The 137,379-nt window shown below is 57.6% G+C and overlaps 4 protein-coding genes across 7 annotated transcripts; 2 read left to right on the forward strand and 2 right to left on the reverse strand.

Annotated features, from left to right (window-relative positions):
- The first annotated feature begins 1,517 nt into the window (after positions 1-1,517).
- On the forward strand, positions 1,518-56,983 carry RADIL (Rap associating with DIL domain). Its single transcript, XM_070363042.1, is given in 16 exon segments — positions 1,518-1,636; positions 5,663-6,126; positions 6,129-6,260; positions 37,935-38,167; positions 39,566-40,198; positions 41,351-41,388; positions 45,784-45,944; positions 48,588-48,700; positions 49,172-49,409; positions 49,878-50,050; positions 53,531-53,681; positions 54,488-54,678; positions 54,779-55,130; positions 55,884-56,023; positions 56,127-56,266; positions 56,638-56,983. Coding segments are annotated over 15 exon segments (3,201 nt in total). The 5' UTR covers positions 1,518-1,636; positions 5,663-5,726; the 3' UTR covers positions 56,744-56,983.
- On the forward strand, positions 15,753-19,104 carry PAPOLB (poly(A) polymerase beta). Its single transcript, XM_005887320.3, has one exon. It carries the CDS (start codon positions 16,592-16,594, stop codon positions 18,518-18,520), a length of 1,929 nt encoding a protein of 642 aa, XP_005887382.1. The 5' UTR covers positions 15,753-16,591; the 3' UTR covers positions 18,521-19,104.
- Positions 56,984-57,102: 119 nt separating the features above from the next.
- AP5Z1 (adaptor related protein complex 5 subunit zeta 1) lies at positions 57,103-75,334 on the reverse strand. Of its 4 annotated transcripts, none has more exons than XM_070363043.1 (18): positions 75,197-75,334; positions 65,420-65,557; positions 65,164-65,350; positions 64,847-64,988; positions 64,631-64,743; positions 64,141-64,309; positions 63,733-63,873; positions 63,539-63,576; positions 63,310-63,472; positions 62,746-62,924; positions 62,239-62,381; positions 61,934-62,074; positions 61,467-61,578; positions 61,184-61,281; positions 60,718-60,850; positions 60,426-60,640; positions 59,902-60,168; positions 57,111-57,568 (listed from the first exon to the last, which is right to left on the reverse strand). In XM_070363043.1, the coding sequence occupies exons 1-18, from the start codon at positions 75,235-75,237 to the stop codon at positions 57,475-57,477; spliced, it is 2,514 nt and encodes an 837-aa protein (XP_070219144.1). In that variant the 5' UTR covers positions 75,238-75,334; the 3' UTR covers positions 57,111-57,474. The 4 variants fall into 4 exon arrangements, with proteins under 4 accessions (XP_070219147.1, XP_070219144.1, XP_070219145.1 ...); XM_070363044.1 differs by lacking the exon at positions 57,111-57,568 and adding an exon at positions 57,584-58,747; XM_070363045.1 differs by lacking the exon at positions 57,111-57,568 and having other exon boundaries at positions 58,763-60,168.
- Positions 75,335-84,971: 9,637 nt separating this feature from the next.
- On the reverse strand, positions 84,972-136,721 carry FOXK1 (forkhead box K1). Its single transcript, XM_005887337.3, is given in 10 exon segments — positions 84,972-85,238; positions 85,746-85,970; positions 86,742-87,026; positions 87,130-87,296; positions 87,678-87,871; positions 88,298-88,444; positions 88,838-88,994; positions 100,016-100,201; positions 136,010-136,376; positions 136,379-136,721. Coding segments are annotated over 10 exon segments (2,118 nt in total). The 5' UTR covers positions 136,512-136,721; the 3' UTR covers positions 84,972-84,981.
- Between the last annotated feature and the right edge of the window lie 658 nt (positions 136,722-137,379).

The following is a 137,379-nucleotide window of genomic DNA, read 5'->3' on the forward strand; positions in this document are numbered from 1 at the left end:
GTCTTGCCGAGGATAGGATATTATTTAATCACACAGTCCTGGCCTCAGTTCCTGGATCTACTTCTAGCTGTTTGACTTCTCTGGGTGTAACAGCATTTGCCTCACAAGAGTTGATGTGAGCTTTAGATGAGGTGACTGACAAAGCCCCTGGCACGGGTCCGGCATACAGTAGGTGGTCAGTAGATTGCTGTTCCCTCCTCCCCAGTCTCCCCCTAGCGAATTTGGGGTCATGACCATAAAACTTTATATCTCAGTGAAAAAGTGAAAGTGTTAGTCGGTTGGTCTTGTCCGACTCTTTGCGACTCCACAGACTGTAGCCTTCCAGGCTCCTCCATGGAATTCTCCAGGCAAGAATACTGGAATGGGTTGCCATTCCCTTCTCCAGTGGATCTTCATGACCCGGGGATCCAACCTGGGTCTCCTGTGTTGCAGGCAGATTCTTTACTGTCTGAGCCACCAGGGAAGCCCTTTATACCCCAATGGCTGTCACCAAAAAGATTCACTCCCAGGGTCAGAATTCTGCGTTTTTATCCAGAGGCCACATGAATCCCCCAGGTCTAGACCAAGAGCAGGGCGGTATAAAGAGAGCTATCTGTAAGAAGCCTTTCTCCAAGGTGGAACCCCAGCCGGAGGACTTGTGTCAAAGTGAGCTCTAAGGACAGGAGCTTCTTTTAAAACAAGTTACTCGAGGAGGGCGGTTGGGCCAGAGCCCCGGAGCTGAGCTGACCCCGTTTTGCGTCGTTTTAAGCAGAAGAGAGCCATGATCTGATTTGTCGTTTAAGACTCTGGCTGCTAAGTGGGGGACGGATTGTAAGAGAGAAGGAAGCTGCCACCCTCGTCCTCTTTCCGTGTTTTGGATGTTCATATATCAGACTAACGACTATGGACCGCCATAAGCGCTTTCCATCAGCGCTTGTCTTAACCCAGCTTCCTCTTTGCCTTGGCCTTGTCCACGTAGGGACTAGAAGGTGGGGACAAAACAGTTTGCCAGCCCCCGCCCCCACCCAGCTTGAGGCCACCACTTGGCCTCAGAGCTTAGCACTGGCCCGGCCTCTCCTGCATAGTCCCCTTGAGCTGAAGATAGAGGTGCGCAGCCCAGCACCCGCTTCTCTGCGGCCAGCCCCACCCACCTCTGCCTTCGCGGCACGTCTGTGCCTATTAATTGGTCGGCACGTGGTGCCGGAGCCCGGCACGCCCCCATCGGCTCCACCCACTCCCTCGAGGCCCCGCCCCCTCCAGACCTTGTGTGCGTTCATTGGGCGACCGCGGACCCTAGGCCCCGCCCATCTCGTCGCCCCGCCCACTCACGGGGGCCCTCCCCTCCCCCCGCCCCCTCAGGTCTCACCGGCTTCCATTGGGCCAGCGGCTCGTCCCTCGGAGGCCCCGCCCCTTCCCGAGGCCCGCTCCGTGTCTCGGGTTGGCCGCAGGAGGAGCTCGCCCTCCCGTCTTCCCGCCGCCGGCCCCGCCCCTCGAGGCCCCGCCCACCTGGCCCCGCCCCCGAGGGACCGCCCCCGTCCGTTGAGCGGCCGGCAGGAGGCGTCGCGCCATGCGCGGGTCCGGGACACGGGCTCGGGCCAACGGCGCGGGTAGGAGCCGAGCGGGAACGTGGTGGCGGCGGCGGGGGGCTGCGTTGGAGGTGAGTGAGGGGTGCGCGAGAAGCGGCGGCTGGGGTCGCTCCGTGGCGTCCGGGACTCCGGGTCGCGGAGGTTGGCTGGGCGGCGAGGCCCCGGGGCGGGGGGCGCGCGCCGAGGCGGCTGGGCCCGCACGGGGCGTCTCTCGGGCCGTCCGGGCCAGGCTTGTCCGGTTGTCGTGGAAACAGGCGGCTCTCGGGGGCCCGGGCGCGGTCTCGGGGGGCGGGTCCCGCAGGCCAGCTGCAGGGGGTGAGGGCGGCCTAGCCTGAAGGTTCCAGGAGGTCACCTGCGGCCACCGCCCCCTGCGTCCCTCCGAATGCAGTCCCCCCAACCGTGGCGGCCCCCTTGGAGAGGGGCGCCTGCAGGCGGGCACGGAGCATAGGGGCCCGTCACCCTCTTCTCCAGGGTCGGGGCGACACCCCCCCCCCCGCAACGCCCACAGCCTATTCTGGTTTTCCTGTTCACACAGTAGCACGTTCCCCGCTCGCGTGCCAGCTGAAAGCATTGTCTCCCAGCGATTTCTGTACCATTTCCAGCCCCTCGACAAAATAGTGTCTCTTAAGAAAACACGCAGGCCTGGGGCTCCTGGGGACCCCTGCGGAAGAAACAGGATTATCCCATTTCGGAGCCAGTGGGTGGGGCCGGGGCGGGGCTGCAGACCCAGACACCCGGGCTCCCAGCACCTGGTCAAGTGTTTGATTAATCTGAATTGCTGGAAAGAATTTTCCAGCCCTGATTACAGGTGTCTCTGGTTAGTTACAGGTGTCTCCCATTAGCTCCGGCAGCCTCTGGAGTATGCTGGAGAGAGGAGAAGTCCTTAATCCCACAGACAGAAAAGTCAGACCCCTCTCAGGAGGCTAGCACGCCTGAATTAAATCTGATTAGATTATTTTCATCTTTTAAAAGTGTGGCTCTGGCCGGAGCTGTCAATGTAGGATTTATGGCTGGTCGGAATCAGACAGAGCCTGTGAATCCACCCTCTTCCTTTCCTGCCCCGGTGGAAATGCTAATGGATCCCACATTGCAGTGTTGGAACGGCAGTGTCCCTCCACCCATTCGGTCAGCCCCGCACTGACCTCACTCGCTGCTGTGACTTGAGCTTGTTTTCATCAGAAATTGGACTCTCTTCTTGAGAACAAGAGAAAAACATTCTCCAGGAGAAGCAACAGCAGGCGACCTGCAGCCTTGGGCCCGTGTTTCCCCAAGTTTTTGTGTGAAACAGGAGGGGACTGAGCAGAAGAGGAAAAGGCTGGTCATGCTTCCAAAAAAACAGATCTTGTTACCCTGGTTGTGCTCCGCTCCGTAGGAAACTCCTGCACGCCTCTTGCCCTTTGCAAAAAACTCGGGCGTCCCATTTTGACAAACAGGCTGTACTCTGCATTCTCTGTGTGATTGTGGGGGAAGGGTGCGTGTGAGCAAGTGGTCATGCTCTGTGGTCCCTCCCTGAAGGTGGCCACAGAGGGCATGATCATGAGGAGGCGAGAGTCTCCTGGTAGAATGGATCCAGCCCATCAGGGTCTGTATTTGGGACTTCTTGGGGCTCAAGAAGCTGTTGCTGGAAGGGAATGAGTCAGTGTCTCCTACGTTTTTCTGCCCCTTTTTTGTTGATGTTGCTAACTTTGCCCCAGAGGAGGGGGGCTCCCTTCCATGACTGTACATGTAGCAGCTATGTGTCTGTGATTTTCTGTTTTTAATTAAAGCAGAATCACATAAGCTTTAGAACCTGTAAGAGCCTTACAGAACCTGCAAAGATGCACCCCCTGGTGCAAAATAGCTTTTTACTTCTTCATTGTATCTGCTCTGCTCAGTTGCTAAGTCGTGTCCAGCTCTTTTTGACCCCATGGACTGTAGCCCGCCAGGCTCCTCTGTCCGTGGGATTCTCCAGGCAAGAATACTGAAATGGGTGGCCTATCCTTCCCCCAGGGGATCTTCCTGACCCAGGGATTGAACGCGTGTCTCCTGCATTGGCAGGCGGGTTCTTTACCACTGAGTCACTTAGGAAGGCCTCTGTTGTGTCTGGGGCCTTTTAAATCCCCGCATTTATTACTTCCTGACTTTTCTGTGAGTCGGCCTTCTGCTGAGACACGGCTTCCGCCATTTTCAGCATTGTATTTATTTATTCTGTACTTGGACATCATCTCCGAACATAGAGGTTTCTCTGCCAGACATCCCTGGCGGACCGCGGGGCTGGGTCAGGACTGAGGGGGCTGTGCTCGAGGTGAGCCGTGCGTCTATGGAGGGTCAGGTCCACGGAGGACGGGTGGTGGCCAGAGGCACGACTTGGAATTTTCTGAGGCGGGTGGTGTGCCTCTCAGGAGGTGCGGTGGCTTGAAGGCACTCGCGTGGTGTGCGAACCATAGCCGCGTGCTTGTCACGTGAGGCCCAGCGGAGACGTTTCTGTGGTAGGTTCAGTCGGGGCTTCGCACGGGTCCGAGATGGGGAGCCAAGCCAGCTCTGCACTCCACGGCCTCTGATTGGGAGGCTGGTGCACCTTCCTCAGGGAGTTCGGAGTCGCTCCTTTCCAGCTGGACTCGAGCCTGGAGGCCTCGTGCGCTCCTCCGCTGAGGACCCCTGGCTGTTTTCAGCAGGTTGGGGCTTCAGAAAGCTGGCCCACAGCACGGGGCTCTGCGGTGGTGAGCCTGCACAGCGGGCTGTTAGCGCAGGGGGCCCCAGCCCAGCCAGTGGGCACGCGTTAGCATTCAGAAGCCAGTCTTTGGGGTGTGATGTTGTTAGGAGCATTTTGAAGAGTTCAGGGTCCTCTGAGGATGGTTCTGGAGGAACAGAAGGGCAGGTCTGCTGCTCAGCCTTCATTCCCACAGCCCTGGGGTCGGGGTGGGGGTGATGACCTCACAGGCCGGGACCCGGGGCCAGGGGCCGGCCAGCCGGGAAGAATGCGGTTCGATGTCGGTGCCTGGGCTGGGGGCCTCACCCGGTTTGGGTCCTGCGGTGTGGGCGTGGATCCTCGTCTTCAGGGGGCTCCCTGGTCACTTCTCCCACCTGGGGCAGTCCCTTCCCCCCCCAGGAAGCCCCTCCCAGCACCTGTGAGTCAGGGCTGAGGCGATGACTGTGGTGGAGTCCCGTGCTGACGCTGGTCACTGGGGCCGGTGCCCAGAGCTGCTCTCACCAGGGCCTGGCCTGGGTTTCCAGAGCCTTCTAGAAAGCGGACCTGCCTCTCTGGTCTGCTTGCCTGGAGGGGGCGCAGAGTCGGGAGCTGGCGGTGCTTGGGCTCCCCCAGTGGTCGTGAGCCCCGAGTTTCTGTGGAGGAGGACGTCTTCCTTCCCCTCCACCCGCCCGGAGCTCGTGGGGAGAGGGCCCGGAACCCCGCTCTCTGGAACCCTAGGCCTCTGAGGCCCCAAGTGCACGAGAGTCGAGACTTTAGGAACACTCCTCAGCGTCTCAGCGCTGTGTTCTGATTTCCTCGGCAAGATGGTCCCTCTGGCCTGGCCAGGGCCCACGCCAGGCTGGACGCCGTGGGTGGACCCTGGCATTCCAGCCATGCCTCCGCTGCTTCTGGAAGAGCCCTTTTGTGTCCGTTGTGGTCATGTGTCCATTTGAGTGCTGCCGTCCTGGAAAGTGGCTCCTCCAAACCAGGACTGGTCCGCCCGGAGCAGCGTGTCGGGGGCTTGTGTGCTGGTGGCGGGCGGCTGTCTGCGGTTGTCTCTGCCTGTTGGCTGGCTGCGTTGCTGTGTGCACTGAGTCTCTCGGAGCACAGGTGGGGCAGGTGGCGTTTAGGGGAGGCACGCTGGACTCTGCCCTGGCTCTGGGCATCTCTTGTCTGCCCTTGGGTGACCTCGCGGAGCTTCCTAGTGATGGCTTTCCTTGAAGGGAACCCCAGCTGCTCCAGACATGCTCTGTCCCCTGCGGTCCCACCGGCTTCGGCTGTATCCTCCCTGTTTGATTGCTCCAAGGTGCTGTGTCCGCAGCTTCTGCTGGGGCAGCGGGCCCTGGGCAGCCGTCCAGTCTGGTGAAGTTCTCCCTAGCCTTGTGGGCTCCTGCTGGTCGGTGCTCACCCACCTTTCATTTTCTCCCAGGACGCGGCCTCTTCCCTGCCGCTGGCCAGAGTCCCGGGTGCTCGTCGGTGAAGACGGGCCCACCATGTTCTATGGGACCCACTTCATCATGTCCCCACCCGCCAAGAGCAAGCTGAAGCGGCAGGGCCAGCTGCTGTCCAGTGTGCTGTCCCGGACCCTGAGCTACAAGTACCGCGACCTGGACACTCCCTACTCAGGCCTGGGTGCCAGCGATGACCCTGCCGAGCTGTCCACGCAGCTCTCGGCCCCCGGGGTCCTGAAGGTGTTCGGGGACAGCGTGTGCTCAGGCACCCACTACAAGAGCGTCCTGGCCACCGGCACGTCCAGCGCCCGGGAGCTGGTGAGGGAGGCCCTGGAGCGCTACGCACTGAGCCCCGAGCGTGCCGCCCAGTTCGTGCTGTGCGATGTGGTGGGCCAGGCCAGCGGTGGCGGGCATGCGTGGCAGGCTCAGGGCTTCCGGGTGTTCGTGACAACGAGAAGCCCCTCCTGATCCAGGAGTTATGGAAGCCCCGAGAAGGCTTGTCCCGGAGGTTTGAGCTGAGGAAGAGGTCGGAGGTGGAGGAGCTGGCCGCCAAGGACGTGGACACCATGACGGCAGGTGAGGCGGTGAAGGTGGGGGTTCGGGGGACGCGGGGGTGTCTGGAGGGGAACAGATGGAGGGGCCTGTCCACACAGCGGGTGCCTGCTGGTGCCGACTCCATGCCACCTTGTGGAGTTGTGGGGCAGGGAGGACCTTGGCCCGCGCAGGTGGCAAACGTGGTACAGAAAGGCCCTCAGCATCTGAGGCTCCCGGGGCCTCTTGGACGTGGGGCTGTGTGCTGCTGGAGGAAGGGGTCTCAGCTGTGGTGCATGAGGGACGCGCTGGAGCTCGGGGCCTGGGCTGGAGGAGGCCCGGCCTGGAGGCGGTGGGTCACTGCCGCAGGCTCGCTGGGGCAGCCCGGGCCCTGAGGGGGCTGCAGCCTCTCGGGTTGGCAGGGCCGCTGCTTTGTGTCTGGCTTTTATTCACTTGGTGGAAAGAAGCTGGTTATCTTCATGGTAAGTGCCATAAAAAATATATGTTTTTTTCAAATGCCAAAAGACTCTTAAACATATCTCGGGTCGTATTCGACTTCTCGTTCGTTTCTTATGAAAATGGTGGCTTTATGTGAGCAAATGGAGTGGTCTCATGTGGCTCAGAGCAGAGGTCATTCGGTGGCCTTGGGAGACCCATCACTTTATGTGAGCAAATGGAGTGGTCTCATGTGGCTCAGAGCAGAGGTCATTCGGTGGCCTTGGGAGACCCATCACTTGGTCCGTGGGGTCAGGGGGCTGGAGCCCTCGCTGACGTCCTGTGTGTGTCTCCAGGTGTGTTGAACACGCGTGTGCTCTGGTGCGGAGCCTGCCTTGCATGCTCAGGGTGTGGGGACAAGGGTGTGGCAGGCGGATTGATGGCCTGCGGCCTGCCAGGGCTGCCACGGGTGGTGGTGGGCGGCAGCGGAGCCCGCTACCCCTTCTGGCCTCAGTCTTGTGATCTGGAGGTTGGGTGCTCGCCTCTCAGGGGCCCCAGGGTGCAGGGGTATGTGCGGAGTCCCGACTATGACTGTCTGGGGTTTGTTCTGTGAGTTCACAGCGGAAGTGGACCTAGGATGGGCTTGGGGTCCCTCTGACAGGGCCAGGTGTGTTATCACGATGTTTTGCGGATTTGCAGGCACCTGGGAGAATGAGAAGCTGCCCAATGAGTAACTGATGTTACTGGGTTGTTTCTTTTATTGTTTTTTAAAAAAATTAATTTTATCGAAGTAGAGTTGATTTACAGTGTTGTGTTAATTTCGATGTTATTGTTTCTAATTCTCCTCGGACCAGCGCCCCAACGCCCCCACCCACAGGCCTGGCTGCAGGCTGTGGGTTCCGTGCCGGCCCTGCCCTGCTGCTCCCGAGGCCCCGGCTCCTTGCTCGCCTCGCTCTAGGAGGCCTGGAAGGGGCCGCGTCACGCACATGGGCGGAGGGGTGGGTGTTCGGCTCACGGTCACCGTGTTGCCCAGCGTTTCCTCTGCTGGACGGAGAGCAGAGAGTATGTGGGCTGGGCCGGCCCCGCCGGTTCTGCGGGTCCTGGGTGGGCCCTGGGGGGCCGCTCTGTGTTATGGGGGTGACCGCTTGAGCGGAGGGGGAGCAGGGCAGCCACGGGGCCGGATGCCATCTGGGGGCGCAGGGCTTTGTCTCCTGTTCCATGACACTGTTTAGATCTGTTCCTTTTACACTGTTGAGGCAGGAGAAGGCGCCCAGCCTATTCAGTCTGGGGGTGGTTTTCAGAGAAGGAGTCTATTGACCTGGGTGGGGTTTCACTGACACACTTATCTGGGCTGGAAGCGGGTTGTGTTACCTGCCTGGAGCAGGCTTCCCGGGCCCCAGGGAGTTGGCCTTTCTGGCCAGCCTCCGACTTGGGCGTGGCCTGGGTGCCCTGTGCCTCCTGGCTGGACCGTCCCCCCGGCCAGTGACCATGCTGCAGAGTGAGCACCGAGGACCCTGCAGGAGGCCCGCCCCGTCCAGCCCCGCTCCACAGTGCACGGGCGGTGGAGCTTCACCAGAGTCCAGGGCCCCTGTGTCAGGTGTCTGGGGATCCTGGTGATACCCAGCTGTGTGCACACGCTCGCACGTGTGAACTCTCAGTCTGCACTGTTCCCCCGTGTAGAGTTCACTGCAGCCCCTGGGTCCCCAGGTGCCCCTCACCTCCTAGTGCACCCCGGGGTCCAGGGCCCCCGCCTCCTCGTGATGGCGGGGCCTGCAGAGAGACTGAAGGGTGAAGGTGTTGCTGTCGGGGGGGTGGTCTGTGAGCCCCTCTGACTGCTCCTCCCTGGCGGCCTCTGCCGCTGTTTCTAACACTAGTGTCTCCAGAGAAGGGGCGCCCCACCTCCTGGGTGGCCCGTGGTGAGCCCCGAGATGCTGTAGGTGCCCTGAGTGACCCGAGTGTCACCGAAGGCTGTGAGGCGGTGTGGGCTGTGGTGGGCACCCAGATACCAGATTCCCTGCCTCCTTCCCTGAAGATGGGTGACGGTGTCTCTAGCCCCTGGGAGTGGACGGTCCACCTCGTCGGGAGAAGGGTGCGAGAGGACTGGACCGCCTGTGTGGACATGTGTGCATGTGTGTGGACGAGTGCGCAGTGGACACGTGCGGATGTGAACGAGTGCCCGCCTCCCTAGGTATCAGGTTACTGAACAGTCACGACGATAGTGGTTTTCCCATTTGGTCCTCACGTCAGAAGAGCGCCTGTGTGGGGCTCACTGGTTGTGCCAGGTTAAAAGCCCCCTCGTGCATCCTGGAGGCTCCAGGAGCCCCCAAGGCATCCTTGGGTGACCGGGACGCCCCTCCTGGCCAGGCGGTGGAAGGCGCCGTCCGAGGGCACTGGAGGAAGACCCCGCGCGGCGCTCCGGGACCGTCCGGCCGTCATTACGTGCCCGTAGTGTGTGTGCGGGCAGTGCTGGCGCGTGTTTTCCATAAATACTGCCTTTTCCCAGCTGCCAGCCTGCCCACGATTTCCAGAGGATGGCAGCCCCGTGTGGTGCGGGCGGGGGCCAGAGCTGCTCCCGCCTGTTCCCAGAGGCTGGCATCCAGGGCTTATGCCCCGTGGAGAGGGCTCTGGGCCTGTCCCCTGGAAAAAGGTGGCAGTCACTTCTGCTGACCCCGGGGAGGGCTGTGGGCCATGTGGTTTTCGTCAGTGGCGAGGGAAGGCAAGAGCGTGGGGTTGTTTTGTGTCCCGGATCAGAGGCGAGCTTGTGAGCTGGGTTCTCACCCACAGCCCCAGGGCACTCCGGGCCGGCAGGTCTCTGCTGTCGGGGCCGCCCTGGGCCCAGTAGGACGCTTAGCTCCGTCCCAGCCTTGCCCCCCAGTTGTGACAACCACAGATGTCTCTGGGCCTGGCTGGGTGGCCAGGGGGCAAGTTCGCCCTCAAGTGGGAACCACTGATTTGGACGCGGTGGCCTCGACAAGGCAGGAACTCAGCCTGCCGGCTGCGCCTATGCCTCCTGCAGGTGCCCGAGGCCGTGTGTCCTGGGCCCTCGGCCAGGCTGGGCATTGGGGCCCCGCCTAAAGGACTGGGGTGCCTTCCTTGCGGCCTGCCTGGCCTTGTTCCCGTCTGGGAGGCAGGGCCTCCTTGACTCTGGGTGCCCTCTTCTGAGGGAGGCAAGCTGAGAGGGTTTCTAAAGCTGCTGTGTCGTGAGGTTCTCTCTGCAGGGACGTCTCTGCATCAGCCCTGGGCTTGTCCCCATCGTCCTGCGGTGTCAGTGTGGTCTGGCACACAGCAGGTGCTCGTTAAATGCCTGCTTAAGGGTTGATGCAAACTAGAAGGGCAAGCTCCTCTGTAGGTCTGGGCTTCAAGGTGCACCTCAGGCTGCAGGGCTGGGATTGATTTTTTCTGTGGGGTGTGGGCGGTGGGGTGGCCTGCAGGGGGCTTGGGTGCCCACCAGCGCGGACTGGGGCTCGAGTGAGGAGGAACGCGCTGCTCTGGCACCGACCACGGGGCCTGCCGGCCTCCCATCTCCTCCGAGGCTGGCTGGAGGGGCTGGCGGGGGCGGGCCTGTCATCTGAGCAGCCGACTGGGCGTGTGTTTGCTGTCCCACCCCGTCCACGGAGGGGTGGACAGGCCTGAGCCCTGACTAAACTGGGGTGTCCAGGCGTCTGGTGAGGCCGCTGCTGTGTCAGCGGCTGTGTGCTGTGAATTCTGTCCCGCACCCCCCAGCTTCTCGGTGCTGTTTGCTTTTGACCTTTTTTTCCTCCTGCCACGAATCTGACGTTTCATAACATGTCTCTCAGGATGAAGGAGGTGATCTGGATTCTTTTCTCTCACTGAAGAGCAGCTGTCTCTTGAGACTTGAACAAGACTCCCCTTGAGCCTGTTCTCAGCGACAGTCACTGTGGGAAAACTCTAGTTTACGTGTGGGTAAAAGCAAGACAATGGCCAACTTTCCCCATCAGTCTAAAACTAGAAAATCAACTGAGCCTAAAAGACGTCTTTGAGGATCTGTATTATTTATTTTTGGCTGTGCTGGGTCGCTGCTGTTGTGTGTGGAAGGGGGCTACTCTGTTGCGGCGCACGGGCTGCTCACTGCGGTGGTTTCTCGCTGCAGAGCACAGGCTCCCAGGCACACGGGTCAGGATTGCAGGCTCAGGAGTCATGGCTCTCGGGCTCTAGAGTGCGGGCTTGGTAGTTAAGGCACACCGGCTTAGTTGGCTCCGAGGAATGTGGTGTCTTCCCAGACTACAGATCAGATCCATGTCCCCTGCATTGGCAGGTAGATTCTTATCCATTGTACCACGAGGGAAGGCTGTTCTTGAGGATTTTTAATTCAAAGAGAACATAAAGTTGGTTAGCTGCTAACAAACCAGTTTCATTCTTCGATTCACTGCTTAGATTAAAAAAAAACAAACATTACAGCCTTTAGTGTCACATTGAGGCGGGGTGTTGGAAGGAAGCCTAGAAGCCCTGTCTCCTGAGCCCGATGTACCCACCTGGGGCCTGGCTGGCAGCACCTTCCCCTGCCGCCCCCCGGAGACTTCAGGCCACGTCATCTAAGGAGCCTTCGAAGGCTCACCGCTTAACACACAAGACATGGGGCGATCCGATCTGGTGCAGAATGTCTGAAAGACACAAAACTCTCAAAATTGACAACACTAAGGAACTGGCTAAAGTATGGCTAGGGACGGTGCAAAGAAGAAAAAGTGAAGTTGGATCCTCACTCCGAATAGTTTAAAAACCCCCACATCAGAGATAAAGTTATAGAGCTAAAATAAAGATTTCATAAATAAGGCTTCAATTCAGTCACTCAGTTGTGTCTGACTCTTTTCGACCCCATGGACTGCAGCACGCCAGGCCTCCCTGGCCATCACCAACTCCTGGAGCTTGTTCAAACTCATGTCCATCAAGTCGATGATGCCATCCAACCATCTCATCCTCTGTCGTCTCCTTCTCCTCCCGCCTTCAATCTTTCCCAGCATCAGGGTCTTTTGCAGTGAGTCAGTTCTTTGCATCAGGTGGCCAAAGGATTGGAGTTTCAGCATCAGTCCTTCCAGTGAACACCCAGGACTGATCTCCTTCAGAATGGACTGGTTGGATCTCCTTGCAGTCCAGGGGACTCTTAAGAGTCTTTTCCAACACCACAGTTCAAAAGCGTCAATTCTTCAGTGCTCAGCTTTCTTTATAGGACACAAACTGTGGGGGAAAGGCAGATAAATCTGACTATTTTGAAGTTTAAGCTTTCTTTCCACCTACAGACATTATATACTGTGTAATGTGTGATAAGATACAACATTTAGTTCTATTTGTGGTGCTGCGTGTAAATTCAGCTCTTTTTTGCAGCATTGCTTTTGCTTGAGGCATGGTTTCCACCACTTGCTTGTGTACTCCATGATCCATTCTCCTAATCGTGGGCACTCAGGCTGCATCCTGTTCTTCCTGCTACAGACCGTAGGACACTGACCCTCTCCAGGGCCTGTGCCAAGTCCCCTGGGGGTCGCCACTAGGGAACGGCGCTTCTGGATTACTGTGGGACAGCAGCTCTGCAGACAGGCTGCCTGCTTTCTTGTATAGCCATTCCGTATCCTTAAGCATTGAGTATGCGCCCCCGCCCCATGGAAATCTTCCCGGAAACAGGTTAAAATCAGAAGGTGCTGCAGGGTCACAGGATGCTGGAGTCATGCGGCCAGAGAGATGCCCGGTACCGGTGGGCGTGAGCGGCTGTGAACTGAGTTGTGAGATGATTTTCCTGAGTCAGAGTGTAACTTTGAAAGGGTCCCTTGGCCTTAACAAAACTCAAGAGATGGGCCTTCTGGATATTGATTAGCCAGGGATTTGACGGTGAAGGAATTTTCCTTTTCAGATACTTACTTGGCTGTGCCAGGTCTTGGTTGCAGCAGTGGCATCTTTAGTCACGGCATGCGAACTCTTAGATGTGGCCCGTGGGATCTAGTTCCCTTACTGGGGATCAGATCCAGGCCTCCTCCTTTAGGAGTGTGGAGTCTTAGCCACCGGACTAAGCGAAGTCCTAAAAGATTTGTCTTTGTTACGCTCATTCATTTATTTGTCAGCAAATATTTGTTGAGTGCTACTATGTTAGGTACTTGACTAGGTACTGGATAAACAGCATTTAACAAACAGATCATGTTCTTATGGAGCTAAGAATCTGCAGTGGGAAATAAAAGATAATTTGAAAAACACAGAATGATGACTTCTGTGTGTTATAAAAGAAGAGTGTAGGTGCTAATTTAGCAGGGAGGTTAGGGATGTTCTGAGATGAAATTCAAGCCAGTCTCAAAACTGACAACACTAAGGTGAAGAGGAGTGGACAGTAGGTGGGGCAGGAAGAACCTTCTGGGCCAAGGGAACAGCACTGTGCGGAGACCCAGGGACGAGTCGTTGCTGGTGTTCAGTCGCTCAGTCGTGTCTGAGTCTGCGACCCTATGGACTGCAGCATGCCAGGCTTCCCTGTCCTTCACTATCTCCCAGAGTTGAGTCAGTGATACCATCCAACCATCTCATCCTCTGTCACCCTCTTCTCCTACCTTCAATCTTCCCTAGCATCAGGGTCTTTTCCAATGAGTTGGCTGCTCGCATCAGGTGGCCAAAGTATTGGAGCTTCAACATCAGTCCTTCCAATGAATATTAGGGGTTGATTTCCTTTAGGATTGACTGGTTTGATCTCCTTGCAGTCCAAGGGACTCTCAAGAGTGTTTTTCAGCACCACAGTTTGAAAATGTCAATTCTTTGACACTCAGCCTTCTTTATGGTCCAACTCACATCCATACATGACTACTGGGAAAATCATAGCTTTGACTAGACAGACCTTTGTTGGCAAAGTGATGTGTCTGCTTTTTAACATCTGAGAGAATGAGACAAATGTGAGTTGCCAAAAGGCAAGGCAGCCAGAGGGCGGGGCAGGCTGTGAGAGGTGAAGCTGGAGAGATGGTAGGGGATGTTAGGGAGTTTGGATTTTAGACTAAGTTTAATGGGAGGCCACTGAAGGGGTTAAAGAGTAATGTGGCTACTGGGTAGAGAATACTTTGAAAAGTCAGTAATAGATTAATTACTTTATTGTAGGAGTCTAGGTGAAAGTTGATGGTAGCTTGGACTGCTACTGCTAAGTCACTTCAGTCGTGTCTGACTCTGTGCGACCCCATAGATGGCAGCCCACCAGGCTCCCCCGTCCCTGGGATTCTCCAGGCAAGAATACTGGAGTGGGTTGCCATTTCCTTCTCCAATGCATGCAAGTGAAAAGTGAAAGTGAAGTCGCTCAGTCCTGTCCGACCCTCAGCAACCCCATGGACTGCAGCCTACCAGGCTTCTCCATCCATGGGATTTTCCAGGCAAGAGTACTGGAGTGGGGTGCCATTTCCTTCTCCATAGCTTAGACCAGAGTTATGAAAAAGCAGGTAGAAGGTGATGAATGGCAAATATATTCTGGAGGTAGAATCATCAATATTTGTAAATGAACTGGACGTCAAAGATGAGAAAGAGGTGTCAAGAATGATGCCCAGATTTCTGATAACAGCAGCTGTGTAGATGGAGGTGCCATTTACCAAAGTGGTGACTTCCCAGAGAGAACAGGTTATGGAGGGAAGAGTAAGAGTTCTCTGTAGACTGTGTCCAGTTTGAGACATCCAAGTGGAGGTGTCAGGAAGGAAGTCAGAGGATGTGGATCTGGAGCTTAGAAGAGAGCAGGTTATAAAAACTTAAGCTGTTAATAGGTGATACTTAAGCTGTGAAAATTGATAGATGACCCAGGTAATAAATACATGTACAGTGAGAAGAGTCAAGGGCCTAACAAGGAAACTGGGAGAGCTCCAACTTTAGAGGAAAAGTAATGCAGGAGCAAATTAGACTGAGGGGAGACCAGAGACGTACAAGACAACACAGCGTGTGACGCCGCGGAGGCCAGTGTGAGTCTACTCGAGGTCAAAGAAGGTGTGCACCATTGAAGCCACTGTGTTAAGCAACATGGTCACTAGAGGCCCTCCTGGCAGCTGTGTTGCTAGAACGTTTAGCACGCATACCACGTTGAAATAGGTTGAGAAAGTGGTGCTTATATTTCTGGCAATATGTGGGGTTAATTAGCCTGGAAGATCTTTCTGTATAAAGTACCTGGAAGTGCTGGATGAACTGTAACAATTCTCCTTTTAGATGCATAGCTGAGAACCTCCCCAAATAAAGGAATCCCTAGGGGTGAAGAAAAATGAGAAAATGAGGGCCTTAGAATCTGAGCTGATGATGAAGCCACAGTTGCCTTGCAGGTATTTGCCAGTCTTTGTAACCGAGAAACTTAAGTTTAATAGCTGTCCAAGAAAGATGTAGGGAGCTGGAACTGAAACCTCATATATATTTGGAAACTATAAAGGTGGACACACTCAATGAAAAGACAAAATAGGAAGAGTTTGCTACCTGGTAAAAGATGACAGAGTTCTCTCTCTTGACCTGGGCTCTGGGTGGGAAAAACTGAATATTCTTTCCTAGAATTGAAAAGCACTCTTCCCCTCACGTTTGGAGTTCAGAATTGTACTATTTAAGTGATGTGGATACGAAATTACATTGTACATAATTTGATGATGTACAAGGACGTCCGATAGAACAAAGTACTCTTTGGAAGGACATGCTTCCACACAGGTCTCCTAAATCTGGCCAGAGATGAGCTCACAACCCCAAATAACAAGACACATGAAGTGATGCTACTTGAAATGAGTCAGTAGAAAACTGTAGACTCAAATTCTCAAGAACCTGGGAACTGGAACCATTAGTTATAAAATATTGAGTAAGTAGATTTAAACTATTTAATGAAATAAAAGGTAGAAAGAAAACAGGAAAGAACAGAATGTCATCCCAAAAGGCAGGGAGGATTTGGAAAAGAAAAAGATGCTTTTAGTAATAAAAATGCAAGTTTGTAAAGGGATACTTTGGTGATGGCTTAAACAGCAGACTAGATATGACTGAAGAGAACTAGAGAACAAGGTAGGCCCGGCATCATGCAGACAGAAACGGGCTGAGAGTCATGGGGAGCTGATGAGAAGGTCTGTCACATGTCCCCACGAAGAGGGCCAAGAGAATGGAGCGAGGACATACCCCACGGACGTGCCCGAGAGTCACCCGGGAGCATGACTCGGCGTTCGCCGCGTGAGATGAACGAGAGGTTCGCCCCTTGCTCCCTGGTGGCGATGCCGCAGGACACTTCAGACGGATTTTTACAGCTGTCACAAAGACGAGACCGGCGAGCAGCAGGCTAGCCGGCTGCAGACTCCGCACCGGGAGCCGCAGAAACCAGAGGTCAGCAGATGGGACCCTCGGAGCTGGACAGGACAGGACCGAGATCCCGGAGCTGCGGTCGCGGCTGCCCCGCCACCCAGGTAGCCGACCACGGGGCACGCGACAGAGCAGCTCCCCCACAACGGACCCCGCTGTGCAGGGGTCCTCAAGGACGGGCATGAGGGCAGAGGGCCCCTGAAGGTGCCGCGGGAGACGACGGAGACCCGGCGAAGAGGAAATGGCGAGCGAGCAGATGGACGGTAGGTCTGGGCAAACGTCCCACACGGCTTTGACACGGCCGGAGCCGGGGGCGCACCCCTGCTTGCCCGGACTGGCCAGATGCTGGGGCGGAGCCCCCGGAACTACAGCCCCCATGAGGCTCTGCGCGCGCGCATGCGCCGTGGCAGGCGTGGCGGGCGCGGCGACTGGCGTGCGTGGCGCGCGGCGTGGCGTGCGTGGGCGTTCTAGAACGCAGCGGCGAGGGCCCAGGCGCCATGTTGGGGCCGAGGGGACCGCGGAGAGGTGCTTGAAGCGGCGGGAGCGGAGCGGGAGCGGGTCGGACCTGGGCTGGTAGGAGCCCCGCCCCTCCCGCCTCAGCGGATCATGACCCGGGCGGCGGCCACGGAGGTCGCGGTGGCGGGGGACGCGGCGTGGCGGGGCCAGCGCTAGAGATGATGCCGTTTCCGGTGACCACCCTGGGACCACAGCGGACCCCGCCGCCGCCCAAGCACTACGGCATCTCTTCCCCCATCAGTTTAGCACCCCCCAGGGAGACTGACTGCATACTTACCCAGAAATTAATTGAAACTCTGAAGCCCTTCGGGGTTTTTGAAGAGGAAGAGGAACTGCAGCGCAGGATTTTAATTTTGGAGAAATTAAATAATCTGGTAAAGGAATGGATACGAGAAATCAGTGAAAGCAAGAGTCTTCCACAAGCTGTAATTGAAAATGTTGGAGGGAAAATCTTTACATTTGGTTCTTACAGGTTAGGGGTGCATACGAAAGGTGCAGATATCGATGCGTTGTGCGTGGCACCGAGACACGTTGATCGAAGCGACTTTTTCACTTCCTTCTATGATAAATTGAAACTACATGAAGAAGTAAAGGATTTAAGGGCTGTTGAGGAGGCATTTGTACCAGTTATCAAACTCTGTTTCGATGGGATAGAGATTGATATTTTGTTTGCAAGATTAGCACTGCAGACTATTCCTGAAGATTTGGACCTAAGAGATGACAGTCTGCTTAAAAACTTAGATATAAGATGCATAAGAAGCCTTAATGGTTGCCGGGTAACTGATGAGATTTTACATCTAGTACCAAACATTGACAACTTCAGATTAACTCTGAGAGCCATCAAGCTGTGGGCCAAATGCCACAATATTTATTCCAATATACTAGGTTTCCTCGGTGGTGTTTCCTGGGCGATGCTAGTAGCAAGAACTTGCCAGCTTTATCCAAATGCCATAGCATCAACTCTTGTCCGTAAATTTTTCTTGGTGTTTTCTGAGTGGGAATGGCCGAATCCAGTGCTACTGAAAGAGCCCGAAGAACGGAATCTGAATTTGCCTGTCTGGGACCCAAGAGTAAATCCCAGTGATAGGTACCATCTCATGCCCATAATCACACCAGCATACCCACAGCAGAACTCCACCTACAACGTGTCTGTTTCAACACGGATGGTCATGATTGAAGAGTTTAAGCAAGGGCTTGCTATCACACATGAGATTTTGCTGAGTAAGGCAGAGTGGTCCAAACTTTTCGAAGCGCCCAGCTTCTTCCAGAAGTACAAGCATTATATTGTGCTTCTGGCAAGTGCGCCAACAGAGAAACAACATCTAGAGTGGGTGGGTTTGGTGGAATCAAAAATCCGAATTCTGGTCGGAAGCTTGGAGAAGAATGAATTTATTACACTGGCTCATGTGAATCCTCAGTCGTTTCCAGCACCCAAGGAGAGTCCTGACAAGGAAGAATTTCGTACAATGTGGGTGATTGGGTTAGTGTTAAAAAAACCAGAAAACTCTGAAGTTCTCAGTATTGACCTCACCTATGATATCCAGTCTTTCACAGACACTGTGTATAGGCAAGCGATAAATAGTAAAATGTTTGAGATGGACATGAAAATTGCTGCAATGCATTTGAAAAAAAAGGAACTTCATCAACTACTGCCTAATCATGTGCTTCAGAAAAAGAAAACACTTTCTACAGAAGGTGTCAGATTGACAGCCTTGGATGACGGCAGCCTTGACTTGTCTGTCAACGGTGAGAACAGCACACCTGTGTCGTCACTTCCTGCTGCTTCGAAGACTGGCCCAGTGACTGGCAGCACTCAAGGCAGAAACAGTCCTGCCCCGGTGGCAATGGCAGCATCTGTGACTGGCGTACAGTTTCCTGAAGTTTCCTTGCAGCAAGCAAATCCCAGCGACAGCCTGGGGGGTGCGTCCAGCGAAAGCATCCCTCAGACTGCTCCACAGCCAGCTGTTCCTCCAGCACCGAAGCCCATGGTCACCAGAGTCGTTTCCTCAACACGGCTGGTCAGCCATCCACCCAGGCCTTCAGGGAGCGCAGCAACAAGCATAGCTAATCCTATCGTAGGAGTCTAGAGGACATTGTCGCGTCACCAAGAAGAAAGGACCAAGGCAGCCAAAACAGAAGAGGAATGTTTTCAGAGAGAGACCAGTGTGACTCGATTGAAAACTATTCAGACAGCAGCTTTTGTTGGCCTCACGGGGAACATCCACTGCAGACCTTCCCAGTACCCCTGCTCTCCCTGCAGATCCTATTCCTGTTATCAAGAATTCAATAAAACAGATTGAACTGAGAAAAACACCTCGAGGTCCATAAACAGTATCTGCCAACTCAGCCTGCTGTCTTCACATGCTAATGGAGGAGAATGAAGGGTACCAGACTAGATACGGTTCCAGATAGGTTTAGTAGGTGTATTTGGTGACTTCTCTTATGGGCTAATCTTGATCAGAAGTCCAGGTTAGTATGTGAAGCTGGAAGTACTGTTACTAATGTGTCAGGATACTTACGTGTTAGCCACAGTTATGCTATTTCAAAGGACACCTGCCCTTTAGGAGGAAAAAACCCCTCCAGCTATATTTGTACCCTTGACTGACATCTGGACGGGATTGATGTTGGGTGCATTGTTGGGGGAAGTTTGCAATACAAACTGGTATCAGAATTCCTTATGCTGATGATGCACTTTATGTATATTTTTATTAGAAAGTAGAACTAATTTTAGCCTTTTCAGCTTGATGGATTTCAGTTTTTTCCTGAAGGGCGTTCTTCATTATTAATCTTGTGGTGGGTTCCCATTGTGTGGCGAGTGGTGTGCTGTGCTTCACAGGCATCGAGGCCACCTGGCTCAGCCCTGTGAGGTCACCCTTTCAGACCAAGTACCAGCTCTTAGGATATGCGCTTGGCGCTGGAGCAGTAATTAGTAAGTGTTTGGTTTTGATGGGACAGGATCAAGAAAGGAGACACTGGTTTTATCTGTACAACTGTTTGAGGGTGCGAACAATCAGGGGTCAGACGGCAGATACTGTATGGAGCTAACAAAGCTCCATGTTCTCTTATCCTTAATCATTTGTCTTAAAACAAGGAAAAACTTCCTGTACCCCCGACCCCCACTGCCTTCTCTGCTTGTGTGCACAAGATGCGCTTGTATATTGTTTCACAGAAAACTCAGTATGCTCGTGTTTTCTCAACCATGATGTGAAACCAACAGTCCTGTGGCCCCCTGGCTAGTATTGAGTGAAGTTTTACTAAACGTAATTCCTGTGAAGCATGTTATCCATCTTGGATGGCCGTTCAGTCTCCACGTAAGAGAAGATGTGTATACTCCACAGAATACCTGCTTATGGTAAAGTTAATTTCTAATTTAAACGTGTAAGCAAAAGCATTTTCTCTAGAATTTTAAATCAATTTTTATTTGTAATGACTTACTAAAATTCATTAGTGAAATTTACATGTAGAAACATAAAAAGTTTCTAGCAAGCACTTGACATCTGGTCAGCTTTCTACTCATTGGTCCTGCAAAAGATTTAGAATACCTTTCTTTAAATTAAAAAAAAAAAAGACCGCTCATAATTCAGCCGCAGAACATTCATGTTGAAAACCAGGAGTGCCCGCGCTTGTAGGTGATGAGAGCTCGGTCTTCTTCTGGGCGTAGCAGCACACCTAACGGGCTTTCCACAGCCTGGTTCTGGTTCTTCCCATCCCCTGACAGTGTTCCTTTTTACCACACGTGCATTTTTCATCTCAAACTGCAGCTTCTTAAACTCTTTCCCCGTCCTTCTGAATAATTTCCCCAAAGTTGGATTCTAGTCGTTTCTGTTGTGGGCTGTGCAGTAATTGAGACTCTGTTCACCATGACCTCCTGACGCCTAGTACACGGTGTTCCTGCTACCTGTGTGGTCCTCTTCCCTTCTGCTACAATAAAATCAGGTGACGTGTGTACAGTACCTGTGTATTTTGAATAGCTGTTGTGTCACTGAAATTGCCAGGCACAAATTTAGTCCTGTCGTTTTGTTCACACATTGGGGGAAAATTAGTTTATTAAATGTTTCGTGTAATTGTACTTGTTTTTCCAAGCTGGAAAGTTGGAGCTTTTTAATTCTAGTTTTCATTACCTGAATATCGGACTATTTTTTCATACTGTGTGCGTAGTGTCTCATGACTGGAGTTTGCTTTGTTTTATAGTATCTGTACTCCTTGTATTTTTCAAGCGCTATTTTGAAAAGAGATGATGTATTTCTCCATTAAAAAAAAAAAAAAAATAAAAATAAACGAGAAAGAAGCGAGCAGAGGGATTTAAACCTGAGGATAACAGTTCAGCTGTTCTTACAGTGCTCCAGCAGGGAGAGACGCTGATGAACCTGTCCACTTTATTTGAAGTCTAGAGTTCATGTTACAGCGTTAGGGAGAAGCCTGAAAAGATTAACACTTCATTTCAAGCATGCTGACCCCACAGCCAGACTGGGGCCTTAAGCAGCAGCACTGAACACATGGCCTCTGGCTTTCCTTCTGAGCCAGCCTGACCAGAAGCAGCTTGGCCCCCTGCCTGCCCCCCCAGGCTCCTGTACGGGATGCTGTGGCGGGGAGGGGTCTGGTGGTGAGGAAGAGCTGGAGTGGGTGCTGGCAAAGGGGCGCCCCAGGCGGCGGGGCAGGGGGCACCGACAGTGCCAGCCCTGCTTCTGAACAGGCGGCTTCAGCCATCGGTGGGGAGGGGACCCAGGGCCACGCGCACTGCGCCTTCCAGCCCCGGCAGTGGCCTCCGCAGAGCTTTCTGTATTGAAGCGGACAAAAATAGTATTTTAGAAAAGTCTTAAAGTTCCAAAAGAATTTTCTTCACTAAAAAAAATTTCTGAGAGCATCTTACTTTGTCGTAAAAGCAATAAACCACTTTCTTTTGGGGGAAAATGGTTAAAAAATAGAGTTAAAAAATTCCTAATTCAAAAGAAGGTAGGGGGCTTCGCTGGTGACCCAGTGATTACACCTCAGCACTTGTAAGGCAGGGGCGAGCGTCCATCCGTGGTCAGGGAACAGAGAGCCCGCGTGCCGGCTGAGCTGCCCAGTGCAAGTCTGTCAGAGAAAGCCAGGAACGAGGCGGGTGGGAAGTCCCCCCGTCTAAGATGGGGGACATGAAGCCAAGTACGTCACTGTACGCATAAGTGGGCTAAACATCCTCACTAAAGCGGAGGTTGTCGGAGTCTGTGGAAAAACCGCGTTCAGCTGCTTGCTGCTCTGTTTACGAGCGGCACACCCAGAATGTAAGACCTGAGAGAGAGGAAGGAAGGCCAACAAAAAGCTCTTAGAGTGACAGTGTCATCCAAACGCTTCAAGCTGAAAATAATTGCCGGGGGCAGAAGGGACCAGTGCGGCAGGGAGAGGAGAGGAGCTGCGGCAGGAAGGGGCGCGGCTTCGTGTCCGCATCTAAGAGCCTCAAGGTAAACAGGTCACGGTCTGCCAGAAGCGTCCCTGTCGCAGAACGTTTTTACACAGCTCCTTTCGTTAATTGATGTTAAGCAGACAAAAAGGGAATAGTTTTGAACATACAACAGGAGTTGGCAAACATTTCTTGTAAAGGGCTAGGTGGTGGGGGAATGGTGCTCAGTCGTGTCCGACTCTGCGACCCCAGGGACTGCAGCCCGCCAGGCTCCTCTGTCCGTGGGACTTTTTAAGCAAGAGTACTGGAGTGGGTAGCAGGTTCCTCTTCTAAGGGATTTTCCCCAGCCAGGGATCAAACGAGTCTCCTCCTTCTCCTGCATGGCAGGCGGATTCTTTACCCCGAGCCACCAGGGAAGCCCATAAAGGGCCAGCTAGGAAGTGTTTTCAGTCTTGTGAGGGTCTGCAGTCTCTGTCTCAGCTGCTGAACTCTGCCTTTTAAGGGAGCTCAGCACGGAATGTGTGTCAGCAGACGCCCAGGCTGGGTTTGTCGCCCGTTCCCCCCACCGGCAGTTGTTATCTCTGATCTATTGGACGTTTGTTGTAAAACCTTCCACTCAACAATTAGAAATGCATTTTATTGTCAAATAAACACTGGGCATGTAACACACACACACACACACCCTCATGTTCAACCAGAAAGTAAAACTCTCTTTATTTTCTGCTTGAACATATTTTAAATTACATGATTCATGGAACATATTTTAAATTACTTGATTCATGGAACATGTTCTCTGACTGCAAAACAGTTGGGAATGAATGATAAACAGCACAGAAAAAAATTTCCTAAAGAAGACACAAAAGCGCTAAAGTCGTGAAGAGACGGACAGACAGAGTCTCTTATTCTATCAAGTGATGAACAGTGAAAAGTGGAAAACAGGCTGTGAGCACGGAGATTTCATAACACATCAGACAGTCACAGTCCAGGAGATACTAACAATGGGGGGAGGAGGTCTCTGAAAAGATGAAGCAACCCAATAAACGGGCGAAAGAGATGCTTCGGTACTTCACAGAAGACGAAATAAGAGTGAACGGGAAAGGGTGCTGCCTCTCGTTAGTGGTGAGAAAAGTGGGAATTAAGACCACAGAGCTGTTTTTCCTTTTTCTTTTTTTAATAAAAATGAAGTCTGACAGCGTTGAGGTTTGGTGAGGAGGGGGCGCGCTGATGTGATGGCCAGTGGGCCGCAATGCAGACCGGTCCCTTCAGGAGGTGTGGGCTTTCTGCTAGTGTGGCAATGCGCCCACAGGGCTCCACCCTGCTCGTGGGGCTCTGGTGCCCTCCATCTGACTGCTCCCTCGTCTGTCGGGGCGGCCAGAGTCTGGGCCACCTCTGCAGACCCCTCAACCCCTCTAGCTTACCTCCCGCATGCCACGTGGATGTCCTCGGTTCCCACGTGTGCCAATTCAGGAAGCACTTTGCTAGAGAGACTGCCCCACGGTCCCCAGGAGATGAGGAGGAGAGTGAAACAGCAGCATTTTGTAATAGCTTGAAGCCTGAAAAAACGCACATCTCCATTAGCACGGAGTGGAGGGCGCGCAGTGTAGTCATGCAGTAAATAACGTGGACCCAGGCCTCGTGTGTCCGGATAATATTAATAGCTGCATTTCCTAACGCTGGGGGGAAAAGAAATGCGCAGGAAAATACACAGTGTGGCCATTCTGTATGAGGTTTAAAGGAAGCAAAGTAGGGCAGTGTCATTTAGCACAACTGCGGAGTGTAAGGGAGAAACCAGGAAAAGTGGAGCAGAATCCAGAGTAGCTGGGGCCAGAGGGGCGGGAGGGGGCCGCAGTGCCGGAAGGCGGACGGGAAGCCTTCCTCCTCTTGCAGGGTGGGTGGGGGAGGAGGTGGTGTTGGTTTTATTGTTAATGCAAGTTGTAAATGCTTCTGTGTGTGTGATGTCTGATCAGGAAACCTAGCACCAAGGTGATGTCATCTCCTGAAGTCCAGTGGGCTGCCCACTGTACCCCAGGGCCACCTCCAGAGGGTTGTCTTAAACACGTCTTCATCAGTTAGGAATTGCATTTGACCAGACATTGCATTTGACAATGACTGAGCCCAGTACAGGGAGATTCTCTTTCACGTCCAGAGGGAGTCGGTTCAGGGCCAGTGGGGACACTTTCCTGGCCCCCAGGGACCCCGGCTTCCCCAGGGCCAGCCCCACCGCTGCAGTTCGTGCCTTCCATCCCCGGGGTCACCTCCAGGTGCAGGGCGACGGCATGGCCACTGCCGCCACATCTTCATGTAAGGCTGGAGGAAAGAAGGGGCAGGGAGGGGTGACGCTGTCCCCGCAGACCCTGTCCTGGAGGATGACGCGCCCTCATCTTCTGCTGACTGGAACTTAGCAGGCCCCACGAGTTTCTCAGTCGCATTAGACTCTCTGCGACTCCATGGAGTGTAGCCCGCCAGGCTCCTCTGCCCATGGGATTCTCCAGGCAAGAACACTGGAGTGGGTTGCCATCCCTTTCTCCAGGGGATCTTCCTGACCCAGGGATTGAACCCAGGTCTCCTGCATCGCAGGTGGATTCTTTGCCACCCGGCTACTAGGGAAGCCCGAGAAGGCCCTGCCTACCTACAAGGGAGGCCAGAAGGCGTAGTCTGTGCTCGTTGGACGTGTAATCGTCATCCCCATTGTTATGTGAGAGGAAAACAGGACAGAATGGGTGTTGAAATACAACGATAGAGCGTCTTGCAGACTCCTACATTTAGACACTAAGACTTCCGAATAAGGATCAAAAAAGACACTTTACTGTGAATTAGAACTGAAGAGTAATGAAAAGGCAGCTTGTGGGTGCAGCCGTGATGTTCAGAAGAGGGGGTGCCTGGCTGTAAACGCTGCCCTAGGAAAATAAAGACTGAAGACTGATGCGCTGAGTGCCTTCAGAGCTGGGTTAGAAAGGACACGACAAATTCAGAGAAGCAGTAGAGAGCAGAGAGTGGAGACAGGGATACACATGCAGTGTGGAGGGCCAACAAAGCGGAGAGGAGGTTCTCTGGAAAGACTTAAAATAGTCAAAACTGGGAAGATTGAGGAAAGCTGAAGATGATACACATAAGCGATACGTTATAAAGCTTTATGCCAGTAAAGTTGAAAACTTAGTTGAAATGGGCAATCTACACAGAGATAACCTACCCAGACTTACTGAAGGACAGAAAACCTGAATGGACTTATAACCTTGAAAGAAATGGCTTGAGTAGTTTGAAGATGTCCCCAATCAAAACCAAAGTAAAATCACAAAAAGCATAAGACCTAGAAGGTTGTACAGGCCAATTCTACCCGATGTTCAATGAGAAGATTTATTCCAATATTTTACATCAGACTATGCCAGAAAACAGAAAAAGAAGAAATGTTTTTTTTCTATACAACAAATATAACCTTTATGTAAAAACCAGAGAAGCAGAACATGATAAAAGTTATCAGCCAAATGTGGATATGAAAACTAAACCCAAACCAGAAATGTATACCAAACCATCCTGAGCAAGTTTGATGGATCTCTGGAATGCTAAGGTGATTTAACATTTGTGATGCCAGCTGGTAGGTTGATGCTGGTTGTTGGCAGGAGGCCCCAGCTCTCCGTAGGTTGACGGAGGGTCCTCACGGCGTGGCAGCTGACTTTAACCCCGGCACGTGATCTGAGAGTGCAAGGCACAAGCTGTAGTGTCTTCAGAACCCGAATGTGGAAGTCACACCACCACTTCCGCCGTGTCCTTGTGGTTAAACAGGAGGAGACTCCAGAAGAGCTCGAAAAGCAGGCGATCCCTTGGGGCCATCTTGGAGACTTCTCACTGGTCAGCAGGAAGAATGGCCCCTTTAAATACCTCAGGGTGAAATACCGCACGGCACCGAACAGGGATGAGCTAGAGGTACACAGAGCCAGAGTCTGTGCTCACACCACATGACTGCAGATGAAATACGTGCTTTTCAGAGATATTTACTACGTATGTGTGTAACATCCCAGCCATACTTAATCATGAAGAAATACACACACAGGAATTACGACCCCAAATCAGTAGCGCTCTTCTCTTTGGATGGAGGAAGAATTCTCACCCGTATCTGGAACGGCCTTTCCAGTGGGCATGTCATCCTGTTCTCCACACCCTTCCAGGTGCCTGCGGCGTTTCCTCGTCATCCCAGAGGGTGAGTAGGAAGCCTGTGCGCAGACAACTTTTCCACAATGTTTGGCTGAAAAGGAGGGTTGAGGGAAGCGCCTGTGGCTCGCGGGTGTGGGTGGAGGTAGGGCTGGGAGCCCAGAGCGTGTGGGGTGCCAGGGCAGGGGCCCACTGCCAGGGGGCTAGGGGAGGTCTGCTTACCCTCGATCCTGGTTGTATAGCAACACACGCTCATCTTAAAGACTTCGAACCACTCGTGAAAATATAGAGAAGAAAGGTCCTTGAGACCCTGGCTCCCGTTAGACCACCATGATGAACCGTTTTCCTTTTTACAGAAGAGGATATGAAGCATATCCAAGGGCTTCCCGGTGGCTCAGAGGTAAAGGATCCACCTGCCAATGTAGGATACACGGGCTCAACCCCTGATCCGGGGGGACCCCACAGGCCAAGGAGCAACTAAGCCCGTGCGCCACGACTGCTGAGCCTGTGCTCGGAGCCCGGAAGCCGAGGCTACTGAGCTGGGAGGCCCTCGAGTTGGTGCTCTGCAACCAGAGAGAGCCAGCCCCCAGCAATGAGGACCCAACGCAGGCCAAAATAAGATCGATAAAATAATACATTAAAAAGAGAAAACCGTTACAAACAAAGCTGCGTCTGTGCAGTTGAACCAATAGTTATAAAGCACCGAGGCCCCTACTGGGCAGCGGTGCTCCCGCCTTCCTGGTCCTCCGCGGGCTGGCCGGGGTCTTTGCTGCAGGTGTGCCCACATCCCCACTCTGTGATGGTCGTGCTTTGCTTTTCTCCAGATGGCCCGGTTTTGCCTCGGTGTGAACTTTCTGAGCTAAATCAGAGGGTGTGTGGGCTTTCGTGTCTCCTTTCAGCCTGCTTGTGAGGTTCAGGCAGGCGCTTGTGGGCACCGCGTGCTGACCGCGGGGCCCGCCGCCCACCGTGGGCCAGTCCTTGCTCGGGTCAGGTCGTCACCCGGATTTGGGGTGTGGTTGTCGGGTCACTCCTGGGGGAGATCTCCTGTCTGTCCCTGCTGGCTCTTCCTCGGTGCCGCCTCCTGCTGAGCAGCCACTGGCTGCCCTGGAAAAGCCAAGGCCTTGAAGCTGAGACCGCAGCTCGAGGTCTCTTGGACCCGCCCTACACCCCAGCCAGTCATGTGAAGTTAGAACTCTCTCCTTCCCCCCTCCCTGTTTTTATTGATGCCCAGACACCTCCCCCACCGCCCCTCGGGAGCGCCACCCACTCCTGAGGAGGTGGTTAGACCAGGCACGGTCGCTGGGCGCATCCAGAATTCTGGCTGCAGTCTGCCCTCTGGCCCCAGCGACCTTCGTCCACGTGCAGAATGCACACAGCCATCTCCCAGTCCCAGATCTCACCTCCTTACAGTATCAGGTCAAGTCCCAGATCTCATCGTCTAAGTGGCCTCAGTCAGGTGTGGAGGAGGCCCCTGGGTGTAGTCCGTTAAGTACAGCCCTGAGGGTGGAGGGGCACGGTCCTTCCCCCGTGGGCCCGTTGGTACAGGGACGAGTTACCTATCCTGCTCCCAGCAGCCAGTGGTGGGATGGACACAGGATAACGTCATGGGTGTCCAAGTTGAAAGGGGAAAATAGACGGTGGGGAGGAGTCGCTGGTGCAAGGCAGAATTCCGCTCCTCGGGGCTGTAGGACTGAAATCGCCGTGTTTCCTTTCTTCCTTTTCCTTGCTAGCTGTGGACTAGCGCCCACGCTCAGCTCCTTTTCCTGTGGCCCCTCCCATCCGAGCGAGGGAAGCCCGGTGTTCAGGCCTTCTCTCCTGTGACCAACCGGAGAACGCTCTGCTTGGAGGTTGCTCGCGTGTTGGGTTGGGTCCGCTGGATAATCTCTGCATCTCCAGATCAGCTGCTCAGGAACTTGAGTGGTACCTACAGGCTCTCTCCTGCCCATGAGCCTACTCCCGGGAGAGACCCCAGGGGCAGAGGTCACGGGTACCTTAGAATTCTGCTCCCACATGGCCTTCCATAGTTATCCTGTGTTCCTCTGCTGCTGTACAGATCTATGTAAACATGTACATGTGTGGGATTTTCATAAAGAAATTTTTTAAAGAAACAGGATCACATACTTATTTTTCTGTATTTTAAAAAAAGACTTATTTCTTTATTTTGGGTCGCGCGGGGTCTTGCCGCGCGTGGGCGTTCTCTAGTCTCCGCGAGCAGGGGCTGCTCTTCGTGCTGCTGTGCAGCCTTCCCGGTGCGGTGGCTTCTCTCGTTGCAGAACTCGGGCTGCAGGCGTTGGCTTCAGCAGTGGCAGTGCAGGGGCTTGGGAGTTGTGGCCCACAGGCTCTAGAGTGCGGCTCAGGAGCTGTGGCCCACGCGGCTTTGTTGTTATGTGCCACGTGGAAACTTCCCGGGCCAGGGATCAACCCCGTGATCCCTGCCTTGACAGGCAGATTCTCAACCACTAGCCCACCAGGGAAGACCTCTGTATCTTGTCTTAGCAAATTCCTTTTGAAAATCTCCGCATGTCATCTGTTATCATTTTCATTCATTTTAGGGTTTATGGAATACTCCATGGTATGGTCAGAACATTGTGTATATTTTAATTTTTTTTTCTTTTTTTTTTTACTAATCATTTACGAAAAATTTTGCAGTAGGTATTCCTGTATGTACTGTATTTCACCACATAAAAGACGTTATTGATTGTAAGAACACCAGTACCTCCTTACCACTAACGCAGAAAATACTACAAAGTCAACGAGGACACAGTGCCTTATATTATTATTTATTTGTGCTCAGGTGCCCTTTTCTGGGCCTCAGGAACGTTGCTGGGCGTCACTGGGTGGCTCAGTGGTAAAGAATCCCTCTGCCAGAGACATGGGTTTGATCCCAGGAGGATCCCACGTGTGGTGGGGCAGCTAAGCCTGTGCGCCACAGCAGTAAAGCCCGTGTGCCCCCGAGCCTGTGCATCTCAACAAGAGAAGCCACTGCAATGAGAAGCCCGAGCACCAAGACGACAGAGTAGCTCTCCCTTTCACAACTGGAGCAAAACCCGTGCAGCAGGGAGTACCCAGCACAGCCAAAAATAAATAAAAATAAAAAGAAACAAAAAGCATCGCTGAGGCCACTCCTTTTAAGAGCACTTCACTGTTATTCTGGGATTGTCTCTCGGCCGTGGCGCAAAATCCTGCCAGTTTGTGCCCAACAACCAGAACTCATCTATTCTTCAGGTGGTTCTTAAGTGACTGGAATATTGCACAGTCTGGCCCCCTGGAACAACAGCCAGTTCTCACATGACAGCTGCCGCCTGGGACTTCCCGTGTGCACGCAGGGTGCATTCAGAGATGTGAAAGTATGTCTCGGAATTGATGAAATATATACCATATGTGTGTGCATTCATTCATTCCCTCGTTCATTAGGTAGAAAAGCATGTACATTTAAAAGCTTGTTTTTAGTAGTTACATCCGTGAGTGTGCAAAGTGATACTTTCTCATCACTAATTAAAATCAACAAAGCAAAGCACGGAAGCCAAAACAGCTGGTCTCTGCCCTCGCCTTCCCTGCTTCCCAGTTGGCCCTGCCCAGAGGGAACCAGGTTCAGCTGTGAACCCTGGTCCTTGTTGGCATTTAACCCCACGGCTTACGGTGACACACGTGTCCCACTACGGCTGGACGAGAATTCCACTCTGTTCACCCTCGCTCATTTAAAGTATCAGCCCCTCGGCCCTGTCCGCTCATGAATCTAAATAAGTTTGTTTAGATTTGTAATTGGTGTTTACATTCTTATGACCAGAGACAGCGTTTTACAGCTGAGGATCTTCTCTTCTTGTCCAGCTTCTATTTTCTTTGAAATTAACTGCTGTCATCGTTATTTGTTTGCCCTTTTTCCTCGGTACTTTCTCCAGCCCGCTCCCAGCCGCCCCTCTCCCCCACCCCCGCCCCACCTCCCGTCCCCTTCTTCCTGGTTCTAGGTTTACGCCTGGCTTTGGTGGACTGGCTTCTCCAGTGGCCTCCTGAGAGTGTCCATGGGAAGTGAAGTTGCTTAAAAGATCTTTATTCTGCCTTAATGCTTGATTGACAGTGTAGCTGGGTATAGAGTTCTAGATGAAAATACTTTCTTTCCTAGCATTTCGGAGGCCTCTGTTCCTCGTCTTCTAACTCCCCCTCTGGGAGACGCTCTGACATGTGATTCCTGCGCCTTTGGACTTAACCCCCGCCTTCTCCCCTGGAAACACAGCGTCTCCCCAGCCTCGTGCCGCAGCCTCAGCGTGTCTGCACCTTTTGTGTCAGATTTGTTTTAATGTAGAAACGATGCTGTGTCAGCCATCCCGCGCCGTGTGTCGGTCACTCAGCGGTGCCCCTCTCCGCAACCCCATGCACTCAGCCCACCAGGCTCCTCTGTCCATGCGGTTTTCCAGGTGAGAATACTGGAGAGGGTTGCCACTGCCTACTCCAGGATCAGTTATCATATTTGTTTATAAAGTCCATGTTCTCTTATTTTATGAAGGTTATTAAAATTTTCTCTTTGCGTATTTTGGCCCTTTATGCATTTTTGATCTCTACTGTGTTTAGTGACTTTTAATGGGCATTTCACCCTAAAAACCCACGTCCTCTGAAGGACTACCCCAGTCCTCGGATTGCCCCTGCCGGGCGTGCCCTTACCCGGGCTCGGTGCCTCCTGGGCCGCCGTCTTCCCGTGATCTGCTCTCTTCTAGCTTCTCTGTTTTGTCTGCTCGCTCGATTTTCACAGTGGTTTCCCTGCCTGTTTTCCGGCCTGCGTGCACGTGGGCAGCTGTGCGGGCATCTGGAGGCGTGGCCTCCGGGGTAGGGAGGCCTCTCCCTGTGGAGCAGCAGAGCCGGTGCTGAGCTCGGCCAGGAGGGCACGTCCCCAGCTGAGCACCACCAGTGGACGAGCCCCTCCCGTGGGTCGTCGAGGCCTGGCGCACGGCTGGGCGGGTGCTGTGTTTACCAGGGTCCCCTCCAGGGAGGGCTCGAGGAATCTCCGGGGAATCCAATGGGGCCTTCGGTTTCAGCTAAAGAAAAATCCGGCCTCTGCCACGCCGATCTTTCTCTGGTACGGCTCTGGGAGGCCCGTCTCCATCTGTGATGGGCTGACGAGTGGCCAAAGCATTTGATCTGCTCAGTTACCCATTATCTTAATTAGGTTATTAGCCCTCCTGCAGACGTTGCTCTTCCTGATTAAGGCCCTAATTAGTAGGAGAAGGTCTAGGTTTTACCACGGAGATAATATTCCTCGGTACTTTAAGGATGTTCTTTTTTTTTAAAAAAAAAAGTTTTAAAATTTGATTAATCTGTTCTTCATCGCTGTTCGGGCTTTTCCCTAGTTGCGGCTCCCAGGCTCAGAGCGCAGGCTCAGTGTCGTGGTGCTTGGGCTGAGCTGCTCCGCGGCAGGTGGGATCTTCCCGGACCAGGGTTCGAACCCGTGTCTCCTGCACTGGCAGGCGGATTCTTTACCACTGAGCCACCAGGGTAGCCCCTCCTCGGTACTTTAAAACGTTTTTATTGTTGAAAATTTGGAAAATAAAAAGTATACAGAGAGTAAAAATCATCTGTGAAATTACCTCCAAAAGAGAATTGCTTTTAGCATTTTGGTGCCTTTCCTTCTTTTCTTACTATCAAGTTTATTTTCTTATGTAATTCGAATCAACCTGTGTACAGAGCTCTTTACCTTTTTTTTTTAACTCCGTGTACTTACATTGTGAACATCGTATTTAGTGCTTAGTGGAGCGTGGGCTGTGTGACTGCGTCCTTGGTGAAGCTTCAGAATATTTCCCACTTTTCTCTGTAACGCTTATGTAAGCATCTTTGATTCCTTTTTGATTGTTTCTGGAGGATAGGAACTTAAAGGTGGGATTCGTCATGGAGAGCTGGAGGCGTTTCTAACTGCAGGCCTGTGCGTGCCTAACAGGACGTGGTTGGCACCAGGCCCTGGCTGGTTTTGACCTTGGTGAGGACCGGCGCCAGGTGACGCCCCCACGGGCAGTGTCTGCACGTGCTGTCTCGCCTCACCTTCTCTCTTACATGGCTCTGTCCTTAAAGAGTCTCTGCCGACTAGACAGGGGACGCACGCATGATGCTGGTTTGTGTTTCCTTTAGTATTTGTGAGATGGAGTGGGTTTTACACTGTACACAGGCCATCTGTGCTTGATAGTCTGTACCCGCCTCTTGTCGCTTTCCTCATCTTTATTTTGAAATGCTCTCAGCAGAGGACTAGATCCGGGGTAACATAGTGACCTGTTTGTGCACCCATGACCCAGCTTCAGAAATAAGTCGTCCAGCTGGAGTGCGGCAGGAGGGGGCGGGGCCGCGGCCCCTGGAGGTGTCCTTGGCTCTCCGCCCAGCCCTGGAGAGGAGGCGGGGAGGCGCAGGACATCTGCATCTTGCCCGGGACTTGAACCCCTGGGCCGCTGGCGGGAAGGCAGACATCTGTCAGCTCTTTGGGTGGCGGGCGAGGATTCGTGCTGGGGACGGGGCTGAGGAGAGATGGAACTGCAGGGCTGGCAGCATCTGACTGCCAGAGTGGCTGGTGTAGGACGCGTCCTCGATGCTGGTTGGAACTTGGGTTACTGCAGCCTGTGGCCGCTTGCAGGGGACAGGGCCCTCGGTGGGATGGTCGTGGGGCTCTGGTGCCCGCCGTGTCCCCTGGGTGCCCTCCCCCTGGGCAGGTGCGGCGGCAGGCCCTGAGGCTTTGGCTGGTGGGGGGTGCCCTCCCCCTTGGCGGGTGCGGCGGCAGGCCCTGAGGCTTTGGGTGGTGGGGGGTGCCCTCCCCCTGGGCAGGTGCAGCGGCAGGCCCTGAGGCTTTGGGTGGTGGGGGGTGCCCTCCCCCTGGGCGGGTGTGGCGGCAGGCCCTGAGGCTTTGGTTGGTGGGGGGTGCCCTCCCCCTGGGCGGGTGCGGCGGCAGGCCCTGAGGCTTTGGCTGGGATGGGGCTGTTGGAGGCACCCTGCGTGGGCCCGTAGGTCAGTCCCGAGGCTGAGGCGGGCACGTGGGCGCGGCTTGCTGTCCCCGGGGCCGCCCTGAGCGCCACCCTCTCCCTGCCCCTCGGAAGGAGCCGCCGTCGTGGTTTTGTGAGGCCGCCTTCTCGGGTTCCTCGCAGCGTCGTCGCCTGTGTGTTCTGCCCGCGACAGTGTGGCTTCCCTTGTTTTGAGTTGTGCGGGTGGATTTAGGTCTCGTCCGTCATGCTGCTCCCGGCCATGGCCTGTCCCCCCGCGAACGAATCTGGGAGCCACGCTGCTGCGAGCATCCTGGTCCCCACATGTGCGGCCCCTCTGCGGTGCGCGCCTGGCTGGGACTGGCTGGACGCTGAGTGTGCGTATTTTCGCTCTACCTGGTGAGGCCAGCTTCCGGTTCACCACTCCACTGGCAGCCTCAAGTGTGTGGTCTGCTCTTCTGCGTTTTCTCTTGTCTGATCTTTTCCGTATTGATTTGTGAAATGTGAAAAGTGGGAGTTGGTTGTTATGTCTGACTCTTCACGACCCCATGGACTGCGCTGTCCCTGGAATTCTCCAGGCCAGAATACTGGAGTTGGGTAGCTGTTCCCTTCTCCAGGGGATCTTCACAACCCAGGGATTGAACCCAGGGCTCCTACATTACTGGCGGATTTTTTCCCGACCCAGGAATCGAACCAGGGTCTCCTGCGTTGCAGGCGGATTCTTTGCCAACTGACCATCAGGGAAGCCCTGTGTTGATTTGTGGGCGTCCTTTATTCTAGTTTCTAGTCTTTATCAGCGATACGTGTTGTAATTATTTCCTCCAGGTCTGTGAGTCAGTGTTCTAAATTCTACTTACAGCATCTTTTGATGAGTAAAACTGTTAACGTGGTTGGATTTGTTCATTCTCTCCTTTATGGTCAGTGTTTCTCTGGTTCAGTTTTGTGTAAGAAATCCTTCCTTGTCTCTGGGGTCATAAAGATATTCCCCTCATTCTCTTTGGAGAGCTTTCTGGTCTTGCCTTTCAATGAGGGTCTTTAAAGCCTGATTTAAAAAATGGAAATAAAATTGACATAGCAAAGTTAACACTTCCAGTGCATTCCAGTGGTGTTTAGTGCCTGCCCACGTCAGATGGCCTTCTCTTTTATCATTTCGGTGTGTTGTAGCACAGTTCACTTGGTCATCCTGCTGCTGGTGGAGATGAGTAAAGTCTCCGGCTTGGGCCCGTTTGCAGTGGTTCTGCTGTGCGTGTCCCTGTCCCGTCCACCTCGGAGTGGCGTCGACGGTCAGTGGTGGAGACGCGGCCCCACAGTGGCTTCCAGCTGCTTGCTGGTTGGCCCCCGCCGCCCGGCAGCGTGCGGGGCGCTGGCTGTTCCCTTTCCTCTCCTGCACGTGGTGTTTCTTCGCTTCGGTTTCTTTCGTTTCTGTCAACAGCACTTCGTGGTTTTCAGTGACGGTCTTGCGAGGCTTCTGAAGGTTTATTCCTTCGTCTTTTCATACTTCCTGACGCCGTTGTAAATGGTGTCATTTGTAAGGACATGGCCCTTTCACTTTGTTTCTAGTGTTTAAAAACAGTGTTGCGTCTCTTTACTTCCGGTGTCTCGTCCCCTTGCTGAGTCCATTTCTCACTTCTAATGGTTTGCCCATACATTGCTTTGCGTTTCTCTGTACACAGTCACATCGTCTGTAAAGTAACTACAGCTTCCCCTTTCCGGCCCTCCCGCCGCCCATGTATGTTTCGACGTGACTGTACTGGTTAGGACCCCATGCGGCGTGAACGACGTGGCCGGTGGGCCTGCCGGTGTGCTCCTCGTGGGGAGGTGGGCCTGCACATCCACTTTTGTTCAGAACTGTGTTTGCCCGTGGGAAGAGCGAGCCCGGAAAGCCAGGTGGCATATTCTTATCTCACTGCAGTCCCTTTGTAGAGTTTATTATAACACGAGAGCGAAACGGAATTACATGCAAAGTGCGTGGAATAAGGCCAGCCGTGTAGGAGGCAGGCGCTCTCTGGACGATCCTGAGGTCTCTGTTGTTACACGTTTCAGGTATAAAAAAAGTTTCAGGTTAAGCTCATGGGTTGCTTGGTTGCCATGGAGCTTCATCATGCAGCCTTTGCTGACCTGGAAACAGCATTCCAGTCCAGAGGGCGTGTTGAAGGCAGGTCTGACTTGGGACTTCGCCACGGCCATGGCCGTCTGTTTTAGCAGCACATCCCCAGCTGTTGTTAGGGCCCTGAGGTCGGCTCAGTCAGCCCTGTTTGAGCAGAGCTCACCCGCACGAGGCTCGTTGGCCTCGTCAGCCCCTGTCACAGTCATTCCGAGTCCTGCCCCAGCCCGGTGGTGGGGGTGACCACAGAGGCTTCTCCGAGCTGCGTGCCTTGTTTCAGACCCTCCGGCTCCTGGGAGAGACGCCCACACGGGCCTGGGGTCAGACCTGCAGCCTGTTTGCTGTCCGGAATGTCCTGACAGGCAGGAAGAGCCTTGTTGTTCTTTCCAGGGCTGCTCTGAAGCCTTGACGACAGCTGCTTCCAGCAGACGTCCCCTCCCCCATGTCCAGGGTCCTCTGCTCTCTCCTGGCAGAGAGGACGGGGATGCCTGGGCCAGCACAGGAACCTCCGTGTGGTGGGGTGTCCCCCCCGGCCCGTGCGGCCTGCCCCGGAGCGTCCGATGGGAGACTTGGGTCCCGCCCTGCAGTGCTGCTGTGAGAGGAGAGCCCGCTCCTTCCCTGAGCCGCAAGCCTCGTGCTTGGAGGACACGCCGCCCCTCTGTCTGTCAGGGACCCCTCCCACAGGCGCGGCCCCCTTCCCCTTCAGAGACACCCCGTCCAGGAGCAATGCTGTCCCCGCATCCTGCCTCCCGCTTACGGGGACGCGTCCCTGTCCCACGCTCAGCGAGGAGGGTCTGCTCAGCCAGGCAGAGCTGCCCTGGTTTTGTGCGGCACTGGGACGCGAGCATCAGCCCCGGAAGCCACGACCTCCTCGGAGCGAGTGCCTGCCCGGTGATCCCCCTACCTCGGGGCAGCTGCAGAGTCCTCACACGGGAGGGGACCGCGTGGTGTTCATGATTTTTACTTTAAGAAAGTTTTCAAATATAAAGGATAGACAATAATGTACTGGGTACCTCCCTTCCAGAGTCGACCTGTACATTTAAAAAATGTTGTTTAGTTTTTCTGAGTGAGTAGACGGCACACACAGCTCCCTATGAAGCGTGTCCTTGTGTGTGCACGTGTGATGTTCCGCATGTCCTGGTAGGCCCCCGGGCTCCATCCCCCGACCTATGAGCTGGCTAGTTCTAGAACCTGCTGTGTGCCTCTCTGTCTGCTTTTGCAAGCAGCTTTGCGTGCACATGGATCCAGCTCCGGGGACGTGCAGGGCGCTTCCCGTGCGGCTGCCGTGGGGACAGGGTCTCCCACCCTCGCGCCGCCCCTCTTCGGGCCTTTCTGCCCACCGCCGGTGCAGCCTGGGGCCCGCCTCCCCTGGGCAGTGGCAGTGGCTCCATCCTGCCGGGTGAACGGTCCCCGTGGAGCTCACAGGGGCCCAGTGCCTGTCCTTGCTTGGTGTCTGCACGAGAGGGTCGTCCTGGCTGTGCCCCCACGGGGTGTGCAGCGTTCGTGTCGGCTCTGCGCGCTGGCCGTGCTGTGTCGGCGGTCCAGCGGCCCTGGCCTCTAGCTGCCCCTGCCTCCCCACCGACAGCCCTGGCCCTCCCCCTCCGGGGCCCTCGGAGGAGCCCTGGGAGGGTGGTGCTGTTCCACACTCCAGGCCATTCTGAACGCGGGCGGGTGAGAGGCCCTGCTGTGGCCTGAGAGGGGTCATCTGCGGGGGCGGGACCCCAGCTGAGGGTCCGGGTGGCTGGGAGCTGGCACCCACACCTGTCTCCTGCATCCCAGGGGACCTGGCCCCAGGTGCCCAGGCCTCGTCCTCATCTGAGAGGGAACGGCGACCCTCTGGGCTCTGTTGCTGTCTGGGAGCCCAGGCTTCTGGAAGGCAGTTCTGGGCGCGTCCTCTATGGAGGGAGGGGGGCCCGGGGCTTGGGCAGCGATGCCCCAGCTGGGACACAGGGCTGAGGGGGCTGCCTCCTCCATGCCTGGCTCCTGCCCCCACCGTGCCCCTCCCCTGGCTCTCTGGCCCGGCTCTGCGGCAGCGGCAGTCCCGGCAGACACTCACACTGCGGCTGAGCTGAGCGGGCTGAGCGGAGCAGCCTCCCTCCCGCAGCCCCGGCCCCCTGTGGGCTGCAGAGGAGCCGACTTCCCTCTCCTGCTGGAAGCAGGTCCATCTCCCTCCCGCTTGGCTGCCTGCTCCTGGTAAGGCCACGCCCTTGGCCCCCGCTTACCCCCTCCCTTCCCCCAGCAGTGTCTGCTTCTGTTTGGAGTGGTCGTGGGCAGGACGCTGCAGACAGCGGCTGCAGAGGGCTCTCGGAGGGCTCAGAGCAGAAGCCCTGGCCAGCCGGGGACGCGGCTGTGACGGAAGACCAGTTCTGGGTGGCTTCTCAGCTTTCGTGTGGCTTTAGTGTGAAAGAGCGCTTCCCACCCGTAGAGGTCTGTTCAAGGCTTTCCTGGGGTGTGTTGGTGTGTGCACAAGCGGGCACAGCACATCTCTGACCTGCCGTGCTGGAGGCGGCCTGGGAAGGCACGGCTGTACTCCGGGCGGTGGGCTGGGGTGCTGTGGCGAGTTGGCAGCTTCCTCCTTGTGGAACGTGGGGTGGATGAGCGGTTCTCATCTAACCAGTGCACACACGCTCACACGGGGTGCCAGGGTGGATGGGCTGGGCTCGGAGGTGGGCTTGGCATCCCTCAGGGGGTTGACTGCAGTGTGCCGCCAGGCTCCTGGGGGGTGTTTGGGGTTCAAGACGGCTGGGCTGCCTGGCTCTTGGGGGAGCCTCCAAGGTGCCCAGCCTTCCAGGAAGTGGTCAGTGGGCAGAGTCCTGCGGCTCCTTGCAGGCCCGCTGAACGGAGCAGTGACCAGCATGAGGAGTGGCTCCTGTGGCCTGAGCCCGGAACTGGAGCCCGGGCCCTGCTCACCCGACACGGCTGCTTTACAGGGATAAACGCCCAAGCCCGGAGGCTGCAGCGGAGCCGTGCCAAGGGAACCCCGGCCCCGGCCGCAGGGGGCACCCGGAGCCCTCCTCCACCGAGGCTGCGCCGTACAGTCAGCGAGACCAGCCTGAGCTCGGCTTCCACCCGGGACCCTGAGGAGCCTGGCCGGGACACCATGCGCTGTTCCCTCTACGAGTCACCCCACCTGCTGCTCCTGCAGGGCTACAGCCAGCAGCACGTGAGCCCCTCACTGGGGTGGGGGGCTCTCAGATGGACCGGGGGCGGGGCGGGTCTCTCAGATGGACCTGGGGGTTGGGGAGCAGGAGGCTCTCAGATGGACTGAGGGGGCTGGGCTCTCAGATGGACTGGGGGGTCGGGGGGGCAGGAGGCTCTCAGATGGACCAGGGTGGCGGGCGCAGGGCTCTCAGATGGACTGGTGGGGCGGGTTCAGTGCTCTCAGATGGACCTGAGGCGGGGGGGCGGGGCAGATGCAGGGCTCTCAGGTGGACCTGGGGGTCGGGAGGCAGGAGGCTCTCAGATGGATCAGGGGGGCTCTCAGATGGACTGGTGGGGTGGGCGCAGGGCTCTCAGATGGACTGGGGGGGCTCTCAGATGGACCGGGGGGTCGGGGGGCAGGAGGCTCTCAGATGGACCGAGGGGGGCGGGTGCAGGGCTCTCAGATGGACCGGGGTGGGGGGCAGGTGCAGGGCTCTCAGATGGACCTGGGGGTTGGGAGGCAGGAGGCTCTCAGATGGACTGGCGGGGCTCTCAGATGGACTGGCGGGGCTCTCAGATGGACCAGTGGGGTGGGCGCAGGGCTCTCAGATGGACCGGGGTGGGGGCGGGCCTCTCAGATGGACCTGGGGGTCGGGGGGCAGGAGGCTCTCAGATGGACTGGAGGGTGGGCGCAGGGCTCTCAGATGGACCGGCGGGGTGGGTGTGGGGCTCTCAGATGGACCAGGGGGTGGGCACAGGGCTTTCAGATGGACCTGGGGGGTCGAGGGGGCAGGCGCAGGGCTCTCAGACGGACCGGGGGGGGGCGGGCGCAGGGCTTTCAGATGGACCTGGGGGTCAGGGGGCTGGGCGCTCTCAGGTGCACACCCCCAGCTGGCCTTAGCTGGGGCCGGGGGCTGTGGTGGCCTTGGTCGGTCCTGGACTCTGGAGGAGAGTAGAGGCGTCCCTGTTCTCTGCTTCCAGAACATTCTCTGGTGCAGGTTACAGTAGGAGGCAGCAGGGCCGGGAGGGGCCCCTCAGCTCCTCACTGACTGACCCCAGCCGGGGCTCATCTGATCCTGGGCCCCACCCACCTGTCGCTTAGGCCGCTGCCTGCCTGGCTTCGGGGGGGACCTGCTGCCTCCCCGGGGTGGGGGGGTTGGTGGGTCCCAGGGAGTGGTTCCTGTGGGCCGACACCCCCGCGTGTCGGTGTGACCTCGAGTGTGTGCAGGGCCGCCTCCCACATCTCCATTGGAGTCACCCCTGGAGTCTGGGAGTCGGGGTGGATGCCCAGGGTGGGCAGGCTGGGGGCAGGCCGCAGGTCAGGACGCGCTCCAGGGTGGGCGGCCCGGGCAGCTTAGCTGCCAGGGATGGAGTTGCCGGCGTGGCGGCCAGTCCCTGAGCTCTGGCGTCTGCGTTTCAGGACAGCCTGGTGTATGTGCTCAACCGGGAGCGGCACACGGTGGGCCAGAGGACCCCGTCCAGCAAGCCCAGCATCAGCCTCTCGGCCCCTGACATCCTGCCCCTGCATTGCACCCTGCGCCGGCGCCAGCCCTCGGGCCAGGGCCCAGCGGGGGCCCAGCTGGTGCTGGAGCCGCTGCCCGGGGCGCCCGTTGCCGTCAACTTCGCGGAGGTGGGGGCCCGCCCGGTGGTGCTGCGGCACGGCGACCTGCTGTCCCTGGGCCTCTACTACCTGCTGCTGTTCAAGGACCCGGCGCAGGCCCAGCCGCTGCCCGCCCAGGCCCTGGCCCGCCTCCGGACCGCGCCACAGAGCTGCCGGCTGTGCGGCGCCCTGCTCCGGGCCCACGGCGCCCCTGCCCCCGCCCGGCCCACCCTGCCCCGGCCGCGGCCGCTGCAGCTGGAGTTCGAGCCCGACGTGGAGGACACGCTGCTGCAGCGGATCATGACGCTGATCGAGCCGGATGGCGATGACCACAAGCTGACCCCCGCCTTCCTCCTCTGCCTCTGCATCCAGCACTCGGCCACCCGCCTCGAGCCGGGCTCCTTTGGGCAGCTGCTGCTCAAGATAGCCCGGCTGATCCGTGAGACCGTCTGGGTCAGTGGTGGGGCCGGGCCGTGTGGTGGAGGGGCCAGGTGCTCAGAGGCCCCGAATCCCACAAGTGACCCTCCTTTCCTGAGTCTGCCCTCTGTCAGACACTGGGTGTAGTCATCTGCTGCTGCTGGATTTCATTCTCACAGCACCCCAACAGCGTGGGTGTCCTGTGTCACAGCTGAGAGCACCGGGGCAGAGAACCGCGTCTCCTGAGCCCGAGCGTGACCCTCGGCTTCCCCCCCAAGCTCATAGGACCAGCCCTGGGCCCCGGCCCCGGGCGGGCGAGGAGCAGGCTTGTGGAGGCGGTGGACCTCCTCTCCTCGGGTCCCGGGCTGGGTGATCCTGAGCTGCTTCCCCGGGGGTGAGAAGCCTCACACGGGTCTGTCTCCAGTCCCCGAGGCTCCTTTGCTTGTTTGTTCATCTGGGGGCATCAGCAGTCCCCCACCCTGCCGCCACCCGGCGCTCACGAGTCTCCTCAGCTCAGGCGCCGGGAGCGACTGAGAGAGCCTGAGCGGGAGTCCGTTAGGGCACACCGGGCCGCCTTGGCTAAAGCAGGAGTGATTTCCTTTTTTATTCGTATGTATGTGTGGCCGTCCCCAAGGCGTGTGGGATCTTAGTTCCCAGACCAGGGATCAGAACACGAGCCCCTCTGCCGTGGAAGTGAGGGGCCCTATCCACTGGACTGCCAGGAGAGCCCCAAGAATGATTTCTTGATTAAAAAGGACAGAAAACGTTGGCTAGGCCTGAGTCCCTGTGGGCACGTTGAATTGTATTTGTAGAAACTCAAACCCACAAGCACCTGCTCGTTGTTTCTGGGGACTGGCTTTTAAAAGTGTGACTATGAAGCTTCACCATCAGGGAGTTGCTGGAATCCTTATTCTGAAACTTGTCAAACGTTTGACCTGTCTTTCCTCTTCTCTGCCTGGCTGCTTGTTATGTAAGAGAGCTGGATGTGAAATGTTCCTTCTGTGCTGGGAGGTTTGACCAAATGGGAAGACAGGTTCCCGTGTGGCTCAGAGCAGGTCACCGGGTTCAGGGCGCCCCAGCAGGGAGGCCGTGTGTGCACGTGGGTGGAGCTGCAGTCGGTGGTGGTCTGACTGTCACAGCCATCCTGGCCCGTTTGTCTCATCTTGCTTTCTCCATTTCTGATTGTAGGAGAAAACCAAAGAGCTGGCAGAGAAGCAGGCGCACCTGTAAGTATGGCCCCGTCATTGTACCCTCCCCGCCCCTGGTTCCCTGAGGGGCTCAGACCCAGCTCCCTCCACCCCCACTGGGGCCTGCTCTATGCTTCCATGAACTGTGGTGTTGAAGACTCTTGAGAGTCCCTTGGACTGCAAGGAGGTCCAGCCGGTCCGTCCTAAAGCGTCTGTTTCTGGGGGGCTCTCTCCACGTCTGCAGTCACCACCTGCAGAACTGTGTGTCGGGGGAGTGTGTGACAGAGTGGGCGCGACCCTCTTGGAAGCTGTCTCCTCACTTGCTCCCGTAACGACTGTGTTAACGTGAACTGGCTTCTTCGGGGAAACGGACACCTCTGGGGTCTAGATGGGGCAGTTGGTCTTGGCTCTCCAACCAGAAGCACTGTATCTACTCTTAATTGATGCTGGAGGAGTTGGGAAAACCATTTGGCATTAGTGGTAAAGACACTGCAGGGAACTGCCTTCACAAACGCGCCTAAGCCACGGCCACCCGTCCCCTGGAGGAACGTGACACGTGGCGACAGCAGAGGCTGCGTGTGGTCACCGCACGTCAGGGATGTGGGGCTCCTGAGGCCACAAGTCACACTGCGGTCCACAGGGGTTTGCCTCATCCCCATTCACGTGACAACCTAGACAGCATATTAAAAGGCAGAGACATCACTTTGCTGACAGAGGTCTGTTTAGTCAAAGCTATGGTTTTTCCAGTGGTCATGTATGGATGTGAGAGTTGGACTACAAAGAAAGCTGAGAGCCGAAGAATCGATATTTTTGAACAGTGGTGTTGGAGAAGACTCTTGAGAGTCCCTTGGACTGCAAGGAGATCCAACCAGTCCATCCTAAAGGAAATTGGTCCTGAATGTTCACTGGAAGGACTGATGCTGAGGCTGAAGCTCCAATATTTTGGCCACTTGATTCGAAGAACTGACTCATTAGAAAAGACCCAGATGCTGGAAAAGATTGAAGGCGGGAGGAGAAGGGGACAGCAGAGGATGAGATGGTTGGATGGCATCACTGACGCGATGGACATGAGTTTGAGCACGCTCTGGGAGTTGGTGATGGACAGGGAAGCCTGGTGTGCCACAGTTCATGGGGTCGCAAAGACCTGACTGAGGGACTGACCTGAACTGTTCGTGTGAAGATGTCGAGTGAGGAGGGTTCATTTATAAAGCACGTGCATGCTGTCATGCTTGCGGGGTACTGCCCACCTGCGGTACGTCCTGTAAGGGGAGCAGGAGGAAGCATCATTGCCCCCTCCTTCCTACATCGTTGTTGGGGCCTAGAGGGATGGAGCTGGGAGCCGGGGGCTGAGCAGCGAGGCTCCCGCTGGGCTGAGATGAACAGAATCCCCGTGGGGCTTGTGGGCATCCGAGCAGCGCTGGCCCGGACGTGGGATTGCTGGGCCATAAGGAAGCTCGGGTTTATTTTTTTGAGGAACCTCCGTGCTGTGTCCCACAGCGGCTGTGCCAGTTTGCATCCCCACCAGCGGTGCACAAGAGTTCGGTTTCTCCACGTGCTCTGTGACACCCACTGGGTCAGGTCTTTTTAAAAAAAGTACTGATTTATGTGTTTGGCTGCATCAGGGCTCAGTTGCTGCATGCGGGGTCTTCGTTGCATCTGGCGGGATCTTTGGCTGAGGCGCACGGATGCCCTGGTTGTGTGCAGGCTCAGTGGTTCTGCGGCAGGTGGGGGTTAGTTCCCTGGCTGGGGGTAGAACCCGTGTCCCCTGCCCTGCAGGGCAGGTTCATGACCGCTGGGCCCCCAGAGGTCCCGTCTCTTGTCTTCCCGCTGCGGACACCTGGCAGGTGTGAGGTGGCTGCGCCCTGTGGTCTGACCCGCGTCTCCCTGGTGGTCAGGGAGGCTGAGGACTTTTCCTGCTCCCGCTGTCGGTCTGCTTGGAGACATACCTGTTCACACCTTTAGCTCGTCTGTAATCGGGTTATTAGGGTTTTTGCTTTTGAACTGTACGGGTTCCTTGTGTGTACTGGTGACCCATCCCATTCAGCGGGCACACGGTTTGTAAATTCTCTCGCCCATCTGTCGGTCGCCTTTTCATTCTGTGAGCGGTCTCCTCTCTGTTGGTCTGACCCCACTGGTCGGTCTCTGCTCCATGGCCGGTGCCTTTCTGGCCCTGGCCCCACTCAGGCCCTCCTGGACGGTGGGCCAGGCTGCAGCGCCTCCTTGGGGCCCCAGAGCGCCTCCCGGGCTGGCCAGGGGCACAGACCTCAGCGCCGACCACACCAGGACCCAACACCAGAGCCCCACTGGTGGCCGTGGCTTAGCTGGTGGATTGTTCCTATGTGGAGGCACGTCTGTCCCACTGCGTTCTGGGTGAGATTGAGAAGGGCCATACATGTGGAAACAAAACAGAATTGGGTTCTGACAAGCAGATTAATGGGCTTCCCAGGTGGCTCTAGTGGTAAACAACCCGCCTGCCAGTGCGGGAGACAAGAGACATGGGTTCGATCCCTGGGTCGGGAAGATCCCCTGGAGGACGGCATGGCTACCCACTCCAGTACTCTTGCCTGGAGAATCCCATGGACAGAGGAGCCTGGCGGGCTGCAGTCCATAAGGTCACACAGAGTAGGGCACGACTGAAGCAGCTTTGGCTGCACAAACAGATTAATCCTTTTTAGTGACATAAAGGTCTATGTAGTCAATGCTATGGTTTTGCGGTAGTCACGTATGGATGTGAGAGTTGAACCATAAAGAAGGCTGAGCATCAAAGAATTGATGCTTTCGAACTGTGGTGTTGAAGACCCTTGAGAGTCTCTTGGGTTGCAGGATCAAACCAGTCAATCATGAAGGAGATCAACCCTGAATACTCACTAGAAGGACTGAAGCTGAAGCTCCAGTACTTTGGCCACCTGCTGTGAAGAGCCAACTCACTGGAAAAGACCTGAGGAAGATTGAAGGCGGGAGGAGAAGGGGCCGACAGAGGAGGAGATGGTTGGATGGCATCACCGACTCGACGGACATGAGTTTGAGCAAAGTCCGGGAGAGGTGAAGGACAGGGAGGCCTGCTGTGCTGCAGTCCATGCACACAGCCCTGAGCAGCTGAGCAGCAGCCACGACACGGCACTCCATGCCTGCGCACAGACGTGTGCGTGACTCAGACCAGCGAGGAGGACGGGGGAGAAGCCAGATCAGCAGGAAGAACAAGGAGAGGTGGATGTGGGAAAGGGCGCCCCGGGCCCAGGCCAGCTGCTCAGAGGGGACCCAGCCCTCCTGACGCTTCCTGGCCGGGCCTGTGGTCTGACCCCCAGCACCCCCAGCATGACGGTCACCACGACAGCCAGAGTCTGCGAGCTGCTCTGGGTTCCTGGAAGCCCCCCGGCAGGACGAAGGGCCGGGGTCGCCCTGTCTTTGCACGATGTCTGCCGCGCCTGCCTTGCCCCTGGAGTCCCGCCAGGGAGAGGCGTAGCTGCGCTCGCCCGTGGCAGACCCAGGGCACCTCCAGGGGGCTTGCTTTGCTTGTCCGCAGATCCCTGCTCGCCTGTGGGAGCCTCGGCAGGTGTGGTCAGGGACCCAGTGTAGGATGCTCTTGGGACACACGTCTCCCAGCCGGGCTTGCCGCGGGGGAGGAGCCAGACAGAGACACAGGGCTGCTGTTCACACGAGGGGCCACGGGGGCTGGTGAGGACAGCACGGGAGCGTCTGTCACAGCGCCGGCGACCCAAACCCCAGGTCCCGGCTCTGGAGATGCGGAAGGAAGGGCCTGAGATGGATGGAAGCCGCCTGACCGCGGAGGCAGGGGGCCCCATGGTCGACAGTGTCCCTGCGGAAGGGAGAGGTGCTGGGTCCCTCCGCCTGGGGACCGGCCCCCAGGAGAGTGATGGGACCCTGCTCTCTGCCTGGGGGCCCCGCCTGCGCTGGCTCCCAGGGGACACGAGTGGCTCTGCCCGAGCTGAGCCGTGTGTCAGCAACCTGCAGCCAGTGGTGTTTCCTGATGGTTAAATCTTCCAGTGACACCTGTGACCCGTCCTCCCGACCCGTTGACTCCCCACCGTCTTCCCTGTCCTGCCGCGCTTAGCCGACCTTGTCTGCCCACCGCCGAGCAGTTATGTCATCGTTTCCTGTTAGTTCCGCTATTAGCTTAGAACACGGGGCTCCTCTCTGGCTCCTTAAGACCAGGGGTGACCCCTGCTGCTTGTCTGATCAGTCGCAGCCCCCCTCCCCACGTGACCTAATTCTGAGAGAAGGTGTGAAGACGGCGAATCCACCAGAGGCCTTTGCTCTGGGGCCGCAGGCGCTCCTCCCCTGAGGTTTGTGGGCGACGCGTCTCTCGCCATTAGGGGTCTCAGTCTAACTGCCCAGTCTGACGCGGGGCGCTGGCGGGGTGTGGCGGCCCTGGGGGGCCCAGCCTCCCGGTGACCCTGGGTGTCTATCCGGCAGCCCCGAGCCGCCGTCCGCGGCCAGCTTCTCCTTGGCCGGCCTGGCCCCCGACCTGCAGCACATCCTCTTCTGGATGTCCAACTCGGTGGAGCTGCTCTACTTCGTCCAGCAGAGGTGCCCGCTCTACATGCAGAGCCTGGAGGAGGAGCTGGACGTCACAGGTGAGCTGTGTGCCGGCCCCCGCCACGCAGCCCCACTGGGCTCTGCTGTGGGGCAGGGCCGTGCCACACGTCCCTCCCCGGGCACTGCCCTCTGCCAGCCACGGCCCCTCCTACACGTGGCAGAGTTTCAGAGAGAGGCGTGCTACCTGCGAGAGAGACGAGCGTGTGATGGGAAACTTGGAGACTGAAACTTAAAACTGTGCGTCGGAGAATTGATGAAACTCGTGTGAAGTGCTGAAGACGCTCAGTGAAAAAGGGCCTCCGAGGGGGGCCGTATGGGAGGGCTCCCTGACCCCACCCAACCCCCAGACTCTGGGCGCTGTGTTCACGGGCGAGTCCCACCGGCACCCCTTCCTGTCCGATCATCTCGGACATCGTGTCCTGCAGAGGGATCCCGAGTCCGGCTGACGTTCATAGGGGCAGCGGGGTTGGGGGGGGGCACTCCGCCCCCTCTGCTCTCAGGAGGGAGTTATTTTTGGTTCAAGGCCCAGATGTGTAGCCCAGTTAACGCTGGGAGAGGCGGTCCAGTCTCTGCCCACCCTGGGGACCGGGGCAGCCACAGCAGGGCCTGAGCCCCGGAAACACGGCTTGGGGGCGTCCGGGCTGCAGAAAGCGGGGAGCACTACCAGCCCGGCGCCGAGGGCAGGTTGAGGACGTGCCGGCCGCCTGCCTTCCAGCAGGAAGCGTCTGTGGGAAGAGCGCTAGGGCAGGATGTCACGTCCTGAGCGCTGGAGAGAGCTTTTCTTCCCCAAACACCCTTTTCTGCCTGAAGCTCTTACCCAGAAAGCCTGTTCATGTGGGCAGATAAAACATTAGCTCCTCTGGGGGTGTTTATGTTAGTCATTTAAAGTTCTCCTGTGAGGCTTGGAGGCTCTGCCTCAGATCTGAGATGTGGGGGGTGTCCTCAGGGCCCAGGGGCTCAGGACGCGGTTGATGGCGGCCAGGGCTCCTGGCCCTCCGACAGGCTCGTGGGGGCGTCGGCTTAGTCGAAAGCCCCGGCAGAGCCTGCGCTGTGGGTAGAGGGGCTTCGGGGGCTTCCTGGGCATCTGCTGGGGCCGCCCCAGGGTTGTGCTCTTGTCCTCAGCCCTGCCTCTCCATCAGGTCCTCTCACCAGAGCCCCGGTGCCCACGCAGGGGTGTAGGTCCGCCTTCTCAGACTAGGGGCGGCATCCGAGGCTGCAGGACCCAGGCCTGGGGCCCTCAAATCGCCCCACTGGCTTCTCCCCCGAAGCCCAGTTCAGTTCAGTCACTCAGTCATGTCCGACTCTTTGTGACCCCATGGCCTGCAGCACGGCAGGCCTCCCTGTCCATCACCAACTCCCAGAGTCCACCCAAACCCGTGTCCATAGAGCCGGCGATGCCATCCAGCCATCTCATCCTGTGTCGTCCCCTTCTCCTGCCTTCAGTCTCTCCCAGCATCGGGGTCTTTTCCAGTGAGGCAGCTCTTTGCGTCAGGCAGCCAGAGTATTGACGTTTCAGGCCCTCCCTGAACCCTCCCTGGCCCTCTCCGTTTCAAGCCCAGGGAGGCTCTCAAATAAGACCTTGCAGGCCAGGCTCTGGGATGGGCCCTGGGGGGCCCTGCAGGCCTCTGGCTTCCTGGTCTGGTGGGTTCTTGGGGCCCGAGCCCTTGATGGCGTGGTCTGCTGGGCGGGTCTCTGATGGACTCACACCGCTTGCTCTCTGTTCGACTGGCGGCCCCAGCCCTGTACTCCCGGGGGCCCAGCTTAGGGCTCAAGTTGATTGCTGGGCCCCCTCCCGCCCTGAGAGGAGATTGCCAGACGTGGGTTCACGCTGTGCGCTAATTAGAAGGCGGTGCAGGGCGCACAGCGGGAGGACAGCCGTGCGGGCGGCCTCCTGTCCTCGTAGAGAGAAACGGGCTGAGCGTGCAGACTGGGGTGGGGTCCTGTCTGGCCTTCTCTGCCCCCAGGGCACCGGGCACTGTGCACCCTCGTCTGAAAGGCCCCTCAGGTGGCCCCACCCTTTGGGGCACCCCATGGCCAGTCTGGCTCTTGGCTCTACCGGAGCCCCTCCCAGGGGGAGTTGCCTGGAACCCTCAAACCCCCACCCTGGCCACTGCCCAGCCTGGAAGCCCTGCCCACCACCCGCCTGCTGCCCACTGGACCCGAGCCCTGAGGTGCCGAGGGCCCGGGGCCTCTGCCCCGTGCTGGGGCAGTGCAGCTCCTGTGGGGTGACCGGGGTGCTGGGGGCCAGCGGCGCACAGGGGCCCCACGGGCTCGTCTTGGAACACGTCACCACTGTCCCGAATGACGGCCTCCGGAGGAGTGTTGGCCATGCCCTCTGACCCGGGTCCCAGTGAGAAGTGATGGGGGCCGGATCTGCCGTCACGGGTGCTGGGTCCTGACTGAGTCCTGAATCGACCTGTTCGCGGGCGCCTGCTGTGCCGACAGTGGCTCAGCGTCCACGGGCAGGAGGCCTGGGGCTTGGGTCCCGGCCCTCAGCCAGCTCCTCCGGACACTGGGGCCCGGGAGAGGTGGGCCGCCCCGTGGCTTTGGGTTATCTCGTTCTCCAAGCCCAAGAGGAGGCGTTGGGCGGAACACTCAGGCCACGGGTGGTTCCGGAAGGTTCCCATCGGCGTCCCCGCCCCCGCACCCCCCGCCCCGGTGACAGTGCCGCTCTCCCGCAGGCTCCAAGGAGTCCCTGTTCTCCTGCACCCTCACGGCCAGCGAGGAGGCCATGGCGGTGCTGGAGGAGGTTGTCCTGTACGCCTTCCAGCAGTGCGTCTACTACGTCTCCAAGGTACCGCACCACGTGTGCCTGGGGCCTGAGCGCCGGCCCTCCGGCCCCGGCCTTGGCCCCTCCGTCCCCCCGGCCCCACCCTCTGTTCCCCCGCCCTCGGTCCTCCATCCCCCCATCCCCGGCCCCTCCAGCCCCCAAATCCCTGGCCTCAGCCCCTCCAGCCCCCTGGCCCTGCCCTCTGTCCCCCGACCCTCAGGCCCCCCGGCCCCACCCTCTGTTCCTCCGGCCCCGGCCGCTCTGTCCCCTCGCTCGCTGTCCCTCCCGTAGCCTGAGCCCTCTGTTTCGCTGCTCTGGGAGACAGCGGCCCCACCCGTCCCGGCCCCTTTGCCGGCCCTCCGCCGCCCGTGCCGTCTGCGCCTCTGTGGGAGCTCTCCTGAGCCTCCGCACCCCTGCGGCTCCTGTGGGGCTGACACGTGGTGTGGCTGGGCGGGCCTGGGGCCTCTGCCGGCAGCGCTTTCCTCTGGCCCCCAGGCCCTGTACGTGTGCCTCCCGGCCCTGCTGGAGTGCCCCCCGTTCCAGTCGGAGCGCCGGGAGAGCTGGAGCGCGGGGCCCCCGCTGCCCGAGGAGCTGCGCCGCGTGGTGGCCGTGTACCAGGCCGCCCTGGACCTGCTGCGGCGGCTGCACGTGCACCCCGAGGTCGCCACGCAGGTGCTGGCCTACCTCTTCTTCTTCTCCGGCACGCTGCTGCTCAACCAGCTGCTGGACAAGGGTGAGGGCGGGCGCACCCCTGGTGCCGCGCGTGTCCTCAGGGGAGGCCGTTGTGCTGCGTGGGGCCCGGGCAGGCACCCGGCAGCGTGTGCAGGGGGCCCTCTGGCCTTTCCTGGGTCCTGCTTTCCCCACTCTGCCCCAGGCCCCTGGGAGGAGGGAACAGGCTCAGGGAACTGGCGTGACCTTTGACCCGGCCTCACTGGCACCCAGATCTCCTCCATAACCTGGCCCAGGCTCAGGGCCGCCGGGATCTCTGGCCAAGGCAGCACTGGGGCATGGGGCCGGGCGAGTGGGGCCGGCCCACGGGTTCTCCTCCCGCCTCCCCCAGGGGTCTGGAAGCAGGTGGAGAAGCTGGGAAAGTGATGGAAGGTCTCCCGACTGTCCAGAGGCCTGGGGCGCTGCCGGGCTTGTCTCCCTTGGGGGTGCCCTGCGAGGGCTCCGCATCACCCTCCCTCCATCTCTCCCCCAGGCCCCTCTTTGAGCTGCTTCCACTGGCCCAGGGGTGTCCAGGCCTGCGCCCGCCTGCAGCAGCTCCTGGAGTGGATCAGGAGCGCCGGCTTCGGAGAGGCGGGGGAGCGCTTCTTCCGGAAGCTTTCCTGCACTCTCAACCTGCTGGCCACGCCCAGTGCCCAGCTCATCCAGGTGAGAGGGGCTGGGGGGCGTTGGTTGCTCCGGGCTCAGCAGCTCGAAGTCCCTGCGGGCAGGCGAAGCGCGCCTCAAGCCTGTCCGACTGTTCGGGACCCCACGGACCGTAGCCCACCAGGCTCCTGTCCATGGGGATTCTCCAGGCAGGAAACCTGGAGTGCGTTGCGCACCCTCCTCCAGCTGCAGCCCCTGGTCCCCAGCTTTTACCCTGCAGGCAGGGTGACGGCCCAGCACGTCCGTGTCTCGTCCCTGACCTACAGCAGTGGCACGGGGGCCCTGCTGGCAGGTGGAGGTGAGGGACCCCGTGGTGGGGCGGTCACGCCGGTCACCTGGTCACCTGGTCGCCCCATCTAAGCTCATGAGTCCTTAAATCTGGGAAAATGTTTGTAAACGATGTGACCGACAAGGGCTTCATTTCCAAAATCTACGAACAAGTCATAAAGCTCAGTATCAAAAAATAGCCCCATCAAAAATACGCAGAAGACCTAAATAGACAGTTCTCCAAAAAAGACATACAGATGGCCAAAAGGCACATGAAAAAATACTCGACGTTGCTAATTATTAGCGAAATGCAAATCAGAACTACAGAGTGGCATCACCTCACACCTGTCGGGACGGCCGTTGCTAAAAAGCCCAAAACTAAGAAAAGCTGGCGTGGGCGTAGAGGAAAGGGAGCCCCTGTGCTGGCGCAGCCACTGTGGAGAACAGGGTGGAGAATCCTCAAAAGTTAAAAATAGAGTTGCCATATGATTCAGCACTTAATCCATATGGTAGCAACGTAATGTTAAAAATCCTTCAAGCTAGACTTCAACAGCCCTGAGAACTTCCAGATGTTCAAGCCAGGTTTAGAAAAGGCAAAGGAACCAGAGTTGCCAATATCTGTTGGATCATAGAAAAAGTGAGGGAATTCCAGAAAAACATCTGCTTCATTGACTGTGCTAAATAAAGTCTCTGACTGGGTGGATCACAACAAACCGGAAAATTCTGAAAGAGATGGGAATACCGACCACCTGACCTGCCTGCTGAGAAATCTGTAAGCAGGTCAAGAAGCAACAGTTAGAACTGGACATAGAACAACAGACTGGTTTGAAATTAACTGGAGGGCTTTAAGGCTGTATATCGTCCCTCTGCTTATTTAGCTTGTGTGCAGACATCATGCAAAATGCCAGGCTGGCTGAATCACAAGCTGGAATTAAGATTGCTGGGAGAAATAACCAACAACCTCAGATATACAGATGATACCACTCTAATGGCAGAAAGTGAAGAACTAAAGAGCCTCTTGAAGGTGAAAGAGGAGAGTAAAAAACTTGGCTTAAAACTCAACATTCAAAAAACTAAGATTATGGCATCCCTTCATGGCAGATAGATGGGCAAAAAGTGGAAATAGTGGCAGATTTTCTTGGCCTCCAAAAGCACTGTGGATGGTGACTGCAGCCACGAAATTAAAAGATGCTTGCTCTTAGGAAGAAAAGCTATGGCAAACCTAGACAGCATATTAAAAAGCAAAGACATCACTTTGCCAGCTGGAGGTCCATAGAGTCAAACCTACGGTCTTTCTAGTAGTCATGTATGAATATGAGAGTTGGGCCATAGAGGTTTAGTGTTGAAGAATTGATGACTTTGAATTGTGGTGCTGGAGAACTCTTAATTCAGAAAGACGCACGCACCTCAGTGCTCACAGCAGCACTGTTTACAATCTCCAAGACACGGGAGCAACCCGCGTGTCCACAGACAGGAATGGGCAAAGGAGGCGCGGCCCCTGTGTACAGCTGGGTACCACTGAGCCATTCGGAAGGATGGAATAATGGTATTTGCAGCAACGTGGGGACAGCCGGAGAGTATCACACTAGGCAAGTCGGAAAGAGAAGCACAGATGCCACGCGATACCACCTGTGTGCAGGATCTAAAGTAAGATGTGAAGGAAGGAACTTACAAAGCAGAAGCAGGCTTGCAGACGTAGAAAGCTAACTTATGGTCACCAGAGGGGAAAGGGAAGACGAGATGAAGTGGGATTTGGGATTAACAGATGCAAACGACTCTACACGAAACGGAAACAGGGATTCTCCGTGCAGCGCAAGGAGCCACACTGAGTACCCTGCAATAAACCATGATGGAAGAGAGTCTGAAAGTCACAGCTGGATGATTCTGTATGTATAAAATTACTTTATACCAGCAATTAACAGAGCACTGTAAATCAACTATACTTCCATAAAAGGAAAAAAGGAGGCAGAAGAGTGGGTCAGAGAAACAGGAGAGGAGGTGGCGGCAGACGGGCCATGGCGTGCAGCGGCCTCCGGGATTCAGGAGCAGCCCTCGGCCGGAGTGGGTCCTGCCCTGGAGCCTCCGGGGAACACAGCCCCCGACCCTCCGTCTAGCCCTGTGTGAACCATGTGGGTGTTTGACCCCGAGACCTGTGAGACGGCTTGTTCTCGCCGCCACGTTCAAGCTCGTTTGCTGCAACAGCAGCCGGAGACAAGGATGCCAGCTCGCCCGCCCGCCCCCGTCACTTGCGCCTTGACACGGTCGTCACTGGGTGTGGTGAGGCCGCCAGGCCCTTTCCTGCTGGGCAGCAGGCAGCCCCGTGGACTTTCTCCTTGCCACCCACAGTCCTGCCCTGGGCTGTCACTCACCGCCCAGCACCGTCGTTTGCCACCCTCGAGACAGGCTGTTTAGGGAGAAGAAGCTTGTTTAAAAAACCGTCGACATTCTCGTAAAAAGGAGGCAGAGTATCCGTAACATAATGACCGGATGCTGTAAATGGGAGAACAGAAAGAATTCTTGGAAGTTAAAACTGCGACATCAGAGATGCAAAGTTCGGTAGCAGAGTTGGAAGTTGAAGTTGGGGAATTTCCCAGAAAGCAGAGCCCGTGAGATGGGAAGGAGGTGCCTGGCCGTCGGGCGACCGTTGACTCCCTCCCTGGAGAAGCAGCCGAGGCCTCGCTGGGTGCGGTGAAGAAGGGGCCGACCCCCCCCACAGCTCAGGACCCCTGTGACCCCGCCCAGGCCTCTGATGTTGGCAGGGAAGTGAAGCAAAAAAGGGAGAGAGGAGGAAGGTAAAGGGCAGTCAGTGACACCCGCTTCCTAGCAGCAGGAGGCCAGAGAGGCAGAGCGAAGGGGCCAAGACCTGCACCGACATGCCCCCGCGGGCTCCCAGGGAGGAGCCCGCTTCTCAGGAGCGGACACATAGCTGCCACCCAGGTTCCCCACCAGGGCCTCCCGCCTGGAGTCCTGAGCCCTGGTGGCTGGAGGGCGCTCTCCCACCCTGGGCCCCCGGGTCCCCCGGAAGCTTCCCTCACAGAAGGCAGGGGCGGTCTGAGCGTTCCCAGGAGCCCTCCCTGGTCCCCGTCACAGCCAGAGCTGGTCCCCTTGCAGACCTCACTCTCCGCCTGGCCCCTGGGGGCTCCCCAGAAGGCAGGCCGGCCCCCCTTGCGTGGGGTGGGCTCCGCGCCCTTTGACCAGGAGTGCTTCTTGTCGCAGATGAGCTGGGCGAGCCTGCGGGCCGCGTTCCCCGCCCTGAGCCCCGCGCAGCTGCACCGGCTGCTGACTCAGTACCAGCTGGCCTCGGCCATGGGCCCCATGAGCGCCTGGGAGCCGGGTGCCCAGGACGGCCCTGCCGCCTTCAAGTCAGGTGAGGCCCCTCCGTGGGGGCGCTGGGAGCTGGGGCATCGCCCGTGGGCTCCTGGACGCCCCAGTCCTCGGGTAGGGGCAGGGCAGGACCCCCGAGGAGGAAGGTGGCCCAGGGCTGGGGCTCCCCTTGGCCCCCGAGGTCCGGGCTCGGTAACGGGTCCCCACTCCCCCTTGGGGCCTTGCCCAGCACTCAGCCACCAGGGAGGGGGCAGGCTGTCCACACTGGGCAGCTCGACACAGTGCGGTTCTGGGCACACCTGCCGTGCCCACACGCTCGTGCACACGGGAACAGACGCACATACATGCACGTGCTCTTCACGAGTTAGCCGAGCCCCTCGTGTCGTGAGCAGTGTGTGACACAGAGACGGACAGTGAAGGGTGGGGGTGCAGACAGAAGGGGCTTCGCCCTATCTCCCCCTTATCACCTGGGCTTGGACTCTGGACAGTACCCCCCTTGAACTGGGTCATGTCGAAGGCCTGCGGCGGGGGGGGGGGGGGGCTCTGTCTGGGGGTCAGAGCACCATTCCCAGTGCGGAGGCCAGCAGGCAGGTGGGCCGTGCCCCACGGGTGACAGTGTGGGGTGCAGTCAGTGTGGCTGTGGGCACCCCCAGTGTGGGCACGTGCTGGGCCGGGGGCGTCTGGGAGGGTGTGGGGCACACGTTCCCCCTGGCGGAGCTCGGGTCATCCCGGTGGCCCTTGGGGCTGGGCCGGCCTGGGTCCCGCCCCTGGGTCCCTGGGGTCTGGTGGTGGCGGGCGGGTTGTAGGCAGCGCCTCCTGGCTGAGGTCACAGCCCCTTGCCCCCACCAGAGGAGGTCCTGGAGTCCTACGAAAACCCCCCGCCCATTGTCTTGCCGAGCGAGGGCTTCCAAGTGGATCTGGACACAGAGTGCCCGGACGACCGTGTCTACCAGCACCTCCTCTACATCCGCCACTTCCTGTGCGGCCTGCGGAGCCAGCCCGGCCCCAGTGGAGCGCCCACCCGGCCTGAGGGCCTCCAGGTGCCGGGGACGCAGCAGCGGGGCGCCCGCGGCTCGGGGGGCCCCTCTGTTTCCCTCTCAGGTCCACCGCTCGGGGCTGAATTCTCTCTCGTCTCCCCAGGGCCTACACCATGCCAGTCCCGAGGGCCACCCTGAGGCCCAGAGCTGCCCCCTGGCTTCCAGGGACCCCACAGGGGGAGCCCAGGAGACCGGCCTGGAGCACCCTCTCTCTTCCGTGGGGGGTCCCTGGGCACAGGGCGTCCCAGGAAGGCCGCCCGGCTGCCCGAGCCGTGGGGGCCTCCAGGCCGTGGACCCGCATGGAGACCCGTCGTGCCTGCTCACACCCCCAGGCACACCGCTGGGCCTGGACCCCGGGGCTCCCGACTGGCCCGAAGGCAGCAGTGCCTGCGGGAGGGCGCTCCCGGAAGGGCGGAGGACGGGGCCCGGCGGCCCGCGGGGCGCCTCCCGGGAAGGTGAGCCCACCAGCCTGCCCTGCGCCCCGGCGGTTCCCTCAGGGTCCTTCCCCCGCGGAGTCGGGCGGCATGTTTGGCTGGGCTGTCAGCGTCGCCCCTGAGCGCCTGTCACCCTGGAGCACAAGATGGGCCCTAGGGTGGGGGGGCCGGAGAGGGCGCTCGGGCAGTGTGGTGGAACGGACGACTGCTGGTGTGCGTTCAGCCCCCGAGCTGGTGCGAGGCCCGCGGGTCGGGAGGACGGGGGAGGCGGAGCCCTGGGTGCCGGCCGGGCTGCTGGCCGGGCCGAGGGCGCTGAGGGGCAGCCTTGGCGAGTCCTCCGTGTGCAGCGGAGCTGGGTGGGTGCCCCGCGAGCAGGGTCACCGGGACGGGTGCGCCTGAGGCAGGACACCGCTCAGGTGCACAGCACGGCTGGCCCCGTGGGGAGGACCGGACATCCGGGTGGGGAGCAGCAGGGGCCCAGCTCGGGGCGGGCAGACGGGGCTCACCGCTGAGGGGTGTGAGGCTGGGGAGGAAGGCGGGTGAGAACGCGCAGAGCCCCCGCTCAGCCTCCTGAAGGGTGGAGTCCTGCGGCAGCACCAGGCGGCTGGCCTGCCCCCGTCCCCCAGACGGCCCCAGCGGGTCTCCCCTGGACCTTTGGGAGCAAGTGTCCTCTGCAGCAGCTGAGCCGGACGTGGGTCCTGGACCTGGGGGGAGTCTGGACAGAGGCCTGAGTGGCCGCCCCTCACCCGCCCGCCGCACTTTCTGGTTCTACAGGAGACTGTGCGGCCCCGGAGGACGAGCCCCCTCCGGCCCCGTCCAGCCACAGCTCCAGCACCGATGACTTCTGCTACATGTTCGTGGTGGAGCTGGAGCGTGGCCCCTCGGGGCTGGGCATGGGCCTCATTGACGGGATGGTGAGTGGCCGCCCTGGGCCCGGCTGGGGAGGTATGGAGGTGCCGGTGCTGGGGCCCCGCGGGCGAGGGCCCACGGAGCCCTGAGGCTGCTCCTCTCCTGCAGCACACGCCCCTGGGCGCCCCTGGGCTCTACATCCAGACCCTGCTCCCGGGCAGCCCCGCCGCAGCCGACGGGCGGCTGGCGCTGGGAGACCGCATCCTGGAGGTGAACGGCAGCAGCCTGGCAGGCGTCAGCTACCCGAGGTACCCGCCCCGTGCCCCGCCCCGGGGGACGAGCCTGGCTGCCGCCTCAAAGCCCAGCAGCGGGCCCTGTCACTGCCCGTTTTGGAGATGAGCAAGTGCGGCGCAGTGTCGCCTCCTGCCCTTCCTTCCCTCACTCACCCTGATGCCACCGCAGTCCCCACCCAGGGGCTCAGGTGCCTTGGGCTCCAGAGTGGCAGCGGGTGCCCTGGCTCTCTGATCCTGAAGCTCCGTCCCACTCGGGGGGCTCAGGGTTACTGCCTCTGATTGTCCCCTTGGGACAGCAGTCGGGGAGGCTGCCCCCCGCTGGACCAGCGCCCAGTCCTCACTGGGCGGGCTCGTCTACACCGGCCGTGTCCCTTGGCTGCTTTCAGGGCGGTGGATCTGATCCGACACGGGGGCAAGAAGATGCGGTTTCTGGTTGCCAAGTCTGACGTGGAGACAGCCAGGAAGGTCCGCTTTCGCACACCGCCCCCCTAGGCACCCTGCGCGGGGCCGCCCGCCTGCCCCTGGGTCCCGCCCGCCTGCCCCTGGGTCCCGCGGGCACATCTCTCCTGCCAGGCTATTCCTCGCAGGTGCACCCCCAGCAGGACACCTGCAGTCCCTGCGTGTACGTTCTATTTATATGACAGACAACGTTGTGATGTTTGTTACAGAGCTTTTATGTTTGAAGGTTTTAATGGAAAAATATAGATTCAATAAACTATCTTTCATATTCCAGAGGGTGGCAGGGCATGGCATCTAGGGGGCACCATGCTGGTTCCCAGAGGGGCCATGGGGGCTCCCGGATCTGCTCCCGTCCCCACCAGCGTGGGAGACTGGTGACAACACGGGATCCCCGGGGTGGTGGGATGGCTCTAACTCTGCGTCTGCCTTCCCCCTGCCCCAGACGAGGAGCCGGCCATGCCAGGCAGCCCCCTGCCATGGAGGGAGAGTGCGAGAGCCGCCCACCCCTCAGAGTGGGCTTTGCGCTCGGGGTGCCGCGATCAGCACGGTCCTGAAGAGATGGTCTAGAAACCTCGGGAGGCTATAAAGCGGGAGTCTTGACCCACTCCGGGTGCCCAGGCCTCCCCAGGCCTCACACCCCTCGCCTGGCATCCGCCCGGTGTCTGGCCCGCCTCCTGCCCCAGCAGCGGGGCTGCATACAGGTCAGTGCTGGTGTCAAGGTGAGGCGCTGACCGTCTTCAGGTTCGGCTGCGTCCTCACTGGGCTCAGAGCCTGGGGTCGGGCTCTGGGCCCGTGTCCTCTGACGGGCACGCAGACTCGGGACGAGGGGTCCTGGCCAGTCCACTGCAGACACACCACCTACGTGGAAAGGAGTCTCCTGCAGGGAGCAGCAGCCCAGCCAGTCCCAGGTGGGTCCCAGGCCCCGGGCCTCAAGTGCCACGAACTCCCTGCCGCACCCTGGTTAGTGCAGAGTGGGGCGGGGGGGTGCAGGTGGGGTGGCCCTCCTGGCTGCCTTGTGTCGGCATTGGGATTCCGACTGCCCTGAAGCAGCTGCCCAGGTGCTGGATGAGATGCATTTTTTCCCTGAATTTATGTTTGGCTGTGCTCGGTCTCGGTCGCTGCTCGGGCTGCTCTCTGGGGAACGGGGGCTGCTCTCTGGCAGGGGTGCGTGGGCTTCCGTGGCAGCTTCTTGTTGCAGAGCACAGGTGCCAGGGGCACTGAGCCACCAGGGACGCCTGGATGAAATGTACTTTTAAAAAGCCACTTAAAATGTATGCTTGAACCCAAAAGAAACTCTTAGAGCCCCAGATTGAAATAAGGGCACAAGTTCAGGGAGGCTGGCACCTGGCCTGAGGCCCACCAACCTCCCCCCACCTCCGTGGTGCTGCTTGGCTTGGGGGCGCCTGCACACTGCAGGGTCCCTCAGTTCTGGGGGAAGACCTCGGGCTTCTCTTCTCGCAGGGAGTGTGGGCTGCCACCTGTCTTTGGGGAAGTACCCAGGTCACTCCTAGGCCGTTCTTTGAGGCTGGTACTGTTATTACCCCACTGAAGGGAATGGCTGCCCACTCCAGTATTCTTGCCTAGAGAATTTCATGGACAGAGCCCGTGGGATCGGAGTTGGGCACGACAGTCACTCAAACACGTTCCCTGTTTCAGGTGAGTGTGGAGCGGGTGGGGCTGTGCTTTTCTGTGTCTGTGGGCAAGTGAGCACCAGGATGACGTTGGGAAACCCCACAGAACCCAGTCTCTGCAAGCCACCGCCGCCCTCCTCTCTGTGCGTGGGCATGACCTCAGGTGAGCGCTCTGCAGGCACGCAGACCTTGACCTTGCACCATGGCTGGGCCAGGCTCCCAGGCCCGCAGCGTCCACCTGTGTGGTGCGGATGCCCTGTGGGCCGCCCGGCCCTGCCGACGAGTGGGCGCACGCTCCCCACACGAGACCAGGGCAGGACGGGGCGTAATCGCCACCTCCACCTGGGCGGCAGTCAGGATTGAACTCCAGTTGTTCAAGTAGACTCAGCCGCCACAAAAGTCCACCCTGTGAAGAGTGTGGTAAGGGGACACTGCGGAGGGGCCCTGGCTCAGTGTGAGGAAGCAAGCAAGATCCCCCCCAAAACCCATGTTCTCAACACACATTTGTGACCCAAACTTGCAATATCTGACGACCTGAAAACACTGAGAGCTGTGCATTAAGGGGCGTCGGGCAAAGTGCAGAGTGTTTCTCTAGGGGTCATGGTGCTCCATCTGAGCCTCCCGGGGCGTCAGGCAAAGTGGAGTATTTCTCTAGGGGTCATAGTGCTCCACCTGGGCCTCCCGGGACGCAAGTCTGGAGGGCTGGGCAGGGGTGAGGGGCTCGCTGGGGCTCGCAGGGCTGGGCCGGCCCCGCCCTGGGAGGGGAGGGGCGGGGCCGGGGCGGCCGGGCCGGGACTCGCGGAGCAGCAGCGCCACCTGGTGGCCGGGCCCCCTCCCGGCGCGGGTGGGGGTACCGCAGGCCTACTCCAGGGGAGGAGCAGTAGGGAGCGCTGGGGCTGCAGGGAATTCTGGCCCCACCGCACCCAGTGTGTGTCCACTACTCGGGGGAAGAGCAGAGCGCACGTGATCTCCCGGGTACGGCTTCCAGCGGCAGGTGCTGGGGTGGCCTTGTCCTGCGGGTGGGAGACTGCAGGCTTGTGGAGGCAGTAGGGCCTCCCAACCCGCCTTCCCGTCTCCAAGCTAAACTCAGGAGCACAAAAAGCTCTCCACTGACCAGACTCACATCCCAGTGGCAGCCTTCGGCTCTGGGAGATGGACATGGCTCCTTTCTGACTGCACGCCAGTGCTCTGTCCTCGATCACTGGGGACACGTGGGGATTAGGTGGGAGGACCACTGGGGAAGGCCTCACCCGCGGGGCTGCCCGCTTCCTGGGCGGACATAAAGGGAACCAACCCTGCCCTTGTGTGCACAAATATTTTGTGAAGGAGGTTTATTTTTGTTCTTTCTCCTCTTGCCCCCAAATAACAGCAGAACACAGGCAGCCCCAACAGGGGCCAAAGCCGAGAGTCAGTGCCGTCTCTGCCACAGGTGGCAGAGACAGGCTGAGATGGTGGACTCCTCCCGCCCCCTTCCCAGGTTTCTCTGACCCCTGAGGCCATGGCAGGGACCCAACACCAGGCTCTGCAGCCTGGTGCCTACTGGGTCCCCCATTCCCTCACCCTGGCAGGAGGCCTGCCTCGCGCTCCAGCAGCCGGCTGACCGTGTCCAGGGCCAGGGGCAGGGCAGTGTTGCAGTCGCGGTGATAGCGGGGCTGGGACACCTCCACACTGGGCGTGAGCACGAACTGGGCCACGCTGGGCATCTTGAGCAGGTTCAGCAGCTCGGTGGCCCGTGTGCGGACGGCTCCCAGATCGTCCTCGCCGTGCACGGGGCCCACGGCTGGGCTCTGGGCCAGCGTCCTCATCTTGGACAGGAGCAGGGAGACCCTGAGGGTGGGGGGCCCAGCCTGTCAGCGCAGGCGCACCCCTCAGGTGGATGGGGGCTCGGGGAGGGGCCCGGCCGCCAGGAGCACGGGCTAGTGTGGCCTTAACTCCAAAAAGTGCCCACAGCCGGGGCCACTGGCACCCAGCTGGGAGGCTCGTGCAGGCACTGTGTCCAGGTGTCTGGGAGGGGGCGGCTGCCAAGCCCTTTGCTTTCCCCACGGGAAGGCTGCAGGTTCCCTCTACCTGCCCCAAACCCGTACCTGGGGATCAGGTCTTGGCTCCGGGAGGCCAACTTGGTCAGCGTGGTCATGAGCACAGTGATGACCTGCGGAGGACACTTGGGAAGGGCGGCGGAAGGCCGAGACTGGGTGACCTCGAAGAGCAGGGCCTCCAGAGCTTCGAAGAACCTGCTGATCTGCTCTGCACTGCAGCGCCGGTCCCAGGACACTGAGAGGTACTCGCCAATGGCCCACACCTGGGCAGGGAGCAGCACTCAGCCCACAGCAGGCCCCGTGCCAGGCGCAGGCCAGGGCGAGGGGGAGGCCGCCTTACCACAGAAGTGAGCATGTGCCCAGTGCTGCGGGGCCCCCCCAGGCTGCCCACGAACTCCAGCAGCTCTTTGGCCCGCTCAACCACCAACGGGGGATGCAGCTTGCACAGGGCCGGGAACTGGGAGCTCAGCACCCTGTCGGAGAGGACACCGCTCAAGAGACCCCAGCCCCACGGCCTGTCTGGAACTACCGGCTGGTGGGGCGGGCTCTGTCCTCGGGCCGGGCTGGCGAGGGGATGAGCCCACACAAGTCGGGCTTTCAGAAAGGGCATCTTCTGGAAGGCTCTGCCCAAGAGAAGCTGGAGGGGAGGGGATGTGGCAACTCTCGGGAGTGGGAAGAGTCTGTGCGGCAGCCCACAAAGTGCCGAGGGGTGAGTGCTGGGGGTGAGGCTGGGGAGGGGGTCTGCAGTGACCAGGGCTGAGGGCACAGGAGGGGTGGAGCCCATGGAGCTGCCAGGAGAGACCCACCTGTGCACGTCAGCTTCATACCCCTCAACCTGGAAAAGTGAGTCACTTCTCTCCAAGAGCAGCAGTGCCAGCTGGCTGGCCAGGGCCCCACTGGCGAACTGGGAGGGAGAGAGAGCCTGGGTGCCTGCCCAGAGGCACCTGTGCGCTGGGCCCCACCGTGTCTGCTGCCCTGGGGGCTGCTGTGAGCAGCACTTTGCGCCCTGACCGTGTACTGCTGCGGTTGGCCCCGCAGCTCCAGCTGGCCCTCTGCTGCGGGCACGGAGGCCCTGGGAGGCAGGCTCACCTGTGTCACCGCCGCGAAGAACGCTCGGAGTAGGGTGGGCACAGCCTGGGCACACTGGAGTACCCGGGCGCAGCTGGCAAGGGGCTGGAGCAGCTGGTGGAGCGGCGTCAGCCTGGGGACAAACGGCCCGCTCCTAAGCACCCGGCGCTGCCCTCGTCAGCCTGCCCTAGCTCCCCCGGGACACGCGTGCGGCTGGGGCCAGTCCTGGCGCGTCCACCTCTCGGGTGCTCAGCCTCACTTCCTCCATCTGCGGAAGGAGTCAGCGTGCCCCCCACCCTCCGGAACAGCAAGGACAGGACTACGTAGCGGAACAAACCACAAGCTCAGTGCCTGGGAAGTGCTCAGCCACGCGGCCAGCGCTGCTGGTGGCCGTGAACAGAACTATCTCACCAGGTCAGAAAGCAGCAGGCTCGGGGCTGGGCTCCGGCCGCAGCGGCCCGCGCTCAGGGCCCCCACAGAGGGCCTACCTCTCCACGGTCCCGCTGGCCTTGGCCCGCAGCAGGTGCTGGAAAAGGCCCTGGGCCTGGGGGTCCCGTAAGGCCTCCAGGCAGCCGGGGGCCCTCACGGAGACGTCCCAGAGCGGCCTCTCAGATGCAGCCTGTGACGCCCTGCAAGCAGAGACGGCTGGGACGTGGCTCCTGCTCCTGCCCCATGTGCCCCTGATCAGGGAGAGACTCGAGCAGCCGTCACCCTAATGGCACCCGCCCTGGACCGGGCCCCCGCGGGAGGCAGGGCAGAGGCGTGGGAATGGGGAGCAGTGGGCTGGGCTCACCGGAGCTGCAGGTCCAAGGCTGCGGTCAGGCTCGGCAGGTCCAGCAGCAGGTGGAGCATCTCCACGGCCGTGCCTGCGTCAACCAGCACCGGCAGGAGCGCCACAAACTCAGAGGTGAGGGCTGGACTGCTCCAGGCCAGGAACTGCAGGGGCGAGGGGCGCCTCAGTACCCCCGATCCCACGGCTGGGACGTGCCCTTCACCGTTTTCCCCGGGATCCTGCTTGCTTCTGCCCTCACCTGGTGCCAACAATCAAGTCCTGCCCACCTGCCATCGTTTCTTCCTGACTAAAGGACTAAGTCTCTGGTTCTGGAAAAGCTCCGCAGTGACATGCCAGAAACACCCGTCAAAGGTGAAGGCACCAAAGGGCTGACAGCGGGCGCAGCCGCCCAGTGAGACGCTAACTTTGAACCAACACCGTGGGCTCTGCCAGCCTGAGCACGCCTTCCCAAGGGCACGGGTCACCGGAGCATGGGTGCCCGCTGCCCCAGGGGCCCAGCTCACATGCCTTGAAGAGGTTGGGAAAGCTGGTCCTGAGAAGGTCCAGGTTGCTGCCGAACAGCACGAGGTGGTCCCTGCAGAACTGGACGAACTCGAAGGCCAGCATCGGGCTGTGGAAGTGTTCGGAAGGGATCCTGGTGAAGAGGTGCTGGCAGACGGCGTCGGCGTCCACTGCGGCAGCCTCCCCTGAGAGCACCGGCTCCATCAGGGCAGGAGGCCTCAGGCCCGGCCTCCAGGGTCTCTCGCGTCCCCGGGACACCCTTGGCAGACACATCCGGCATCACAAGCACGGGACAGCCGGCCGAGTGCACCCGGCTCTTCCCCAATGTCTGGCCACAGACCCGCCCCTCTGAGGACGGACAAGGACTGTTCCTTAGAGGGGCTGGCTTCAGGCACCTTCTAGGGAACCCCTTGGTAAAGAGAGCTCAAGATTAACATCAACCTGGTAACGTTTTAAAAATCCCCGGCACGTGAGTGCTAAGCACCCATCGACGCTGCTGCTCTATGGCGGCGGCGGGGAAGAGGAAGGTGCCCCTGCCCGGCGCCGTTCTCCAGCGCAGGAGGCGCTCACCGTGGTGCAGAAAGAACTGGGCGATGGGCAGCAATGCACGGACGCAGGCCGTGTCCCCGCAGAGTCGGGTGCGCAGGGCCCGCACACACGGGAGGGCGCGGTACAGGAAGGAGGGGTCCTGCCGGCAGAGCACATCCAGCACCAGCACGGCCTCCACCAGGCACTGCGGGGACACAGGTGGCTCAGAGGGGGCCGTGGGCTCCGCCCAAGGCCGCCCGCCGGCACTCACCGCCTTCTGCAGGTCCGAGTTGGCCTTCCTCAGGGCTCCTGGGGGAGGAAAAGGGCCACCTGGTCTCTGCGTCCCACGGGCACCTCCGGGTGAGGCGGCGGCCCGTGTTCTGGAAGCTCAAGGGGAGGCTGGGGAGCCCACACCTGGGGGGACCCCAGCGCGGACACGCGATGCGGGGCGGGCTCAGGACTCACGCCGGCCGCTCTGCTCCAGGAGGCGCTGGCAGTACTCCAGGGCCTTCTCCCGCAGCCACTCGGCGGGCGGCAGCAGGTGGCTGGCGGTGGAGGCGGCCGAGAGCACGGACACGGTGGAGCCCTCCAGCTCCGACCTGTCGTCTGAAGAGAGGGGATGGCTTAGCAGCTCGCGGAGACGGGCGGTCTGGAGGGCAGGGGAGCATCCACAGGGGCCGGAGCTCAGTCCCGCCTGCTCCCACCCTCACGGGACACCAGAGGTGCAGACACACCCGGACCGTCTAAACCGCTAGCAGGCGTGCGGATGAGGAGTTGTTTGACTCCAACGTCTGGCTTCTCAACACGTCTGGGAAAAGCATCCTGGAGCCCATGAGGCTTGGCCAAGGCGCCCAGGAGCCCGCCCTGTCCCACCTGCATCCGCAGCACCCGGGCGCGCAGGGCCGCCCTGCAGCAGCCAGGCCCGCAGCATGGAGAAGGCCTGCACGTTGAGCCGCTGGTCCTCCGTGAAACGCTGGCCCGTGGACAGCACCGTGAAGAAGTCTGTGGCCACGGTCCCATCCACCTCGGTGACAGGGCCTGGCTGCAGGGGACAAGGGAGGTCAGCAAGCACAGCAGGGTCAAGAACAGCCAGGGCGCCCTCGTAGGATGCGAGAACACAGGCACTTGGGCTGCGACATGGCCCTGCTCCAGATCCCCACCAGCACGACCCAAGACTCCTCACAGCATCATGGGCACAACACAGGCTAAGGGCAGGACCCAAGCACCACGCCCTCAACGCCCGAGTGGAGACAGGAGGGGTCATCTTGGGACCAGGGCGGTGGTCCCGCAGGAGGAGCTGACGGCAGCCCGCAGGTGGCCCCAGGACAGGGCGGCCCACACCCCCGCCGCCCCCGAGACTCACCTGCCGGGTTCTGGGCGTGGAGAAGAAGCCCCCGGAGGCGTGGGCCGCCCCCTGCTGGACGCTGGCGTAGCGGAGCCAGTCCCCCAGCCGCTTGCTGAGTGCCTTGGTCTGCTCTGGGGGGGACACCATGGGGACAGAGTTAAGCGTGTGGGGCTTCCTGGGACCCAGCAGCGGCCCCGGTGGTCCCCCCTGCCCCCCTGCCGACACTGTGCTGACCTTCAGGAAGGGCGTCCGGGGCCAGGCTGGTGACCTTGGACACGACCGGGAGGAGGTACGTCAGGCTGGGCCCCTCAGGCTGCCGACTCTCCAGGACCTTGATGACGCACTGGCCCACGGTCCTGACCTGCTGCGGGTCGCCCTGCAGAACCCCTGGCGGAACGTGAACACCGACTCCCCTACAAACACCACTCTGCCCAGAACATCACCAGGGCAGGCCCGGCCCAGCCCGCTCGCTCATGGGGCGCACACGGTGGCTGGATCACTGAGCCCAGGGCCACCAGGGGTGGGCTGGGGAGCCGCGGAAGTCACGTTACCTGGGCTAAGAGCACGGAGGCCACCAAGCCCAGCTGCCGCGAGCTCTGGGCGTGGTCGCAGGACAGGCTCAGGCTGTCGGAGGGTGCCATCTCTCTCAGCACGGCGGCGCAGAGCAGCTGGAGCCGCTCGGGGCAGCGGGGCGAGCAGAGGGTGGTCTGCAGCAGCGCCACGCATGTGGGCTCCAGCCTGGGGGGCAGGGGCCGGTCAGCCTCCGCAGGGCCGGGCAGGCCGCCTAGAGGCCGGGGGGGTGCTCACCTCCTGCTGTACTTGGTGGCCGCCACGATGAGGAAGAGCCTCCGCAGGGCGTCCAGGGCATCGGGGCCCCAGTCCTCCGCCTGCAGCAGCGCGCTGACGCGAGCACAGAACCTGCCCAGCTCCTCCGCCCCGACCTCCCTGCAGAGAGACCACCACGTGGGCAACGGGAAAGGCCGCCCTGTCGGGGGCAGGCCCTCCCGAGCAGAGGAGCCCGAGGCCTCTCGGGATGAACCGCTGCCAGGCACCCGACCCAGGTCCTTGCCCCCTCCCCTGCCGGCGGGAGACCCTCAGGCCACCAGCGTCCACAGCAAGCCTCCACACACTCAGGGTTTGTTATTCCAGGACCAGAAAAACAAACCACTTGGTTTAGGAGTCAAAACTAAGGGAGATTTTAGTCTGAACCAAGTTGCTTTTCAAAAGATCCTTTTAACTTCTGGGAATAAGAGTTAAGTATGATAGAGCAAATATTATGACATTACTCTAATGCTTAATTTAAAATGTATCTACTAAGCATTTAAAACAGGTTCCATACTGAATGAGGTCTCAAGACAGCCTGCTTCCCATTCCATGCTGAAAGGCAAGGAGAAGTAACATGCCAGCAAGTCACCACACTTCGAGCTTCAGGGGGGTTCTCGGAAGGGCGCAGCACACAGCTGGGCCAAGCTGTGGGTGAAACCCACCAAATCCGCTCTGCTGACACTCAGGGGCCACAGTTTTGGCCTTAGAGCACGTGCACCCCCAGCCTCTAAGGCTGTGGAGGGGTCCTGGGCGGTGGCTTGTGCTTCCCCATTTACTTGAGGGCTGGCAGAGAAGTCCCAGCAGACTCCCCCGCCACTCCCCCTTATTCCGGACAGAGCGGGGCGCAGCCCCCTACAAACACAGACGGAGGCGTGAGTGGGTGGAGGAGACTCGGCCCTGGGCCAGTCCAGCCTGCTTTTCTCTGGGTGATGTCGGAGGCAGAGACTGCCAGCCTGTCCCAGACGGCGGTGCCCCTCGCCCACACCCTCAGCAGCTCCCGGCTGCTCTCACACTCCTGGCACTAGCGTACAAGCACCCAGCCATCCCTACTCCTCCAAGGGCACCACGTCCTGCTCGCCTGCCTTCGCCCGGCTTGGACCCTCTGCCTGGAGCGCTCTTGGCTGCTTCCCTCATTGGATAACGCCTCGCCTGCTCTGAGCTTCTGGATAGTCATCTGGTCCTTCAGGAAACGCCCCCAGCCCTGCACTCACCCTCCCCGCTTACCCGAGTCCCACATTCCTCTGCAGCTCACAAGTCATGCTTCTGATAAGTTTCTCCATCTTTTCCATCTCTGAAAAATTTATAACTAAAATTTCCTCCAAAGCCTAACTCCAAAACTTCAGTAATTTGTTTTAAAGTGTCACAAATAATCAAAGAAATAGTGAACACTAGTAAGACACAACTGATAGTTACTTAACCTTTCCTCAAATCTTGACAGGAATTCCAATCCACCTAAGACACAGAGAAATAAGAGATAGGGCTATTCCTTCTGCCTTTCAGTCTATGAATTTATAACCGTGAACAGAAGAGAAGCTGGGAGTTGTGAGTGGGTCTCAGTTCTTCGTGTCCCGGCAAGAACTGCGGGGCAAGCATATCACACGTCGAGTGAGATGCTAGCATTTCATCTATTTTCTGGGGCGAGGAGAGTGAGAGAGCAGGAGGACACAGAGCTCACCCCTCAAGAGCAGACATGCAACCACAGCCATGGAGAGGCAGCTCCCACTGTAAACAAACAAGCCTGGGGAGAGGGATCCACATGGACTTGGGGAGGAGGAGCAATCGGAGGAGCAATCAGGAACTGGTGCCCCTGGGAGGGGACACAGGAAAGGGGGGGGTACAGGGGCTTGAGTGCCTTCCTGGGGACTGAGGGGTGGAGCCACATACTGCGTGTCCTAGCCTTGGGCTCCGACACCAGGAAGACGAATCCTTTGGCTGGTTTGAAAACCAGTGAGGCCAACAGCAGGGCTGTGAGAAACCTAGCCTCCACTTGTGAAGCGTGGGCACAGGCTCGCCTGCTGCTCAACTAAGGCAGAGGAAGCAGAGCGCGACTGTCCGGGCGTTCCAGGGCCCGCAGTGGTAAAGAACCCGCCTGCCGATGCAGAAGACGCAGGTTCGATCCCTGGCTCAAGATCCCCCACTCCAGTGTCCTTGGCCTGGAAAATCCCATGGACAGAGGGGCCTGGTGGGCTGCAGCCCGTGGGGGTCGCAAGTCAGTGGGATGCGACTGAGCAAGCGCTGGCTGGTTTCCATGCCGGCCCAGCCGAGCACCTGCCCTGCTCCCCTTTAAGGGCAAGGATGCCACTGCTGGGAGGGGGACTAGCACACACTCAGAGGGAACAGAACCAGCCTGGACCTCGTCCTTAGGGCTTCTGCTCCAGCCGTGGGACCCGACCCCACCCCACGAGGGCAGTGATGGCTTCCGTCTCCAGCCCACCTCCTACCAAGGCAGCACCCTGGGGCACCGGCCACACGCGATATGGTAACCGTTTCATCCGATACCACAGACACAGAAAACTAAAGCAAAGTGAGACGGGAAAGACTGAGCAAACAACTACTGAAACATAATTACCAGAAAGAGCTCAAAACGTTAGTAGTAAGAAAGCTGTCTGAACTAGGGAGAACTGAACACAGAATTTTAACAAGGACCTACAAAATATAAAAAAGTAATCCGAGCAGATATGTACAACTGAAATGGAAAGCATACCAGAAGGAGTATAACAACTGGCTGTGTGATGCAGAGGAACATTATCCAATCAGAACAGCAAAAAGAAACACATTTAAGAAACGGAGACCAATTAAGACCCCTCCGGGACAACAGCAAGGGTGCTGATGCTCACATACAAGGGTCCGAGAAGAAGGGTCGAAAATGTATTTGATGAGATTACGACTGAAAACTTCCTGAACCTAAAGAAGGAAACAGCCAGGTACAGGAAGCAAAGAGACCCCTAAACAAGATGAACCCCAAAACAGCCATACCAAGACACACCAAACTTAAAATGGCAAAAGCTAAAGAGAATTCTAACAAGGGAACCCCCATATGGGTATCAGTGGAGTTTTCTGCAGGAACTTTTCAGACCAGAAGGGAGTGGCAGGATATATTTAAAGTCCCAAAAGGAAAAACCTACAGTCTAGGGTGCTTTACCCAGCAATGTTATCATTCAGAATTAAAGAACTTTTCAGACTAGCAAAAACGGAAACAGTTCATCCATACTACACTGACCCTAAGAGTTATAGGAATTTATAGATTAGGACAACGCCCATGAGTGAGCGCAAATGCTCAGTAGAGGCTGTGGGGTCAACCACCGAAGCTACCACAAAGGTCATATACGTGAACCCCAGGGCAGGTAGCCACAAATCAAAAAACCTCAAGAAACAACGGAGAAGCAGTATAAAACCAGCTGGAAAACGAGCAGCAGATGGCAGTAAGAACGTGAAAGTGAAGTCGCACAGTCGTGGCCGACTCTTTGCGACCCCATGGACCGCAGCCCACCAGGCTTCTCCATCCATAGAATCTTCCAGGCATGAGTACTGGAGTGGGTTGCCATTTCCTTCTCCAGAGGATCTTCCTGACCCAGGGACTGAACCTGAGTCTCCTGCATTGCAGGCAGACGCTTTACCATCTGAGCCACCAGGGAATCTCCCAGTACCCATCAGTAATCACTGTAAATGCCAATGGAGTATCATGCTCCAATCAAAAGACATAAGCCAAACTGATTAGTTTAAAAACAAGACCCGACAATTATACATGCTACTTAAAAGACTCGCTTCACAACTAAGGACACGGACTGCAAGCAAAGGCAATGGGAAAAGATACTCCATGTAAATGGAAACAGGAAAGCAGGGCAGCAACATTCACGATCAGACACAGCAGCCTTTAAACAGTCTACCAGAAGACAACGATGAAGGGGCCAGTACAAAACATATTATTAACATCTGCGCACCCAATAAAGCAGCACCTAAGCACTAACAGGCAAAAAGGGGGAACTGGCAGTGTTGCAGTCACAGCAGGGACTCCAACACCGCACATCAGTGGGCGCGCCGCGCGCAGTGGCTCAGTCGTGTTCGACTGCGAGCCCACGGGCTGCAGCCCCCAGGTTCCTCTGTCCATGGGTTTCCCAGGCAAGAACACTGGAGTGGGTTGTCATGCCCTCCTCCACAGGATTGTTCCCAACTCAGGGATCGACGGAGAAGGCAATGGCACCCCACTCCAGTACTCTTGCCTGGAAAATCCCATGGACGGAGGAGCCTGGTAGGCTGCAGTCCATGGGGTCGCGAGGAGTCGAACACGACTGAGCGACTTCCCTTTCACTTTTCACTTTTCTGCATTGGAGAAGGAAATGGCAACCCACTCCAGGGTTCTTACCTGGAGAATCCCAGGGACGGGGGAGCCTGGTGGGCTGCTGTCTATGGGGTCACACAGAGTCAGACACGACTGAAGTGACTTAGCATAGCATGGCATAGCAGGGATCGAACCCAGATCTCCCGTGTTGCAGGCAGATTCTTTACCGTCTGAGCTACCAGGGAAGCAACTGTACCAATAATTGACTTATTATTCAGACATAAAATCAACAGGGAAGCAGCAGTCTTAAATGACACACGTAAACTAGGCAGACTTTCTCTCTAGGATTCTCCATCCAAAACCAGCCGAACACACATTCTTTTAAACGCACATGGGATGTTCCCAGGATAGATCACGTTAGACTATTAAATGAGCCTCAACAAATTTAAGAGGACAGAAATGACATCCAGTACCGTTTCTGACCACAACAGTATGAAAGTAGAAATGAATCACAGGAAGAAAAAAACGGGAAAAACACAAACACGTAGAGTCACTGCACGCTACTAAACATGCTGCTCAAGTGAGTGACAGAGACATGGAGGCGCAGACACCAAAGACCCCAGGAGGAGAACAGCACACCCCACGCCTACGGGCTGCGGCAGAAGCAGTTCCAAGAGGGGAGTTTACAGCAGTCCAGGCACACCTCAAGGAACAACAGTCTCAGACCACCACCATCTAAACAGAAACAAGAGACAAAGGCCACAGTCAGCAGACAGAGGGAAATACAAAAACCGGAGCAGAGACAGACAGACGGAGATGACAGACCAGGCTGTAAAGGACAAAACTGCCAAGCCTGCAGGTCAGGGTGGTCAGCAACAGAGAGGACCCAGAGAAGACATGCAAGGGGGGAGACTGTGAAGTGAGACCCTAGAAGGTCTGCAGACAGTGGCACCAATACTTCAGACAGACAGAAGGGAGGACCTAGAAGAAACGGGTGCATTTCTAGAAATACGCAATTCCCAAGAATGAACTGGAAGAAACAGACGATCTGACAGACCTGTCACTAGCAGTGAAACTAAATTAGTGGTAAGACTTCCAGCAAACAAAAGTCTGGGACCAGAGAGCTTCATGAGGGGAGTCTACCAGACACACAGACAGATAGTACCTATCCTTCTCAAACTACCCCAAAAAACCGAACGGGAGGGAACACTCTTCAGTTCCTTCTATGAGGCCACAATTACCTTGATACCAAAATCAGGCAGACACTACAAGAAAAAAAAACAATTACAGGTCAGTATCTATGATGAACACAGATCTGAAAATCCTCAAAAGAACATTAGCAAACAAAATTCAACAATAAAAAAAGATCATGGGGAGTTCTCTGGTGGTCAAGTGATTAGAACCCTGCGCTTTCACTGCTGAGGGTGAAGGTTCAATCCCTGTCGGGGAATTAAGATCCCACAAGCCATGAAGTACGGCAAAAAAAAAAAGAAAAAAGTCCATGGTCATTCCAGGATCACAAGGATGCTTCAACATCCGCAAATCAATTGGTATAATACACCACGTTAACAAATGGAAGGATAAAATTCACGTGACCATTTCAACAGATGCTACAAAAAAAGCATTGGACAAAATTCAACATTCATTCACGACAAAAACTCTCATCAAAGTTGATATCAAGGGGACATAATAAAGGTCATTTATGACAAACCGACAGCTAACGTCATACTCAACACTGAAAAGCCAAAAATACTTTTCTTCCAGGATCAGGAACACATCTATGGATACCCACTCTCACCACTTCTATTTAACACAGCGTAGTGTTTTGTAGGAGCACTTTAGCAAGTAAGAAGTCCTAGCCACAGCAGTCAGACTAGGAGAATAAATAAAAGGCATAAAACTTGGAAGGGAAGTAAAACCTACTATTTGCAGATGACATGATACCATATATGTATAAAACTCTAAAGTTTCCACCAAAAACTATTACAACTAATAAAAGAACTTCAGTTAAGTTGCCAGGATACAAGATTGATATTCAGAAACCTGTTGCTTTCCTATACACGTTAAAATCATGTGAAAAAAAAGAAAACAACCCTAGGAATAACCTTCACACAAGACGTGAAAGACTGAGACTGCAAACTATAAAACACCGAGAGGAAGGTGAAGCTGACAGAGATGCAAAGGTATCTCATGTACGCGAGTTGGAAGAACTGAAACTGCCAAAATCTCCATACTACCCAAAGCCATCTACACATTTAATGCAGTCTCCATCAAAATACCCACGGCTTTTTCACAGAACTAGAATAATTTTAAAACATGAATAGGCAAAGCAATCTTATATATGGAATTTAGAAAGATGGTAACAATAACCCTGTGTACGAGACAGCAAAAGAGACAGTGATGTATAGAACAGTCTTATGGACTCTGAGAGAGAGGGAGAGGGTGGGAAGATTTGGGAGAATGGCACTGAAACATGTAAAATATCATGTATGAAACGAGTTGCCAGTCCAGGTTCGATGCACGATACTGGATGCTTGGGGCTAGTGCACTGGGACGACCCAGAGGGACGGTATGGGGAGGGAGGAGGGAGGAGGGTTCAGGATGGGGAACACATGTATACCTGTGGTGGATTCATTTTGATATTTGGCAAAACTAATACAATTATGTAAAGTTTAAAAATAATAAAATTAAAAAACAAAACAAAACAAAAAAAAACGAAGCTGGAGAGAGGTATCATGCTCTCTGATTTCAGACTATACTAAACTACAAAACTACAGTATCACTATGTGAACATCACGGTACTGGCAGCAACACACACACACCAGTGAAACAGAACAGAGCCTGGAAATAAAACCACACTTATGGGCAATCAACCCATGACAAAGGGGGCAAAACACAGGAGGAAAAGACAGTCTCTTCAAGCAGTGGTGCTTGGTAAAACTGGACAGCTACCTGTAAAGGAAAGAAATTGGAACATTTTCTCGCACCATATACAAAAATAAACAAAATGGATTAAATAACCTAAATGTAAGGTCAGAAACCATAAAACTAGAAGAAAACGGAACACTCTGACAGAAATAGTGGGAATGTGTTTTGGCTCTGTCTCCTAAGGCAAAGAAAGCAAAAGCAAAAACAAGCAAATGGGGCCTAATTATTACATTTAAAAGTTTTTGCACAGCAAAGGAAACCAACTTAATGGGAGAAAACATTTGCAAGTGATATGACTAACAAGGGTTTAATATCCAAAATAAACAATTCACACAACTCAATATGAAAAAAGCAATTTAAAAAATGGGCATAAGACCTGAATAGACATTTTCCCTAAGACGACATATAGATGGCCAACAGGCAGATAGAAAGATGCTCAACTGAGAGAAACAAATCAAAGCCACAACGAGGTAACACCTCATACCTGTCAGAAATGGCTATCAAACGAGAAGACCACAATACCAAATGCTGGTGAGTAAGTGGAGAAAAGAAAACCCTAGTTCACTGTTGGTGGGAATGTAAATTGGTGTAGTCACCAGAAAACTGTTCAGGTTCCTCAAAAAGCTAAAAACTGAACTACATTCCTGGGTATATATCCAAAGAAAACAAAAACTCTAATTTGAAAGGGTACATGCACCCCAATGTTCATAGCAGCCCTGTTTACAACAGCCAAGACATGGAAGCAATCTAAATGTCCATCAACAGATGACTGGATAAAGAAGATGTGATGTGTATACACACAATGGAATATTACTTAGTCATAAAGAATGAAATTCTGCCACGTGCAACAGCATGGAAGAACGCAGAGAGCATTAAGCACAGTGAAGTAAGTCAAAGACAGATACTGATTATCATTTATATGCAGAATCCAAAAAATGGAATTAATGAGTAGAACAAAACAGACTCACAGAGCACATACTAGTCGTTATCGTGGAGACTGGGAACTGGGGAGGGGAAGGGGTTAAGAGGTACAAACCAGTATTAAACAAGGTACAGATACATGGTACAGCACAGGCAATGCAGTCAATATTTTATAACAACTTTAAATGTAATATAATCCAGTAAAATACTGAAGCACTGCATTGCACCCCTGAAACTGATACTGTAAATCAACTGTACTTCGACTTTTTGAAAAAGCTATTTTCCCTTAATAGAGCTTCTAAATTCAAACGAGCCTTAATTGGAATAGTGGACCTTGAGTATTGGAATGTATGTCCAAGATTGAAGGAAACAGAGACGTTTTTGGACGCAGTGGGAGAAAACACTAGCCTAACAGATTTTCAAGGGTTATTTTGACTACAACAAACTTCTGCTCCATTCACAGCCTTTACAACCTAACACGTGTTCAAGATCTTGCTTCCCTAAGATCACAGGAGCCTCAGTTCAGTTCAGTCCTTCAGTCGTGTCCAACTCTTTGTGACCCCATGGATCGCAGCACTCCAGGCCTCCCTGTCCATCACCAACTCCCGGAGTTCACTGAGACTCACATCCATCAAGTCAGTGATGCCATCCAGCCATCTCATCCTCTGTCATCCCCTTCTCCTCCTGCCCCCAATTCCTCCCAGCAGCAGAGTCTTTTCCAATGAGTCAACTCTTAGCATGAGGTGGCCAAAGTACTGGAGTTTCAGCTTTAGCATCATTCCTTCCAAAAAAATCCCAGGGCTGATCTCCTTCAGAATGGACTGGTTGGATCTCCTCGCAGTCCAAGGGACTCTCAAGGGTCTTCTCCAACACCACAGTTCAAAAGCATCAATTCTTCAGTGCTCAGCTTTCTTCACAGTTCAACTCTCACATCCATACATGACCACAGGAAAAACCATAGCCTTGATTAGACGGACCTTTGCTGGCGAAGTAATGTCTCTGCTTTTGAATATGCTATCTAGGTTGGACATAACTTTCCTTCAACGAGCCTGATTTTTTCCACCAACTGGTCTAGCTCCGAATCCATACCTGGATTTCCCTTTAAATCATGGTTCTGGCCGCCTTTGCTTCTCCTCGAGTAGCATCGAGTCTTACACTGACGGACTGCGGGATCTGGGTCCGAGTCTACATCTGTTTTCCCCCGTGAGTCGCTAGTTGGTGAGGAGAGAGCTACCGACTAGTCAGTGGGCGTCCAGAGGCAACCCGGGGCCAGAGGATAGAGGAGCATCCCCTCAACACGCCCAGCGCACCCGCGAGAATCTAAGTCACTAAACCCTTCGCGGCTCCCCGAAGCCGTCGGAAGGCACCGGACTCGCAAACCTCGCACACAGAGCCCGCCACGGCTCAGTCCAGCAGGCTCCCCGGCGCCTCTGTGGCTTTCCCGGCCCTGACGCCGCCGAGCCTCCGGCCCACCCGCGCGGGGTCCCAACCCGGCCAGCTTTCCGCTCTTCCCTCAGAGCGCCGCTCGGGGCCCGCCGCCTCCCCCGGACCGCCTCACGCCGGGCCCGGCCTCCTCCGAGGCCCCGCGCTGAGACCCACCGCCACACGCCCGAGACGTAAAGCGCGCTCACCTGGCCTGGCGGAGCAGACTCTCCGTCCCCGTCGCCAACATCCCGCCGCCACCGCCGCCCTGAGGGCGGGCTGCGCGCTCCAGACAGGGGCGACTCGCGAAGCAGTGCCCGCAGCGACGCCGGCTTCCGGGCCGCGCAGCGTGCCGCATCACGTGGGCTCGGCGCACGGCCCCCGACCAATAGGCTTCGACGCGGGGGGGGGGGGCGGGACTGTGCGCGGGGGAGGGGGGCGGGACTGTGCGCGGGTGGGGGGAGGGGGCGGGACTGTGCGCGGGGGCGGGGGGGAGGGGGCGGGACTGTGCGCGGGGGCGGGGGGGAGGGGGCGGGACTGTGCCCGGGGGTACCTGCACGGGCTTCCAACGCTTTAAACCGCGGGTCCCGCGGCTGCGGGGGCCGGAGCCGCCTCGCTCCGGGCGCCGTTAGGAGCCTCAGCCCAGCGCCCCCGCTCCGGGTTCTGTCCCACAAACGCCGTCCGCTCCGTCGCCGGCAGGTCTTGTGTGCAGCGCGGCTGAAACTGCTGCACACACCCCGGCCGTGGACTGGGTCCGTGTCCAGAAGTTTGCAAGGAACAGCGGCAACTCTTAGAAGTTCCTTCCTAAAATTCCCATTTCATTTTTGCATCTAATGTAGGCTGTACCTGCCTCTTAAGAAAAAAAAAACAACTTATCCCCACCATAATCACAGGCTCTCCGTATCTCGTTTTACAGATAAGGGCAACAGGCTCAGAGAGGAAAGGTCAAATTCAAGTTAATTCTGAAAGGTGTGCTGGCCACAGTATTTCCACCCTGCAGACCGCGTGGGGACACAGGGCGGGTCCTCTGCGCAGTGACAGTCCAACGGGATAAATGCTGTCACAGCCGAACCAGGAGTTCTCCGTGAGGGACATGAAGGACGGGTGCCTCAGATGAGCCCCGAGGGTGTCAGGCCAAGGGGTGGGAGGGAAAGGCAGAGGGAAGGTTCTGAAGGCAGCATGAAGACCTGCTTCTAGGGGCTTACATACGCCTGAGGGCAGCCTGCTGTCTGGCAGGAGAGGAGAGAATGGACTGAGGGCAGGGGGGTGGTGTGGAAAGCGCTGATCCAGAGTGAATGTGTGTGTGTGTGCATGGGTGTGTAGAAGGGGCTGATGCAGAGGAGAGAGGGAGGGAGGGAGGCTGCCTGAGCTAGGTAAGGGCCACGGGAGGAGGAACAGGGAAAACCAACGGTGCCAATAGCTTTCTGCTTTTAGGGTGGTGCCGTTCCGTCGGCCATGGGGCGGGAGAGGATGAAGAGGATTGTGGAATCATTCATTCATGGAACAAGCAATGATGGTGGCCCTGGGCTGTGCTTGGCAGCGTTTTAGGTTCTGGGGAACAAGAGAGGCTAAGTCCCTGTCCTCCCAGAATTTACAGCCAGAAACACGGCTATCAAATACATGATCATGTGCAGCTCAGTGGACAAACGCTCTGCAGGGCTGACGAAGGGAGGAGAGGGGAGGGCAAGGTTGGGTGTCTTTGCATAGGGCAGGTCAGCGAGGCCTAGGAAGGGTGAGCGGTGAGGAAGACCCTGGATGGGGGAAAGGGGGATGGCTCAGCGCTCATCAGGAAGGGAACGGGGGAAGGAGCCTGGTCACAGGCCGTCTCGCTGAAGGCTTGCCACGCACTGCACAGCAGCCATCTCAGACCTCACACGAGGAGGGCTGTTACTGAAGGAGGTGGCTGACGCTAAAGAACCGGCTCAGGGCCCGGGGTCATACCTGCAGAAGAGGAGGGATACGAACCGGTGGCCGGAGTCCCGGTGAGCTTGGAGCCGCTCTGCCCACTGCCTGCCGAGGAGTGGCCGGCGAAGCGGGAGGACAGCCAGGGACACATGGGGTCCCAGAGGCCACGGGACGCAGAGTCGAGTTCCAAGTGCCGCGGGGAGGCTGAGCGAGGTCAGCCTGACTCGGGGCACCTGGTGTCCATCTGCGGTTGGTTTGGAGATGGAAGGCAAGTCATTTCATCAGAATATTCGACAGAAAGAACTGCAGTGAGGTGTGGGAGACAAGGGAAGAGGGTGGAAGGGTTACAGTCCGGGACTTGGCCGAGGGATCCGGCACGGCTGACGTTGACCGGGGAGGAGGCCCGCAGGCTGGGACCACCAGATGCCATCAGCTGCTGTTGTCAGGACGCCTGCTGGAGCCGCCCCCGCATCAGGCTGCCGGAAGTCGGGGAGCTGGCACAGCAGGGATGGGCTGGCAGAGGCCCAGCCCTGGAACCATGAGACAAGCTGGGTCTGCAGCTAGCTGACAGTAGCCTAACAAGGACACGTGGTTCTGGTGGGAGTCTGCTGGCCCAAGGGTGACTGTCCTGGGGCGGATGTGCACTCACTTCTCATTGGTCCACACCCAGGGTCACAGGGGAGCTTATTTTTCACTGGGAACTGTGTCCTCTCTCCCCACACACATCCGATTGAATTACCAAGGGTGATATTTGACGGTTTCTTACGAAAACATTGTGTAAAATGCTATTTTAAGGTCTTCACCAAAAACAAACCTTTAAGACCTCAACAGTTTAAAAAGATGCTAATTAGCCAACGTAGCTTCCGAAACTTAACCACTCTCGCTCCCGCTTGCTGTATGGCTGGACTCCCAGCCTCTGCTTAACCCGTTACCGCGGCATTAGGGCTTCACCGATCCGCCCTCTGGACTGGTGGCGGAGTTCCAGAAGGAGGAAGAGAGGTGCTGGAAGCTCCTTTAGCACCGCAGGCCACTGAGAGATCTGAAGAAGGCACGTAAGTCACAAACAAACACGGGAACCTTGACGAGGACGGATCAGCGACGACCTTTCATGAGACCCCGGTCAGAGGCGGCCTGCAGTGCCGACGCCTGAGCGCCCCCTTCTGGTGATCTGTCAATCCGTCAGCACCTGCTTGTTGGAAAAGACCCTGATGCTGGGAAAGATGGAAGGAACAAGGGGAAGGGGGCAACAGAGGGTAAGACGGTTGGATGGCATGAGTGTGAGCAAGTTCCGGGAGCTGGTGATGGACAGGGAAGCCTGGTGTGCTGCAGCCCGTGGGGTAGCAAAGAGTCGGACCCGACGGAGCGACTGAACAGTGAAAAAGCAAGCGGCAACTCCCTGCAGCTGAGAGGGGAGCTGAGTGCCCAGGGCACCTGCCTATCTGTCGTCTGTCCCTCAGCAGTCGCTCACAAGACCACGCGGAGCCCCATGTAGTTTCTTTAATATATAATTTTATTTCTGGTTATAGAAACAAATGCTAAGAGGAAAGACAAAACTTCCCCGTCCACATACAACAATTTAATAGATAAAAGAACAGTTAAATGAAAAAAAAAAGGTAGAAATTTTAAACTTTGTTATAGCTTTAAAACATTAACGTCTGGTACAATTAGAAATCACATTCAGATCTCAAACTTTTTTTTTTTTTTAAAGTATGGCTCCTTATTAAAAAAAAAATACTGTATCCCATTTGAAATGAAAATGCAGGCTGGCCTAGCTAAGGTGGGTCCCCCCTACTTGCACCCCTCCCCCCGCCCTGCCCAGGTGCTGGGGTGTATGTGTCCCTCCTGGGTGCCCCAGAGGCCAGAGCCCACACGTGGATGGTGAACCACGGTAACGTGCTGTGACTTCAGCCTCGCACCAAACACGCCGCGCAGCCCAATTCCCACTCTACAGGATACCGCCACTTTTTTAAAGCACTGATGATTAAACATATTGTCTAAAAAACTTTAGACGGCCACCATGAAAAAAAAAAAAATGCACACAGACACGCCCCCTAGCAACATCCGCCCCGCTGAAAGATCTTTACAGGCTAATTGTCAGTCAGGTAAGAAAACACAATCCGTGCTGGGTTTATCCCTTGCCCATGTGCACCAAGCTGCCCGGGATCTGGGTCTGAATATAAGCAAGAATTAAGGACACACTTTGGTCTCTCCTCCTCGTCCCTGTCCTAAAGCAGAAACGGAGCAGGGTCAGTCCCCCTTGATCAGGTACCCAGAAAGCCCATCCTGGAAGGAAGCTGGGAGAGGCCAGACTTAAGAATATTTGATTTTAAACCCTATTTTTACTTATTAAAAAAAAATTTTTTTGATAACTTAACTCAGAAATTTAGAGGCTAAGGTCTTAAGAAGCCATAGGCGAGGAGGGAGGAGGGTTCAGGATGGGGAACACATGTATACCTGTGGCGGATTCATTATGATATTTGGCAAAACTAATACAATTATGTAAAGTTTAAAAATAAAATAAAATTTAAAAAAAAAACCTGCAAAAAAAAAAAAAAAAAAAAAATAGGCGTAGTTCCATAGCCTTTTGGCCAGTTAACTTCATGCACAAGAAATCCATTTCAGGTTCACGGGCCTCATTCCAGCTCAGCCAATATGCTCAGAATTTGGGGACAGCTCATAGCATTCCTTGGGGGTCATGGCAACAGCTTGAGAGGGGCCAGTCTTATCACTGCAGCTAAGAAAGTAAGTAAATGAGTGAAAGTCGCTCAGTCGTGTCCGACCTTGTTACCCCATGAACTTATACAGTCCACGGAATTCTCCAGGCCAGAACACTGGAGTGGGTAGCCTTTCCCTTCTCCGGGGGATCTTCCCAACCCAGGGATCAAACCCAGGTCTCCTGCATTGCAGGCAGATTCTTTACCAGCTGAGCCACCAGCAACTAAGAAAAACCTTCACATGAGCAGCATGGAATCTTTAGTGAGTGGGACCAACACGGTGGTAGCCCAGGGGGGTCACAGTGTTGAACAGCCACATCCCTCTCCGGTCTGGACTCCTCTGCACTTCTTACTGTTTTTCATGCGGAGTGAACCACCAATAAATATTTGGATGAGTCCAATGAGCCACTGATTGCAGAAAAAGGATCTCAAACAAAGAATAATGAACTAGAATTCTTCCAATTCTATTTTGACTCTTAACAGATCTGGGGCAAGAGAGTGAGAATAGCTTGGAGACCTCTTGTCTCCCTTGGAAGCAAAAGGGTGATGGAGGGTGTAACCTGAAGACCCCCTGGCTCATCAGAGCCGGGGGCGGGGGTGAGGGGTCCCATGTAGCCAGTGTTCAGCCCATCAACTAGAGAAAGAAGCCTGTCTGCTGCAGCTCCCCGCCTCCCCCTCCCCAATTGGTCTTCTCAGGAACCTGTACCAGTTGCTTCCAGCATGACACGCAGGTCCAAGGAATGAAGGAAATCCTCTGAGTAAGATTCTTCCCTGGAGGAAAAGAAAGATGCCTAGAAAGAGTCTGCAGCCCTCAGTCTTTTCTAGAACACTGAGAGAGAGGAAGAGACGCTGAACACCCTGAGGCTTGCCTACTTGAACAAATCACCTCGGGGCCCCGTGAAGACACAGCATAAACGTCCCTCCTGGTCAGCGCTGAGCCCGCAGGAGGCCTCCTGTCACCGGGCGGTGGGCAGGGTCACTGGGCGGGGCCAGGCCTGCAGCTGGGGGCGGGGCCAGGCCTGCAGCTGGGGGTGGAGGCAGGGCAAGTTTTGCAGACAATCAGACCTCTCATGGCGGCTGCTGGGACATTAACTCAGACGTGATAGGGACAGAGGGGGTCTTGTCAAACCCAGAGACATGAACCCTTCCAACCTCTATCCTCTGCTGAGTCCCGTGTCCCCGGGGATGAGGGGAGAAGTGGATGACTCCGTGGGCTGGGGCAGAGCTGAGCCACGGCCCGAGCCCAGAGGACAGGCCTTCCACAGGGACGCCCAGACAACCCGGTGGTGCTGGGGGGGCACCGAAGACTCGGCAAGTGACCGTTCTTCTCAGCAGAAGAGCAAAACTACTTTCCTTAAACACACTCAGCCAACGAGCCCACTTTCTGTTTCCACTCAGAGCAGACGCTCGCGGTGTGTCAAACACAGTGCGCTGCAAGGCAGCTGTGACTCCGGGTGGGCCCCTTACGGTCGGATGAGGCCACCCCAGAGGCTGCGTGGTGACTGATGGCCCAGACCGGCCCTTAGACCCAGCGGGGAGCAGCTTCTGGGGGTAAGAGAAGAGGCAAGAGGCCGGCCTGGCGGGAAGGGCGGGTCCGCGCGATGGAGACAAGCCTGGAGGAAGGGACGAGTGAGATGAGAGGAGTTCATGAAACGCATGAGAGCAGCCTGAGGGCCGAGGACAGAAGCCGCTGCTGCTCCCCTCGCCAAAGAGCCTCCCTCCTTCTGCGGCCCGTCCCCGCCTCGTAGCAGCACGTGTGAATAACATAAAGGAGGCGCGGTAAGTCACTTCACTTCTGGGCAGAGGCATCCCGGAGGGCGGCCTCGAGCGGCTGGCCGCGAGGGCGGGGCTCCCACTGGCACCGCCCCGCGCGGGCCTGCCTAGCAGCTCCGTCCATTCCTTCTTGCACCAAAGCCTGGGGGGCAGCTGTGAGCTTGGCGGCGCCCGAGGCCGGTTCCCCGGGGCTCGGCAGCACCCCATCCCAGACGAAGCCGTCTTGGGGCAAAGCAGAACCTGGGGCTTGGGAAGAATACAGCTCCTTCTCCGGCCTCAACCGCCCCTCAGTCTAAATCCTAAAGGAGCCGCGCGAAGGACCCTCTTCTCTAACACATGCTCACGTTCGGTCTTTTCTTTGCCTCCAAAAAGGAAGAAACTGACCAAAGGAAAAAAGCCAAAAGTTTCTGTCTCCTCCTGAATTTCAAGGGGCCAGCGAAGGAGTTTCTGTCTAGAGACCTTGGGACGCGCCCCGGGAGCCGGGCGCTCACTCTGACTGGTCCAGGCAGACCTTTCTTTAGGGGAAGTCAGCGCGCCAGCCGAACAAGGCCTGCTGCGACCTAAACCAGTCTCCCTCCAGGCCCAGCAGGGTCCAGATAAGCAGCCAGCAGCCTGGTGGCCCCACCAAGCCCACCCCCTCCTGCCTGAGAATCACCAATGCGTGTTGATTAGCAGCTCAGAAGTCCATTTTTCACCTTCTCCATTTGGCTTAATTCTGAAGCAGAAAAAACAACCTCCCACAAACAGCAACCGTGAAAGTGAGCCAACCAGGCGGCAGAAAGAGCCTGAGGGTCCCCTGCAGCAGAGGGAGTAGGAGGTGACGATGTCCAGCCCGGGGGCCCCCCTAGTGCTACTCCGACCTCACAGTGGATCCCAGGGGGGTGGGGGGAAGGACAAATGGTCCGAACCCCGACCACAGGCTCTGCTCGACAGCGCCAGGCGTCCCGGAGCTTCACACAGAGATGCAGGTGGCGGGCAAGGACACTCAGCGTCCACCACGGGCCCGCGAGAGGGTGACCCTGGCCGGAGGGGAGGACACTCAGCGGGGTAGGGCAGGGATTTCCGTGACGCCCGCCATGCAGAGCGGCGCCCTCCTGTATCTGGCGCTGGTAAAGGGCGAGTACAGCTGGACAGGCAGGCCTGGTATCGATGGAGAGTGAGCGGCCATGACGACGGGCCCGAGCGCACCTGCCCGGCCGGCCCTCTGCGGAGTCCAGCCCCTGGGTGACCCGAGGCGGCCGTGGCCCCCGCGTCAGGCCAGGTTGCTTTTATTTCCCAGCCTCGGGTGGGTTGGTCCATGTGCCACAACCCAGGCATGTGGAAGACCACGGCTGCCGGCTCTCCTGGCTGCTCTGGCTCCTGCAGACGGGTGTGGCGGGGGCGTGTGTGGCCCCACGGCTTGGGGGGCTCTGAGGACACCAGAGATCTTTCCGGCTACAGCAGCATCTTCCCTGGGGAGCTGCGCACTCCTGGCCTCTTGGTCTCAGGACAAGTGCTGGCGGGTACCACGGGCTCTCTGGGGAGATGACCAAAAGCCCACCCAGAGGCTCACCAGGAACCTGGAGTGGCTGGTCCCCTGAACCTGGCCCCACGGGGTCCCTTCTGCCCAGAAGGAGCTAAAAAGGCATGCGCTCGGCACGTGGCAGAGCGTCACTGAGGACACCCCGTCCCGTCTCCCTCCCAGTTCCAGCCACAGACCCCCTCTGCTCCTTTCTCCCTGAACTACTGCCAGGATGGAACCGTGAGGGAGTCCACGGTAACACACAAAACCAAAATGCTTCGGAAGTCAGGAGAACACAGGGTCGGGCCAGACTGGTCGGGCCAGGCAGAGGGGACGGGGCTGGGCGTGTCCTCTGGCCAGCCGGCCTGGCGTCTGTCTCTGAGGGAGGCGAGCTGTGGCGCAGAGGATGGTCTGTGAGCAAGAAGGCATCTGAGCAAGACCCGTGCAGCCCCAGGGCTGAGCAGCAACATAAGAAAGAGATGATGGCCCCCAGCCCTACCCAGGACCTGCGGAGCCAGCCCGGCAGTGCCTGGATGCCCGTCTCGACCCACTCAGTCTCACGCTCTGCACTCACACCAGACGGGAAGCCATAGAGAACGCCAGGGCGGCGTGGGTGCGGAGCCGGGCACCCGTCCTCCCGTCTCTGACCTCACGGGGGCACCACGGCCACGACATAGGATGAGGGTCAGTGGCACGGACGCACCTGGCCTGTGGGCTGAGTGGACAACAGCCTGGAGGAAGGACACTCAACACTGGTCCCCGTGGGGGGCCTGGGGACAACCTTGGCGGCGCAAGCGGCCCGCACGCCTGCCCCTGCAGCTGCTATGGCGATTTGGAAGCGGGGAGCCCATGTCCGTGGGGACCCCCAGGGCAGGGCCGACACCAGGCCGGACCTAAGCCACTCTTTGCAGAGACACACTGAACGTTTCCTGAGAGTGCTCTCCCGAGATGTGAAGGACCGGGGGTGCCCTGCTCTGCCCGAGGCCCCCTGAGGGCCCTTGAGCTGGCGAGGGCTGTGGGCCCAGACTGGGGCCTCTGGTGCCATGGGCCGCAGAGCCAGTTCTGGTCGGTCACGGCAGGCAGGCTGTCGGGTGGTAGAGACTCTGGCAGCTGGTGAGGAGGCTGGGCGGGCAGCCGCGGGGCCCCCGGACGTCAGAGCAGCCGGGAAACGGGGCCACTCAGCGTGACCGTTCTCCCGCGGGGGCGGCCACGTCCTTCCTACCCCAGCAACCTGGTGTGGCCGGAACGAGGGTGGACGCTGCAGGTGGGCCTCTCATCCAAACAGCTCTCTGCCTTGAGCGCCAGTCCGGGAGGCCGTCGGTCTTCCTTGAAGTTAGCAGACGGAGCGGCAAGAGTTCACTCTGTGGGGACCGATGCCGGGAAGACCCAGACACCCAGCTGTTAGAGCGTCTTTGGGTGGAAACCTCAGAACGATCCCAGAAGGGCGATCCCTTCTGTGTCTGTCTCAGGCCGTCAGTGAAGCCTCAATTCCGCCTTTTAACAAAACCGGAAACACGTGGGGCTCAAAGCCAGACCAGACCCCTCCCCTCTGTCCAGCGAACGATGACACTTTCGGTGTCACTTTAGAAGCAGCAGCGACGGGGATGGTCTGACAGCTGGCAGCTCTGCGTCTCTCTCGCCCAGGTCCTGTCTCTTACAGACAGGGCTGGTGCCGCCGGCCCGTGCTTCCATACCATCTGGGGGTGAAGGTACCCCGGGAGCCTGGCTTCTGTGCGGGGCCGGGCCGCCTGGACATGTTCCAGGAGACGCTGGGCTGCGACCTTCTTCCCACGCCCTTGGCGAAAGGCCTGGGGAGAAAAGGCAGTGCTGGCAGAGTGGAGAAGGAAACGAAGAAAAAGAATTCCAGAATCGTACAATCAGCTGTCTGAACGAGTTTATGTGTTTTTGTTTGACTCCAGATTGGGGGCAGGAGGACGGGTGTCCGGGTGCGGGCAGGTGGAGGTGTCCCGCCCGTGGGGCCCTGCACTCGGCCCACTGGGAGCTTTCCCGTCTCAGTCCCAGGGGCGGCGGGGTCAGCCGCCCTGGTCCGGCCACGGAGCTCTGTCTGGCGTGTGTCCCACTCCACCTCCACGCCACAATGTCACTCCCCGGTCCCGGGGCCCTGCGGGCCGGCGGCTGCCATCACACCGGCCTGTGCAGTCACAGTCCCCACAGGCTCCTCCACTCGGGACCTCTTGACCTCGGGCTCTCCGGTGGGGGAGGCGGAGGTGGCGGTGGGGGGCGCCGTGCTGGTGGCTGCCGCTGGCTCCTCGGGCCCTACCTCGCACACGCGTGTGACCACCACCGGTGTGGACGAGCTAGCCTGGGCCGCGAGGAGCTGCAGAGGGCTGGTGAGGGCTAGGGTGGAGAGAGAGAGAGTCACGTTGCGGAGCTGGTCGGACCAGCGCCACCACACGAGGGCGAGGAGGGCGAGGAGACAGCTCCCCAGCACGCCGGGCACCGCCTGGTACAGCCAAGGGCAGCTCCTGGGCGCCAGCCCCTTCCGGCCCCCACCCCGGGGGCCTCCAACCCTGTCCCCCCTCTTTCGGTTGCTTCTGTGTGGGGATCCCCTGTACACCCTGACGGCTCCCACGTCACCCCAGCGGGTTGAGCCCTGGCCTCGGGCGCCCTCGCCCCCGCCGCTTTAACTGTGCAGTGCTGAGTGCCTTCCCATCCCCTCTGACGCTGTCCCCGCAGGGTGCTCCCTCGGGGCTCCCTCGGCCTCAAATCCCAGCCCGGACACAGAGCAAGTGCTCAGGAAACTGGCCGGATGAACTGAGGAGACATGCTCGCTGAACTGACCCTGGTTGGGCTGGCGCTCAGGGCCGAGTGGGGCAGAAGGGGCCGCCCCAGGTGGGGCCTCACCGTAAGCGTTGCCGGCGAGGCTGCTTGTGGGGACGGCATGCTTGCCGTTCTGAGTGACGGCCCGGACTGGGAGGTGGTGCTGCCCCAGGGTCACTGGTGTGGCTGGCTGCAGGATGGCGACTGTGTGTCCGGGGACCCCCGGGGCCATCTGGCTGGCCACCGTCTGGATCACCCGGCTGGCAGCAGGGATGGTGGCGAGTGCGATGGTGGGCTTCTCTTCCAAGCCTGCAGGGGCGGCACGCGTCAGAGCCACGGTCACGGCCCTGCGGGGGTGCCCCTGGGCGGGGCGGGGGGCCAAGGGCCTGAAGCCGGGACACTGGGCAAAGACCTGGGTTCTTAAAAGAAAACTCCCACTGATGGAATGTTTTGAAACAAGAGAAATACAAGCCATAGGGTTTTAGGGGAAATTTTAAATACTGCATACTTTAACCAAAGCAAGTTTAATCTAAGAAAGAATGGGTATCATCTGGAATGAAACGATTTGCACTTGGAGCTATGACCTAGCTTTCTCTCACCAAAATGCACGTCTTTAGGACGGGATCAGAAGGGATGTCACTGCTGGGATGAGCCGCCTGCCATCCCTAAGACACTGCTTCATTCAGAGTGTCGGCTCCAGGGCCTCCGAAAGCACTGATGGTATTCCCAACCATCACCGTGTTAATCCTCTGGGACTCTGACTTCTAACTCAGGACTCTGTGACTCTTTCACTCCGAAGGACATCTAAGGAGCCCTCGCTGGGGGCTCCAGTCTGAGGCCCCACACCTAGTCCAGGGGCGCCTGGAGCCCCAGATGCTGCTTGCAGGGAGCGGCATTTCAGATGATCAGCGCTGCTTCATAGGAACGTACCCCCGGAAAACGGGAGGGTACGAGGGGTGACCCTTCAGAGACATCCCGCCCGAGATGGCCTGAGCCCCACGGCCCAGGCTGATGGCTCCACCTTGAAGACCCACGCGAGCCGGACGCGACCCCACCAAGGTGACCGTATGGTCAGCTTACCTCTCGCTTCGCCACCCAGGTCCAGCACGGCCGTGCCCGCTGCCTCGTGGGCGCCCCCCGCCGCTGCCTGGCTGGCAAGAATGTATCCGTTGGCAGAGCTGGCGGAGGTGGTGACCACCCTGAGCATGGTGACCGGGGGCGCCTGCTGCACCACGTGGATGGCGTGGCCCGAGGGCTGCTGGGCCGTCACTATGGAAGCCGGCACATAGGCTACGGGCTTGGCCACCAGGCTGGGTGGCCGGGGCGGCACGGCCACAATCACCGGCTGGGCACTGACCGGAGAGCCTGCAGAGGAGGGCTGGGTCAGCGGGGCCCCGCACACGCCCTGCTGGGGGGCTCGCGGCTCTGAGTCCCGGGACATCAGACGAGAGGGCGAGGCCGGGCTTACCGGGTGCGCTTTGGGAATAGCGGTACTCGGGAACAGAAGTTAACTTGGCCCCAAAGTCAGGGTCGTGTGGAATGGGCGAGCCCTCCCGGGACAGGCACTCTGGAGTCTGCAGGCCACTGGAACGCGGGGACATCAGCCCAGGGTGGGTGGGTGAAGCCGGGGCGCTCCTAGGAGATGGGGACACGGGACTGTGGCAGTGAGCGTGCCCGAGTGCTGCCCGACCCTGCGGCCACAGCTGGCCGCCCGCCACATGAACCACCGCCCCACGATCCTGGGCCTGGGGAAGGCCACGACCAGCGCGTTCACCTCCGAGGGGCCTGGCCAGCCCCCCCCTGGAAAGCGGCTTGTGCTTCTACATTAAGAACAGCAGTCCTGCTGGGATGGGCACCAACCTCCCCCGGGACAAACTAACACCCGGAGAGCAAAGCTCATCGTGGGAATCCGGCCGACGCCCTCTCCCTGCCTCTCGGGCCCAAGCTGGTCTCTCCGAGAAAAGGTGAGGCGGCTTCACCGGCCGCAGCCGCGGGGGTGGCGGGGCGGGGGCTCACCTGGATGACAGCGGCCCAAACGGGGTGCGGAAGCAGGAGACGCCCCGCTGCCTCCGTTTCCGGAACGCCTGCTCCACCAGCTTGGCCTCTGAAGCAGGGTCTATCCGCCAAAAGGATCCCTTCCCCGGCTCCTCCTGGGAGCGAGGGACCTTGATGAAGTAGCGGTTCAGGGAGAGGTTGTGGCGGATGGAGTTCTGTGGGCAGAGCGGGGAGTCATGGGTCATGGTGGGTGTGGCTCTGACCCGCGCAGGCCCGGCGTGGGTCAGGGCCGGAGGGGCCCTGGGCACAGAGGTGTCACAGTGGTCGTGCCTGTGAAAATTCAGCACGGGCTCATGAGCAGCCCTTACAGAAAAGCCAGAACGTTAAGGAGAAGCCCTTGCTCAGGGGACGCCAGGTTCAGAACGTGTGCTGAGCCAACTAGAACACTGGACGAAGGTCTTATGAACCTAAACAAGAAGTCTGTGGAGAGCAGGGACGCATGTTTGCAAGGTCACAGAGGAGCGCCCCGTGCACTGAGCCTGGGGACATTTTCCCGTCTGTGGGCTCCCAGGAGGGACGACGGACTCTGGGGGTAGGGTCGGGGTCACAGTGTACGGCCCGGGGATCGGGAAGGGGCGCACCTGCCAGCCCTTGTCGGCCGTGCGGTAGTAAGGGTAATGCTTGGTGATGTGTGCGTAGATTCCGCTCAGAGTCAGCTGCCGGTCCTGCGCGGACGAGATGGCCTGCACGATGAGCTGAGCATACGAGTACGGCGGCTTCGACTCATCCTGGGGGTGCAGACGAGGGGGTGAGCCTGGAGAGACGCGTTTCCAATCCAGCCACCCCCCTCCAGAGAGGACACAGGTTCTCAGGGTGTCTAAGAACATCACCCCCACCTCCTCCTGGGGGTTTAGACGAGGAGGAGCCAATTCTGCTTCATGGGGGAAAGTCAGGTTTGATTCTGAAATTTCTCACCTCCTCTGCAAACTGATTTAAGGACAGCTGTCTGATGGGAACGAAGTAAGACTAAGCTGGGAGGCGAGAAGCCTGACGCCCTCCCGGAAACTGTAAGGAGGCTCTGGAGCCGACCCGGCCCCGCAGACGAGACAAGGGGGGCTCGGGGAGGAGAGCAGGGACACCTGCACCCGCCGGGCACCAGCCAGTGCGCCCAGGGCTGAGACCTTGGGGCTGTCCCCTCCGGACGTGTCGGCCTGCTGCTCGGAGGCGGCCCTCGCGGCGAACTCTGCGGCCAGCTGCAGGTCGGAGGTCACGTTCTGGACGGAGCGGTAGCTGGAGGAGCCGGCCCCTCGGGGGCTAGCTGGGCAGGAGTTGGGGACACTGCGGAGAGAAAGGACACGTCCTGAGGTTTGACTCCGGACCTAGGCGGCCGCTGTCCCGCCCTACGGGACGTCCGCGCTGCACCGAGGGGGCGCGGTGCCCTCACTCGGCCACACGGGGGCGCCCGAGGGGAGGCCGCGCAGAGACACGTGCTCGGCCCGTTCCACCACCCCGAGCCCCCGGCCTCGGGCTTGCGCTCCTCTCCGGTTGGAAACTGCGCGCCTGTCCGGGGGCGGGAAGCGGCGGGGCTCCCCCTCCGCACCGCAGTGCTTTCGGTGCAAGGGCCGCTCGGCCCGCCCCGTCCCGCCCAGGGCTCCACCAACAGGCGTGGCCCGGTTCCTGCCGCTAACCAGTTGGCTGCGGTTGTCAAGCCGTGTGGAAATTTTGGTTTTGAAAATTAAAAGTATTCAGAGAAAACCGTCATAAACTCTAAAAGTGGGTCACAAATCCAGGTATGAGGTGCCCCGAGCTGGGGGCTGACCAGAGCTTGGAGGTCACCGTCTCCTTCCACGCATCCCCAGCCTCCCTGTGTCCACCTCCCACCTGCAGGGGGGCCTCCCAGGCCCACTCCCCACAGCCCGCGAGGGCGTCTTCCTTCACTGTCCAAGGGACAAGACGCCCCCAACTCCCCCGTAAGTCAAGTTCATATGAAAGCCCTCCATGCCAGTTTCCTGGACACAGACGCAAAGCCTCCTCTCTGGCTGGGCTGCTGTCTCTGGCTTCCCTGCCCGGCTCCTCCAAGGTGGGGAGCCATCTGTGGCTCGTAGGAAGGGCTCAAGAGATAGTTACTGATCTCAGGGAGGGATGAAGGAAAAAGCAAAACACTGTGTCTGAGAAAAAGGGGACAGTTGATATTAATGATGAATTCCACCTCCGTCACCCACTTTGGGGTCGGGAATCCCAGCAACCCAGGTGGGAATTTTCAGGAATCAGTCCCCTCTCAACTAGACTCTGCAGATACAGAGACAGGTTAAGTCGTGCAAGTATAGACACTTCAACCAACAATAATAAACCAGCTGCTGAGAGGTAGGAAGCAGTAATAAAAACAGCTCTTTCTGAATTTCATTTTGAACCAAACATACAAAACCCAAGCTTTTAAAGTAAGGTGGGAGGGGAGGGAAAGTGTTTTACTGGTAACACGTTCACAGACTCGGCATCAGGTTTCCAAACGCGTCCATCGGGGAACCAAACACCTCAGCAGGTGGGGGTTCAACTCGGACGGGGGTGGGGGAGGGGGTCCTGAAGATTCTCTCCTGAAGATGCTGCAGGACCTGCCACTGCAGAGGCGCCGGGGCACCGTCTCCAGTCCCAGAGGGGTTCAGTGCCGCTCTGGACAACACCTAGGCCATGCTCTGACCACAGGGGTGAGAAGCGTGCTCCAGAAACACACCAGCCCCCAGCAGACAGGTCAGGTGATGTCCAGCTTGGTGGGCGTGCAGGGCTCCTCTGGGAAAACCTCGCTGGCATCTGCCGTACGTGACCCACGTGGCATCCTGACTAGTGCAGACGGCAGACAGGACTCTGGGCTTGGGCTCTGGGGTCCACTGCCCGTCCCACGTCCACACTTTGTAGAACATCTCAGAAGGTTTACATCTAACCCTCCAAAGGCAAAGCCCAGAGAAAAGGCTGTCACTCCCACAGAAGTTTCCAGTGGAAACAGACAGCAAGACTGGCTCCCCAGCGGGAGCAGAGGCCACTTTCCACAGCGGGGGAGGCTGGCGCTGACAGCCCCTCCCCAGGGAAGCTTCCTTGGGCACAGAGCAACGCTGACGCCCAGAGGGCCTGGGGGGCTTGGTCTGGAGAGCGTGTGTTCATGCGCGTGGCGGCCCCAGCCTCAATAAACCTCATTCAGCTGTCTCTGCGGGCTGGCCTGGGCCCAGAGGGCTGTGCCTGGTACCCGGCCGCCCTGGGGTCACACGTCCCGGGTGGGCAGAGCTGGAGGTAGGCGAGCAGGACACCTCTGGGTGGAGAATGTGCGATTCAGAGATGACTGGAGAAATTGACCAACGCACTGAGTGTCCCCCAAGGGAGTTTCCTAGTCCAGGTCAAATCTCTTGACCATCCACAAAACAGGGAAGATCCACAGAATAAACACACAGGGCATCTCTAGAGGGTCCCTGCTGTGACACCAGGCTTGAGTAAAGAGCTGCTTGCTCCAGTGGCAACCAGTCCCAGGAGCTCAGGCTGAAGTGTGAACGGCACATGGCCACTCAGGGGACAGTAACCAACAATTGTGACATTGATCTCAGTGAGGAGGAAAAGCCAAGTCCTTTATCCAACAGGCAGGCAGTCCAATGATCTGAGACTGAGAAACCAGTGAGGAGGTGCCGAGGGGCATGAGGACCAGTGGGCGTGGCTAGCCTGCAGTAGCCTCTGCTTTCTTCAGTTCAGTCGCTCAGTCATGTCCGACTCTGCGACCCCACGGACTGCAGCACGCCAGGCTTCCCTGTCCATCACCAACTCCCAGAGCTTGTTCAGACTCATATCCATCAAGTCAGTGATGCCATCCAACCATCTCATCCTCTGTCATCCCCTTCCCCGCCTTCAATCTTTCCCAGCATCAGTGTCTTTTCCAATGAGTCAGCTCTTCGCATCTGGTGGCCAAAGTATTGGAGTTTCAGTTTCAGCATCGGTCCTTCCAATGAATATTCAAGACTGATTTCCTTTAGGACTGACTGGCTGGATCTCCTTGCAGTCCAAGGGACTCTCAAGAGTCTTCTGCAATACCACAGTTGAAAAGCACCAATTCTTCGGCGCTCAGCTTTCTTTATGGTCCAACTCTCACATCCATACATGACCACTGGGAAAACCACAGCTTTGATTGGACGGACCTTTGTTGGTAAAGTAATGTCTCTGCTTTTTAATATGCTGTCTAGGTTGGTCATAACTTTCCTTCCAAGGAGCAGGAGTCTTTTAATTTCATGGCTGAAGTCACCATCTGCAGATTCTGGAGCCTGAGAAAATAAGTCTGTCACTGTTTCCCTGTCTATTTGCCATGAAGTGATGGGACCAGATGCTATCTATGATCTTCATTTTTTGAATGCTGAATTTTAAGCCAGGTTTTTCACTCTCCTCTTTCATCAAGAGGCTCTTCAGTTCCTCTTTGCTTTCTGCCATAAGGATGTTGTCATCTGCATATATAAGATTACTGATATTTCTCCCAACAATCTTGATTCCAGCTTGTGCTTCATCCAGCATGTCTCATGCTATACTCTGCACGTAAGTTAAATAAGCAGGGTGACAATATACAGCCGTGATGTACTCCTTTTCCTATTTGGAACCAGTATGTTGTTCCATGTCTAGTTCTAACTGTTGCTTCTTGACCTGCATACAGGTTTCCCAAGGAGCAGGTCAGGTGGTCTGGTATTGCCATCTCTTGAAGAATTTTCCACAGTTTGTTGTGATCCACACAGTCAAAGGCTTTGGTGTAGTCAGTAGAGCAGAAGTAGCGTGTGAGATGAGTGCAACTGTGCGGTTTGAGCATTCTTTGGCATTGCCCTTCTTTGGGAGTGGAATGAAAACTGACCTTTTCCAGTCATGTGATTGCTGCTGGGTTTTCCAAATTTGCTGGCATACTGAGTGCAGCACTTTCTCAGCATCATCTTTTAGGATTTGAAATAGCTCAATTGGAATTCCATCACCTCCACTAGCTTTGTTTGTAGTGATGCTTCCTAAGGCCCACTTGACTTTGCATTCCAGGATTTCTGGCTCTAGGTGAGTGAGCACACCATCGTGGTTATCTGGGTCGCTGAGATCTTTTTTGTATAGATTTGTGTATTCTTGCCACCTCGTCTTAATATTTTCTGCTTCTGTTAGGTGCATATCCTTTATTGAGCCCATCTTTGCATGAAATGTTCCCTTGGTAGCTCTCATTTTCTTGAAGAGATCTCTAGTCTTTCCCATTCTATTATTTTCCTCTATTTCTTTGCATTGATCAGTTAGGAAGGCTTTATCTCTCTGGAACTCTGCATTCAAATGGGTATATCTTTCCTTTTCTCCTTTGCCTTCCATTTCTCTTTTCTCATCTATTTTTAAGACTTCCTCAGACAACCATTTTGCCTTTTTGCATTTCTTCTTCTTGGGGATGGTCTTGATCACCGCCTCCTATACAATGTCACAAACCTCCGTCCATAGTTCTTCAGGCATTCTGTCTATCAGACCTAATCCCTTGAATCTATTTGTCACTTCCACTGTATAATCATAAAGGATTTGATTTAGGTCATACCTGAATGGTCTAGTGGTTTTCCCTACTTTCTTCAATTTAAGTCTGAACTTGGCAATAAGGAGTTCATGATCTGAGCCACAGTCAGCTCCTGGTCTTGTTTTTGCTGACTGTATAGAGCTTCTCCATCTCTGGCTGCAAAGAATATAATCAATCTGATTTTGGTACTGACCATCTGGTGATGTCCATGTGTAGAGCCTTCTCTTGTGTTGTTGGAAGAGGGTGTTTGCTATGACCAGTGGGTTCTCTTCGCACAACTCTGTTAGCCTTTGACCTGCTTCATTTTGTACTCCAAGGCCAAATTTGCCTGTTACTCCAGGCATCTCTTGACCTCCTACTTTGGCATTCCAGTCCCCTATGATGAAAGGGGTTATTTCTAGAAGGTCTTGTAGGTCTCTCTTTTTTCTTTTTGGTGTTAGTTCTAGAAGGTCTTGTAGGTCTTCATAGAACCGTCAGCTTCAGCTTCTTCTGCATTAGTCATTGGGTTTCTTTCTTAGGTGCACGTATTATTTTGATAAGAATAAAAAGCATGAGCGCAATTAGTACTGCCTTTCCCTGTGGGCACCCGCTGAGCATGCAGCCCAGACACCCAATGGTTTTGCTGGAGAGAACGACCTCCGAGGAGCCTCGGTTTCCTCATCTGCAAAGAGCTGGATGGCAGGGGAGCGCTGAGCAGGGAACTGCGGGGCGAAGGGTGTACTGGGCACCCCGCCCTCCTCGCAGGCCTGGCAGGAACGTCAGAGCCAGCTCTTTTTTAATCGCTGTTCTTAAAATGCTGTGGCTCACGACCCTAATGAGAGTATTGTAAACAAAATAATCAAAGCTCAGGGTTTGACGGCCTCAGCATGAGCCGTTTATAGACGTTTCAGAGAGGCGACAGGCTTCCCTGATGGCTCAGCTGGTAAAGAATCCGCCTGCAATGCAGGAGACCTGGGTTCAACCCCTGGGTTGGGAAGATCCCTTGGAGAAGGGAAAGGCTACCCTCTCCAGTATTCTGGCCTGGAGAAGTCCATGGACTATACAGTCCATGGGGTTGCAAAGAACTGGACACGACTAAGTGACTTTCATTCACTCACTCACTCACTCAGAGAGGCGACTTCAAAGCAGACTGGCTGCTGAGCTGCCCACAAGACTAAGAAACCGGCAATGGCTGCGTGGCTCTTGTAGGGGAACTGGTCAACCGAGGCCATGTCAAAACAGTCTACCGTGCAGCCACGAGTGATGCGGTGACAAGGAAAGGGGCTGAGACAGAGGGACAGGAGGAAAGGGTCTCTGCAGGACCCTCTGGGCTCCACAGCGCCCTTCCGGGGCGGGGTCACACGTACTGACACCCATGCGACGAGCTCTCTGCTCGTTCACATGAAGAGGCCCCTGTAGACGTCGCTCCAGGAGTGTCACTGAGGCGATTTCACTTTCTGAAACATCTCTATTTTGTGTAGTGCGCACATAGTATTTCTGTAATCTGGGGGGAAAACAAAGAACAGGCAAAGAGAATTCATGGAAGCCAGTTTCTCAGCACTCTCTTAACCAGGTCTGTGCCCCCGAAGAGAAACTCTGTGCTGTGAAACCCTGGGAAGTGACTGCAGAAGGGGGAGCTGGTGTCTGAAATGCATGTCGTGTCAGAACATTGGAGAGCCGGCCTGAGCTCAGACCTCCCAGCGCCTCTCTCTCCAAGCAGGCAGGGGGCAGATCTGGGAGCGGAGGGGGCCCCAGGCCTCCCTCTGCTCCTCCCCCTCGCTCTGCCTGCTTCCTGAACCACAGCTGTCATCTGGAAAGGAAGGGCCCTCGGTGGCAGGATGCCAGGCGGGCGCTGCCCTGAAGGCACAGCCAGGAACACCAGAGGCAGGATCTTCAGGGCCCCAGGGTCCCCCTGGAGACGGGGCTACAGCACAAGCCTAGCCCACCTCCTCTCAAGAACTGACGGCCCAAAGGCCCCCTGGTCCCAACTCCCAGAGAGGCAGGAAGAGAACCACAAAGAAGACGGAAGGCCGCATCTTTCTGTGTCCATGAACCAATTTTTATCTTTCCCCAGTTTCCAGATGAGGAAAGGGACCATGTGGGTGCGGGGGTGTGTGTGGGAGGTACGGTGAGGACCACAGGTGCACAGGCAGCCTCCCCTCCGGGTCATCGGGAGAACCGAGGAAAGGCAGAGTAAGTCACTCTCAGGCAGGATCCAGAGTTTGCCAGAAACACAACAGCCATTCTCAGGCCCCATCCAAGCTCAGAAGACACACGGCGTTGCAGAGCGAGTGAGGACTGACTCTCCCGCCACAGTGAAGCCGCAATGGACTGCCAGGTCAGGGTGACAAGTGGTTTAGGAACCGAGGCCAGCGGCTTAATGTTTATTTCATACAGGGTTCCGCTAACCTTGGATGAATTCCACAAAGCAGGTTACTTTTGGTTTTGTGATCTCTATGTTAGAAAAATCAAGAAAGGCCTTTCTCAAGAAATAGCTTCCAGTCTTCGTTGAGACGTTCAGTTGTGTCCGACTCTTTGCGAGCCCATGGACTGCAGCCCAGCAGGCTCCTCTGTCCTTGGGATTCCCCAGGCAAGAATACTGGAGTGGGTTGCCATTTTCTCCTCCAGGGGAATCTTCCCGACCCAGGGGTCGAACCGAGGTCTCCCCCATTGCAGGAGGATCCTTTACTGTCTGAGCCACCAGTCCGCTGCTCTATCCGTCCTGCCCCCCTTCTCAGGTTGAATTCCAGCAGTTTTCTTTAAACTGCAGCTCTAAGGATTAGTCTCTTTTTGTAACACTCGGAAAATGATTAACCACTTGGTTCTTTCTTAAAACCACCAGTTCAGTGCAAAACGGGGAAAGAAAAAAAAAAAGTCAACAAAACGCTGCTTAAGATAGCAGAACTTGTTTCAAAGAGAGTTCATTCATGTTCTGGGTGGAGTACTTCAGGGCAGGGAAAAAACCGCACACACCCGCCCCCGCCCCCGCCCCCACTCGGCCAGCAGGGAGGAGGGCGGGGCGGCGGGGCAGCCCCGACGGGTCCAGCCGCCCCCTAGTCCTGGAGAGGACCCGCCCCAAACCCGCTCCGGAGAGGGCCGGCCCAGACTGAGCTCTCCGAGCCCCAGCTAGCCGACAGACCCGGCTGCGGGCACAGACGCGGCAATAGAGGCCTGGGCGGGGGGAGGAGGAGGCGGGGTGCGCGGCCTACGGGAACCCCCGCGGCCCGGGCCGCAGCCTACCTCCCCGGCGATCCGCTGGGACCTGGGGCGCAGGAAGGGGCTGGGAAAGAGAGGGCAGCTGTTTGTAAACACGCCGGCCCCACCCAGCTCCTGCGCCTGGGCGGGAGCAAGGAGATCCGGGCAGTAAAACCTCAAAAGGCCTCTGAGGTTTCCAGCGCGCAGTCCGCCGCGCGGAGACAAGCGGATGTAAACAGAAATTCTTCCCTGTGACACTTAGAGGCCAAGAGTGCGGGAGCCCGTCTCAAAGCTACCGCTTTCCCGCAAAGATGCTCCAACCTGTGTGGGCACCGGAGACCCCATGCGGCCCGCCCCAGCCCCTCTCCAAGCCCCGCCCCCCCACCGGCCCCGCAGCCCCTCTCTGAGCCCCGCCCCCTACCCCCGGGCTAGGCCCGGTTCTGCTCAGGGAACCCCTTCTACCCTAACCCTGGCCCACTCAAGAGCCGCCGCCGCCTCCCCCAGGCACACAGGCCTCCACACTCGCGGGCTCACTACTCCAGCTCGACCTGCTGACCGCTGCTTTTATTCAAAATGTTACTGGGAATTATATTTATTCTATGAAGCTCTCCAGGAACAAACCAAAACACTTTCTGCTCGTAAAAGCCGTCCATGTGGCTGGATCCTAAGCTGATTGTTCACAGCCCCGTGCCAGTCTGAGCTGGTTTCGGCGGACGTGCAAGGGCCTGGGAGGGCCGCCGCGCCCGGCCGGAGACAGGCCCTTGGGCTCCCGGTGGCGTGGGGCACGTGCCTGGCCAGCGTCCCCGCCCCTGCCCCGAGGTGCTGCGGGGTGAAGGTGTCAGAGCACGGCTTCGGTACCAGCTCCCCGCGCTATGCACGCCGCACAGTGCGCCCGTTTCCAGCGCACGACTCGGGGGCTTTTAGTGTCCGGAGTGGTGTGAACACCACCTCGCCCCACAACATGGTCATCACCCCAGAAAGAAGAAACCCAGGACAGGGGCCGTCACTCCCTTAAACCTCGCGAGTCCCTGGCCACTGCTATCTCCTGCCTCCTCTAAGGCTGTGCCTACGCTGGGCACTGCCTGTCAACGGAAGCACACGGCTTGTGGGCGCCTGCGGACTGGTTCCTCTCCTTCTGCATCACATTCTCAGGGGTCACCAGGTGCCAGCACTTTGCTCCCTTTTATTCTCCACGCGGTGGCTGTAACACGGTTTCCCTCCACTCAGCGGCTGATGGACAGCTGAGTTGTTTCCATTTTGGAGGCGGCTATGAATAACACTTAAAGCTCAACATTCAGAAAACGAAGATCATGGCATCCGGTCCCATCACTTCATGGGAAATAGACGGGGAAACAGTGGAAACAGTGTCAGACTTTATTTTTCTGGGCTCCAAAATCACTACAGATGGTGACTGCAGCCATGAAATTAAAAGACGCTTACTCCTTGGAAGGAAAGTTATGACCAACCTAGATAGCATATTGAAAAGTAGAGACATTACTTTGCCAACAAAGGTCCGTCTAGTCAAGGCTATGGTTTTTCCTGTGGTCATGTATGGATGTGAGAGTTGGACTGTGAAGAAGGCTGAGCGCCGAAGAATTGATGCTTTTGAACTGTGGTGTTGGAGAAGACTCTTGAGAGTCCCTTGGACTGCAAGGAGATCCAAACAGTCCATTCTGAAGGAGATCAGCCCTGGGATTTCTTTGGAAGGAATGATGCTAAAGCTGAAACTCCAGTACTTTGGCCACCTCATACGAAGAGTTGACTCATTGGAAAAGACTCTGATGCTGGGAGGGATTGGGGGCAAGAGGAGAAGGGGACGACAGAGGATGAGGTGGCTGGATGGCATCACTGACTCGATGGATGTGAGTCTCAGTGAACTCTGGGAGTTGGTGATGGACAGGGAGGCCTGGCGTGCTGCGATTCATGGGGTCGCGAAGAGTCGGACACGACTGAGCGACTGATCTGATCTGATCTGATGAATAACACTGAGGTTTCCAAGGAGACCTCACGACCCAGTGCGTTGCTGGGCGGTTAAGGTAAACTTTTAATGTCTTGGAGAACTGCAAGACTGTTTCCCAAAGTGGCTGCTTCGTTTTACGACATAATTTTTTTATCGGTGCATAAATTATAGATGTATGAGTGCCACAGCATTTTCATAGCATAGCTTCATCGTGAACTCAAGTGGAGCCCTCATGTTTTAGGCTGTTATCAGGATAGATGTCAGAAAGGGCAGGGAGGTGGTGTACATTTCAGGTTGGAGAACAGAGCTATTGCTGGAAACCTGAAAAGAGCTTAGGACGGAATCCCTCTCATAAATCCCTAAGGACTAAATAGAACAGTGTAGGTACAGCTGCTGAGCGGCAGGCCTGGCCCACGGCAGGTCTCGCCACTCACTGCTCCTCCCTGTCACCCCGGGCCACCGTGGGCTTCATCACCAGAGAAGACAAGGTCCGAGGAGGCTGCAGAGACCTGCTCCTGGGTCTCCCACCAACTGGAGATGCGGCCAGAACCAGAACTGGGGTCCCAGACCTGAGTTCTGGGCTGTGACATTTCAAAGGCATCCCTGAGCTCTTTCCGCAAGAGAAACACGCCTGCTCACCGGCTTGGGAGGGAACTGACTCCCGAAAGCTGGATGCAAATGACTCCCACCTGGTCACAGACACGGGGTTGGAGAACATGGGGCACACGTGAGGCCAGCGACCATGACGAGATGAACCAACCTGAGCTCCTAAATGTAAACCTTTAAAGGTGCAAAACCAGGGCCCCCACCCGGGCTGGTTGGCCAGAGAGTGACTGTCACCGATGACACCTGCGGGGTGCCGGGCGCCAGCTCTGCTGGGGGAGCGCAATCAGAGTGTGGTCCCCAGGGACCCTGAGACCGTTTCAGGGGGGACATGAGCTCGAAACTAGCTTCATGTTGACCCCGAGACATGGTCTGCCTCTCTATCTCCAGGGCCCATCTCGTGTTAAAATGTCAACGAAGCAGTAAACTGCTTTACAGTTAATTAAATCTCGATCCTCAAATCCATGTCTTCCAACGTGTTTTTACAACAAAAGGGGAAGAAGGCACGGGACCCGCTGTGTTCCTGGGGGCAGCTCGCCCCACCTCTCCCCCTCCCCAGCCTCTGGTTGTGGGCGTCACCCTCAAGCCTCCCCACAGGGGTTCTCTTTGTATAGCACGCCAAGGATGAGAACGTTTGAGGACCTGCCTTTCTTCGACATCTAGATTAATTTCTAAAACTTTGGAAAGGAGTTCTACAAGTTTAGAAAAACCAAGTCCACCAAATCCGGGTATACAAACCCTCCTTTTAAATAGTGTCACTGTCTGTAAAACAAATGTACCTATGCCTGCTTTCCGAGGCCCTAATGCACAGAATTTCACACGGGAAGAGTGACTAATAGGTAGTGATTCTTCACTTTGTAAGATCATTCTCCAGAGACTCGGTTCAAGTTGTCAGGTCCCCTGATGCGCTTAAAATAGTTTCAAATTTTCCGCCCACGGCCCATTTTCCAGAAACAGACTCCACAGTGTATCAAGCACAGAACACCCTCTTTGTATCACTTTCCTCTTCCTCAGCCGCGTTCTGGAGGCCAGCGCCCTGGGTTCGCTGGGCAGCGGCGGCACGGGGCCGGCCGGGCCGCTCACCTGATGGTGCCGGTCGGGGAGGGGATGGGGCTGACCAGGCTCCGGAGGTCCGGCTCCGGGATGTGGATCTTCAGCGGGGAGATCTGCGGGTAGAGCGGCCGCAGCGGGGACGCGGGGGCCTCCTCCTGGTGGTACAGCGACGTGAACTGGATCTTTATCGCCGTGCTGGGGAAGCGCAAGGTGCACCTGCAACGGAAGGGCAGCGGGCGTTAGAGGGGTGCGGCGGCCGGTGCGCCCCGTGCGTGGCGATGGGCCTTGCCGTGCGCGCCCACCCGCCCAAACCGCGCCCGATGCGCGTCCTCGGCTCCCGGGACAGGACCGGCCGGGCACGGCACAGACCCTCGCCCCCACCCGGCCCCCACCCTACCCGTGTCCCCGCCCACGCCAGCAGCTGGCCGAGTGCTCCCCGCCCCGGAGCAGCAGCAGCAACAGCCGCATGTGCGGGCGGGGGGCTGGCAGGAAGGGAACCTCGTGTCCTCTACTGCAGGTGACCGCCCCCCAGCCCATCACAGACCGAGTCCCTCTCCGTGTGCGCACAGGAGCCCAGCGCTCCTCGCCCTCTGAGAAACCCCCGCCTGTACCGCAGGGCGTTGCCTGTCCGGCACACCATGCCGCCAAGTTCTCCACAAGCTGCTAATCCTGGAGCAGACACTGGGTCCACACCAAAAAGCGCCTTATATTTGGTCCTGTCAATCAATTCGGCATCTAAGTAGCAAATCGGGGATATAGCAAGCACCACTTCAGTTGCATTCCCTTTTCTCTCAGTAAAATAGGCTTTCAGAAGGGGGATTTAAGAACCAGTCAGAACAGGCTCGGGGACCCAGCAGGCAGGGACCCCAGCGCCCCCCAGCCAAGAGGGGTGTGTGCAAGCCTCCTGCTGGGAGGGCTCACCTCGCCCTACATGACTCAGCAGTGCAAGCATCTACGCTCAGAGCCACTGCCTGCATGTCAGAGGACGTCAGGAGCTTCATCTGGTTTGACTGGCCAGCGCAGATCCTGCCAGAGACACAGAGCAGAGAGGGCTGCGGGTGGCCATGAAGGCAGAGCCCTGCCTGTAGCAGGTGGGGCGGCACCCCCGTGCGGGACTCACGGCTGACGGGCTCGTATTTCCAAATCTAAAATCAGAACAAGGGGATCTTGATACTCTTCCAACAGACGCTGTCTTCCTGTTTGATGCTGTTCTGACTCAGCACCAGAATGTCACGGGGGGTCTGTAACGGCAACGTCATCCATGCTTCTGCTTAAAGGGCCACCAGGCTGTATAGAAACAGCCTGCTGTTTCCGTCTTGTAAGAAAGAAGCCTCCTGTCCCCTCCACTTGCCTCAGTCTCCCCACCACCCAATGGAGATGTGCTCCGTCCTAAGATGCCTTCTGAGGCCCAGGGTTTCCTCAGACCTGGAGGCCGGTCCGCTTCTGTAACTCGCAGTCAGTGTGCATCCATGCCAAGTCCAAGACGGGCCCAGCGTCCCCCAGCCTGGAAGCGGGCTGAGGACAGGTGAGCACCACCTATGAGCGAAGGGCCGTGATGAACAGCGGGGGAGTCTGTGTCCACGGACATACACACCCTCCTCTGCCACCAGTGCCAGGGAGGAAGGCAGTAACGGTGACAGGCAGTTAAAGAGTTTCTATGGCCCTTAACTGCTGCAAGTTAACAAAACAAGTTACGTGCTCCTCTCTGCCAGAGGAGGGCGGAGTTCTGACTTCCTGCGCTGTGAAAAGTCCCTGTGCTAACATGGCATCAGACCACAACCTTGAGGTCATCTTACAGCTACAACTGTCAAGACAAGTAGAGAGGGGATGTGGCTTCTGGCCTCTGGTAGAGGTCATAAGATGGTGGGGGAATCTTAGAAAACGGGGTTTGGGGTTCAGACGAGAAGACGCACGTGATCCCCGAGGGACGAGCTTGGGAGGAGGAGCGGCGAGGTGCCGGGGAGCACTGTTAGGCCCCCTTCCCTCCACTTCCCAGCCTGACTTCTGCTCTGCGCCCACCTGCCCTAACACCTCTGGGGCCCTGCATACTCGGCAGGAGCGATCCCCTCCCGGGAGCTTTCCAGTCCAAACCCAAGGCGCCAGATAGATGGTCTGGGGCTTCAGTGAGACAAAACAGGGCTACTGACAGGTCAGGGACGTGGGCACGCTGTCAGCAGCAAAATCGACTGCCGTCGATAACTGATACCAGCAGGATCGTTTCTCACTGGAACAGCGATTTCCCAATTAGGCTTTAACCATAAATATTTTCACAGTATTTACTGCAACAGCTATTTCAGAGGCTTCTCCTGACTCACTCTTCCAAAATTATCCCGAGGCTGCCAATACGCTACTCAGGAGGAGGAGGAGGGGAGAAGAGGAGATACCGGGGAGCTCCTTGATTAAACAGATGCCTCCCCAGGGTGCCCGCAGAGCTGGCCCATTCTGGTTTAGGGCTCTGGCTGGAGTTTTAATGACTGCGTTCTGCAGTTAAAGCTATTCTCCTGAAGGTGCCCACATGCAGTCTGAACCCGGGTGCAATCTGCCTGTGCTGGTGGGGCCCCGGCTGAATGTGTGGGTGCGTGCTGAAACCGCCGCCCACCAGCCCAGGGACGGCCCCTGGCAAGCATCCACCCACCTCGCGGGGTGGTCCCTTGAGAGCTTGCCTCAGAATTCTTGCCCTAATTGGCAGAGATGACAGCACTCTGGGGGCTGCCAGGGGTGGGGGAGGTGGGCATTCAGGGGTGCCTCCCCCAGAAAAACAGGGACCGAGTACTGTGGTAGTGGAGGTGGGGTGGGGACTGAAGAAAGCGTGTTCTAGGAGCAGCAGAGGAGCAGGACCACTGGCATCACCCAGGCCACAAATCCCCGGGGGCGCTGAGAGGGTAGACAGAGACAGCTAGTCCCCTGGACACACGTCTCTCTTGCTTCAACAACAAACTCCTTTCAGCTGGACACATGGCTGCTGGACTAAGGATGATGTTTCTCTGCATCGCGTGCACCCGTGAGACTGTGCTGGTCAGTGAGAGGTGGACGGTTCGTGTCCTCAGGAGAAAGAGAGCGTCTTCTTCACTTCTCCCCTTCCTGATGGCCAGAATGTGGGTGTGATGGCAGGAGCTGGAGCAGCCACAGTGGGCCATAAAATGGACAACGGGAAACGGAGCAACAGAATAGAGCCTGGAGCTTCCGTATCAGGTCACATCATGGGGCTGTTATGCGCAAAAGAAACCCACCTCACCCCTGTCATTATGACCTCTGTTACAAAACCAAACCTACCTCCCAATTATAAACAGCTGTCAAGGCTGTATATCGTCACCCTGCTTATTTAACTTATATGCAGAGTACATCATGAGAAATGTTGGCTTGGATGAAGCGTAAGTTGGCATCAACACTGCAGGGAGAAATATCAATAACCTCAGATATGCAGATGACACCACCCTTATGGCAGAAAGCAAAGAGGAACTAAAGAGCCTCTTGATGAAAGTGAAAGAGAGTGAAAAGGTGGCTTAAAACTCAACATTCAAAACACAAAGATCATGGCATCTGGTCCCATCACTTCATAGCAAATAGATGGGGAAACAATGACAGACTTTTATTTTCTTAGGCTCCAAAATCACTGCAGATGGTGACTACAGCCATGAAATTAAAAGATACTCGCTCCTTGGAAAAAAAGCTATGACCAACCTAGACAGTGTATTAAAAAGCTAAGACATTACTGACAAAAGTCTGTCTAGTCAAAGCTATGGTTTTTCTAGTAGACATGTATGGATGTGAGAGTTGGACCATAAAGAAAGCTGATCGCCGAAGAATTGATGCTTTTGAACTGTGGTGTTGGGGAAGACTCTTGAGAAACCCTTGGACTATAAGGAAATCAAACTAGTCAATCTTAAAGGAAATCAGTCCTGAATATTGACTGGAAGGACTGATGCTGAAGCTGAAACTCCAATACTTTGGCCACCTGATGAGAAGAGCTGACTCACTGGAAAAGACCCTGATGCTGGGAAAGATCGAAGGCAGGAGGAGAAGGGGACGACAGAGGATGAGATGGTTGGATGGCTTCACTGACTCGATGGACCTGAGTTTGAGCAAGCTCCAGGAGCTGGTGATGGACAGGGAAGCCTGGCGTGCTGCAGCCCATGGGGTCGCAGAGTCGGACACAACTGAGCGATTGCACTGGATGAGTCCCTGTGGGAACAGCTGAATGCACCAGGGCACCCATTCATGGAAGAATATCATTTAGCCATTTAAAAGGATGCCTTCCAGGACCGCGTGTCTCTGGGAAAATCTCTTAAAGCTTCCAATCCGTTCTCCTTATCAGGAAAACTGGGATGTTCTCGGTGTGTACGCTCTAAGAGTCTCGTGACTATTACATGGACTACTTCAGACAAAGCCGTTAGAAGTTCTCGTGGTGCCGAACAAGTAACGCACATGCTCAGCCACTTCAGTCACGTCTGGCTCTTTGCGACCCCCTGGGCAGGAGCCCACCAGGCTCTTCAGATTCTCCAGGCGAGAATACTGGAGTGGGCTGCCGTTTCCTCCTCCAGGGGATCTTCCTGACCCAGGGATTGAACCCGCGTCTCCTGAGTCCCCAGCAGGATTCTTTACCACTAGCGCCAACTGGAAAGCCCTAACAAGTAACCGTCACTCGTTAAAACTGGCCCATGGAAGATGATTAAAAATGCTGATGATACTCTAAGAAATGAAAACAGCAGAGACTCAGTGGTCCAGCGTCATGGCAAAAGGCACAGGATTTGAAATCAGAGAACGGGCTGCTGGGATGAAGCAGGGGGACCTGGGGTGTGTGGCTCAATCTAATGCCTCTCCCTGGTAAACCAGAGACAAAGCACCAAGCCTGGGTGCAGAAGGAGCCCCAGGGTGGGCGAGGCTGGCACCACAAGTGGCTGATGACATGGGCTCTGGTCCGTCGAGGCGGACGAGGACTAGGAGGAGGCGTGAGAGCAGCCCCGGGGAGAGGGTGGCCTGCAGAGGTCTGGAGTCTTTCAGAACGTTTTCTGGATGTTGCAACTGTGTCCTTAAAGAAATGAAAGACTCGAGAAGGAAAAAAGCTGTTACGTATTCGATGACCAGTATGTTCAAATTTTGTAAATAACCACAACCCAGGCGTGGGAAGATGGTCGGGCCTCTCCTTTCGGAAGGGAGGGCTGGGGCAGCTGACAGCCAGCAGCGCCTTCCGCCTACCCTCGCCGGGGCGTTCCAGGCACGGGCCAGTGGGCGGCTTGCCCAGGGTGGGCCCTGGGCCACAAGTAACCCCGTCTACAGAGGTCTGGAGCTGGACCCCCAGAGGCAGTAGAGGCTCTGAGTTCTATAAGAACAACCAAAGAAAAACACGACAGTTCAGGAAACGGTTTTGAGAAACCTTTTATATATACAACCCCCAAATCAAAGGAATCTGACAAACCTAAGTGTCTTTAATCTGAAATATCTATTTCCTATTAAAAACGTGATACATTTTGCTAGAACATTTTAAAAACCAACACAGAGCTGGGCCTAGGAGGCTGGAGACGGCAGAGGCCAGATGTCTGCTCTGCTGGGCAGCGGTGTGGACCAGGGACAGTGAACACGGGACAGACGGCCAGCAAGGCGAGGAGATGGATCTGAGCAGGGTCGGGGAGGGGCCCCCTCCAGAGGCCAGGCTGCCCGTGGCCTGAACCTCGGGCTCAGAGGGTCCCAGCAGAGCAGGGCCAGGCAGGGTCCCCGGGAGGACCCCAGGCCATCTTCCCAGGGACATTCTTACCCCTCGGTGGGGAAGCGTCAGGTTTAAAACAAGCGAACGACAAGAAAATGACTCCTAAGTTGAGCTCCCAAGCTTTACAGTTTGGAAAATCAGACGGGGCAGGAAGTCCAATATATCTGAAAAAACAAGTACCTTCCGGACCTGCCTGGAAAACATCAAAGGTGATCCAGTCAGGTGAACGGGGGAGCTACAGAGATCAGAATTACCACGTGGAAGGTCCTGGCTTCATGAGGGTCACTGCCCAGTGAATGGGTGCTGCAGCGGGGGAGTCAAGTAGGGACCACAGGCCAGGCCTCTGGCAGCGGAGCCTCAGGTCGGACACCCGCTGAGCCCGCCGGCGCCGGGCTGCCGCCAGCTCAGGGCCCGGCTGCATCCCCGCGGATACACGGTCTCCAGGCTCCTGTCCCCAGGGCCACCCCTGCACAGAGCCCACCTCGGGCACCCCTGCTCCTCCCTGCGGGGCTTCCCAGACCTCAGGCTCCCTCGGAGGGGGTCACCTCAGTGGCCACCTGTCCTCCACACTGCATGCATGTGTGGTGCACACTGCAGGAGCGGACCACGCGTCACGGGGCGACGCGGGTGTGCACGCTGCAGGAGCGGACCACGCATCACCAGGTAACCAAGTCTACCAGGAGGTAAAGGCCAGACCTGAGGCCGAAGGACCCTGATTCCTTCCCCAGGGATGCAGCAGCCCGGAGGTCACGGCTGAAGCCCAGCATCCAAGCCCTAGTGCAAGGGTCAGACTTCCCTGACCCTGGGTGAACCGTGCCAGGAGATGGACCACACACCTGCTCTGTGTGTGCAGAGTCACAGGGCAGAGCGCCAGGGGACAGCTGGAGGCCCTCCCTGCCACCGGGGCGGGGGGGGGGATGCCGCCCGTGTCACCGCTCAGACCTGCACCCACGGTTTTTACGGAGAGAGGATCGACTGAGAACGGGAGTGAGAATGGGCTGAGACACCCCATGTGCAGAGCCCGGCGGGCTGGGCCACGCCCGGGTCCAGCGCCACCACAGAGGGGGCTGGGGGAATGCTGGGCTCTGTGCAGAGACCACCGCCCACCCACTGCGACACGCGCCTGGTCTGCGGTCAGGACCCAAGGTCACCCCCATTACGGCTCCCTTCTCCCTCCCTCCCAAGGACGAGGACGGGGTGTCTAAGCACAAAGACGAAGACCCAGGAAAGTGCCAAGTGCAAGAAACAAGAACGAGCCTGCAACGAGTAACACCCTCATCAACACTCAGACTCCACCCAGGGAGCGGCAGTAACCCCCGCCTCGGGGGTAGCAGGCCGCCCCCTCCCAAGGAAAGACGCTGATGCGACATCAGGAATTTGGGGCTGGCCAGGCCTTCTTCCCTGCTGGCTCAGCTGGTAAAGAGTCCGCCTGCCATGCAGGAGACCCTGGTTCGATTCCTGGGCCGGGAAGTTCCTCTGGAGAAGGGGCAGGCTACCCACTCCAGGATTCTCGTCTGGAGAGTCCCCGTGGACAGGGGGAGTCTGGCGGGCTGTGGTCCGTGGAGTTGCAGAGTCGGACAGGACTGAGCACCTAGCACGCAGCACAGGGAGGCCGCTGTCAGCCGCTGGGGTGGAGCATGCGAGGTGCTCCGCAGAACTGAGATCAGACCTCAGTCAACGTGAAGTGTGAATACGACGATATGAGAATGTAGTATGATACGATGCAGCGAAAGACAGTGAAAAGGCAGCCTAGGCTGTCATTACACGTCCCTGGTAACCACACGCTGGCAAGTTAAGTGTGTCAACTAACCAACATACTCCATTTCTCTGGACACTTGAGTTAAACACGTGTGTCTGGAGGACATTGTGGAGAGGGCCCTGTGCGATCACAGCTCCTGTAAGTCTGAGGCACGGAAAGAAAAAGGCTCCAGGACGCCGTGGCTGGAGGAGAAACAGGAAAACAAAGCAGGAATCCACTCTGCACGCTGACTCTCTGGGTGCTGGCCCTTCTCTGTTGAACTTGGCCGGAAAACGCTGTCAGGAGCTGCGGGCAAAAGAGCCTGGGAAGGTGTGGGCACCCGGGCTGGCAGGGAAGGCCCAGGACGGCCTCGTTCTTCCCGCGCGGACGGGTCCAGGTGGACCTGTGGGGCCTCCCGCTCAGGGTGCACCGCCACCCAAACCAAGGCCTTCCTTTCAATACCTGCCTCAGAGATAGCAGCGAAGCTCAGCAGGGAACCCCAAAGACAAACCTCAGCCCCGCCTCCAAAGAGAACACACAGCCTTTGCTGTTTAAAAAAAAAAGAAAGAAAGAAAGAAAAATGTTCCATTTGTCAGAACACAACAGGAACCCTGTCTGCTTCCAGCTTAGCTCGGCTTGCCTTCCTAATTTGGAGAATCCGACAGGCATACACGGAAGCCGGACGGAGCCGCCCTGCACAGAGGCTGGGGAGGGGCGTGGGCGGCCCGAGAACTGCACTTGGCTGCCAGCCCATTTCCCCAAAGAACCGAAACCCCAGGAGGCACCTGGGGAGGTATCAGAGTCTACAGAGGTGGATGAACCCCTGCTGCACGTGGACGCGTTCGGGCCAGGTGGTGGGGGCCACCCTGTCCACCCCCATGCCCTGGCCACCCCACCCCGGCTCTCACCTCTGCTCAGGCGGCAGGGAGAAAGACCCTCCGACCCACCGCCGAGCCCCCTCCCCTCCTCCCACAGGCTCCAGCCAGAGGGGGGCAGGGCAGGGCGTCCCTGGAGGGGGACCTAGGGGCAGGGGCATTATTCCCGGGCAGCTCTCCCACCCACAGGAGCCCCGGCTTTCATGGGGCGAGCCGATCCTGGGGCTGCCCCTGGGAAGGTGGGGAAACCGGGTTCCTCGCAGGGCAGGCGTGACGTGAAGGGGTACGCCAGGGGGTACCCTGCCCCGACCCACTTCCCTCCCAGCGCTTCTCCCGGGATGCCGATGTCCCCAGGAGTGACTGATGGACAGTGGCGGGGGGAAGAGAGCAGAGGCCAGCAGACAGCTCCCGAGGGTGGATTCTTGCCCATCGTTCCTCCTCCCGCTCCTCGCCCGGAGTGGAAACGTGATGATCGGCTGCCAGCAACCACCCTGGGCAAGGAGGTCACCCTGAAGTGGGAACCCCACCCCCGGCCAGGACTGGACTGTGGGACAGAGAGATGGAAGCAGCCTCCACAGGCGCGAGGCCCAGGGCCCGGCCTGCCTGCGGGCCAAGCTCAACACACGGCTGGCTGTGTGATCCCTCTGTCCCTGATGCGTTCTGGACGAAACAAAACTAGTTGGCTTCAGAAAGGAAAATAAGCCAGAGCTCTCCACTGAGGGACAAACAAACCAGGGGCCATCTGCCGAGTCACAATGGGCAGGGTGGCTGCGTTTCCAGAGCCTGCTGCCGCCCAGCGGGTCACAGGGCGCGGCTGGCCCGGCACCGACCCCTCGCCGGGGTGGACGGAGAACCCAGCACAGCACGGCCTCCACCAACGGAGAAGCAGGAAGTGCAGGGCACGTCAGCTGCTCGACAATTAACGACAAAAGCCCGAACAGCGTCTGCTTGGAGGATGGACTCCCTGCCGTCTGCGCTGCCCTGCGGGGCCCTGCCTGGGGCCAAGGAGCTGGGGGGTGAGGGCACCCGGCGGGCGGGCGGGAGTGACGGCCAGCGTGGAGCTGGCTTCTCTGGGCTTCTGAGTCAGCTTCTCACAGCAAGACGGTTTGGAGACGGGCCTTGACCGCTGTCAGGGGACAGGAGCATGAGCATAGGGGCCTGGGCGCAGGGCGTGAGCGGACGATGAGGCCGGGGTTGGGCAGTGCTCACCAGCAAGTGCTCCGGCCCGACCTGCCGCTCCGTGGGAGCGCCCCCGGGCCTGTGCCTGCTCTGTCCTAAGACAGACCCCCAACCAGGAGGGGACCCAGCCTCAGGCCCAGGATCGCGAGGCTGACGGACGGGACGCTGGGACCCAAGCCTCTCGTCCAGGTGGCACAGTCTGGGGTGCCCCGCCTGCCCCTCCCTCTGGGGGTGTGTAGGGCAGAGACCCCGACAGACTCTGCACAGGGGCTTCTGGGCCTGAACCACAGGGAGAAAGGAGGGGGGCTGCAGAGCGGGGAGCTGGGGCCAGGGGGCCTGCGGACAAGGAGCAGGGACGGGCCGAGCAGGCCGCTCAAGTCTCCGTAACTTTCTCGTAAATCAGGCCTCAGAAAGAGACCGGGAAACCACCTGTGATGGATAATGAGCAACAGTCCGCCCACAGCCAGCACCGCAGTTCACACACACATGTGCACACAGCTCTGACACCCCCAGCCCCCAAACACACACACACACCCCACTCCGAACACACCCCCAGCCCCCGAACACACACACACCCCCCACTCCAAACACACACACACACACACACCCCCCCGTCTGAACACACACACACCCCTCCGAACACAAACACATACACACACACACATAGCTCTGACCCCCCCACCCCCTGAACACACACACATACCCCACTCCGAACACACACACCCACACACACCCGTCCGAACACACACACACCCCTCTGAACACAAACACATACACACACACACACAGCTCTGAGCCCCCACACCCCTGAACACACACACACACACACCCCTCCGAACACACACACACACCTCTGACCACACACACTGTGACCCCCCCATCCCCCCCACACCTCCGACACACACACACACACACACACACACACCCTCTGAACACACACACACACACAGCTCTGACCCCCCCCACCCGAACACACACACACTCCTCCGAACACACAGACACATACCTCTGACCACACACATACCACACCATATCTGAAAGCCCCCAACCCTGATCCCACCAACTCGGTCAGCATAGGACACGACCCAGGCCCAGGGCCTCACCCGAGTCAGCTCCCCCTCGAGTCCCTGTGGGCCAGGATGGGGGGCGGGGGCACGCGGGGGTCCACGCCCCACCCCCCGCCCCCCAGGGCCGCCAGGACACCCCGCAACGGACTTCAGTGGGGCAAGCCCCCAGCCCCTCGGTGGGGACACTGTGCGCCCCTGTCCTTGGTGGGGCAAGTCCCCGGCCCCTCGGTGGGGACAGCAAGTGCTGTCCCGCTGGGGCGGGAGTGACATGCTCAGCCGAGAAGGTGCCACAGTGCCCGGGAGAAAACGCGGACGTCTGCCGAGGGCACAGGCCAGGAAAAGAGAGGCAGAGCGACAGAGAAACTGCCTCTCAGCCACCGGCAGAGGGGACGCGCGGGTCGGGTGCTGGGTTCCTCGCTCTCCATGAACGACTGTGCTCTGCGGGCCCACTGCCCGCCCACAGGCAACAGGCCTGCGGACTCCGGGAAGGCCGCCGAGGGGGCATGCCCACGGCAGAGGCCGAGGAGCTGCTGGGACTCCACGTCCACTTCCCCGGCCACACACGACGCTGGGCCCCGCCAACCTGAGTGGCCTTGTAAAGGAGCACGGCTCCACTTCCGCAGAAATCCAATGTCCAGGCAGCGACAGCAGCGCCCGGGGTCTCAGAGCAGAGAGTTACAAGGGAGATGGAGAGCTCTGAAGGCAACCTTGACGGCACAGGGACGGAGGAGTCTCAGGCGCCCACGCCGTGACGGGAAAAGCTAGAGAACTTAATCAGCCCAAGGACAAGGAAGACCCAGCTGAACGGGAGACAGGCCACTCGGCTTGTAAGACAGTTCACAACAGGCTGCTCTGATTCTCAGGACGCACGTGGCCAGCGGTCGGGAGAGGAAGCACCCCACACTGGGGTGGGGGGGCGAGGTGGGTCCTGGCAGGTGAGGCTGCGGAGTCATGGCTCTGGCTCAGCCAGGGACCCAGAGGAGACCAGTCCTGCAGCCCACGCCTCCCCCACCCAGGGCGGGACCCACGTCCTCCCCGTGGAGTGTGGGGACGCAGCATGGGCACACCAAGGACAGGCGCACGCTGTCCCCACCGAGGGGCCGGGGACTTGCCCCACTGAGGACAGGGGCGCACGCTGTCCCCACCGAGGGGCCGGGGACTTGCCCCACCGAGGACAGGGAGCACGCTGTCCCCACCGAGGGGCCGGGGACTTGCCCCACCGAGGACGGGGAGCACGCTGTCCCCACCGAGGGGCCGGGGACTTGCCCCACCGAGGACGGGGACGCACAGGCCAGTGCAGAGAGCCAGCAGCGGGCGGGTCTGGGGCGGGAGTGACACGTGAGTCCCTGGGCTCGTTCTCAGCACCTAGGGGGCCACGTGGGCAGTGACGGGGGCGGTCCCCCTTCGCCCAGAGGCGTGCTTATCAAACACTGGATTTAAATAAGGTCCAAAGTCTTCAGAGCTCATTCCCCCAAACGTCCAGATTTCTGTTATGAGGAAAATCTCAAACAAAATGGGAAAAGGCGTGAAGACACCCACACAGGAGGATGCTGGTGTCAGAACACCGTTCCCGGGTTCTAAAGCAGTGATCTTAAAACGAGCAATTAAAGAAGCAGAAAAATCTCCGTAAGCAAAAGACCACCATGGGGAATGTTAGAACTAAACACGCAGTAACTGAAAACTCAATGAAGACTCAGACAGAATGAAAAGAATGAGAACGGAACCAGTGAACCTGAAGCCCAGAACAATGAAATTACCCAGCTGGAGCCACAAAGAGAGGAGAGCCTGAGGTAAAGCACAGGCGTCTAAGGAGCCTGTGTGACTGAAACAGAAGGTCGACGCCCAAGTCCCAGGAGAACAGAAAGTGGGTGGGGTAAAAAAAATACCTGAGAAACCGCCAAACGCGGCAGCAAGGTAACCTACAGGTTCAAGAAGATGAGTGATCCCCAGACAGGCGAAACTCAGAGAAATCCACGCCAACCTTCAGAAAACGGAAGACAGACGGAAGGTCCTAAAAGCCTTAGTGAAAAGCTGTTATCACCCATGCGAGGAAAAACCAGTGTGACTAGAGAGTGGACACTTTGCTGCAGGGACCCACCGCCCATCGGGGGACACGGGGGGGCCACCCCGGAAGACGGCTGAAGCGGTGCCATCTCCCCGCCCTGCCGGTGGGACTGGAAGACCAGTGGGCAGTTCCTCAACTAGACACAGCCCGTGATGCGACCAATCCACTGCGCTCCTGGGCGCTCATCCCGAGAGGAAAGATGGGGTGGGCTGGAAACCTGCCCGCGGCTGCTCACGGCCGCTTTATCTGCAGGAGCCGCGATCAGCCACCGGGTCCCACAGGAAACACGGGGAACTGATACAGTGGGGCAGTGACGACTTAGTGGTGAATGGCCCAGACGGACGCACGATGCTGCGCCTGCAGGGCTGCGACGAGGCGGGACTGCGGGCCTGACTCAGAGCACCCGTCTGGGGCGCCCTGGACTCCCGGGGTGGGGGGCAGCTCCTTCCTCGGAACGAGGCAGACAGGGCTTCGCATCCTGACTGTGTGCATGGCCACTGCAGCCGGCCCACCGGGACGAGGGCAGCACACACCGACCACAGCTCTGCGGAGAGACCCCCGTCCTGCGGTCCTCACTCCTGGCCCCTACTCACAGCTTCCAGACTGTGGGGTCTACGCTGAAGCCTGGGGACCCCACCCTGGGGCCGGCCGCTGGAAGCACTGCTTTCCCAACGTCGCTCCACCTCCAGGGAACTGGCCGTGGCTCTGGGCGCTCTGGTGCTGGCATCTGCGAGCTGCCCCGGACTTCCAACGTGACCACATGCCCGGTGCAGCCACTTTGGCCAGACCCAGGTCCTAATCCGTCAGTTACAGAGAGAAACAAAGAACCCTGCTTCCTATTCCACAGCACAGGAGCACTTCGCACGGTCCTGGTTTGTTCTGAGCTTGGCTCTGCTCAAGCCAAACACTGATAAGCAGACGGCTTCTCACAGGTCAGGCTTCCAGCCTCTGCCTCCAGCCAGTGCAGGGCCAGCCGCGGGGCCGGCAGGGCGCACGGGGCCGGCAGGGCGCACGGGGCCGGGACCCAGGCACACCAGGGGCCTGATGCTATGGGCTTTGCTCCTAGAGACTCTCTGCCAGGAGACGGAGGCAGTCGGCCATGACCCCTCCTGGAGAGGGAACACCCAGACGCAGCGTGGTCCCAGCCACGCTCCCACTGAGGGTTTTCTGTGTGGCATGAAGCCAGGAGACTCGCTGGCCAGCAGGGCGCCCCTCCCTGCCCGGGGACTTCTGCTTCTCTCTCTGGAGGTTTTGCTTCTGCGCCACGTTTAGGAGGACGCGATGCCCGGTGCTCTGGGTTCACGGGCGCTACCACGCGCGATCGGGCACAAGCGCAGGTGAGGACAGGCGTTCCTGGGGCTCTCTCTGTGGGAGGACGCTCCTCCCAGGTCTGCAGGACACAGGCCGGGGGAGGGGACGAGGGGGGCCGCGGCCGTGAACCACCTCCTCAGACAGCACGCATGTCAAAACCTGTAAGATGCGTCCTAAAGGCAAGACGACCCCAAAGCAGCCCTTAGGCTACAAGCGGAGGTGAGATGAGCGAGAGGGCAAGAGTGCCATTAACCCAGAAACGATGTTAATCCTGAGACAACGCTCCGCCACTTGGCCCGCCCCGGAGGCAGCCGGGGTCACAGGGAGGAGGCAGCTGGAATCACTGGGAGGCCAGGGTCACCAAGAGAAGGAGGCGGCTGGGGTCACCAGGAGGAGGCAGCTGGGGTCACCGGGAGGACGGGATCACCGGGAGGAGGCGGGCGGGGTCACCAGGAGAACAGGGTCACCGTGAGGAGGCAGCCAGGGTCAGTGGGAGGACGGGGAGGCCAGGGTCACTGGGAGGAGGCGGCCGGGGTCACTGGGAGGAGGCGGCCGGGGTCACCGGGAGGAGGGGGAGGCCGGGGTCACCGGGAGGAGGTGGCCGGGATCACCAGGAGAATGGGGAGGCCGGGGTCACTGGGAGGGGGTGGCCAGGGTCACCGGGAGGAGGCAACTGGGATCACCGGGAGGAGGGGGAGGCTGGGGTCACCGGGAGGAAGAGGCAGCCAGGGTCACCAGGAGGAGGGGGAGGCCGGGGTCACTGGGAGGGGGGGGAGGCTGGGGTCACTCAGAGGGGGAGGCCGGGGTCATCAAGAGGAAGGGGAGGCGGGGGGTCACCGGGAGGAAGGGGAGGCCGGGGGTCACCGGGAGGAAGGGGAGGCCGGGGTCACTCGGAGGGGGAGGAGGCTGGGGTCACTGAGATCCCCATCAGCACCATGTGAGCCCTCAGAGGGTGGTGGCTCTCGGGACCTCCCTACTGGGAAGCCGACTTCCTGTGTTCCCGAGGGCAATGGGCCTCTCCAGGAGCCCCAGGCCTCTCCCAGGAGCCCCGACTCAGCCCACACTGCAGTGCTGCACTGATTATGTAAAAAGACACTTTTCACTACTTAGAGCTCACACAGTTAAAGGTGACGAACACTTATGAACTTTCTCTGTTGACTGCTAAAAAATACAACTAAACTAACAGATGGAAAGGCCAGAAATAGAACTTTCTGAAGTTACGAATGTGCTTGAGTAAAACTCCCTGGGCCAGGCTGCCTGCCTGATTTCAGATCTGGAGATGAAGTTCATTGGCTACTGGAAGCCCGGGAGGAGGTCTGCCCCTCGGAGGTACTGACCTTCATCCCTTTTCTCACCCTGGGGTTACAATGAAATCTTGTTTGTAGTTTTGCAGAAGTCACAGAGCTGTGAGCACAATTTAAAAATAAATGTCATCTCTTGCCAACTGGAAATAAACAGAAGAGGGAGATAATTCACGCCGGCCCCGGCACGCCACCCTCGTCGGCTCTGCTCCAACCTGTGTCAATAACTCTCCCCCTGGGTGTTTGGGCAGTGTTTAATCATAAACGGATTCGAACGCACTCAGGAGCAGACATAGAACTAAACGCCACCTGCCCAGCAGAGGGGCAGGTCAGCACGGCGGGAGGACAGAAAACCCAGCTGCGAAGGGGGCAGCCGGCACACTTGACCCCAGCGCAGACAGGACCACCTTTCCATGACAAGAAGGAGCCCAGAACCCATGGAGTGGTGGTCTGGCTGTCAGCGGTTAGCATTCCTTCCCAAAGATGTATGAGCGGAACAGGCGGGTCTCATCCCTGACAGCAAACGGGCAGATGCTGGCCTGTCCTGTCCACAGCAGGCGGGGCTGTCTGCACATGCGGGCCGGGGGGCTAAGCCCCCGCGAAGGCCAGCCCCCGCCGCAGAGGGCAGCCCTGTCCTCGGTCCGGATGCCTCAGTCCTTCTGACCGAGCAGACCCGCTGAGAGCATCCCTCCGGCTCCGTCTGAGGCAGGCGCACTCGCCAGCAAGTGGGGGACCGAATGGGTGCTGCGGGCTGCAGGAGCGCACACGCCACTGACGGCCGCGTGCGGACCCGGTTCCCACCCTCCCGGCCTGTCTCACACGTGAGGGGGTGAGGAAGGAATAAGCACCAACGAGCCACCTCCAACATCCGGGAACCGGGCGCCTGGCCTAGGCCCTGCTGGAGAATTCCCGAGGCCCCACCGCTGCCAGCCCCGTTCTGCACACAGTGCCCCAGCTCCAGTGCTGGCAGCCTGACCCCCCTCCTGAAGCCCCAGGCTCCTGCCCCGTGTGCCCGGGTGGCACTTTCTGCACCTGGAGCCGCTGCGACCCACTTCCGCTGCGTCTGAGCCGCTGGGTGTTTGTCACAACGCCCTGGCTTCCCCGACTGACACAGCGCACTAGTCAGACCCCGAGCAGCCTCACCTCTGCCTTCAGTGGAGCTGCCCGGCGCAGAGGGGCGGCAACTCACTGCCCGCGCAGGATCTACACTGGACTCGCGTAAACCCTGTCTTAGGCATGACATCCCGGGGAAAGCCTGTTTTAGTAGAGACAGCAGTGGTGCTGACCGAGGATCAGGAGACGTGGAGTCTGATCCCAGCATGGCCACCTGTACCCGACGTGGTGGTCAGGCTTGAGGTGACCCGCTCAGGGCTCTCTGGGCCCTTCTGAGTTCAGGGACGCTCCAGCTGCTCCGAGGGGGAGGGCTGTGGCCACGCAGCAGCAGCATCGGGCTCGTCCCGACGCGCACACGCCCCGCCACCTCCAGGAGGAACGACACGGAGCAGGGCCAGTGAGGGCACAGCCGTGAGACCGCCTGCGACGACTGGGGGAAGACGACGGCGTGGGGAGACTGCAGACGGCGCGCTGCTGTAGCTCCACGTCGGGGAGGCGAGGCTCTGGGTTCAGTTTCCATCAAAAGCAGCGTCAGTGGTGCAGACTGTCCGGCGCAGACCCTTCCCGCCACCGGGCAGCCCCAAGGCCAAGACCAGGCGTCCTGAGGCAGGAGAAATACCGACCACCGCACGTTTTCGTTGCGGGAGTCACATGGCAGTCGGCAGGGAATCCCGGCGCCCCGCCCCTGAGCCAAAAGCCAGTCAAAACCCCCGAAGGACATGCTGTTCCGTGAAGCCGCTGTGGGGGTCCTGGCAGGAAACGCCCCTTAACCCAGAACCTTCGCAGAGGCAGCCATGACCTCACCCTCCTCTGAGGTCAGCCCGGGAGCCCAGGGCGGCTCTGACCTCCCGACTCCCCCAGGGACGAAACAAAGACCACAATAAAACGCCATTAAATAAAAACCCCTAAAACCTGCTGCTGAGTCAGCCTACCACCACACAGCTCACCATCTCCCGGGCCTGCTGGGCCCACCCTCTGCTGTCCTGTCATCACCCACAGGCAAGTGGCTGGCATCGTGGGGCGGTGGGCACTGCTTGGGTGCTCAGGAGGACACTGGGCCCGGCCATCTGAACTCTGAGGCGGAAAATTAGTTCCCTTTTCCCAACGCGGAATCCTGAAACTTCACCCCCCTGCACTGTGTCTTGCGGCCCACCCAGGAGCCACCACGAAAGCAACAGCTGTCGCAGGCATGGCGGATGCAGCTGAGGCCTGCGTGGGTCCCGGGGCCCCCGGGCCCAGCCGGACAGGGCCATCTGGGTCCACCGGGCGCCCGCTGACAGGGGAGGCCCTGCACAGGCCCCGAGGACGGCAGTGTTGCTCTCTCCAGGGAGACGGGCCTGTGAGCTGGGCAACCTGGCGGACGCGAGCTCGGGAGTAGAGCGCGCGAGGGGCCCAGCACAGGCCCCCCCACCCCGAGCGGGAAGCACCCTGCCAGGTGGAGGCGGGGGCTCCCCGGGCATCAGCAGCGTGGACGACGCGGCCTGGTGACACGGCCGCCCGGCGCCCACCCGGAGCCCGTGGGTCGCCAGTCTCTGTCCCTGGAGCAGCACCTCACTGCCATCTTCACCCCCAAACCCCCTAGGATGGGGCAGCGGGGGTGGGGTGCCCGGGGCCCACTCCCAGCTGCTGGGGCTTCACCAGATGTCCAGGAGGAAACCCCTCCCGGCCACACAGAAGTAGAAGCTGACACCACTTGGAGCGCCCTGTCTCTATGACCCTGCTTTGCTACACTTTCACGGCCTCTTTCCCGTCTGTCACGTGAAATTCCGGACTAACCCAACAGGATCACTTGATAATCTGTGTTCACCTTAGATTTTAACCCCTCCAACCCTTTCCAAAGGAGTGCCCTTTCTCTGCTGACTGGGGGCCACTGAGAAAGACAGAAGCCGGAGCCCAGGACGGAGGCGGCGTCTGCAAAGCAGAGGGGCTGTTTAGAGACCCCGAGCCAGCCCGGAGAAAACGCACACCTGGATGAGGCCTCGGGCCTGTCCCAGGGCTCACCCCTGACGCCCCAGGAGCGGAGGAGAGCCCACCAGCATCCCGTGGCGGTCCGGCTCTCCCCGCGGCGTGAACGAGGACCGGGAGGAGCCCCGCCAGCGGTGCTGGTGGGCTGAGTGCGCGCACGCGCGGAGCGGGAGGGCCGGAGGGACCGCCCCAACCACGGCCCGCCAGCCCCGCGGGGCCGCTCCAGCACCACCGGCCCCGCCAGCCGGGGCCATGTCTCCGCTCAGACATTAGCACCGCGGAGGAGAAACGACCCGTCTGGGGAAACTGGGTCATACAACAGGCTAATGACACAGAAACTGCGCCGGGAGAAGCCTGTGTTCAGCAGTGTGGGGGTAAACCAACCTGGCTTGTTATGTAAATTACAGCCTCAAACCCATCAGTTTATCCCGGATGGCCTATCGTCAGAACCATTTTCTCTAAAATAAAGACTGAGCCAGACGCCCATCAGGGGTCCATACCCACCCTCCGGACAGGGCCAGCCCCACTGGGTCTCCAGGGGCCCGCCCTCTCCTCTGCTGTCTGGGCAGCACCTGCCTCCCCAGCCGGTTCAGGGAGCGGGGTAAGGGTCGGGGGCGGGCGGTCTTCTCTCCCTGCGGCTGGAGGCAGCCCCTCCGCCTGGGGGGCATCGCTCTGGTGTGTCTGCATCTTGGCCACGCAGCATCTCGGCCGCATGGGGACAAAGGCAGGGGACCCTCAGGTTTTATTTTTCACTTTTACAGAGAAAATGCAATGGAGTTCAGTTAAGGCATAAACCAGCTTGTATTTTTCATGACCTCTTGTGTTATTTATTCAGTTTCATTAAAATTATCTGTAGATAGACCCTGCAAAAAGTGTTCATGACACCAGGTCCTGTCTGTAGGGGGCAATTGCCCCGGCAGGGGAAGGAAGAATCAACCTTGACCTCTTGGTCAGACAGGACTTACAGCATTTACAGCCGGGGCAACGGCCCCTCCCCCCAAGGCTTCCAACATTCCACCCGCGATGAGTCTCCCACCAGGAGCATCTCGGCCTCTTCACCCACACTTCCCCACGCTGAAAACCACCCAGGAAGATGAGGAATGACGCTGCAGTTTGCTTCAGTTCAGTTCAGTCGCTCAGTCGTGTCCGACTCTTTGCGACCCCATGACTCGCAGCACGCCAGGCCTCCCTGTCCATCACCAGCTCCCGGAGTTCACTCAGACTCATGTCCATCGAGTTAGTGATGCCATCCAGCCAGCTCATCCTCTGTCGTCCCCTTCTTCTCCTGCCCCCAATCCCGCCGGGCATCAGAGTCTTTTCCAATGAGTCAACTCTTCGCATGAGGTGGCCAAAGGACTGGAGTTTCAGCTTTAGCATCATTCCTTCCAAAGAAATCCCAGGGCTGATCTCCTTCAGAATGGACTGGTTGGATCTCCTTGCAGTCCAAGGGCCTCTCAAGAGTCTTCTCCAACACCACAGTTCAAAAGCACCAATTCTTCGGTGCTCAGCTTTCTTCACAGTCCAACTCTCACATCCATATATGACCACTGGAAAAACCATAGCCTTGACTAGACGGGCCTTTGTTGGCAAAGTAATGTCTCTGCTTTTCAATATGCTGTCTGGGTTGGTTATAACTTTCCTTCCAAGGAGTAAGCGTCTTTTAATTTCATGGCTGCAGTCACCATCTGCAGTGATTTGGGAGCCCCCCAAAATAAAGTCTGACACTGTTTCCACTGTTTCCCCATCTGTTTCCCATGAAGTGATGGGACCGGATGCCATGATCTTCATTTTTGAATGCTGAGTTTTAAGCCAACTTTTTCACTCTCCTCTTTCACCTTCATCAAGAGGCTTTTTAGTTCCTCTTCACTTTCTGCCATAAGGGTGGTGTCATCTGCATATCTAAGGTTATTGATATTTCTCCCAGCAATCTGGATTCCAGCTTGTGCTTCTTCCAGCCCAGCATTTCTTATGATGTACTCTGCACATAAGTTAAATAAGCAGGGTGACAATATACAGCCTTGATGTACTCCTTTTCCTATTTGGAACCAGTCTGTTGTTCCATGTCCAGTTCTAACTGTTGCTTCCTGACCTGCATACAAATTTCTCAAGAGGCAGATCAGGTGGTCTGGTATTTCCATCTCTTTCAGAATTTTCCACAGTTTATTGTGATCCACACAGTCAAAGGCTTTGGCATAGTCAATAAAGCAGAAATAGATGTTTTTCTGGAACTCTCTTGCTTTTTCCATGATCCAGCGGATGTGGGCAATTTGGTCTCTGGTTCCTCTGCCTTTTCGAAAACCAGCTTGAACATCTGGAAGTTCATGGTTCACGTATTGCTGAAGCCTGGCTTGGAGAATTTTGAGCATTGCTTTACTAGCGTGTGAGATGAGTGCAATTGTGCAGTAGTCTGAGCATTCTTTGGCATTGCCTTTCTTTGGGATTGGAATGAAAACTGGCCTTTTCCAGTCCTGTGGCCACTGCTGAGTTTTCGAAATTTGCTGGCATATTGAGTGCAACACTTTCACAGCATCATCTTTCAGGATTTGAAATAGCTCAACTGGAATTCCATCACCTCCACTAGCTTTGTTCGTAGTGATGCTTTCTAAGGCCCACTTGACTTCACATTCCAGGATATCTGGCTCTAGGTGAGTGATCACACCATCGTGATTATCTGGGTCATGAAGATCTTTTTTGTATAGTTCTTCTGTGTATTCTTGCCATCCCTTCTTAATATCTTCTGCTTCTGTTAGGTCTATACCATTTCTGTCCTTTATCGAGCCCATCTTTGCATGAAATGTTCCCTTGGTATCTCTAATTTTCTTGAAGAGATCTCTAGTCTTTCCCATTCTGTTGTTTTCCTCTATTTCTTTGCATTGATCGCTGAAGAAGGCTTTCTTATCTCTTCTTGCTATTCTTTGGAACTCTGGAACCTGGAATGTCAGGTCCATGAATCAAGGCAAATTGAAAGTGGTCAAACAAGAGATGGCAAGAGTGAATGTTGACATTCTAGGAATCAGCGAACTAAAATGGACTGGAATGGGTGAATTTAACTCAGATGACCATTATATCTACTACTGCGGGCAGGAATCCCTTAGAAGAAATGGAGTAGCCATCATGGTCAACAAAAGAGTTTGAAATGCAGTACTTGGATGCAATCTCAAGAACGACAGAATGATCTCTGTTCGTTTCCAAGGCAAAACATTCAATATCACAGTCATCCAAGTCTATGCCCCAACCAGTAACGCTGAAGAAGCTGAAGTTGAACGGTCCTATGAAGACCTACAAGACCTTTTAGAACTAACACCCAAAAAAGATGTCCTTTTCATTATAGGGGACTGGAATGCAAAAGTAGGAAGTCAAGAAACACCTGGAGTAACAGGCAAATTTGGCCTTGGAATACGGAATGAAGCAGGGCAAAGACTAATAGAGTTTTGCCAAGAAAATGCACTGGTCATAGCAAACACCCTCTTCCAACAACACAAGAGAAGACTCTACACATGGACATCACCAGATGGTCAACACCGAAATCAGATGGATTATATTCTTTGCAGCCAAAGATGAAGAAGCTCTATACAGTCAACAAAAACAAGACCAGGAGCTGACTGTGGCTCAGATCATGAACTCCTTATTGCCAAATTCAGACTGAAATTGAAGAAAGTAGTGAAAACCACTAGACCATTCAGGTATGACCTAAATCAAATCCCTTACGATTATACAGTTGAAGTGAGAAATAGATTTAAGGGACTAGGTCTGATAGATAAGAGTGCCTGATGAACTATGGACTGAGGTTCGTGACTTTGTACAGGAGACAGGGATCAAGACCATCCCCATGGAAAAGAAAAGCAAAAAAGCAAAATGGCTGTCTGGGGAGGCCTTAGCAATAGCGTTTTGGTTACCAAGAGCCTTATCTGATCTGGCCGCTAGGAACTGGGGCCCACGGGGATGGGGGAGGGGAGTCCCACCCCAACCCGCCCCCGACTCTGCCCAACCCCAGGGTATTAGGTCCCTAGGCCAGACTCTTCGGGGACCCTCCCTTCCATTTAAAGACCAACTCCGGGCTCAGGGCCCTAATCTACTCAGCCACACAGATATTAACATAAAAAAGGTGCTTTAGAGCCCCTGGCTAGACGGATTCCAATTCCCCAGCAGCAGTGAAATTGCAAATATGCAGTTTCAGCAGAGCCCCTGCTCTAGTGTTTTGTTTTGTTTTTTAAAAAGGAAACAAGGCGCAAGGAACACTCCGAAGGCAGCAGCGGTCACCTCCGTGGGGGCCGCTGTCCGGGGCTCTTCTCCCCACATTTCTGCGTTTTCCAAAGTTTGTATGGGCGCAGGTTGCATATGTAACACCAAAAGGTTTGAAATAGTAAAGGCTGCATAGATGTGTGATGTCAAGCTAATGTGTGTTTTTTTGGCTTTCTTTTAAAAACAGACTTTTCCAGAAAAGAAATGACTCTGAAGAATTTTGACTTTTAAGAAAATCAGATAATGCAGGCTGAGAAAGCAAACTCGCCAAAAAGCTTGAGAATTCAAGACTTTCAACTCCTCTGCTCTGGCGAGGATTAACTACTGCGTTCGTTAGTCATGGAGTCATGGAGCCCTCTGGAAAAAAGCCTCTGGACAGACAAGTTCTCCAAAGATAGAGACCCTCACCGGTGCCTTTAAAAAAGTGACCGGCTTTATCAATTTTTCAGCATTAAAAAAAATAGTTATCATGTTAAAAACACATCAGATTTCCTTGGCTGCTTAAATGGCAGGGGAAAAAAATGAAATTACACTTCTGAAAATGATAAAAAGTGAAGGCTGAGACACTGATGACCAGAAGGAGCTGCGGGGCTTCCCGGTGGCTCAGCTGGTAAAGAATCTGCCTGCAATGCAGGAGACCTGGGTTCGATCCCTGGGTTGATCCCCTGGAGATCACCTGGGATCCCCTGGAGAAGGGAAAGGCTGCCCACTCCAGGATTCTGGCCTGGAGAATTCCACGGATTGTATAGTCCATGGGGTTGCAAAGAGTTGGACACGACTGAGCGACTTTCACTTCACTTCACAAGGAGCTGTAACAGAGAGACTGGTGGATCTGCCCAGAAAAGGGAGACACACCTGTGGGTGCTGAGTCCCCAGGGCTCCGGCTCAGTCCCTACAGGTCACAGGCCCGTCGAGAGGGAGAAACCTGCTGTTGCCCTTTGGTTGCTCAGTTGTGTCCCCATATGGGGACTGAGGTCCACCAGGCTCCTAGAGACTTGAAGAACCAACTGCCCCCAAATATGGGCCGAGTGTCTTACAGGACCCCTGTACTTGTGGACAGTGTCCGGGGACACCGGGCAGCTCGGAAGACGCCCGCAGGGGAGGTGGACGGCGGGGACAGGGCCCGCCGGCTCAGCCTGCTGCTGGGCGGGCAGGGCGGCCACCTGTCTGGCCAGGACTATTCCAAGCGTGGTTCCGAGTCCCGAGGCCCTTCCTCGGGAAGGGCCGCACACCTCTGGGGTGCGCTGCGGGGCAAAGGCCCAGGTAACCCTGACCAACTGCCGCATGAACACTTCCATGCACGGACCTCACCCCCAAGACCTTCCAGGTTAGTGGGGCAGCAACACATACGTGTCACACGGGAAACGCACGGGTGTAAGCTCCAGGAAGACCCGGGGGACGCAGAGCACACATTGCTGGCCCACCCGGCCCCGCGGCAGCGCCACTGGGCGACCGCGGGCGCGCCAGGCAGGGGACCAGCGGAGGCCCGCTGGGGCCCCCCGGATCCAGCCGTGAGCTCAGGGATGGCGGCTGAGGGTGAGCCCGGGGCCCCGGATGGGATGAGGGGTGGGCAGGGATGCTGGGGTGAGGCCTGGGAGTGCACGGGTGCAGGGGTGCGAGCGCTGGAGCAGGCGGGACAGGGGAAGGAAGGCGGGACCGGAGGCTGCGGGGCCGGGAAGGGCAGCGGTCAGGCCTCGGGGCTGTGAAGACACGGTCGGCCGTGCATCTGACCGTCTCGCCCATGAAGCACTCCTCCTGCAGCCGTGGAAGCACACTGACGGTGAGACCCCACTCATGTAAATCGGCCCCCCGCCACCACAGACACACACACAACTGCACAAGCATCACTCGGAGACGGCTCTGGGTCGGGAAGGTATGACGAAGGACTAGAATCAAACTCCTAAGGGTCTCGGGAACTCAGGGGACCCCAAAGTCACCTGCGACCTGTCGTTTCTTTTGAAAAAAAACAGAAAATGACCGGACATGACGGAGGACACGTTACACTGTCCTCTGCACTTTCCTGTATTTCTTAAAACGCCTTCCATAACGTGCGAGTTATTTCATCAGTCCCGGGCTTCCCCCTCCAAGGCACAGCTTTTCCTTTGCAAAGTGCCCTGCACCCCCGTTTGTGGTGCACGAACGCCGTGGTGATGGTCAGGCACACAGGAGGCTGGTGTGAGATTAGAGCCCCGCCTGCCCACCTCTCGGGGTCCTGCCCGGGGTGAGCCAGTCGCTGCCCCTGCCGGGGGGCCCAGCCAAGACAACTCCCATCACTGAGAGTGAATTAAAACACTGCTATAGAAGGGGTAAATGTGGCTGGATTAGAAATTACTGTTTTATTCCAGTACCGAATCTCAGAGATTACTAATCACAAGAACACCAGTAACTATTTGGTGGAGGAGCCCGACAGCACAAAATCCTCCTAGGGGCCACACGATCCAGTCGAGAAGGCCCACGTGTGTGCAACACTCAGAAAGGGCACGCGGCCCGGGCCAGCGTTCCAGCCAGAGACGCTTCCCCAGAACCCAATCAGGACGTCGTCAGATTGGACAGACCGGCTGAAAATCGAGTCCCTCCGACTCAGTGACTTCTGTTTTCTCTTAAGAGCGTCAAGGTCACTGGAGACGGGGCCCTGGGCGCAGCCTCCAGCCTGGACCCAGCCCAGCTGGTGACGGAACCAAGAAGAGGGCCGCCGGAAAACAGGTTCTGTCACGCTGCCCGGACTCAGGGCCAGACCTGGCGATGGACACACTCTTACTCTGGGGAAATACACACTCCAGAGTGAAGGGAAAGGGCCCCCTTTTCCTACCTGTGAGCTCTGACCTTTAGAAAATGATCAGGGAGAAAAGTCCCCATCACGTTACCCAGCCCAGAGAGAAGTCTATAAACGCCCGGGATTAAATGTGACAAGGGGCATGGGGCTCCTAGTGAAGAGGACTTGTAGATTCTGGCTGTGATGCTGGCGACCATGCAGTCTGGATTCTGTAGCCCCGGCAGGTGCTATGTGCCGAGACACGGCGTGGCCGAACGCCAGGAAAACCTGACCAACAGGAGCCTGGGGAAGGGGCCTGGGCCCAAGCCCATCCAAGGGCCCCGCACGACTCCCCGCAGGCCGGGTGCAGACTGAGCTGATGAGGGGGTCAGGATGAGCGGACACGACACTGGACGGCACCCGCCTGGGTCCTGGCCTGGCCACTCAAAGAGTTTTCTAACCACTGGTCAGAAACAACTGTTTTGGACTTCCTGTGAGTAAGATGTTGGAACGGACCCTGTCCAGCCACCCGCAGGCCACACAAGATCAGACACACAGATCCGCTCCACAGATGCAGAGTGTCCCAGGGGCCATGCGTGTGAGTGCCACCCTCAAGGAACCTCCAGATCCCTGAGAGGGACACAGGACCAGAGGGACGAGGGCCAGTGTCCACTCAGCAAGTGACTGGCCCAGGAAGTCCTGCCAGGTCAACACACTGGCCCCTCACAGGCACACAGACCAGAGCAACCCGGTCCAAGCAGGTGTCCACTCCAACTCTGGACAGGTACTCACCTGCTCAGCAAGGAGGGAAAAGTCTGCAAGGACAGAAACCCAAACACGAGCCTTAGGGAGCTGGACTCGCAGGGGATCTGTCCATAATCAACGCACCCAGGGCTACAAAGGGCCAGGGAGAGGGTTTTCACTGTTAACTTCCTGCAAAGCTGCAAATTTGCCTTCGTCTTCAACACCCACAGGAGTTGTGTCTCAGATCCCCTGACTTTCTTCCTCTGACTTCAAGTACTGAGGCAACGAAGGGAAACACAGAAGCCGTCCATCTGGACTTAGCTTCGGTTCAGGGTGGCAGACACTGAACGGGGCCCTCCTCTGCGGAAGGACCACTTGCCCCGCATGCGACCTGACCCCATGGCCTGGATCAGGCTTTCCCAACCCCACACCTCGAGGTACACGGCAGAAGCAAGACGCATGCTTCGGAGGCCAGTGGAGTAAACTGTGGTGGCAGCCATGCCCTGGGGCCTGGGCATCCACAGACCCACCACCTCCCCAAGGTTGCCTGGGGACAGCCCCACACACGGGCAGGACGGATGTGAGAGCTGGACCACAAAGAAGGCTGAGTGCCAGAGAACTGATGCTTTTGAGCTGTGGTGCTGGCGAAGACTCTTGAGAGTCCCTTGGACTGCAAGGAGATCCAACCGGTCCATCCTAAAGGAGATCAGTCCTGAATACTCATTGGAAGGACTAATGCTGAAGCTGAAACTCCCAATACTTTGGCCACCTGATGTGAAAAGCCGACTCATTGGGAAAAGCCCTGATGCTGAGAAAGATTAAAGGTGGGAGAAGAGGATGACAGAGAATGAGATGCTTGGATAGAATCACCAACTCAATGGACATGAGTTTTGAGCAAGCTCTGGGAGATAGTGAAGGACAGGAAGCCTGGTGTACTGCAGTCCATGGGGTCAGAGGGACTTGGACACAACTTACTGACTGATTGACAACAAAAACTGAAAAGCAAAATAAAAATTAGAACTCAGGGGCTCTCCTGGCAGTTCAGTGGCTGGGCCCCCTGAGTCCACTACAGGGGCCCTGGGTTCCACTCCTGGTTGGGAAACTAAGATCCCACATGCACACCACACAGCCAAAAAAAAATCAGCTCTCTGGTTACATGAGCCACATTTCAAGTGTCAATAGCCATGCGGGGCCCGGGCAGTCCTGCTGGGCACTTCTTTTGCTGCAGGGTGTTTCAAACACCGGGAAGATCCCCGCCCGGCCACCCGGGGAGGGGCCTGGAACCTGCTCCCAGCGCCACGCCAGGGAAAGACTGAACTGCTGAGAAAGCCCGACGGTCGGCTGAGCCACCCTGAGGGCCGGGCGTTGCAGGCAGCAGGCGCTGGTACACGTGGGGTCCAGCCCAGCCGGGCACTCTGAGCGAAGGTGTTTTCCTCCGGCCACAATGAGTCACTGTTCCCAGCGTGGGGCACGTAACTGCTGAGCAGACCAGACACTTATGTCCCGTGGCGGGGGCGGGGTGGGGGGGTGGGCACAAACTTCCACCGGGCCGTCGTCCTCTTCACGTGGGCCCTGGGCGCCAGCCGGTCTGCTGCCAGCCACTCCGTCATGAGAAGCATCGGGCTTCATCCTGACAGCCTTTCCACATGGGATCGGGAGCAGCACTGAGTTTACAGGCTACCTTTCACTGACGAACGCTCCAGCGAGGCTTCCTGGTAACACACGGAGGCTCCTCAACCTCCTCTGTAAACGCATCCAAACCAGACACGGGGGCGGGCGCGGGGTTTCCGGGCAGGCTCTCCAGGACCCACGCCCGGCTCCCTGCAGCCACCCCCAGCCCAGCACTGCGCGTCCCCAGCTGATGGCACGCTCGCCTCATCAGGTCAGCACCTAGACTGGCCCTTCACCTAGAGCATCTGTGACTCAGAGAAAGGCGACGATGGGGGTGTGTGTGTGGGGGGGCCGGTCCCAGCGCATCTGACCTCACAGCCGCTCATCCAGAAACACAGCAAGACCCTCGGGCTTTTCTGACACAAACCACGACAGGCAGTCTTTCCAGAATGGGACAGAAGACGGGCCTGATGCTGTGTGTGACGCCGAGCTACTGGGGGAAGGAAGACACAGACAGACAGACAGAAAGACATCCACTTGGAGGAGATGGGAGCAGGAGGAGGGAAGGAAGGTTTATGTTCACCAAAAGGGGCCCAGTCTTGTTTTATAATTGTGCTTAGAAAGGGTTCACGAAAAATCCCAAACAAGGAATAATGCCATAAAATCCCATGTTGTCCCTGACGTCCTAGAGGGCTGAGTCACTCCATGACCGCTGGCCTCGCTCTCCCATTTCCTGGTGGGTCCACGGCCGCAGCTGGAGGGAAAGGGAGGGGAGCCCCCAGGGACCCCACGGCACCCCTCCAGGGGCAGGGAAGGAGCAGAAGTCACTGGTGGGCTGGACAGCTCCACCTGAGCTAATCCAGAACTGACTGCACATACGAAAACACTAGAATTTAAGCCAATCATGCCGCAGGATGCTCAGAAAGGCTGGCAACAACACTGACTTACTTCTACAAAATGAGCTCTCACTCAACTTTTAGAGCAAAATTAAACTACATCAGGAAGACTGATCCTTTCAAAGATTTCTATTTTCAAAGACGTGAGTTATTGGGTTCGAGTGGATCAAAAGTAACTAACGATAGAACAAAAATAAAACATTTGTATAATAAGATACGTTGACGTTACATCTGCATAATTCAATTGGTATTTTCCTCAATGACCAAAGCATGAGGCTACAAAATCACCCATGGGTAAAGATTTTTTCAAAACACAAGAGAGGGCAACGGGTTTTAATGTTCGGTTTTAAAGTCCAGGGATGAGGTTGCAGATGGCATCCTGCAGTCAACTTTCAAGAAACCACTGCTGTCCAGCCTGGAGAGGCATGGGAGAACTCCCACAACTTGCCCAAAGACTAGAAAACTCTCCTCCCTTTCCCAGGAAACTTAGCTGAAGCAACGTATCACAACACGGTAAGCAGAGGCCGGCCGGGGAGAGTCAGGTCTTGCATCAATCAGGGCAGACTTAAAGGACACTTACCAAGAAATGAACACCCATCCCAGTTTCTTTTGTTTGGGGAGACGGAGCTATTTTCTCATAGAAAGTTATTTTTGAAATAGGCCTCTTATTGCTATTTTTAAATAGATTAATAAATACATAAACCTTCTTTTCTCAGGGCAATTTCCAATGTGGCAACTGTAACAGACACACCCCATATAAACAAGAGCTCTCTGGGCTCCCCGGTAAACAAACAGTTAAACACGTCCCCGGTGACTAAGGACGAGAGTTTCTTCCTAACTCCTTTCTAACGGAGTCACCGCCAACAAATACCCACACCTGAGCTGGCTCTTAGGGGAGAGGAGCCTCAGGAACGGACGTGGAGCCCTCAGGGCTAAGCAAAGCGAGCCCCCCCACGGGCTCGCCCCGCACCCAGGCAGAGCCCGCCAGGCCCCAGGGTGCAGCCGCGGGCCGGCGGCCACTGAGCCAGCGCGAGGCCGGGTGCACCGGGCCATGGTGCAGAGCCTCCCTCTCCGGGGCCGTGAAACGCGTGCACACAGGCAGGCTACATTTCTCTTTCTTTTTAGATCTACCAGCAACATTTTTTACCAGAAAACTAGAAACTCGTGAGAAGCCACAGAAGCCACGAGAATGAACTAGAAAATCTCATAACAAGTCACAAATGCGAGGGCCTATTTTCCAGGAAATCAAAGTAAATGCATTTTATATAACCCTCTCATTTTAATATGAAATGCTTTAAATGCAGGGTAATTATGGAAATGAGGCACTGCTGTAATTCGAGTTGTCATTAACTTAGCAAGTTTATCCCCTGACATTCGCAAGATGCAGAAACAGCACAGGGTAAATTACCGTATCTATACATCAAATGCTTTCCTTTCACGCCAGCATGTAATTGTGAACAGAGCCGTGTCTTTTTCAAAAGTACTATGAACACCACTAAAACTCTTCTCAATGCTCTTTTAGCACCTACCAATTCCATTCCTTCATCAACGATGAAGACTTTCATAAGTTTATTATAAATTCAACACATACTTCATAATAAAAACCATCCTTACCACAGATTGATTTTTTTAAGCACTATAGAAACTTTTTTACACAGGAGATGAGTCCAAAACAGCCAATGTGAATTCAATACTGGAACATAGATTCAATGCACGAACTCTCACTTTGCTATTAATACACGCCTACAAACGTTTTTAAAGTAAGTTTTTAACAAGACACATTCTTTGAACTGGCATATGTGATAACACAATAATTGCCAACCGATGGCTCAACAGGTACGGAGTCCACCTGCAAAGCAGAAGATGCAGGAGATGTGGGCTTGATCCCTGGGTCGGGAAGACGCCCTGGAGGAAGGCACGGCAACCTGCTCCAGTATTCCTGCCTGGAGAATCCGATGGACAGAGGAGCCGGGAGGGCACGGTCCATGGGGTCACAAAGAGTCGGACATGACTGATGTGACTGAGCACACAGTAAGAAACACACAACAAAGCTCCTACTTAGAGAAAATGCCACATTTCGTATTTCAACTACACCATCCAGATCCGACTAGCTGGACTCCAAAGCTCCGTTTCTTCCACGGCACACCCCTCCAACCTCCCCTGAGTTTCATTCCACGTGGGCACCGTGCCCGGAGCTTCTAGACACACGCCGCCTGGCCTGCTCCATCACCAGATGAGAGCACGCCTCCTTTAGGAGGCCTTTCGGCTGCATCTCTTCCTCTCCGGCCCCCCGGGCCCCCGCACCCAGTCCTCAGGGGTCAGGCCTGATGACCGTGTCCACGGGGCTCTATGGGCCCCTGGCTCCACACACGGCCGCACGCGGCCCTGCTCCCTGCCCACCGCTCTCCTCCCCACACGGAAACACAGCCAGCACCACGAAGTCTCACCTCTTCACCCCTGGGACCTGACGCCCTCCCTGCCCCAAAGGCACCCCCAGCTCTGCATGCAGGCCTGCTCCCGACCTGCCGCCCAGGATGGAGAGACCGCGTCTGGGGGGCCCCCGCGGCACTCGGCGGGCTGAGGGTGGGGGTGGGGGACAGGGAGGAGGGTAGGGAGGACAGGAGCCAGCTGCTCTCCCTGGGGATGCTGGGCCCTGAGGCCTTCCACCCACACCTGCAGTCCTCACCAAGTCTTGGGCATTTTCCCATTAATTTCAATATATTTCAACCTGGTGTCTACCCTAAGATGATTAGTAACATTCAATATTCTTCCAGTGACCAGCTGGAACAGCAACAAGCATGTCCTGTATGGGTCCACAGTGCGCAAGCTCAGTTGTGTCCGACTCTTTGTGACCCCATGGACGGCAGCCTGCCAGGCCCCTCTCTTCATGGGATTTTCCAGGCGAGGGTACTGGAGCGGGTTGCCGTTTCCTTCTCCAGGGGACCTTTCCAACCCTGGGACCGAACCTGCGTCTCTTGTGTCTCCTGCGTTGGCAGGTAGGCTCCTTACCACAGGCGCCAGCAGGGAAGCCTGTATGTTTTCATAGCGCCTGAACAATTATTTATGTAGTTAAATGCTTTGGTGGTTACAATTAATTTTTATCACGGGATGCCTGCAGAGGCCATGATCCGTAACATCTCCGTTCACGACACGCCTTTCGGAGGGCGGACTGCGTCAGCACGGCCCGGGACACGTGCCGGCGGCCACCATCAACGATGGGAGGACTGGGGACAACAGGCCGAGGGGCGCGGGCAGCGCCCATCAGAAGCCCGCCACGGGGACAGGCACGTGCCTGCCCGGCCTCTGCCCGCGGGGCAGGCTTGGCCAAAAAAAAAAAGGCATTGGACCCGAGTCTGACCAAAGCTCCAGGTCCGAAAACTGATTTACAGAACGCCAAGGGAGAGGACGCAGTAGACACCACGGGAATGCAATCTGGGAAGAGAGACCGTGGGAAAGTGTACGGGACCAATGACCCTGTTTCTTCATCAGGGACAAAAAAAGGGAGAGAGGGGAGGGGGGATGAGACGAGCCTGCAGTTTGAAAGAGATGTGAGAGACACGCCAGCCAATCACAGCGTCTGGACCTGATTTGGTTCCTGATTCGAAGGAACTCACTGTGAGAAAAGAAAGAGAAGGGAAGGAAAATCCAAACACTCATTGGAAATTTGATGATAGTAAGAGATTGTTATTAATTTTGTACGTGTGATAACGACACTGTGGTTAGGTTTTTTGAAAAAGGAACCTTTATCTTTTGTTGAAATATTTACAGACGGAGTGCTCGGACAGTTGCGACGCGTGGGGGGCGGGGGGATGCAGATAAAACAAGCTTGGCCATAGCGCGGCAGCCGTGGGAGCTGGGCGACGGCACCGGGAACCACTGTCTCTACGCTTGAAACTTTCTGCAATGAAAAGTCTTCAAAAGAAGGAAAAAAAGACCTATGCTCATCACAGAAAACTTGGGACGCGCAGAAAAGTAAAAAGAATCCCATCAGTGTCACCACCCGCAGAAGCCACCACAAGCAAAGTCTTGCTTTTACTGTAAAAACTCACGTCCACATGTTCACATGCTTATTTTATGACGCTTTTGGGAAAGACGGTTGGAAAGGGGAGACGAGAGAGCAAGCCCGAGGCCGTGCGGGGTCCCCCTCCTTTAGTTCACAGGTTCCATCTGATGCAAACTGCAGATCTGCTGGCCTGACGACCTCCAGCCACACACAGGAACCACGCCCGCCTGCAGGGCCCAGGAGAGGCCTGGCGACCACCCGCCTCAGAAACCCAGAGCCTCGGGACGCTCTTCCCCCCCCCGGGGGGAGCTGCAGGCTCGGTCACTGATTCCTCATCGACAAACAAGCCTGTAAACACCGCGCTTTTTACACACCGAGTGCTGGCGGGCCTGTCTCCACGTGAAGCTGACGGGCGCCGCGCCCAGGCCTGGGGACCCGGGGGGCCCCGGAGATCTGCAGGGGAGGGGCCGCGGCGGGACTGACAGCATCGCTCCCCCAGTTCTCACGGTCACCCAGCGGGGTCGGCCCCCAGGGCTGTCACAAGCAGTTTTCTTTTCCTGCCAGTAATTTCAAAAGTGTTTCATTTTAGTTTTGGAAAAACCTACTCGTAGTCACAAAGGTGGGTATATTCTGGGTTTCCTCGCCACCTCGTGCGTCCCTGAGTCGGGGGAGGGACAGAAGGGACGGCCCGGGGAGCTGTGTGGGGTGGCATGTGTGTGCGGGGCGGGGGGGGTGGTGGTGGTGTGCAGGGATGCATGTGTGTGTGTGGGGGGGGCGCGTGTGTATGCCCGGGTGCGTGTGTGTGTGGGGGGGCATGTGTGTGCCGGGGTGCGTGTGTGTGTGTGTGTGTGGGGTATGTGTCTGCAGGGGTGCGTGTGTGTGCGGGGCGGGGGGTGGTGGTGTGCAAGGGTGTGTGTGTGTGTGGGGTGCGTGTGTGTGCGGGAGGGGGGTGCGTGTGTGTGCGTGGGGGTGCGTGTGTGCGCAGGGGTGCGTGTGTGTGCGGGGCGGGGGTGGTGGTGTGCAAGGGTGCGTGTGTGGGGGGGGCGGGTGTGTGTGTGTGTGCGGGGGGGTGCATGTGTGTGCGCAGGGGTGCGTGTGTGTGCGGGGCAGGGGTGGTGGTGTGCAGGGGTGCGTGTGTGTGCGGGGCGGGGGTGGTGGTGTGCAGGGGTGCTTGTGTGTGTGTGTGGGGGCACGTGTGTGTGCGGGAGGGGGTGCGTGTGTGTGCAGGGTGGCACACAGGGGCGCCCAGCAGGACGACCCGCACAAAGAGCCCCAGGTCTCGGGCAGCGCCCACCAAAGCGGGCGATGCAGCGCCCACTAGGGTAAGCACTCTCTCAAAGTACGACGGAGAAACACCACAGCTTCGTGCGCTCGTGGCGACACTGGCCACTGAGGCCTGAGAGGAAACGGACTTCGCTGCTGCCATTCTTTGACAGTCAGCAGCAAACTTCCCATCCCGAGGTGACACCCAGTGCGCACAGCCAACTTCCTTCCTCTGGGCTCAGTAACCCTGCCTGATCGCTTCTCCACGTGCTGAGCCGAAGCCCCTGCCCCAACTCGAAAGAGCAGCTCTCAACAGCCCCTCTGATCCATGGACGTGACCACCTAGGCTGAGCTTCCTCAAATAAAAACAACATCCAACCAGGCAGGCTCCGACACGTCTGTCCACAGGCCTGGACGGTCTGAGAAACAACTGCCCTCTCCCAGGAAGGCCGACTCGGATGTCCACGAGGGGTCTCTCCACCAGCATGCCCGTCCTGCTGTGTGGATTCTCCATCGCCCTGGCGCGTGAATCTGAACACAGCCCGACGAGCGCTGTGGGCAGGGTCCTGGACGGAGAGGGGCAGCCGTGCGGGCTGCTGGCTCCAAGGGCCAGGGAGGCAGCGTGATCACCAGTCACGTTTCACAAACAATGGGCCGGGGACTCGCCCATTCAGCGCGTGAACTGAGGACTCCTCCGGCTGAAATTTCTTCCCCTTGACTTAGAGAAAATACTGGTGCATTCACGATTCGGTGAGCCTCGCCTCGCCAGGGCTGCACCCACTCAGCGGCTGGGCAGGGAGCTCTGAAAACAAGACTGCTGGGCGGACGCCCTTCCAGAACCTGAATTTATACAAAGAAGCCCTAGCAGACTGGGCCTCCGAGGGCTACAGGGCAGGGAGGGGAAAGGCACTGCTTGCCTGTCACTTTCTCACCAGGCGAGGGGCTGGCCCCAGCACGCATCTAATGGCCTGGATGGGGAGTGTGTAGGTTGTGGAAAAGACACAACAGAGAGACAGCAACCACTGGATAAGACAATTCTGTTATTCATCAAGTCCTGGCTTTACAGAAACACACAGCTTTCATGTTTGGAAAACAAAGTTTGTCTACGCCTTCACCTTCCACCCCCCACACTCCCCAGGCCCTAAACACCAGTAAGTCCTTGCTGATGCTGAAAAATTACTCAGTACAATACTTAACAACCAAACGCGCTGAGATCTTAGAAAGGGGAGAAGGTTACAGAAACAGGCTTTGGGCCCTGGGACTCACCCCACCAAAAAATCCTGTAGACCCAGGGTGCTTATAAAAGCGAGAGTAATTAGTCAGAGACAACTCTGGAACACAGGTCCGCTGCAGAAGCAGAACACTGGTGAGGAGTGGGAAGCAACTGCTACAGACAAAAAGAAAGTGCCCAGCGCGGCATGACTACCTGCACAGCGACCTGACCGCAGACGGGAGAAAGCAAGGACCTCCGGGGTAGGGCGGTAGGCAGGCTGGGAACCGGAAGGGCCAGGGAACACGAGGGTGTTGCTGAAGTCCCACGGGGCATCGGCCGCCTGTCCCCCAAGCGTGGCGGGTCCCCCTCTCCCTGCCTCCTCGCTGGGACGTACCCTCCTGCCCAGGAACCCCGACTGTGCCCTGGATGCCCGAGTCATGGGGACCCCTGGCCCGCATCCTCAGATACACAGAGGAGAAGACACTTCCTGTCCCCACCCCAGCCCACTCACCTCTTGTCCCCTGAAGGGGCCTGACCTTCCCGGGTCCCCCCCCTCCACCCTGGGGACCCCGCAGACTGCCTGGCGCAACCCTTCCAGCCAGTCCATTTGAGAGCCACCGCAGTCCAGACAAGGGGCGGGGATAGAGGGTCCCTGGTGTCCAGGTTGTGGGGGAGGGCAAGGGCGACCCTCGACGCCCTGGGCGCCGTCAGGGCAGGGGTCAAGAGTGACCCCGTGTCCAGATGGGGAGGAGACGGGGAGACCCCACGCTCTGCTGGGAAGAGAGGCAAGGGCGACCCTGAGGCCCGGCCCGGCATGGGGGGTGGGGGCTGCCCCCGGCCCAAGGTAGGCTGGGGTCAGGAGGTGACTCCTGTCCAACGCGGGCAGGGATGGGGCGCGGGGGGCGGCGACCCCAAGCCCAGGGGCAAGGGCGACCGTCAGGGGTCGGAGGGCCGTCCTCGGGGCGGGGGCCGCGGCACTCACTGCTTGGGCAGCTGCAGGGCTGGCGCGCCGCGCCGCTGGAAGGCCCCGTCCACGAAGACGCCGTTCTTGCCGAGGCAGCGCAGGTAGAAGTGCGGCTCCTGGAAGCTGAGCTGCAGGTGGCGCCGCGAGATGAAGCTGGACAGGCCCATGCTCAGGTCCACCGAGCCCTGCGACGAGTTGCGGCCGATGGTGACGCTGGGCTGCCGCATGAGGAACTCGAACTCGCGGCCCTCCAGGCGCGCCAGCGCGGGCCCGGGGCTCCGGCGCACCGAGGCGGCGGCCGCGGCCACCAGGGCCTCGCCCGCCGCGCCCCCCGCACCCCCGGCGATCGCGCCCGGCGGCGGCGGTGGGGGTGGCGGGGCTGGGCGGGCGGCGGCGGCGGCGACGGAGCGGCGGCGGGCGCGGCGGGCGGGAAGGCGGCGGCGCACAGCACCGGGCTGCAGGGCGCCGAGCGCAGCGCCAGCAGGGCGCGGGCCCCGCCGTCCTCGCCGACCTCGGCCATGTTCGCGCAGCTCCGGGCGGCCTCCGGCGGCGGCGCGGCGCGTGGGGCGGGGCTCCGGGCGCGGCGGCCGCGGGATCCCGGCCCGGAGCGCTCGGAGCGGAGCCGCCGGGCGCGGCGCGCGCGGGGCCGCCAGGGGGACGTGTCCGCTCGCCGCGCCTAGCCCGCCGCGCCCGCCCGGGGGTGGGCCCTGGCCGCCGCTGCCGCCGCCGCCGCGCCCGGCCGTGGGAAGCCGCCGCCTCCGGCCCCGGGACGCGGGAGGGGAACCCCGCCCCCCCGCCACCCCGAAGAAGCCGCACTGGAAAGTTTCGATCCTGGGTCACTCGCTGCAGAAAGGGACCTCTGACGTCAGCAGCCTCCTGGGCTCTAGAGGCTCCACCCGACACCCCAAAGTGCGATCCTACTTAAGCACCAAGACTGAGGGGTCTCGCGCTGTAACTGGAGTTTGCTTGAAGGTGCTGGCGACCCCTGATGCCCTGTGTTCCAATTCGGAGTCATCCATTCACTCAACAAGTAGCTACACGAGTGACCCAGGACGCAGGCCAGGCGCCTAGGTCCTTACATCCGTTACAGTCTAATGCGGGGCGGGGGTGGGGCAGGGAGACAGATGCCTGCAGGGGAGTCTTCAGTGAAAAGGCAGATCCGGCTACTTCAGGCATCCTTCAGAAGTGCTTCATGCCCGTTCCTGAATCAGTCAGGGCCCTCCAGTGTTTGCGCGCTGTCATCATTTAATAATTATTGAGGTGGGGAGAAAACAGACCCTTCCTAGTAGAGCTTACAGTGTAGTGGGAGATGCAGGAAGAAATCAAGTAACATTCTAACAAATACAAAATTACAGCAGTCTCAAGTCTGAGGCCTTGTTGCAAGGTGA

This window comes from Bos mutus, chromosome 25 (genome assembly GCF_027580195.1).
Source record: "Bos mutus isolate GX-2022 chromosome 25, NWIPB_WYAK_1.1, whole genome shotgun sequence".
In the NCBI taxonomy this organism is placed as follows: domain Eukaryota; kingdom Metazoa; phylum Chordata; class Mammalia; order Artiodactyla; family Bovidae; genus Bos; species Bos mutus.

Bases quoted from the DNA above. Each gene is read 5' to 3' on its own strand.
- AP5Z1 (XM_070363043.1), bottom strand. From the start codon at position 75,237: ATGTTGGCGACGGGGACGGAGAGTCTGCTCCGCCAGGCCAG. The intron at 62,925-63,309 runs GTGAGCGCCTCC...CGGTGCTCTCAG, and splicing joins CCAGTTCTTTCTGCACCACG to GGGAGGCTGCCGCAGTGGAC. The intron at 61,579-61,933 runs GTAGGCCCTCTG...GTTTGTCCCCAG, and splicing joins GCCAGCGGGACCGTGGAGAG to GCTGACGCCGCTCCACCAGC.
- PAPOLB (XM_005887320.3), top strand. From the start codon at position 16,592: ATGATGCCGTTTCCGGTGACCACCCTGGGACCACAGCGGACCCCGCCG.